At 51.0% G+C, this 144179-nt stretch overlaps 1 protein-coding gene across 1 annotated transcript; it reads left to right on the top strand.

The window, feature by feature from the left end:
- Positions 1–36314: 36314 nt before the first annotated feature.
- LOC147085604 (NACHT, LRR and PYD domains-containing protein 3-like) lies at positions 36315–98934 on the top strand. Its single transcript, XM_085979151.1, has 9 exons — positions 36315–37155; positions 39689–39855; positions 54221–54392; positions 54494–54559; positions 77370–79134; positions 84767–84853; positions 85307–85477; positions 85619–85786; positions 85959–98934. Exons 1-9 carry the CDS (start codon positions 36843–36845, stop codon positions 86044–86046), a joined length of 2997 nt encoding a protein of 998 aa, XP_085835277.1. The 5' UTR covers positions 36315–36842; the 3' UTR covers positions 86047–98934.
- The last annotated feature ends 45245 nt before the right edge of the window (positions 98935–144179 follow it).

A 144179-nucleotide genomic window follows, 5' to 3' on the forward strand; every position in this document is an offset into this window, starting at 1 on the left:
GCACATCACCCCCTATTTCAGCTCCCCTCTGTATCCCATCCCACTGCCAAGTTAGTTTAAACCCCCCCCAACAGTGCTAGCAAACCTCCCCGCAAGGATATTTGTCCCGCTCTGGTTCAGGTGCAACCCGTCCGACTTGTACAAGTCCCACCTTTCCCAGAAGCAGGCCCAGTGATCCAGGAAAGTAAAACCCTCCACCCTACACCAACTCTTTAGCCACGCATTCATCTGCTCTATCTTCCCATTCCTATACTTACTAGCACGTGGCACTGGGAGTAATCCAGAGATTACAACCTTCGAGGTCCTGCTCTTTAATCTGTTACCGAGCTCCCTAAATTCTTGATGCAGGACCTCATCCCCCTTCCTTCCTATGTCGTTGGTCCCAATGTGGACCACGACCTCTGCCTGCTCACCCTCCCCCTTAAGAATGCCCTGTAGCCGCTCAGTGACATCCCAGACCCTGGCCCCAGGGAGGCAACAAACCATCCTGGAGTCACGTTTGCGGCCACAGAAACGCCTATCTGTTCCCCTTACGATAGAATCCCCTACCACTATTGCTCTCCCACTCTTTTTCCTCCCTTTCTGAGCAGCAGAAGCGCCCCTGGTGCCAGGAAGGTGGCCGCTGCTGCCTTCCCCTGGTGAGTCATCCCCCTCAACAGTATCCAACTTGGTATACTTGTTTGAAAGGGGGGTGCCTGCAGGGGTTCCCTGCACTTCCTGCCTGCCTCTGTTGCTCCGCCTGATGGTCACCCCCTGTGCAGCCCTACCCTGAGGCGTGAACAACTCGCTAAACGTGCTATCCACGACCCTCTCAGCATCGCGCATGCTCCAAAATTCATCCACCCGCAGCTCGAGCGCCACAATGCGGTCTACAAGTAGCTGCAGCTGGATGCATTTCCCGCACACATGGTCGCCAGGGACACTGGCAGCGTCCCTGACTTCCCACATAGAGCAGGACGAGCAGAACACGGGTCTGAACTCTCCTGCCATGACTTACTCCTTTAATTAATTTTAAAATTTATTCAATACCCCAGTTACAGGTATACTCTAGGGCGCTTTATTTACCAACTGTCCCCACTACACCAGAGACCCTAGAAATTTAACACCACACTAGTCAAGCTTGTATTGAAAAGAGAGAAATACTCACCAACCAATCACTTACCTGCTCCCTGGTGACGTCACACTCTGATTACTTTTTACCTCTCTCCTCTGCTGTTGATTTGGTGTGCCTCGCCTCTCTCCGGTATTTGTACCCGGCTCCTCCTCGCTGCTCCGAGTGGTCTCGGGCCTCTGCCTCTCTCCGGTATTTGTACCCGGCTCCTCCTCGCTGCTCCCGCTGCTCCGAGTGGTCTCGGGCCTCGCCTCTCTCCGGTATTTGTACCCGGCTCCTCCCCGCTGCTCCGAGTGGTCTCGGGCCTCGCCCCTCTCCGGTATTTGTACCTGGCTCCTCCTCGCTGCTCCCGCTGCTCCGAGTGGTCTCGGGCCTCGCCTCTCTCCGGTATTTGTACCCGGCTCCTCCTCGCTGCTCCGAGTGGTCTCGGGCCTCGCCTCTCTCCGGTATTTGTACCCGGCTCCTCCTCGCTGCTCCCGCTGCTCCGAGTGGTCTCGGGCCTCGCCTCTCTCCGGTATTTGTACCCGGCTCCTCCTCGCTGCTCCCGCTGCTCCGAGTGGTCTCGGGCCTCGCCTCTCTCCGGTATTTGTACCCGGCTCCTCCTCGCTGCTCCGAGTGGTCTCGGGCCTCGCCTCTCTCCGGTATTTGTACCCGGCTCCTCCTCGCTGCTCCGAGTGGTCTTGGGCCTCGCCTCTCTCCGGTATTTGTACCCGGCTCCTCCTCGCTGCTCCCGCTGCTCCGAGTGGTCTCGGGCCTCGCCTCTCTCCGGTATTTGTACCCGGCTCCTCCTCGCTGCTCCGAGTGGTCTCGGGCCTCGCCTCTCTCCGGTATTTGTACCCGGCTCCTCCTCGCTGCTCCGAGTGGTCTGGGGCCTCGCCTCTCTCCGGTATTTGTACCCGGCTCCTCCTCGCTGCTCCGAGTGGTCTCGGGCCTCGCCTCTCTCCGGTATTTGTACCCGGCTCCTCCTCGCTGCTCCCGCTGCTCCGAGTGGTCTCGGGCCTCGCCTCTCTCCGGTATTTGTACCCGGCTCCTCCTCGCTGCTCCGAGTGGTCTCGGGCCTCGCCTCTCTCCGGTATTTGTACCCGGCTCCTCCTCGCTGCTCCCGCTGCTCCGAGTGGTCTCGGGCCTCGCCTCTCTCCGGTATTTGTACCCGGCTCCTCCTCGCTGCTCCCGCTGCTCCGAGTGGTCTCGGGCCTCGCCTCTCTCCGGTATTTGTACCCGGCTCCTCCTCGCTGCTCCGAGTGGTCTCGGGCCTCGCCTCTCTCCGGTATTTGTACCCGGCTCCTCCTCGCTGCTCCGAGTGGTCTGGGGCCTCGCCTCTCTCCGGTATTTGTACCCGGCTCCTCCTCGCTGCTCCCGCTGCTCCGAGTGGTCTGGGGCCTCGCCTCTCTCCGGTATTTGTACCCGGCTCCTCCTCGCTGCTCCGAGTGGTCTCGGGCCTCGCCTCTCTCCGGTATTTGTACCCGGCTCCTCCTCGCTGCTCCCGCTGCTCCGAGTGGTCTCGGGCCTCGCCTCTCTCCGGTATTTGTACCCGGCTCCTCCTCGCTGCTCCGAGTGGTCTGGGGCCTCGCCTCTCTCCGGTATTTGTACCCGGCTCCTCCTCGCTGCTCCCGCTGCTCCGAGTGGTCTGGGGCCTCGCCTCTCTCCGGTATTTGTACCCGGCTCCTCCTCGCTGCTCCGAGTGGTCTCGGGCCTCGCCTCTCTCCGGTATTTGTACCCGGCTCCTCCTCGCTGCTCCCGCTGCTCCGAGTGGTCTCGGGCCTCGCCTCTCTCCGGTATTTGTACCCGGCTCCTCCTCGCTGCTCCCGCTGCTCCGAGTGGTCTCGGGCCTCGCCTCTCTCCGGTATTTGTACCCGGCTCCTCCTCGCTGCTCCGAGTGGTCTCGGGCCTCGCCTCTCTCCGGTATTTGTACCCGGCTCCTCCTCGCTGCTCCGAGTGGTCTGGGGCCTCGCCTCTCTCCGGTATTTGTACCCGGCTCCTCATCGCTGCTCCCGCTGCTCCGAGTGGTCTCGGGCCTCGCCTCTCTCCGGTATTTGTACCCGGCTCCTCCTCGCTGCTCCCGCTGCTCCGAGTGGTCTCGGGCCTCGCCTCTCTCCGGTATTTGTACCCAGCTCCTCCTCGCTGCTCCCGCTGCTCCGAGTGGTCTGGGGCCTCGCCTCTCTCCGGTATTTGTACCCGGCTCCTCCTCGCTGCTCCGAGTGGTCTCGGGCCTCGCCTCTCTCCGGTATTTGTACCCGGCTCCTCCTCGCTGCTCCGAGTGGTCTCGGGCCTCGCCTCTCTCCGGTATTTGTACCCGGCTCCTCCTCGCTGCTCCCGCTGCTCCGAGTGGTCACGGGCCTCGCCTCTCTCCGGTATTTGTACCCGGCTGCTCCTCGCTGCTCCCGCTGCTCCGAGTGGTCTCGGGCCTCGCCTCTCTCCGGTATTTGTACCCGGCTCCTCCTCGCTGCTCCCGCTGCTCCGAGTGGTCTCGGGCCTCGCCTCTCTCCGGTATTTGTACCCGGCTCCTCCTCGCTGCTCCGAGTGGTCTCGGGCCTCGCCTCTCTCCGGTATTTGTACCCGGCTCCTCCTCGCTGCTCCGAGTGGTCTCGGGCCTCACCTCTCTCCGGTATTTGTACCCGGCTCCTCCCCGCTGCTCCCGCTGCTCCGAGTGGTCTCGGGCCTCGCCTCTCTCCGGTATTTGTACCCGGCTCCTCCTCGCTGCTCCCGCTGCTCCGAGTGGTCTCGGGCCTCGCCTCTCTCCGGTATTTGTACCCGGCTCCTCCTCACTGCTCCCGCTGCTCCGAGTGGTCTCGGGCCTCGTCTCTCTCCGGTATTTGTACCCGGCTCCTCCTTGCTGCTCCGAGTGGTCTCGGGCCTCGCCTCTCTCCGGTATTTGTACCCGGCTCCTCCTCGCTGCTCCCGCTGCTCCGAGTGGTCTCGGGCCTCGCCTCTCTCCGGTATTTGTACCCGGCTCCTCCTCGCTGCTCCCGCTGCTCCGAGTGGTCTGGGGCCTCGCCTCTCTCCGGTATTTGTACCCGGCTCCTCCTCGCTGCTCCCGCTGCTCCGAGTGGTCTGGGGCCTCGCCTCTCTCCGGTATTTGTACCCGGCTCCTCCTCGCTGCTCCGAGTGGTCTCGGGCCTCGCCTCTCTCCGGTATTTGTACCCGGTTCCTCCTCGCTGCTCCGAGTGGTCTCGGGCCTCGCCTCTCTCCGGTATTTGTACCCGGCTCCTCCTCGCTGCTCCCGCTGCTCCGAGTGGTCTCGGGCCTCGCCTCTCTCCGGTATTTGTACCCGGCTGCTCCTCGCTGCTCCCGCTGCTCCGAGTGGTCTCGGGCCTCGCCTCTCTCCGGTATTTGTACCCGGCTCCTCCTCGCTGCTCCCGCTGCTCCGAGTGGTCTCGGGCCTCGCCTCTCTCCGGTATTTGTACCCGGCTCCTCCTCGCTGCTCCCGCTGCTCCGAGTGGTCTCGGGCCTCGCCTCTCTCCGGTATTTGTACCCGGCTCCTCCTCGCTGCTCCGAGTTGTCTCGGGCCTCGCCTCTCTCCGGTATTTGTACCCGGCTCCTCCTCGCTGCTAACGCTGCTCCGAGTGGTCTCGGGCCTCGCCTCTCTCCGGTATTTGTACCCGGCTCCTCCTCGCTGCTCCCGCTGCTCCGAGTGGTCTCGGGCCTCGCCTCTCTCCGGTATTTGTACCCGGCTCCTCCTCGCTGCTCCCGCTGCTCCGAGTGGTCTCGGGCCTCGCCTCTCTCCGGTATTTGTACCCGGCTCCTCCTCGCTGCTCCGAGTGGTCTCGGGCCTCGCCTCTCTCCGGTATTTGTACACACTGGTCCTGGAGATGGACCAGGGAGAAAGGTCAGAGAGAGTCCCATTGAATCAGATACACACTGGTCCTGGAGATGGACCAGGGAGAAAGGTCAGAGAGAGTCCCATTGACTCAGATACACACTGGTCCTGGAGGTGGACTGGGGAGTAAGGTCAGAGAGTCCCATTGACTCAGATACACACTGGTCCTGGAGATGGACTGGGGAGAAAGGTCAGAGAGAGTCCCATTGACTCAGATATACACTGGTCCTGGAGATAGACTGGGGAGAAAGGTCAGAGAGAGTCTCATTGACTCAGATACACACTGGCCCTGGAGATGGACTGGGGAGAAAGGTCAGAGAGTCCCATTGACTCAGATACACACTGGTCCTGGAGATAGACTGGGGAGAAACGTCAGAGAGAGTCCCATTGACTCAGATACACACTGGTCCTGGAGGTGGACTGGGGAGAAAGGTCAGAGAGTCCCATTGACTCAGATACACACTGGTCCTGGAGATGGACTGGGGAGAAAGGTCAGAGAGAGTCCCATTGACTCAGATACACACCGGTCCTGGAGATGGACTGGGGAGAAAGGTCAGAGAGAGTCCCATTGACTCAGATACACACTGGTCCTGGAGATGGACTGGGGAGAAAGGTCAGAGAGAGTCTCATTGACTCAGATACACACTGGCCCTGGAGATGGACTGGGGAGAAAGGTCAGAGAGAGTCTCATTGACTCAGATACACACTGGCCCTGGAGATGGACTGGGGAGAAAGGTCAGAGAGTCCCATTGACTCAGATACACACTGGTCCTGGAGATGGATTGGGGAGAAAGGTCAGAGAGAGTCTCATTGACTCAGATACACACTGGAGATGGACTGGGGAGAAAGGTCAGAGAGAGTCCCATTGACTCAGATACACACTGGTCCTGGAGATGGACTGGGGAGTGTAAAGTCTGTGGGTTGTATAGTGAATTAATACACAGACTACAAAAGTAACTTTTAACAGGACTTTACTATTCGAAGGTCAGGGCGAATCTGCCCAATAAATCCTTACCCAGCACTTATATACCGGTGTGGCCACTACCGGTATTACAGTATACAGATGCCAAAATAAAGTCGTGCAACCCCTAAAATAGTTTTCTTAAAGGTGGACGGTTACATACAATAGTTCTCTTAAAGGTAGACGGTTACATACACTACAATCCTCCCTTTTTAGCTTACAACATACTTATTCCCCATTAAACATACATGTATTCAACTTCATGTAAAACAGTTTACAGATATAGTCTCTGCGGAAAACAGTTCACAGATTCAGTCTCGGTGGAGGCGTCTCCTGCGCTTCTTGACTCAGTCCGGACAACGCCTCCGTGGTGTAGCAGTTCCCGGTGGTGTAGTCGGTTCACGTTGCGGAAGTGACTCATCCAATAGTCCTTCCCTAACTGAACAGCTTGAACTCTAACTTCTGAACCAGCATTGCTGACTTTTTTTAAAAAAAAGTTGGATTGCCTTGGGAAGTTCCCCTACTTCCCAACTGATTTGGCTCCGTTCTGAGGGACCACGTGTGTGATCTGGTAGAGGTGATAATGGTTCAGATGGTTATCATCTTCTGTTTCGCCTTTTCCTTTTCTGCTTCTTGGAGACTCTCTGGGCTCCCTTGTCAGCTGCCAGCTGTAACGCCACCATCTCCCTATGTTCCTTAGACTTTAAGTGATTCATCCTGATTTCTGTACTTTGGGAGTTTTCGGCACAAGCTGGGCAGACCAGGTCCTCGTAATATTCAGTGTCACTCAACAGGTCATGGTAATATTCGGTGTCGTCCTGAGCTAGGCCAGCGAGAGGGTCTTCTATTTCCTCCTTACCCAGCTGGACGTTAGCCGATTTTTGTTCCAAATCCCTACAACTGTCCTGAAAAGACTTCATCGTACATTCAGCTTCATCCCGCTTTTTCTGGGCTTCCTGCAAGTCTTTTACTAATGACCTCATTTGTGATTTCAATACTTCAACTTCATTCGGAGATTGATTGGACTATTCAATCCCTCTACTGAAATAGCTGTTTCAGCATTCTGTTGTTCTACCTTGACGTGCGTCAGCGTACTTTTGGCATCCAAGGGCTGTTCTGCTGCAGACTTCTCAGTCTGTGTTGCCACCTCAGCTTTTTCAATAACTTTTGAGGGCTCCGAACCCCTTCCCTTTGAAGATTGAGGCTCGTGTTTAAGTTTTTCCCATTTTAGAGTCTTATCCTTCAGCATATGAAGGAGTTGGCTGACTGTTAACTCTTCTGCCATCATCCCTTTCCCATTCGCTGCAGGGCTGTTTATAACCTTGCCCTGGAGGAGTTGGCTGACTGTTAACTCTTCTGCCATCATCCATTTTCCATTAGCTGCAGGGCTGTTTAGAACCTTGCCCTGGGGCTCCTTTGCTGTTTCTACTTCGCCATCATCCGCAGCCCCCACCATTCGAATTTCCACAATTGAATCGTCCGGTGATGCTGCACCCAACTTCAGTAGGAGCTCGGAAGTCATGTCGACCAATTCCGCCTTTTCTGCCTGCAACCTGCTAACAAGCGCCTTCAGTTGCGGCACATCTTGTTCCACCAGATTAGAGCACGCACCTTCAGCAGCCGAATCAGCTTTGATTTGTTTGGCCTCCTCGTGCAGACGGTTTGTGTGCTCCTGCTCCCTTTTCTCCCTCAGCTGCTTCTGTTGTCTTCCCAGATTCTCCCATTCGGTATCATAGAACTTTTTCATTGCTTTCATCTCTTGCTCGAGACGGCAACTCAATTGTTCTAATTGCTGTCGTAATCTGAAATAAGTTTGCGTTCGAGCTCGATGTTCCTCAGTAATATATATGTCTGTAACTTGAACAGACTCAGAATTCTCTGTCAAACTATGTTGTTGTTGTTCAGAGGAATTCTGTTCTGAAACTTTGTTCTCCTCTGGAGCATAAGCCTTTATGTACGCATTCGTTCTACCAACCTTAGTCAGCAAGTCCATTTTAGACTTGTCTTTCATACTTGGGCTGGTCTTATCGTCATCCGTTTCAGAGTCTGAGCTGATTGTCTGCCCCGAGTCCTCACTCGTTATTGCTTTTAGGTAGTGCCATTCCATGTCTATTTTCTTGATCCACTCCCGTCCTAGAAGTGGTGGTCCTCCCTCAGGTAGTACATATAAGTCCATTCCTGGGTGTTCTTTGCCCCTGTCTCTCACCTTGACTCTTATCTTTCCCATGGGGTATACTTTATGCCCCGTGTATGTCTGCAATACGAACTTGGTATCTCTCAAGGGTATATGTGAGAATAGCCGGTTGTAATCCCTTCGATTTATGACTGATAGGGCTGATCCAGTGTCCAATTCCATTTTCACTTGGACTCCGGCTATTTTTAGTGTGACCCAGATAGTTTGTAGGTCAGCTTCCTTACTCACATTGTGAATTCTCAGACTACCCAGTTCCTGGCCGTTTGGGTCTGAATCCGAATTCTGTTCGTCTGAACTCTTCTCAGCCACCTTGTGTACTTTGTTGTACTTTTCCTGTGATGGCGTTTTTTGGTTGTTGGTCTTCTTCCCTGACCGGCATACTTTAGCGATGTGACCCAGTTTGCCACATTTTCGACATTCCTGGTTTTTAAACCAGCATTGGTTCTGGTCATGTGTTGTCTTCCCACAACGATAACATTTTGTTGTACCCGAAGTAATTTGATCCACAGTGAGTACCGCTGCCTTTAGCTGCATTTCCGCAGTTCCTTTCGCTGCGGCTTCGTGTGATGCTGCAATAAGGACAGCCCTATCAAGTGTAAGGTCGTTCTCTTCGAGCAGTCGCTTTTGCGTTCCTTCCTTCGACAACCCGCACACGAACTTGTCTCGCAATGCCTCTGTCAGATTTCCTCCAAACTGGCAGTATTTCGCTAATCTACGCAGTTCGACCAAGTATTCCGCGTTGCTTTCCTCTTTCCGTTGCGTTCTCGCATAAAATTTGAATCGTTCCGCCAACATCAACGGTGTGGGGCTCAAGTGATCCTTCAGAACAGCAACAATATTATCGAAAGTCTGATCCGCCGGTTTAGCTGGTGCTAGAAGATGCTTCAATAGCCCGTATGTCTTCGCCCCCATCGAGTTTAGTAAGGTTATAGCTTTGTCATCCTCCTCTATTTTATTGGCCTCACAATATATCTCAATACGTTCTACATACGTGGCCCAATCTTCTACCTCGGAATTGAAATCGTTGATGTTACCACGCTTAGGCATCTTCACCTCTTCCTGATGAACAACAACGAAATATTTCTGTAACTTTTTTTTTTCTTTTCAAGATGGCAGTTTCCCGCGCTTATCTTCCTTCCCCGCCCACTTTCAAAATGGCGGTTCCCGCTTCTGTCTTCTTCTCCGCCTACTGGCGGCTTCCCGCTTTCTTCCCCTGGCGGGAGGGGTAAGCTTTCCCCTCTGGCGACGGCCGCTGGCTTTCGGGGTTCGCAGCCTGCGCGTCGGCGTTCCCTTTTCTCGGCAGGGCAACCGGCGCTGGGTACAACCCGTTGACGGCGCAGTTTCAGCCGCTGGGCTGGATCTCGCTCAGTCTTCCTTGCTCGGGCTCTGCCTCTCCCGCTCGCTCGGGCTCTGTCTCTCCCGCTCGCTCGGGCTCCCAATCGCGCCTCCCAGCCCGCTCACAGTCCGTGTTTCCCTCCCCGGCTGCGGCTGAGTTCTCCGCGATTTATTTATTTTTATCTTCCCGCGCCTTACGATCCCGGTCGCAGCGCCTCGTGGCCTCGATCACTGTCCGGCCTTTTTCACCCCAATCACGCCTCCCAGCTTCTCGCAGTCCGGTGCTTTCCTCCCCGGCTGCGGCTGAGTTCTCCGTGGCTTATTTATTTTTATATCTTCCCGCGCCTTACGATCCCGGTCGCAGCGCCTCGTGGTCGCGGTAGTTGTCCGGCCTTTTTCGCCGTCGCGGTCTAGCCGTCTCACAACGCTCCCCAGCCCGCTTGTACCGCGGCTTCCGTGCTCCACGCTGCCCCGTCTCAGCGCCTCTGGGCCCGACTTCTGTCCGGCTCCTTTCCCCCTCGACCGTGGTCGAGTTCACTGCCCTTATCCTCCGTTTATTTTTTTCTATTTTCCCTTTACTCAGTCACCGTGGCCGACTTGCTTCTCGTGCTGATCGGCTCACTCCCCACCGTGGCAGAAGGGACAATCAGTGCCTGTTGCTGATGGAAGGCTTCGTGTTTGAAGTCTTCCTTCCTTCTTGCTCTGCAGACTCGAGTTTTCTCTCAGCAAAACAAGAGGGCGGTTGCCTCTTCTCGACGCTCGTTAACTGTTTCAGAAGTATTGTTGCCGCAGGGTACGATCGAACTCGTCGCCACTGTAAAGTCTGTGGGTGTATAGTGAATTAATACACAGACTACAAAAGTAACTTTTAACAGGACTTTACTATTCGAAGGTCAGGGCGAATCTGCCCAATAAATCCTTACCCAGCACTTATATACTGGTGTGGTCACTACCGGTATTACAGTATACAGAAGCCAAAATAAAGTAGTGCAACCCCTAAAATAGTTCTCTTAAAGGTGGACGGTTACATACAATAGTTCTCTTAAAGGTAGACGGTTACATACACTACAGGGAGAAAGGTCAGAGAGAGTCCCATTGACTCAGATACACACTGGTCCTGGAGATGGACTGGGGAGAAAGGTCAGAGAGAGTCCCATTGACTCAGATACTCACTGGTCCTGGAGATGGACTGGGGAGAAAGGTCAGAGAGAGTCCCATTGACTCAGATGATGTCCCCACACTATTACTGCAGATTTGGTTTTCCCAATCTATACATAGCTTAAAATCCCCCATGATTAATGTATTACCCTCGCTACATGCACCTCTAGTTCCCTGAATGATACGCCGCCCTACATTACAACTACAGTTTGGGGGCCTATAAACACCTCCAACCAATGTTTTCTGCCCCTTGCTGTTTCTTGGCTCCACCCAAACTGATTTTTTTACTTTATATTTGGAGCTAAGATCATTTCTCCCTACTGTCTTTATCCCATCCTTTATCGATATGAGACCAGAACTGTGCCCGGTACTCCGGTGTTGTCTCACCAAAGCCCTGTCCAATTCTAGCAAGACTTCCTTACTGTTGTATTCCAACCCCTTGTAATAAAGGCCAACATGCCATCCGCCTGCCCAATTGCTCGCGGTACCTGCATGCTAACTTTGTTTCCTGTACGAGAACACCTAAATCTCTCTGAACACTAACATTTAATAATTTTTCACCATTTAAAAAAGGTTCTGTTTTTCTACTCTTCCTACTAAAGTGAATACGCACACATTTCCCCACATTATATTCCATCTGTCACCTTACTGCCCGCACACTTAGACTGCCCATATCCCTTTGCAGGCTCTGTGGCCCCATAGCTTACTGTCCCACCTAGCTTTGTATCAGCAGCAAACTTGGATCCATTGCACTCGGTCCCTTCATCTAAGTCAGTAATATAGATTGTAAATAGCAGAGGCCCCAGCACTGATCCTTGTGGCACCCCACTAGCCTGCCAAGCTGAAAATGTCCTGTTTATTCCTACACTCTGTTTTCTGTCAGTTAACCAATCCTCTATCAATGCTAATAGTCATAACGGCACAGAAGGAGGCCATTCGGCCCATCGAGTCAGTGCCGGCTCTCTGTAGAGCAATCCAGTCAGTCTCACTCCCCCGCTCTATCCCCGTAGCCCTGCAAGTTAATTTCCCTCAAGTGCCTATCCAGTCTCCCCTTGAAAACATTGAGTGTCTCCGCTTCCACCACTTCCGTCGGCAGCGAGTTCCAGGTCCTCACCACTCGCTGTGTAAAAAGGTTTTTACTCTCATCCCCCCCCCCCCCCGTATCTCTTGCCCAAAACCTTAAATCTGTGTCCCCTGGTCCTTGTACCATCCATTAGTGGGAACAGCCTTTCCCTGTCTAGCCTATCCAAACCCGTCATAATCTTGTACACCTCTATCAAATCACCCCTCAACCTCCTTTGCTCTAATGAAAACAAATCGAGCTTCTCTAACCTGCCCTTGTAGCTAACATATTACCCTCAACCCCATGAGTCCTTATCTTGCACAGCAACCTTTTATGTGGCACCTTATCAAATGCCTTTTAGAAACATAGAAGATAGGAGCAGGAGTAGGCCATTCGGCCCCTCGAGCCTGCTCCGCCATTCAATGAGATCATGGCTGATCATCCAAATTCAGTACCCTGTTCCTGCTTTCTCCCCATACCCCTTGATCCCTTTAGCCTTAAGAAATATATCCAACTCCTTCTTGAATATATTTAATGAATTGGCCTCTACTGCCTTCTGTGGTAGAGAATTCCACAGGTTCACCACTCTCGGTGAAGAAATTCCTCCTCATCAGTCCTAAATGGCTTACTCCTTATCCTTAGACTGTGACCCCTGGTTCTGGACCCGCCGACCATCAGGAACATCCTTCCAGCATCTAGTCTGTCTAGTCCTGTTAGAATTTTATAAGTTTCAATGAGATCCCCTCTCATTCTTCTAAACTCCAGCGAGTATAAGCCCAATCGACCCAATCTCTCCTCATATGTCATTCCTGCCATCCCAGGTGTCAGTCTGGTGAATCTTTGCTGCACTCCCTCCATGGCAAGAACATCCTTCCTCAGATAAGGTGACCAAAACTGCATACAATACTATGATGTGGTCTCACCAAGGCCCTGTACAACTGCAGCAGGACACCCGTGTTCCTGTACTCAAACCCTCTCGCTACGAAGGCCAACATACCATTTGCCTTCTTAACCGCCTGCTGCACCTGCATGCTTACCTTCAGCGACTGGTGCACAAGGACAACCAGGTCTCGTTGCACTTCCCCTTCTCCCAATCTATTGCCATTCAGATAATCTGCTTTCCTGTTTTTGCCACCAAAGTGGATAACCTTGCATTTATACACATTATACTGCATCTGCCATGCTTCTGCCCAATCGCCCAACCTGTCCAAATCATACTGGAGTTTCTTGGCATCCTCCTCACAGCACACACGCCCACCCAGCTTTGTGTCATCTGCAAATTTGGAGATATTACATCTAGTTCCCTCGTCTAGATCATTTATATCTCTTGGTCTCCCTGCCCCTGTGTGTCCCCCCTCTCCCTGTCATGTCCTCTCCCTGTCCTATCCCTCCTCTCCCTCCCCTCCCCCCCATCCCTCCCCTCCCCTGTCTCCCTCCCCCCACCCCCTCCCCTCGCCCACCCACTCCCCTCTGTCCCTCTCTCCGGCCCCTCCCCCTGCCTAGCGCCTGAGGTCCGGTGCCGTTCTGAGGCCGGGACGGACCGGAGCTGAGGTCCCCCGCGTATCGCGCGGCTGATGGACGGCCGCTGCGGGCGGGCGGCGCATGCGCGGTCAGTGCGGGCGGCGCGAGGCGGCCCGCGGGGAGCAGGCAAGGGCGGCTTGGCGGCCCTTAGCGAGCGGGGAACTTCGGGCGGCCGGCCCGCCCGCGCTCCGTCCGCGACACCGTGAAACCTGAGGGGGAAGTAGAGAGAGAGACAGAGAGGGAAGAGGAGAAGGGGAGAGAGAGGGAAGAGGGGAGAGAGAGGGAAGAGGAGGAGAGAGAGAGAGAGAGAGAGAAATTTTTTGAGCTTCAGGCCCCGAGTTCCCCCTGCGCGAGGGTGAGGAGGAGGGGGGGGGGGTTGCTAAACACAATATAAAACTCAAATTGTTAATTAATTCCCTAACACATAATTCAAATATTTACCTTACTTCCCTAACACACTGAAAGTGTGGGGGAAAAAATCGTGAAAAATCAAGATGGCGGCCACTCACCTCGGTTCAGAAGGATAAGGCCCGCCCACACACGCAGGTCACCGAAGCGTAGGATTGGTCAATCGTCAAGTCACTCGACACTCAACTGTAGGAAGGAACCCGCCGTCCGATTGGTCGACCTCGCTGTCACACGGTCGCTAATGAGATGCTAATGAGCGGAAGGCTGAACGTTTTTCGGATACCGCGGGCGCGGTTTTTGTCCGGCCGAAACGTAAATACGCCTATGACTGGTCCGGAATCGCAAGCTTTCTTTTGAGGCGACGCGCGCGTCGGTACGCTCTATAACTTTCAAACATATAGAGAACACAGACAGACAGCGGGACAGACAGAAGAGCCGCTTTACTAGCTGAAGTGCCCGGCGGTGCCGAGGCTTTTTCGAGGGCATGTTGTTGTTGGAAGAGAGAGAGAGAGAGCGACTGGGGAGGGGGGGGGCGGAGAGAGAGAGAAAGCGTGACTGGGGGGGGTAGAGAGAGAGCGCGGGGGGGGAAGGGAGGGTGGGGGGTGAAGGGAGGGGGGGGAAGGGAAGGAAGGGCGGGGGGGGGAGGGAGGGCTTGAGGCCGAGAGACAGGCACGGCCACGCCCGGTTGCCGTGGTAACCCTGCCGCGCCGCCCCACACTGCCGAGAGCCCAGCTCTCCGAGCCCCGCCCCCCCCCCCCGGCCGAGAGCCGCGCTCTCCGAGCCCCGCCCCCCCCCGGCCGAGAGCCGAGCTTTCCAAGCCCCGCCCCCCCCAGCCGAGAGCCACGCTCTCCAAGCCCCGCCCCCCCCCGGCCGAGAGCCGCGCTCTCCAAGCGCCCCCCCCCGCCGGCCGAGAGCCGCGCTCTCCAAGCCCCGCCCCCCCCGGCCGAGAGCCGCGCTCTCCAAGCCCCGCCCCCCCGGCCGAGAGCCGCGCTCTCCAAGCCCCAGCCGGCCCGCACTCCCGTTGCCGGGGTAACCCGATCCGCACTCTCGAGAGCCCCGCCCCCCCCCCACGCCCGAGCCGAGCGCGGAACAGAGTCTCACCTGCTCCTGCTGCGCGCGCACCCTGACCCCCGTGGCTGACGCCGTTGCCCCGGGTAACGTGACGGGGGGGCGGGTGGTGAGGAGCTTAGCAGCAGCCCAGTTACCTAGCTCGGGCCTGGCTGGACAAGAAAGGCCCAGGCTTTCAGGCCTAAGAAAAAAACGGGCAAAGGTAGGAAAAAGAATGTTCAGGTGAGATAAAATATTTACAAATGAATGATTTATTTTAAAAGAATTTAATAAATTGAATTTTATTTTGCTGGAAATGTATATTTGAAAAGAAAGACGCAGAAAGCAGGAAAAAGAATGGAAGCAAGATGGCGGCGATTCACCTCGGTTCAGAACGATAAGGCCCGCCCACACACGCACCGATTGGTCGACCGTCAGGTCACCAAAGCGTAGGATTGGTCAACCGTCCCGTCACTCGACCGTAGGAGGGCCTGGCCGCACGCGGCAGCAAGCCGCTGTACGATTGGTCGACCTCGAGGTCACTCTGTCGCTAATGAGCGGATAATGAGATGCTAATGAGCGGAATGTTGAAGGTTTTTGGGATACCGCGGGCGCAATTTTAGCCCGGCCGAAACGTAAATACGCTTAAAACCGTCTCGGAAGCGTAAGCTTTCTTTGGAGGTAACGCGCGCGTAGGTACGCCCTGTAACTTTCGAGCGCATAGCCCGACAGACGCACAGGCGATGACTGACTGACAGAATGACAGACAGACAGATCGACCGATTTATATATTACTAGCTGAAGTGCCCGGCGGTGCCGAGGCTTTTTCGAGGGCATGTTGTTGTTGGAAGAGAGAGAGAGAGCGACTGGGGGGAAGAGAGAGAGCGACTGGGGGGAAGAGAGAGCGCAACTGGGGGGAAGAGAGGGAGGGGAGGGGTGGGGGGGGGAAGGGAGGGCGGGGAGGGGGGAAGGAAGGAAGGGAGGGCAGGGGAGGGGAGGGGAAGGGAGGGAGGGGGGGAAGGGAGGGCGGGGGGGAGGGGAGGGGAGGGCGGGAGGGAGGGCGGGGGAGGATGGAGGGCGGAGGGGAGGGAGGGCGGCGGGCGCCCCCCCCCCCCCCCCCCCCCCCGAGGGTCGCGCCCCCCCCCCCGGAGGTGAAGACCGCCGATTGCGCGCGCAGCAGGAGCTGAGACGCAGCGTCTCTCTCGGCCGGCGGGCCCGGTTGCCAGGGCAACCGTGACACTGACCAAGCCAGAGAGAGCGACGCCGCGTCTCAGCTGCTCCTGCTGCGCGCGCGGCCCCCCCCCCCCCCGAGGGTCGCGGCCGCCCCCCCCTCCCCCGAGGTGAAGACCGCCAATTGCGCCCGTTGCCAGGGTAACGCTGGACGCTCAGCAAGCCCCGGCAGAGAGAGACGTCTCAGCTCCTGCTGCGCGCGCACCCTAGCGGCGCTGGGCTGAGGCTCGGCCCTCCAGCCTTCGAGTGGGGCCGGGAGGTGCCTAGCTCGGGCGTGGGTGCGGAGGAGACGCCGAGGCTTCTAGGCCTACCTGGAAAAACGGGGAAAGGTAGGAAAATTAATGAGATTAGATAAGTTAATTACTTTCTAAATCATTTTTTTAAAAAACAATATGTGTTTTAAAAGCAACGTTTTTTTTTAAGACGCAGAAAGCGGGAAAAAGAAAGGATAAGTTTGGAATCAAGATGGCGGCGACTCACCTCGGTTCAGAACGATAAAGCCCGGCCACACGCGCACCGATTGGCCCGGCGGCACACGCCAGCAACCCGGCGTACAATTGGTCGAGCTCGAGGTCACTCTGTCGCTAATGAGCGGATAATGAGATGCTAATGAGCGGAATGTTGAAGGTTTTTGGGATACCGCGGGCGCAATTTTAGCCCGGCCGAAACGTAAATACGCTTAAAACCGTCTCGGAAGCGTAAGCTTTCTTTGGAGGTAACGCGTGCATAGGTACGCCCTGTAACTTTCGAGTGCATACCCGCAACGCACACGCGATGACAGACAGATAGACAGACAGAAAGACAGAAGTACCGATTTATATATATAGATAGATATATATATTACACATTACACCCATACCCATACCCATACCCACTCGGAAAAAGAGCCGTTTATTCCAACTCTTTTGCTTCCTGTCTGCCAACCAGTTCTTTATCCAAGTCAGTACCTCGCCCCCAATCCCATGTGCCTTAACTTTACATGCTAATCTCTTATGTGGGACCTTATCGAAAGCCTTCTGAAAGTCCAAATACACCACACCCACTGGTTCTCCCTTATCTATTCTACCAGTTACATCCTCAAAAAATTCCAGTAGATTAGTCAAGCACGATTTACCTTTTGTAAGTCCATGTTGACTTTGTCCGATCATATGACTGTTTTCCAAGTGCTCTGCTATGACATCTTTTGTAATGGACTCTAGCATTTTCCCCACTACCGATGTCAGGCTTACCGGTCTATAATTCCCTGTTTTCTCTCTACCACCTTTTTTGAATAGTGGGGTAACATTAGCTACCCTCCAGTCCATGGGAACTATTCCAGAGTCTATTGAATTTTGGAAGATGACCAGCAATGCATCTACTTTTTCTAGGGCCACTTCCTTAAGTACCCTAGGATGTAGATTATCAGGCCCTGGGGATTTATCGGCCTTCAATCGATTCAGTTTCCCTAACACCATTTCACTAGGTTATAGTCCAACAGCTTTATTTGCAATCACAAGCTTTCGGAGCGCTGCTTTTCAGCAGCGCTCCGAAAGCTTGTGATTTCAAATAAAGCTGTTGGACTATAACCTGGTGTTGTGTGACTTTTTACATTTGTCCACCCCAGTCCAACTCCGGCATCTCCACACCATGACCATTTCACTACAAATACTGATTTCATTCAGTTCCTCCCTCTCATCAGACCCTATGTTCCCCGACATCTCTGGAGGTTATTTGTGTCCTCCTTTGTGAAGACAGAACCAAAGTATGTATTTAATTGGTCTGCCATTTCTTTGTTCCCCATTATAAATTCCCCTGATTCTGAATGCAAGGGACCTACGCTTGACTTCACCAATCTTTTTCTCTTCACGTATCTATAAAAGCTTTTACAGTCAGTTTTTATGTTCCCTGAAAGCTTACACTCATTCTCTATTTTCCCCCTCTTAATTAATCCCTTTGTCTTCCTTTGCTGAATCTTAAACTGCTCCCAATCCTTGGGTTTACTGCTTTTTCTGGCCAATTTATATGTCCTCTCCTTGGATCTTATGCTATCCCTAATTTCCCTTGTTAGCCACGGTTGAGTCACCTTTTTTGATTTATTTTTGGCAATCCAAATATATTACATCCACCAGTTCCCCATTATCTATCCAGCTAGTTGCATCCTCAAAACACTAATAAATTGGTTAAGCATGATTTCTCTTTCATAAAGCCATGTTGACTCAGCCTGATCATATTATGATTTTCTAAGTGCCCGCTTACCCCTCCCTTAATAATGGATTCCAGCATTTTCCTGACGCCAGGCTCACTGGCCTGTAGTTCCCTGCTTTCTCTCTTCCCCCTTTCTAGAATAGCGGGGTTACTTTTTCTACCTTCTAATCAGCTGGGACTGTTCCAGAATCTAGGGAATTTTGGAAGATCACAACCAATGCATCCACTCTCTCTTCAGCCACCTCTTGTAGAACCCTAGGATGTCGGCCGTCAGGTCCAGGGGATTTGTCGGTTTTTAGTCCCATTAGTTTCTCGAGTACTTTTTTTCCTCGAAGGAACTTAAAGTAATTGATGTCAGTCCTTTCATTAGTCCCTTGGTTCCCTGCTATTTTTGGTGCGCTATTTGTGTTTTCTACTGTGAAGACAGATACAAAATATTTGTTTAAAATCTGCCATTTCCTCATTTCCCATTTATAATTTCTCCTGTCTCGGCCTCTAAGGGACCAATGCTTACTTTTGCTACTCTCCATGTTTACTTACTTTCAGAAGCTCCTACAATTTTTTAATGTTTCTTGCTAGTATACTCAGTCAATTTTCTCCCTTTTTTATCAATTTTTGGTCATCGTGTGCTGGTTAACAGAATTAAACTTCCAAATGCAATTTCAGACGCTGAAGGTCTGCTTCTGTAAATAGCATTCAGGTACATTTATCGTTTATTACACGCTTAGGAACAAAGAGTTTGAGGTTGATACCATAGAAACTTGGGACCAGACAGCACAGAATGAGGCCATTGGGCCCAGCGGGCCTGTACCGGCTCTTTGAAAGAGCAGGCCAATGTGTCCCACTCCCCTGCTCTGTGCCCAGAGCACTGCTAACGTTCTCCCCTTCGTGTGTTTCACTAATTCAGGTTTAAAAGTTACTATTGTCTCTGCTCCCATCACTCATTCAGACATTGCATTCAAGATCATAACACAATGCCAAAAAACAATCTTATCTTACCTCCCCTCTGGTGTTTTGTCAATTACATTAAATCTGTCTCCTCTGTTTACCGACCCTTCTGTCAGTGGGTACAGTTGCTCCTTATTTACTCTATGGAAACACCTTCATGATTTTGAACACCTCTATTAAATCTCCCAATTAACATTTTCTGCTCTAAAGAGAACCTGCGAGGAGTTGGCAGCAGCAGCGAGGAGGCATAAATACATAGAAACATAGAAGATAGGAGCAGGCCATTCGGCCCCTCGAGCCTGCTCCGCCATTCAATGAGATCATGGCTGATCATCCAATTTCAGTACCCTGTCCTTGCCTTCTCCCCATATCCCTTTAGCCTTAAGAAATATATCCAACTCCTTCTTGAATATATTTAATGAATTGGCCTCCACTGCCTTCTGTGGTAGAGAATTCCACAGGTTCACCACTCTCTGGGTGATGAAATTCCTCCTCATTTCAGTCCTAAATGGCTTACCCCTTATCCTTAGACTATGACCCCTGGTTCTGGACTCCCCGGCCATCAGAAACATCCTTCCTGCATCTAGTCTGTCCAGGCCTGACAGAATTTTATAAGTTTCAATGAGATCCCCTCTCAATCTTCTAAACTCCAGTGAGTATAAGCCCAATCGACACAATCTCTCCTCATACGTCATTCCTGCCACCCCAGGTATCAGCCTGGTGAATCTTCGCTGCACTCCTTCCATGGCAAGAACATTCTTCCTCAGGTAAGGCGACCAAAACTGCATACAATACTCAAGGTGTGGTCTCACCAAGGCCCTGTACAACTGCAGCAAGACATCCTTGTTCTTGTACTCGAACACTTTGGCTACGAAGGCCAACATACCATTTGCCTTCTTAACCGCCTGCTGCACCTGCATGCTTACCTTCAGTGACTGGTGCACAAGAACACCCAGGTCTCTTTGCACTTCCCCTTCTCCCAATCTATTGCCATTCAAATAATCCTGTTTTTGCCACCAAAGTGGATAACCTCACATTTATCCACATTATAGTGCATTTGCCATGTTTCTGCCCAATCACCCAACCTGTCCAAATCGTACTGGAGTTTCACGACATCCTCCTCACAGCATACCCTCCCACCCTGCTTAGTGTCGTTTGCAAATTTGGAGATATTACATCCAATTCCCTCGTCCAGATCATTAATATATATTGTGAACAGCTGGGGTCCTAGGACCGATCCTTGCGGTACCCCACTAGTCACTGCCTGCCACTTGGAAAACGACCCGTTTATTCCAACTCTTTGCTTTCTGTCCGCCAACCAGTTCTCTATCCAAGTCAATACCTTACCCCCAATCCCATGTGCCTTAATTTTGCACGCTAATCTCTTATGCGGGACCTTATCGAAAGCCTTCTGAAAGTCCAAATGCACCACATCCACTGGTTCTCCCTTATCTATTTTACCAGTTACATCCTCAAAAAATTCCAGTAGATTAGTCAAGCATGATTTACCTTTTGTAAATCCATGTTGACTTTGTCCGATCCAGTCACTGCTTTCCAAGTGCTCTGCTATTACATCTTTTATAATGGACTCCAGCATTTTCCCCACTACCGGTCTATAATTCCCCGCCTTTTCTCGATCACCTTTTTTGAATAGTGGGGTAACATTAGCTACCCGCCAATCCATGGGTACCATTCCAGAGTCTATCGAGTTCTGGAAGATGACCAGCAATGCATCTATTTCTAGGGCCACTTCCTTAAGTACCCTAGGATGTAGATTATCAGGCCCTGGGGATTTATCGGCCTTCAGTCCCATCAATATTCCTAACACCATTTCCCTGCAAATACTGATTTCTTTCAGTTCCACCCTTTCATCAGACCCTATGTTTCTCGGCATCTCTGGGAGGTTATTTGTGTCCTCCTTTGTGAAGACAGAACCAAAATATGTATTTAGTTGGTCTGCCATTTCTTTGTTCCCCATTATAAATTCCCCCGATTCTGACTGCAAGGGACCTACGCTTGACTTCACCAATCTTTTTCTCTTCCCATATCTATAAAAGCTTTTACAGTCAGTTTTTGTGTTCCCTGCAAGCCTACTCTCATATTCTATTTTCCCTTTCTTAATTAATCCCTTTGTCCGCCTTTGTTGAATCCTAAACTGCTCCCAATCCTCAAGATTATTGCTTTTTCTGGCCAATTTATATGCCCTCTCCTTGGACCTTGTGCTATCCCTAATTTCCCTTGTTAGCCACGGTTGGGTCACTTTTTTATTTTTATGCCAAACTGGGATGAACAAATTCTGTAGTTCATCCATTCGGTCTTTGAATGTTTGCCATTGCCTATCCACCGTCAACCCTTTGAGCGCCATTCCCCAATCAATCCTACCCGACTCGCTCCTCAGACCATTGTAGTTTCCTTTATTTAAATTGAGGACCCTAGTCTCCGAGTCAACTACTTCATTCTCCATCTTAATGAAGAATTCGATCATATTATGATCGCTCTGACCCAAGGGGCCTCGTACAACAAGATTGCTAATTAATCCTTTCTCGTTACATAATACCCAGTCTAAGATGGCCTGATCTCTGGTTTGTTCCTCGACATATTGGTCCAGGAAACCATCCCGTAAACACTCCAGGAATTCCTCCTCCACAGTATTGTTACTCATTTGGTTGGCCCAATCTATATGTAGATTAAAGTCATCCATGATGACTGCTGTGCCCTTATTGCACGCTTCTTTAATTTCCCTTCTTAATGCCATCCCCAACCTCCGCCTTACTGTTTGGAGGTCTATAAACCACTCCCACTAACTTTTTTTTCCCCTTAGTATTTCTCAATTCTACCCATACAGATTCCACCTCATCGGAGCTAATATCCTTCATTACAATTGTGTTAATCCCTTCTTTAACCAGTAATGCTAGCCCACCTCCCTTTCCTTTTTGCCTATCTTTCCTGAATATCGAATACCCCTGGATGTTGAGTTCCCAGTCTTGGCCATCCTTGAGCCACGTTTCCGTAATCCCAACCAAATCGTATTTGTTTACTTCTATTTGTGCAGCCAATTCATCCACCTTATTACAAATGCTCCTCGCATTAAGACACAAAGCCTTCAGGCTTGTTTTTTTAACGCTCTTAGAGCTATTAGAATTATTATTTACTGTGGCCATGTTTGATTTAAACCGTTGATTTCTCTTGACTGCCACTTTTGTTTTTCTCCTTCCTATCTTTTGCTTTTATCCTTGTTTCCCTTTCCTCTGTCTCCCTGCTCAGGTTCCCAACCCCCTGCCATTTTAGTTTAAACCCTCCCCCACAGCACTAGCAAACACTCCCCCATGGACATCGGTCCCAGCGCTGCCCAGGTGCAAACCATCCGGTTTGAACTGGTCCCACCTCCCCCAGAACCGGTTCCAATGTCCCAGGAACTTGAATCCCTCCCCCTGGCACCATTCCTCTAGCCACGCATTCATCTGAAGTATCCTTCTATTTCTACTCTGACTAGCACGTGGCACTGGAGCAATCCTGAGATTACTACCTTTTGAGGTCCTGTTTTTTAATTTATCTCCTAACTCCCTATATTCCGCTTTTAACCTATATCGTTGGTGCCTACATGCACCACGACAACTGGCTGTTCACCCTCCCCTTCCAAGATGTTCTGCAGCCGCTCGGAGACATCCTTGACCCTTGCACCAGGGAGGCAACACACCATCCTGGAGTCTCGTTTGCGGCCGCAGAAATGCCTATCTATTCCCCTTACAATTGAATCCCCTATTACTATAGCTCTACCCCTCTTTTTCCTCCCATTCTGTGCAGCAGAGCCACCCCTGGTGCCAGGAAGTTGGCTGCTGCTGCCTTCCTCTGATAAGCCATCCCCCCCAACAGCACTCAAAGTGGTGTATCTGTTGGAGAAGGGGATGGCCACAGGGACCCCCTGCACTACCTGCCTGCGCCTAGTACTCTGCCTGTTGGTCACCCGTTCCCTTTCTTCCTGTCCAACCTCTACCTGCGGTGTGTCCAACTCCGTAAATGTGCTATTCACAATGTCCTGAGCATCGTGAACGCTCCAGTATGTATCCAATCGCAGCTCCAGCGCTGCAATGCGGTCTGTCAGTAGCTGCAGCTGGATACACTTCCTGTACATGTAGTTGTCAGGGACACAGGAAGTGTCCGAGTTCCCACATACTGCAGGAGGAGCATATCACGGGGCCCGGCTGTCCTGCCATGACTTACCCTTTAATTAATTGAATTTAAATTAAATCAATCAATCCCACTAATTACACTACAGTTAACTGGTTTACCAACAGCCCCTGCTACACTAGAGAGACCTTAGAAACTATAAACCAGAGTTAAAGTTTAAAAAGAGAAATAATCACCAACCAATCACTTACCTGCTTCCTGGTGACATCGCAATTTGATTACTTTTTACCTCTCTCCCCTGCTGTTGAATTGGTCGGGCCTCGTTCGCTGAATCAGCTGCTGCTCCCCAACTGCTGCCGGTTTTTGAAACTCCTCAGCTGCTCGCTCACAGGTCCGCTCTGGTCGGGCCTCGTTCGCTGAACAGCAGGAGGCCGAGGACAGCGCGGACCTGCGAGGAGTCGGCAGCAGTGAGGAGGCCGATACATATCCGGCGAATTCCAAAAGAACAGCAAAATCAAGGAGTGACGTCACAGGACTGCAGGAAAGAATCCGAGAGCGGGAGCAGTCAAACTACAACTGCAAAACCGCTAAAGTGACATCACAACCAGGGAAGGAGCTGATTGGTAAGTAGGACCTGGTGAGTATTTCTACAGTCCAGTCGTTAAAGTAAAAGTAAGGTCTCTAGTTTAGCGTAAGTAGTGTTTAAAGGGAACTAAGGTCCCTAATGTATTTAATATTTAAAGGGAGTCAGAAATCACAGAAACCTCACAGTACAGATAGAGGCCATTTCGGCCCATCGAGCCTGCACCGACACATATCCCTCCCAATCCCCGTAACCCCTACACCAACACATATCCCACCCTATCCCCGTAACCCCACGTATTTAATCCCCCTAACACTAAGGGTCAATTTTTATCATAGCCAATCAACCTAACCTGCACATCTTTGGACTGTGGGAGGAAACCGGAGCACCCGGAGAAAACCCACGCAAACACGGGGAGAATGTGCAAACTCCACACAGACAGTCACCCGAGGCCGGATTCGAACCCGGGTCCCTGGCGCTGTGAGGCAACAGTGCTAACCACTATGCCACCGTGCTGCCAATTAAGGGTAGGACATGGCAGAGCAGCTCAGCAGTGTGGCGTGCTCCTCCTGTGCTATGTGGGAAGTCGGGGACACTTTTGGTGTCCAGGGCGAACATGTGTGCAGGAAGTGTCTCCAGCTGCAGCTACTCGCAATCTGCGTTTTGGAGCTGCGGCTGGAGTCACTGTGGAGCATCTGCGAAGCTGAGTTCTTCATGGATAGCTTGTCTAACGAGGTCGTCACATCGCAGGTAAAGAGTGCACAGGCAGACAGGAAATGGGTGACTGCCAGACAGAGTAAAAGAACTAGGAAGGTAGTGCAGGAGTCCCCTGGGTCCATCTCTCTCTCCAACAGATTTTCCATTTTGGATACTGCTGGGGAGATGCTTTCTGAGGGGAATGCAGCAAGAGCCAAGTCCGTGGCACTACGAGTGGCTCAGCTGCACAGGAGGGGAGCAAAAAGAGTGAGAGAGCATTAGTGATAGAGGATTCTATCGTAAGGGGAACAGATGGACGTTTCTGTGGCCGCAGACGTGACTCCAGGATGGTATGTTGCCTCCCTGGTGCCAGGGTCAAGGATGTCACTGAACGGCTGCAGGGCATTCTGAAGGGGGAGGGCGAACAGTCAGAGGTCGTGGTTCACATTGGTACCAAGGTCATGGGTAGAAAGCGGGATGAGGTCCAGCAACAAGAATTTAGGGAGCTAGGTAGCAGATTAAAAAGCAGGACTTCAAAGGTTGTAATCTCTGGGTTGCTCCCGGTGCCACGTGGTAGTGATTATTTATAGGAATAGGTGGATAGAGCAGATGAATGCGTGGCTGAAGAGTTTGTGCAGGAGGGAGGGCTTTAGTTTCCTGGATCACTGGCTCTGCTTCTGGGGAAGGTGGGACCTGTACAAGTCGGACGGGTTGCACATGAATCGGAACGGGACCAACATCCTTGCGGGGAGGTTTGCTCGTACTGTTGGGGGGAGTGTAAACTAACTTGGCAGGGGGATGGGTGAAATAAAGAATAATTTGCCTTCCAAAGCTAGGCTTTATTAACTTTAAAATCTGCAGCACATCTTTCCACATCCAGTCCCAACCAAAGCTGGGAAAGAACTGAATTTAAGGTGGCCACCACACATCATGTGACATCAACTACCAATGAGATTACAACATATATCCCAAGGCAGTTAACAAACAACCAATCACAATACTTTTACTAAACAAGGAATAATCACCACATTCACCCCTCCTTTTAAAATATACTCCAACCTAAATAACCTTTACAATTTATAATTAATTATTTACAACTAAAACTATGCACAAGAGTAAAACTGTTTACATGACACAATACTAAGTGAACAACAACAAATAATAACATTGCACATAAGTATTAAGTATCTCTCAACTAAAACAATATAATATAATATTTCAACAATTTTAAAACATTACTATCAATTTAAAAGTCCATTTTCAATCGGTCGACCAGATATCTTGTTCGTGTCGACCTTCTTAACCTTGGTGAAATTCCTTGCCCTCCCACACCAGAAGGCACAGAAGTATCTTCAGCAGGAAGGCTATCCATATCCCGATTTTCAACGGTTTCCGGATTAGAAATCCCATCAGAAGGTAAACTGGGACGGTCATAAACATCCATCAAGGGCTGACTAATAGAAGTATAATTATCTGCAATCGGATTGGAGACATTCGTAGTATCTGTAACAGCATCCACATTATCTAAATCATGACTATTGTTAATATCCTCAAAAGAGGGCTGGCCACCACAAGGAGCCAAGTCTTTAATTGAAACGGTACTTTCTTTCCCATCTTGGAATCGAATATGAGCATATTGGGAATTTGCCTCCAACAGCTCCACCTCCTCCACTAAAGGATCATATTTTGACAATCTAACATGGCGTCGAAGCAGCACAGGTCCCTGCATAGTAAGCCATGAAGGTACCGAATATCCCGTAGTAGATCTCCGCGGATAGTTAAAGAGCCTTTCATGGGGGGTCACATTAGTAGCCGTTGAAAGCAATGATCTAATGGAATGCAGGGCATCAGGCAGTACCATTTCCCACTGTGTATTCTTAAGGTTCCGGGATGTCAAAGCCAACATAACTGCCTTCCAGATCACCCCATTGTATCGTTCGCACTGTCCATTACCCTGGGGATTATACGGGGTAGTTCTACTAGTAGAAATTCCCCGACTCTGAAGGTATTCCTTCAACTGGGAAGACATAAAAGAACTTCCCTGATCCGAATGGATATACGCAGGCATCCCAAAGATGACAAAAAGTTGAGTCAGACATTTGATAACTAGCAGCTGATACATCTGCACAAGGAAAAGCAAAAGGGAACCTTGAAAACTCATCCACAACAGTAAAAATATATCGGTTTTGAGTAGTTGAAGGAAGAGGCCCCTTTAAAATCGACGCTCAAACGTTCAAAAGGAGAAGTAGCCTTTATAAGATGAGCTCGTTGAGGCTTAAAGAAATTCGGTTTACACCGAGCGCAGATAGAACATGATGAAGTCATCCGCTTGACGTCTTCAACTGAAAAGGGCAAATTCTTACTGCGTACGAAGTGTATCATCCTCGTAACCCCAGGATGACATAAGGCATTGTGAAGATTAATAAGCGTATCTCCGTGAATCACAGAACAATAAGCCCTCGACAGTGCATCAGCAGCAACATTATCCTTCCCCGGACGATAAACTATGTCAAAATGGTAACATGCCAACTCAATCCTCCATCTCATTATTTTATCATTTTTGATCTTTCCAAAATGTTTAACATCAAACATAAAGGACACAGATTTTTGATCAGTTACCAACGTGAAATGTCGCCCCGATAAATAATGTCTCCATTTACGCAATGCTTCTACTATTGCGTATGCCTCTTTATTGAAGAATGTCTTTTTTCACTATTGTTCAAAGTACGTGAGAAAAAGGCCACAGGTCTTCCATTTTGGTTCAGAGTAGCCCCAATTGCAAAATCAGAAGCATCCGTCTCGATCACAAAAGGAACCTGCTCATCAATAGAATGCACAACTGCTCCTAAAATATCCTTTTTAAAATTCTCAAAACATGTCCTGGCCTCCCATGATGGAGGATATGTCGTAACCCGAATAAGAGGCCGGATCTTCCATGAAAAATTTGCAATCCAATTAGAATAATAAGAAAACAGTCCAACAACTCGTTGCAAAGCCTTAGAATTAGTAGGACAAGGTAAATCAATCAATGGTCGCAGACGTTCTGGATCTGGTTTAATCTTGTTTCCCGAGATAATATACCCCAATAGATTTACCTCAGTAGTCGAAAAGATACATTTCTCTTTATTAAAAGTTAAACCAACTTTTTCCGCAGCTTGAAGGAATCTTTTTAAATTAGAATCATGCTCCACCCTTGATTTGCCACACACTGTGACGTCATCTAAGTATGAAAAGGTGTCAGATAGGGAGTTATCACTTATAAAAGCATCCATTGCCCGTTGAAAACAAGCAACACCATTAGTAACACCAAATGGTATTCGGCAAAACTGATAACAGCTTTCCACCAGCCTCAAAGGCCGTATATGGTTGATCCTTCTTAACAATAGGAATCTGATGATAAGCACTCTTTAAATCAAGTGCTAAAAACCTTATACTGAGATACTTTGTTGATAAGCTCATCAATCTTAGGCAAAGGGTACGCATCTAATTGAGTATACCTATTAATAGTTTGGGAATAGTCTATCACCATTCGTTTCTTGTGTCTCTCATTAGTCGTGACAACTACCTGTGCTTGCCAAGGCGAACAACTAGGTTCAATGATTCCTTCCAATAAGAGACGTTGAACTTCAGAATTAATAAATTCTCTATCCTGACTACTATATCTTCTTGACTTGGTAGCAATTGGCTTACAATCCGGCATCAAATTGGAAAAAAGTGATAATGGAGAAATGGATAAAGAGGTTAATCCACAAATAGATAAAGGTGGCTTAGTCCCTCCAAATGAAAGACTAAGAGACTCGTGTAACTGAAGCACATCATGTCCAATCAAAATATCCGCACAGAGATTAGGCAAAACAGATAGGCGTATATCAGTATACGTATTACCTAAAAGAATCATTTTCACAAAGCAACAACCAGCTATTTGTGAAGTAAGGGTCGTCTGAGCCATACACACCTGATACGTAACAGGCGAAATTTTCAAATGCTTCTCCTTCGCAAACTGAAGACTTATAAAACTCTCAGTACTGCCCGTATCTATAAGGGCCTTCACTTCCAACCCATTAACTTGAGCCGTAACTATAGCTTTGTTTAGGCCATGAGCAAATGCAGCAGAAATTGATGCAATAAACACCCTATCTAAAGGCTGAATAGTCACAGAGGAGGAGGTGGTAGAGGAGGGCCCTCCCACACCAGGAGAGGAGGAGGTAATTGAACCTGATGATTTGCACACGCGTGCATAATGACCTCTCTTGCCGCATTTACTACACACAGCCTCCCGAGCAGGACACTTCAGACGAGGGTGCCGGATATTCCCACAAAAATAACACTTCTGAATCCTAGAGGCAACAGCCGCCGAAGTAGAAACTGTTTCAGAATCTAGTAAACCACTCCCATTAAGTCCACATAATTCCTTTTCATCCGAAACTGCCGAAACCATAGTCGCAGGCCGATTAAAAAGAGCATAAGAATCCGAACTTCTCTGAGCCACATCCAATGTAGAAGCTTGCTCAAAAGCACTTTTAAGATCCAAAGTCTTATTTTCTAACAACCGCTGACGAATTGATCTAGACAGTAATCCATTAATTAAAAGCATCCCGCACCGATTCTTCCTTATATTCTTCAGGCGTCACGGCCTTATAATTACAGTTAACACTAAGGCACCGAAGTGCTTGTAAATAAGTATCCAAAGATTCTCCCACCTGCTGCCTACGGGCAGATAGAAGGTGACGTGCAAATACCTCATTCTTTGGTTTAACAAAAATCTTTTCCAATGTAGAAATAGCCACTTCATAAGTTTTACAGTCCAAAATATATTTCTATACATCCGGAGCAATGTAGTTGATCAGCATATTCAGCTTATTTAGAGACTCTTGATCCAACACGCCCAAAAAGTTTTTAAATGTACAATACCAATGTTTCCATTTATCATCCACTCCAGCAGAATTGCGGTCAGCCTTGAATCGTTCTGGTTGAAGATATCGCTCCATTCTAACATAAAGTTAATAAATTGAAATAAAGAATAGATTGGCCTTCCAAAGCTAGGCTTTATTAACTTTAAAATCTGCAGCACATCTTTCCACATCCAGTCCCAACCAAAGCTGGGAAAGAACTGAATTTAAAGTGGCCACCACACATCATGTGACATCAACTACCAATGAGATTACAACATATATCCCAAGGCAGTTAACAAACAACCAATCACAATACTTTTACTAAACAAGGAATAATCACCACAATGGGATACAAAGTGGAGCTATAGTAGGGTGTGATGCAGAGCCAAATATAGAGGAAAAAACAAGTCAGCCTGGAAGGCAGAGCAAATATGTAACGGCACAAGGGAGCATAGCAAGGCTGGATGGCATTTATTTTAATGCAAGGAGTCTTGCGAGTAAAGCAGATGAATTCAAGGTGTTGATGAACACATGGGAGTATGATATTGTTATCACAGAGACATGGTTGAGGGAGGGGCAGGACTGGCAGCTCAGTATTCCAGGGTATAGAATCTTCAGGCAAGACAGAGGGGGGGGTGTAAAAGAGGAGTGGGTGTCGCAATATCAATCAAGGAGTCAATTACTGCTGTAAGGAGGGATGATATCTTAGCAGGTTCTCAATGATTTATCTCCAGAAGGTTCCTGAACACCGGCGCTAGACTGATTCGCCTGTAGTTCATTGGTTTACCACACGCTCCGTTTTTAAACGAGGGGGTAACATTTGCAAATCCCCAGTCCTGTGGCACCACTCCCCTATCCAAGGAGGATTCAAAGATTGTGGCCAGAGCCTTCCTTCTCTCAGTAACCCAGGATGCATCCCATCCAGACCATGACACTTCCAGTTTGAGCGCTGTCAACTGTTTCACTACATCCTCTTGGTCTATTTATATCCTGTCCAATTTCACTACCACCCCCTCCTTCACTGTAACATTGGCAGCATCCTCTTCTTTAGTGAAGGCAGATGCAAAGTACTCATTCAGTACCTCAGCCATGCCCACTGCATCCACCAGAAGATTGCCCTTTTGCTCCTTAATCATCGCACCTTTCCGTTGACTCTCCTTTGAGGCTTTACATGTTTAAGAAAGATTTTAATGTTCCCTATTATATTCCCACTAATCTTTCCTCAGTTTTTCCGTGCCCCTCTTAGTTTGTTTTTGATTTCTCCTCTGTACTTTCTGTATTCAGCTTGATTCCCTACGGTGCTGCTGTTGTTGTCGTGTGTTTATTATACCAGAGTCTGCGTGTGTCAAACAGCAGAAAACTCCATCTTACAAGGTCTCAAATTGGGTTATAACTTAATGCCGGCGAATAACATCAACTTAAGTTTGGAGAATTTACTGATCCGGGACTGAATCGCTTTCACATTTCCCCAGTGGGGAAAGGGAAGGACGCTGACTGAGAGTTTGTTAGACACACAGCGGGACACGCGCACACGTGGAGAATTATAATTGTAAAACAGCAGTCAGATCAAACCAGTTATGTATTTGACATTTCCAGATATTGTAAGACCCCTAAAGATAGTGCGTCACCAATCTGCTTAAAGTGACACCACTGTTAATATTAGTGGAGCAGTGGTGAATGTCCTCGCCTCCGACAGTGCTCATTAGTCAACTGCTGACACCATGAGCGATGTCCTCGGCTTTATTACAAGAGGAATAGCGAATAACAGCAAAGAAGTTATGTTAAACTGTTATAAAAGACTGGTTAGGCCTCAGCTGGAGTATGGTTTTCAATTCTGGGCACCGCACTTTAGGAAGGATATCAAGGCCTTGGAGATGGTGCAGAAGAGATTTGAGAGAATTGTACCAAGGATCAGGGACTTCAGTTCAGAGGCTGGTTTGTTCTCTTTAGAGCAGAGTTGGTTAAACGAAGATTTTATAGAGCTGTTGAAACTCATGATTGGTTTTGATGAGTAAATAAGGAGGAACTGTTTCCATTGGCAGAAGGGTCAGTAACCAGACGATGCAGATTTAAAGTGAGTGGAAAAAGAGCCACAGGCAAGGTGAGGTAACATTGTGTTACACAGCGAGTTAGTGTGATCGGGAATGCATTGCCCGAAAGGGTGGTGAGGTAACATTGTGTTACACAGTGAGTTAGTGAGATCTGGAATGCATTGCCCGAAAGGGTGGTGAGGTAACATTGTGTTACACAGCGAGTTAGTGTGATCTGGAATGCATTGCCCGAAAGGGTGGTGAGGTAACATTGTGTTACACAGTGAGTTAGTGAGATCTGGAATGCATTGCCCGAAAGGGTGGTGAGGTAACATTGTGTTACACAGTGAGTTAGTGAGATCTGGAATGCATTGCCCGAAAGGGTGGTGAGGTAACATTGTGTTACACAGCGAGTTAGTGAGATCTGGAATGCATTGCCCGAAAGGGTGGTGAGGTAACATTGTGATACACAGCGAGATAGTGTGATCTGGAATGCATTGTCCGAAAGGGTGGTGAGGTAACATTGTGTTACACAGTGAGTTAGTGTGATCTGGAATGCATTGCCCGAAAGGGTGGTGAGGTAACATTGTGTTACACAGCGAGTTAGTGTGATCTGGAATGCATTGCCCGAAAGGGTGGTGAGGTAACATTGTGTTACACAGCGAGTTAGTGAGATCTGGAATGCATTGCCCGAAAGGGTGGTGAGGTAACATTGTGTTACACAGCGAGATAGTGTGATCTGGAATGCATTGCCCGAAAGGGTGGTGAGGTAACATTGTGTTACACAGCGAGTTAGTGTGATCTGGAATGCATTGCCCGAAAGGGTGGTGAGGTAACATTGTGTTACACAGCGAGTTAGTGTGATCTGGAATGCATTGCCCGAAAGGGTGGTGAGGTAACATTTTGTTACACAGCGAGTTAGTGAGACCTGGAATGCATTGCCCGAGAGGGTGGTGAGGTAACATTGTGTTACACAGCGAGTTAGTGTGATCTGGAATGCATTGCCCGAAAGGGTGGTGAGGTAACATTGTGTTACACAGCGAGTTAGTGAGATCTGGAATGCATTGCCCGAGAGGGTGGTGAGGTAACATTGTGTTACACAGCGAGTTAGTGTGATCTGGAATGCATTGCCCGAAAGGGTGGTGAGGTAACATTGTGTTACACAGCGAGTTAGTGAGATCTGGAATGCATTGCCCGAGAGGGTGGTGAGGTAACATTGTGTTACACAGCGAGTTAGTGTGACCTGGAATGCATTGCCCGAAAGGGTGGAGGAAGCAGATTCTGTTGTAACATTGAAAAGGGAATTGGATAAATACTTGAAGGGAAAACATTTACAGGGCTATGGGGAAAGAGAGGGACAGTGGTAATAATGGGATCGCTCTTCCAAAGAGTCAGCACCGGTGTGATGGGCTGAATGACCTCCTGTGCTGTATCATATTATGGGTCTATGATGCAGCCTCGCCTCGTCAATGGAGGTGCCTGACGGGCTGAATGACCTTCTGTGCTGTATCATATTCTGATTCTATGGTGCAGCCTCGCCTCGTCAATCGAGGTGCCTGATGAGGCGATCTCAGCAGAGATTTCAATGCCCCGGCAAATCCCAAGAAGCAGGTATTGAAACAATCCAATCTGCCTCCGGCGCTACAGTAATCGGTTACTGTGCACCAGCAGCAGCATCATCGGTTCAATATTGGCCAACAATATAGGTGTGGCTAGAAAGACGAAAGTTAACCCATTGCTGGAGATTTTTGATCTGCGATCAGAGAGCTAGGACAGGAAGCACACGAGGATCAGTTTTATGGGATGGACAGTGGAGGCCATGACATGGAAAAGAATGCCAGATGAGACTATATCGAATGCTGTGGGAAGGTGAATGATGGACAAGGAAGGGTTACACCCCATGGTCACAGTCACAGAGATTGGAGTTTGTGACAGTTCGGGGCAGATTAGATTTACATCGAAACTGCAGCAGAGAAACAGTCCATTCGACTCAAGTGGTCTATGCTGTGTTTATACTCCATGGGAGCCTCCTCCCACTCTCATTACATCTTGACACTGTATCCACATATACGTTCCAGGGCGTTAGACTCGCGACACCAATATTAAATATCATTCAGAACGCCGGAGAACCCACCCTCCTGGAGTGGATTGAGCGAGTTTGTCGCACTCCCCTCACTTCAGAACACAATGAGCTCATTCACATTGGACCTAAAAAGGATCGATCAGAGAATGTTCTAAATGGTTAGAAGTTAGGAACTGTGGATGGGCAGAGAGAACTAGGGGTCCACGTAACAACCGCAGAGCGAGGCCGTTCAGGGGTGATGTTAGAAGTTAGGAACTGTAGATGGGCAGAGAGAACGAGGGGTCCGAGTACAGAAATCACTAGAAGCTAGTTGATAGGGACCAATAATAAGTAAAAGTCTAATGGAATGTTGGACTTTATCTCGCGGGCTGGAATACAAAGGGGTAGAAGTTCTGTCCCAGCTGTACAGAGCTCTGGTTAGACCCATTTAGAGAACCGCACCTCGGCAACAATATCTTGGCTTTGGAGGTGGTGCAGTTCAGATTCACCAGAACGATCCCGGGACTAAAAGATTTAAATTGAGGATAGATTGCACAGACGAAGCTTTAATTCCCTTGATTATACAAAGTTAAGGGGTGATCTAATTGAGGTGTTTAAGATGATCAACGGAATTGTTAGCATAGAAAGGGTTAAACTATGTCCTTCGGTGGACTAGTCCAGAAAAAGGGGGCATAACCTTAACCGCAGAGCGAGGCCGTTCAGGGGTGATGTTAGAAAGCATTTCTTCAGACACAGTGTAGTGGAAATCTGGAACACTCGCCCTGAAGAAGCTGTTGAGGTTCGGTCAATTGAAAATGACAAAACTGTGATTGATCGATTTGTGTTAGGCAATGGTATTTAGGGATATGGAACCAAGGCGGGGAGATGGAATTAAGATACAGCTCAGTCATGATCGAATTGAATGGAGGAACAAGCTGGAACGAATGAGCGGCCTACTCCTGTTCCGATGTTCCTGGGCCTCTATTTATAAAGCCAATGCTCCCATATACATTTCTAAAAGCCTTATCGTCCTGTCCTGCCACCGTCAAAAGATTTCTGTATCTATACCCCCAAGTTTTTCTGTTCCTGCAACCCCTTTAAATTGTACCAGTTGGTTTAAATTGCATCGCCTCATTCTTCCTTCCAAAATGCAGCATTTCATAGAAAACATAGACATAGAAAACATAGAAGATAGGAGCAGGAGTAGGCCATTCGGCCCCTCGAGCCTGCTCCGCCATTCAATGAGATCATGGCTGATCATCCAAACTCAGTACCCTGTCCTTGCCTTCTCCCCATATCCCTTGATCCCTTTAGCCTTAAGAAATATATCCAACTCTTTTTTGAATATATTTAATGAATTGGCCTCCAATGCCTTCTGTGGTAGAGAATTCCACAGGTTCACCACTCTCTGGGTAAAGAAATTCCTCCTAATTTCAGTCCTAAATGGCTTACCCCTTATCCTTAGACTATGACCCCTGGTTCTGGACTCCCCGGCCATCAGAAACATTCTTCCTGTATCTAGTCTGTCCAGGCCTGACAGAATTTTATAGGTTTCGATGAGATCCCCTCTCAATCTTCTAAACTCCAGTGAGTATAAGCCCAATTGACACAATCTCTCCTCATACGTCATTCCTGCCATCCCAGGTATCAGCCTGGTGAATCTTCACTGCACTCCTTCCATGGCAAGAACGTCCTTCCTCAGGTAAGGCGAACAAAACTGCACACAATACTCAAGGTGTGGTCTCACCAAGGCCCTGTACAACTGTAGCAAGACATCCTTGTTCCTGCACTCGAACCCTCTTGCTACGAAGGCCAACATACCATTTGCCGCCTTAACCGCCTGCTGCACCTGCATGCTTACCTTCAGCGACTGGTGCACAAGAACACCCAGGTCTCTTTGCACTTCCCCCCTCCCAATCTATTGCCATTCAAAGAATAATCTGCCTTCTAGTTTTTGCCACCAAAGTGGATAACATCACATTTATCCACATTATAGTGCATTTGCCATGTTTCTGCCCAATCACCCAACCTGTCCAAATCATCCTGGAGTTTCACGACATCCTCCTCACAGCTTACCCTCCCACCCAGCTTTGTGTCGTCTGCAAATTTGGAGATATTACATCCAATTCCCTTGTCCTGATCATTAATATATATTGTGAATAGCTGGGGTCCTAGGACCGATCCCTGCGGTACCCCACTAGTCACTGCCTGCCACTCGGAAAACGACCTGTTTATTCCAACTCTTTGCTTTCTGTCCGCCAACCAGTTCTCTATCCAAGTCAATACCTTGCCCCCAATCCCATGTGCCTTAATTTTGCACACTCTGCACTTCTCTGCATTAAATTTCACCTGCCATGTGTCTGCCCATTTCACCAGTGTCTCTATTTCCTCCTGAGGTCTTCTGCTATCCTCCTCACGGTTTACGACTTTTCTGAGATTATGTCACCGACAAACTTTTAACTTATGCCCTATATACCTAAGTCCATGTCACTGAAATATATCAAAAAGAGCAGTGGTCCTAATCCCGACCCCTGGGGACACTGTAAACTTCCCTCCAGTGTGAACAATATCGGTTCACAACTACTGTCTGTTTTCTGTCCCTTCGCCAATTTAGTATCCACGCTTCCACTGCTCCTTTAATATCATTGGCTCCAATTTTGTTAACCAGTCTATTATGAGGTACTTTATCAAAGGCCTTCTGAAAGTTCATATACAGAACATCAACTGCACCACCTTCATCAACCCTCTCCTATTTCATCCATTGGCTCATTCAAGTCAGCCAGGTTTGATTTGCCTTTAAATAAAATCCATTTTGTCTGTCGCTAATTAACCCATGTTCTTCCAAGTAACGGTTAATTGTGTTTCGGAAATAACACCGATGTTAAGCTGAGTCGCCTGTAGTTATTTGGTTCATCGCACGCTCCTTTTTTGAACAGGGAAGTAACGTTTGCAGCCCTCCCGTCCTCTGGCACCTTTCCCATATCCAAGGATTGGAAGATTGTGGCAGAGCGGGTGACATTTCTACTTTGAGCCCTGTCAACCGTTTTAGTTCATCGTCCTAATCGATGTATATCCTGTCCAATTTCTCTACCACCTCCTCCTTTACTGTACGATTGGCAGCATCCTCCTTTAGTGAATACGGATGCAGAGTGTTAATTTAGTACCTCAGTCATGTCCTCTGCTTCCACAAGATGGTTGCCTTTTTGGTCCTTAATCGGCCCCACCTTTCCTTGGACTATTCTTTCACTATATGTTTATAAAAGGCGTTAGTGTTCCCTATTATGTTACCACTAATCATTTCTCACACATTCTCCTTGCCCCTCTGTTGCTGTTGTGTGTTTATTCCACTAGTGGCAGCGTTAGTGAAACAGCAAAGTACTGAATTTTACAAAGACTCAAACTGGTACTGAATTAACGGAATCGCTTTGACATTTCCACAGTGGGGAAAGGAAAGGCCGCTGATTGATAGTTTCAATGGCCGCACGTGCGCGGGCTCACACACGAATGGAGAATTATGATTGTAAAACCGCAGTCACATTCACCAGTTGTATATTCATGGTGTTTTCTGAGATCCCAGAGCTACCAGCTGCTGTACTGATGGGGGAGGAGGGACTTGATATCATGTTAACAAGGCAACGTTCTTCTCATTTTAATATTTCCCTCAAACCCTCCATTAATATTATATTTGTTACAGAGCATCAGAGCCTGGGAACGCCTGTCACCACCATGGCTGAAGGTCCAGACAGGGGAGAAGATCCAACATCTTCAAGAATGAGAATGGACACAGGTAGGTTCACAAAACTCTGTAAAATACAATTTCTGTCCTGACAAAAGGTCCAGATCTATTGCCTGAACCTGCAGCTCTCTCAGGTCGAGGGAACAGGACAGAGACTGAGTACAAAGAGGGGATTGAGTGACCATCTAGAGGGACACTGCAGTCACAGGTGGAGGGAGCCCCTGAGTACTGGAACTGTCCAATAGATACCTGGTATTGGGGACTGTAAGGTGGAGAGAGACAGTGACTCAGGATCGTATTCTTGAGCAAACAGTGTGGCCCAGAGAGCAGGAGACCACCCAGCGGGGTGAGAGTGAGTGGCAGGTGGGGTACAGGAATGGGAGAGCGGGACTGGTGGCAGATTGTATAGTCGGGGGAACAAACAACCTCTTCTGCGCCCCTGAGCAGCTCCTGAATGGTTAGTTACCTCCCTGTGCCGAGGGAAGAACATCCACCGGTGGGACCACCTCTGGGAAGGAAAGGAGAGCAGAAAATAGCCACGGTCAGAGCCAGTAACACGGATAGAAATACATTTTATAGAGGGACTATTGAGACTGAGGCACTAAACTAAGAAACCAGGCCTCAAGCTGTTGATCTCCGGATTGTTTACCACTGGGCTGCTTAAGACGGGTAATATGAGGCAGGTCAATGTGCGGCTGAGGGCTGGAGCAGGAGGGAAGTGTTCACGTTCTTGGGGCACTAGGGTGAGTTCAGTGAGAGGGGAAGGGACGGCCGCGATCTGTACCGACCAACATTAATGGTTTTACAGAAAAGATGAATGGAGCAGTGGGAGGGTATCTGGATGTGACTGGAGAGTGGGAAATAACTGGATCTCAGACTAGAGAGAGGAATTAATAAAAATGCTGGAGTTGCAACAGAAGATTGAAGAAAAAGGTATTAGCAAGAAAAAGGAAAGAGGACTTGAAATAGTGAGTGACAAATTCACTTGAAACGGGGACAAGTCAACATTCCAAGTGTTGGAGCTAGTATTGAGTTGTGTGTGAGTGAACAAATCATTCCAAACATTCAGAAACATGAGATGTGATCTAGTATCTATAAGACAGGGCCTTGGTTTTCACAGGACTCAGAGGGAGGTGTTCCTGGTGATAACATTTTGAGGACACCAGTATTAATAAAACATTCTATGACAACGCAGCAACAACAAGAACAAACTGGGGTTTATATAGCGCCTTTAAACCTCTCGAGGTGCTTCACAAGAGTGTGACCAATCAAAATTTGACACCAAGTCACAAGGAGATATTAGGACAGGTAAAGTTTTTAAGGAATGCCTGAAAGGAGGAGAGCGAGGCAGAGAGGTTTAGAAGGTAAGGGTGTTCCAGGGAGCAATGCTAAGATGGAATCCATATGTACACAGTGCAGCAATAGGAAGGAAGATAGCCCAATTCTCAGTGGGTTTTACAGTTCAGCGAGCTGTGGAGGTGAGAGAGGTGGGACTGGGGAAACTAGCTCTGACGGATGCAATTTGGGGTAGATACAAAATATTTCCTCAACTTTCTAAAAATGATGGTGGAAGTGAAGTTTTGATGTACTAGAGGAGGATGTGGGCCCACAGTTAGACATCACTGTAGAGAAGGATTTGGATCTGAGTAAAATAGCCGAGGTGGAGAAGTCACTGGGCTCAGAGATAATGCACCCCAGACTGTTAGAGGAAGTCAGAGCGGAGATAGGAGGGACTGAGCACAGCATTTCAACCCAGGTTTAATTTCAAAAATATACAGGTGGACTGAAGGAGCGCAAGTGATTCTGTTCTAATGTGGAGAGAGGATCAACCTGGTAACCAGAGACCATTGTGTAGAAACTCCTCAAATCTGTTAATCCAGGTCGAATTAGCGAGCATTTAGCGATAAAGATGATGATGCGGTCTTTGCTTCTCTAAAGTGTAGAGTCCACATTCTTAGCCTATCTTGATAACTAAGGTGCTTTATACTGGGAATTAGTCTAATGTCCCTCCTCTGCAACAGGTTCAAAGCCTAAATACCACCCACCTTATGTGGGGACTATAACTGGACACAGTATTCCAAGTGAAGCCTTTACCAAGGTCTTGTACTAGGACAGAATAGGTCGTCTTATACCCTACTGTCCTATGAATGCCCCAATACCCCCTTTGTTCTAGCTATCAATTCACGGCATTGCTCCTGTACCTTTAGAGATGTATCTACCAGAATACCTGGATCTTCCTTTCTCCCCCTTATTTAATGCCATGAAGGGTGTATGAATGTTGAGCACTCGCACTGCCCACAGGCATAACACGGCACTTATCCAAGCTAAACACCATTTGCCAGTCATGTGCCCAATCTCCCAACACATTAAGATGTAGTTTTGTGGAGCCGTGACTATACAGGTTGATGGAATTTTGTACATGTGGTGTATGTGGGTTATCGGAAGGTGTTTGATAATGTGGCTCACCAGAAGGTGTTTGATAATGTGGCTCACAGGAAGCTGTCGCCGTTTGGTATATGATGAAATGTAGCCGCCTGGGTAGAATGTGGATAATGTGTTTAGTTTTCTCCATTTGTGTTCACAGATCCGAACTCTACAATCACTGAGTTCTTGACAAAGTGTGACGATTACCAGCTGTTCCAGTTCACGAAATTCTACTGGGACAGACTGGAACAGGCGATTGAAGGAGGGGTGGACGGACTGAGCTCGTTGTTAACACTCAAGAGGCATTTCAGTGGACAAGAACATCGGGTAAGTGGGAGGGACACAGAATGAGTCTGGATTATCCAAACATCACAGAACTGACAGGATATCAGATCTTAGAATCACAGAATGTTACTGAAGAGAAACTCGTCAAATAGGAACTAAATAGATAAACTGAAAATATTGTGAATCTGAAACAATGATATGAAGAGGTGAAAATACCCAGCGGCTCCGTCAGTATCTGTACAAAGGACAGGGGAACGGTTCGGGTAGAACTTCTTTGTGGACTGAAAACAAAGGGAACAGTTTAAGTGGGACTGGGAAAAGGAGAGGCAACAGACAGGAATTACAGGGAATGTCATGAGTTTACTGACCTGGAAACTACTTAAAGTAAATTAAGGAACCGGGAGATGACAACAATCATCGGTGGAGTAAATGAGAGGTTTTTCAAGAACAAAAACAAAATGGGAAAATGGTTCAAATGTCTGAGACACGAACAGGAAAACTAAACCCAAAGAATGAGGATTGAAAACCCGAGGCTGTGCAGGTTTTTCCTCCCCCTGCATCACCGGGAGTCAATTCCAACTTCGGCAGACTCAGCACTGGCGGTAGAACCTGTCGTGGAGAGTCACTCCCCGGGACAGCACTTCAGGAAATTACAGCAAGCAGCCTGTACTGTTCTGACAGTTACCTGTAATGGAATAGAACTAAATGGAAATGATAATCGGGTAGGGTATAATGGACAGTCGACCTGCTACCAACTTTCCAAGTTGGTAATCTAGGAAACTTACACTCATCCCAACCTCCTGCTCACTACCCATTACTGTTAATATCCCACCTAGTCTAATCCCAACCTCCTGCTCACTACCCATTACTGTTAATATCCCACCTAGTCTAATCCCAACCTCCTGCTCACTACCCATTACTGTTAATATCCACCTAGTCTAATCCCAACCTCCTGCTCACTGCCCATTACCGTTAATGTGCCACCTAGTCTAATCCCAACCTCCTGCTCACTGCCCGTTACTGTTAATATCCCACCTAGTCTAATCCCAACCTCCTGCTCACTGCCCATTGCCGTTAATATCCCACCTAGTCTAATCCCAACCTCCTGCTCACTACCCATTACTGTTAATATCCCACCTAGTCTAATCCCAACCTCCTGCTCACTGCCCATTGCCGTTAATATCCCACCTAGTCTAATCCCAACCTCCTGCTCACTACCCATTACCGTTAATATCCCACCTAGTCTAATCCCAACCTCCTGCTCACTGCCCATTACTGTTAATATTCCACCTAGTCTAATCCCAACCTCCTGCTCACTACCGTTAATATCCCACCTAGTCTAATCCCAACCTCCTGCTCACTGCCCATTACTGTTAATATCCCACCTAGTCTAATCCCAACCTCTTGCTCACTGCCCATTACCGTTAATATCCCACCCAGTCTAATCCCAACCTGCTGCTCACTGCCCATTACTGTTAATATCCCACCTAGTCTAATCCCAACCTCCTGCTCACTGCCCATTACTGTTAATATCCCACCTAGTCTAATCCCAACCTCCTGCTCACTGCCCATTACTGTTAATATCCCCCCTAGTCTAATCCCAACCTCCTGCTCACTGCCCATTACTGTTAATATCCCACCTAGTCTAATCCCAACCTCCTGCTCACTACCGTTAATATCCCACCTAGTCTAATCCCAACCTCCTGCTCACTGCAGATTACTGTTAATATCCCACCTAGTCTAATCCCAACCTCCTGCTCACTACCCATTACTGTTAATATCCCACCTAGTCTAATCCCAACCTCCTGCTCACTGCCCATTACTGTTAATATCCCACCTAGTCTAATCCCAACCTCCTGCTCACTGCCCATTACTGTTAATATCCCACCTAGTCTAATCCCAACCTCCTGCTCACTACCGTTAATATCCCACCTAGTCTAATCCCAACCCCCTGCTCACTGCCCATTACCGTTAATATCCCCCCTAGTCTAATCCCAACCTCCTGCTCACTGCCCATTACTGTTAATATCCCACCTAGTCTAATCCCAACCTCCTGCTCACTGCCCATTACTGTTAATATCCCACCTAGTCTAATCCCAACCTCCTGCTCACTGCCCATTACTGTTAATATCCCACCTAGTCTAATCCCAACCTCCTGCTCACTGCCCATTACTGTTAATATCCCACCTAGTCTAATCCCAACCTCCTGCTCACTGCCCATTACTGTTAATATCCCACCTAGTCTAATCCCAACCTCCTGCTCACTGCCCATTACTGTTAATATCCCACCTAGTCTAATCCCAACCTCCTGCTCACTACCCATTACCATTAATATCCCACGTAGTCTAATCCCAACCTCTTGCTCACTACCCATTACTGTTAATATCCCACCTAGTCTAATCCCAACCTCCTGCTCACTACCCATTACCATTAATATCCCACCTAGTCTAATCCCAACCTCCTGCTCACTGCCCATTACTGTTAATATCCCACCTAGTCTAATCCCAACCTCCTGCTCACTGCCCATTACTGTTAATATCCCACCTAGTCTAATCCCAACCTCCTGCTCACTGCCCATTACTGTTAATATCCCACCTAGTCTAATCCCAACCTCCTGCTCACTGCCCATTACTGTTAATATCCCACCTAGTCTAATCCCAACCTCCTGCTCACTGCCCATTACTGTTAATATCCCACCTAGTCTAATCCCAACCTCCTGCTCACTACCCATTACCATTAATATCCCACGTAGTCTAATCCCAACCTCTTGCTCACTACCCATTACTGTTAATATCCCACCTAGTCTAATCCCAACCTCCTGCTCACTGCCCATTACTGTTAATATCCCACCTAGTCTAATCCCAACCTCCTGCTCACTGCCCATTACTGTTAATATCCCACCTAGTCTAATCCCAACCTCCTGCTCACTACCCATTACCATTAATATCCCACGTAGTCTAATCCCAACCTCTTGCTCACTACCCATTACTGTTAATATCCCACCTAGTCTAATCCCAACCTCCTGCTCACTACCCATTACCATTAATATCCCACCTAGTCTAATCCCAACCTCCTGCTCACTGCCCATTACTGTTAATATCCCACCTAGTCTAATCCCAACCTCCTGCTCACTACCCATTACTGTTAATATCCCACCTAGTCTAATCCCAACCTCCTGCTCACTGCCCATTACCGTTAATATCCCACCTAGTCTAATCCCAACCTCCTGCTCACTGCCCATTACTGTTATTATCCCACCTAGTCTAATCCCAACCTCCTGCTCACTACCCATTACTGTTAATATCCCACCTAGTCTAATCCCAACCTCCTGTTGACCACATTAAGGTTAGTATCCCAGTCAGTCCAGGTGCAATCTTCTGTTCACTCCCCATACTCCAACATTCCTTTCTATCCACGCAGCAATAGAAAGATTTTAGTAAATAAATGTCCAGTTGCTTCTACCATAGCTTGTGGGATTGAATTCTGCTTTCTAACCACCGCATGTGTAATTACATTTATCAACCTTCACCCCAATTTTTTGCCCAGGGGGCACATATTTAGGCTAATTCAATCAGTGGAAACTATCAGTAACTATTTATTTGATCAGAACTCCTCACTTAACCTGCTCACCTCTAGTGGAATGAGCCCAACGTTCTCAAATCGCACTCTCTAATTTCCCCATGTTCCCCCTGGGGAGTGACGTCCCACACCAAGAGCACAGGGGCAGGTAATTACAGACTGAGAAATCTCAATTTCCTCATGTTCCCCCTGGGGAGTGACGTCCCACACCAAGAGCACAGGGGCAGGTAATTACAGACTGAGAAATCTGGATTGAGATTTCTCAGTCTGTAATTACCAGCCCCTGTGCTCTTGGTGTGGGACGTCACTCCCCAGGGGGAACATGAGGAAATTGAAATTACTGAGTCTGTCATTTTCCATCCGCTCACTTTAATGGTTTGGTTTCTGCACCATTTTGTTCAAGGACTGGGTGACTGGGGGATGAAATAGTGGTAGTTTCATATTTTTGCAATAGGCCAGATTTTGCGGTAGAAATAACGGTGGGGCTAGCAGCGCTCACTGTTATTAAAGTGTTAATTGGACAGTAACTTCCAGTGACCGCACATGCGGAGATAAACAGGAAAATCGGGAAGGTCCTGTCCGAGTTGCCCTGTTGTTCAGCAAGCTGCGCGAGGATGGTGTCTCGCCGAGTGACTCGCCATTGAAATGGAACGGCGTAAAATTACTGTACTTACCTGATAGATACACAGGAAACTCACCAGGAAACGTCAGGACTTGCCTATTCCAGTGTAATTATTTGTTTAACGGCGTGATCAGTCTTAACTGATGCCAGACAACCTCTCTTGCACTGAAAATTAACCTTTACACCTGTGGAGTCTCATTCCTTCAGATTTTAATCATTGTTGGAGCTGTACAAACAAAAATTCAATAATGTTGGTACCTTTTCTTTGTCACTTTTTTCGTTCCCTCTGAACATAAGATAAGAAATAATAGCAGGAGCCCATTTATCCCTTCGAGTCTGCTCTGCCATTCGATGAGATCATGGCTGATCATCCACATTCAGTACCCTGTCCCTGCCTTCTCCCCATATCCCTTGATCCCTTTAGCCTTAAGAAATATATCCAACTCCTTCTTGAATATATTTAATGAATTGGCCTCAACTGCCTTCTGTGGCAGAGAATTCCACAGGTTCACCACTCTGGGTGAAGAAATTCCTCCTGATCTCTGTCCTAAATGGCTTACCCCTTATCTTTAGACTGTGACCCCTGGTTCTGGACTCCCCGGCCATCGGGAACATCCTTCCTGCATCTAGTCTGTCCAGTATTGTCAGAATTTTATAAGTTTCAATGAGATCCCCTCTCATTCTTCTAAACTCCAGCGAGTATAAGCCTAATTGAACCAATCTCTCTTCATACATCATTCCTGCCATCCCAAGTATCAGTCTGGTGAATCTTTGCTGCACTCCTTCCATTGCAAGAATATCCTTCCTCAGATAAGGCGACCAAAACTACACACAATACTCAAGATGTGGTCTCACCAAGGCCCTGTACAAATGCTGCAAGACATTCTTGCTCCTGTACTCTAATCCTCTCCCTACGAAGGCCAACATGCGCGATGCTGAGAGGCTCGTGGATAGCACGTTTAGCGAGTTGTTCACGCCTCAGGGTAGGGCAGCACAGGGGGTGACCATCAGGCGGAGCAACAAAGGCAGGCAGGTAGTGCAGGGAACCCCTGCGGACATCCCCCTTTCAAACAAGTATACCGCTTTGGATACTGTTGAGGGGGATGACTCACCAGGGGAAGGCAGCAGCAGCCAACTTCCTGGCACTGGGGGTGCTCCTGCTGCCCAGGAAGGGGGGAAAAAGAGTGGGAGAGCAATAGTGGTAGGGGATTCTATAGTAAGGGGAACAGATAGGCGTTTCTGTGGCCGTAGACGTGAATCCAGGATGGTTTGTTGCCTCCCTGGTGCCAGGGTCAAGGATGTCACTGAGCGGCTGCAGGGCATTCTGGAGGGGGAGGGTGAACAGCCAGTGGTCGTGGTCCACATTGGTACCAACGACATAGGTAAAAAGAGGGATGAGGTCCTGCATCAAGAATTTAGGGAGCTAGGTAACAGATTAAAGAGCAGGACCTCAAAGGTTGTAATCTCTGGATTACTCCCAGTGCCACGTGCTAGTAAGTATAGGAATGGGAGGATAGAGCAGATGAATGCGTGGCTAAAGAGTTGGTGTAGGGGGGAGGGTTTTACTTTCCTGGATCACTGGGCCTGCTTCTGGGAAAGGTGGGACTTGTACAAGTCAGACGGGTTGCACCTGAACCAGAGCGGGACAAATATCCTTGCGGGGAGGTTTGCTAGCACTGTTGGGGGGGGTTTAAACTAACTTGGCAGGGGGATGGGATACAGAGGGGAGCTGAAATAGGGGGGGATGTGCTGCCAATTATAGAGAAAAAAACAAGTCAGCTTGGTAGACAGGGCAAATATATGAGGGCAAGGCTGGATGGCATCTATTTTAATGCAAGGAGTCTTGCAAATAAGGTGGATGAACTGAAGGTGTTGATAAACACATGGGAGTATGATATTGTTGCTATCACGGAGACATGGTTGAGGGAAGGGCAAGACTGGCAGCTCAATATTCCGGGGTACAGAATCTTCAGGCAAGACAGAGGGGGAGGTATAAGAGGAGGGGGTGTCGCAATATTAATTAAGGAGTCTATTACTGCAGTAAGGAGGGATGATATATTAGCAGTGTCCTCTAATGAGGCCATATGGGTGGAGCTTAAAAACAAAAAGGGGGCAAGCACTTTGCTGGGAGTGTACTATAGGCCTCCAAACAGTCAGGGGGAGATAGAGGAACAGATATGTAGGCAAATCTCAGAGAAATGTGCAAATAATAGGGTAATAATGGGGGATTTCAACTTCCCCAATATTAACTGGGATAGTCAGAGTGTGAAAGGCTCAGAGGGTGTAGAATTCTTAAAGTGCATCCAGGAGAGCTTTTTGAGCCAGCATGTAGAAAGTCCTACAAGAGAGGGGGCGGTACTGGACCTAATTCTAGGGAATGTGGCCGGCCAAGTGGAGAAAGTGCTAGTAGGTGAGCACTTTGGTGATAGTGACCATAATATGGTAAGATTTAAGGTGGTCATGGAAAAGGACAGGGATGGGCCGGAAATAAAGGTTCTAAATTGGGGGAAGGCCGATTTTAATAGGATAAGGCAGGATCTGGCCAAAATGGACTGGGATCAGCTACTTATGGGAAAATCCGCATCGGAGCAATGGGAGGCTTTCAGAAGGGAGATTGAGATCATACAATGGCAACATGTTCCCGCAAAGGTCAAGGGTGGTTCCAAAAACCACAGGGAACCTTGGATGTCAGGGGATATACGAGAATGGATTAGGAAAAAAAGGAGGGCTTTTGGTAGATACAAAAGGCTAAAGACGGAGGAAGCCCTAGAGGAGTACAAAAAGTGCAGGGGGATACTTAAAAAAGAAATTAGGAGATCAGGGAGGGGCCATGAAATAACACTGGCGAGCAAAATAAAGGAAAATCCGAAGATGTTTTATAAGTATATTAAGGGTAAGAGGATAACTAGGGAAAAAATAGGGCCCATTTGGGACAAAAGTGGCAATCTGTGTGTGGAGCCGGAAGATGTAGGAGGGGTTCTAAATGAATTTTTTGCATCTGTTTTCACTATGGAGAAGGACGATGTAGACATAGAAATAGGGCGGGGGGACTGTGATATGCTCGAACATATTAACATCGAGAGGGAGGAGGTATTGGCGGTTTTAGCTGGCCTAAAAATGGATAAATCCCCAGGCCCGGATGAAATGTATCCCAGGCTGCTGTGTGAGGCAAAGGAGGAGATTGCGGGGGCTCTAACACATATATTCAGGACCTCTCTGGCCACAGGGGATGTGCCAGAGGACTGGAGAACCGCTAATGTAGTACCATTATTCAAGAAGGGTAGTAGGGAAAAACCGGGGAACTACAGGCCAGTGAGCCGAACTACAGGCCAGTGAGCCTAACATCAGTGGTAGGAAAATTATTGGAAAAAATCCTGAGGGACAAAATTTGTCTCCACTTGGGGAGGCAAGGATTAATCAGGGATAGTCAACATGGCTTTGTCAAGGGAAGATCATGTCTGACTAATTTGATTGAATTTTTTGAGGGGGTGACTAGGTGTGTGGATGAGGGTAACGCAGTGGATGTGGTATACATGGATTTCAGTAAGGCCTTCGATAAAGTCCCGCACAGGAGACTGGTCAAGAAGGTAAGAGCCCATGGAATCCAGGGTGCCTTGGCACATTGGATACAAAACTGGCTTAGTGGCAGAAGGCAGAGGGTGATGGTCGAAGGTTGTTTTTGTGACTGGAAGCCTGTGGCCAGTGGGGTACCACAGGGATCGGTGCTGGTTCCCTTGCTGTTTGTGGTCTACATTAATGACTTGGATATGAATGTAAAGGGTATGATCAGTAAGTTCGCGGATGATACAAAAATTGGTAGGGTGGTAAATAGCGAGGAGGGTAGCCTCAGTCTGCAGGACGATATAGATGGGTTGGTCAGATGGGCGGAACAGTGGCAAATGGAATTTAACCCGGAAAAGTGCGAGGTGATGCACTTTGGGGGGACTAACAAGGCAAAGGAATACACAATGAATGGAAAGACCCTAGGCAAGACGGAGGGTCAGAGGGATCTGGGTGTGCAAGTACACAGATCCCTGAAGGCGGCGGAACAGGTGGATAAGGTGGTAAAAAAGGCATATGGGATACTTGCCTTCATTAGCCGAGGCATTGAATATAAGAGCAAGGAGGTTATGATGGAGCTGTATAAAACACTGGTTAGGCCACAGCTGGAATACTGTGTGCAGTTCTGGTCGCCACACTACAGGAAGGATGTGATCGCGTTAGAGAGGGTGCAGAGGAGGTTCACCAGGATGTTACCAGGGCTGGAGCGCTTCAGCTATGAAGAGAGACTGGGCAGATTGGGTTTGTTTTCCTTGGAGCAGAGGAGGCTGAGGGGGGACATGATTGAGGTGTACAAAATTATGAGGGGCATAGATAGGATGGATGCTGAGGAGCTTTTTCCCTTAGTAGAGGGGTCAATAACTAGGGGGCATAGATTCAAGGTAAAGGGCGGGAGGTTTAGAGGGGATTTGAGAAAGAACTTTTTCACCCAGAGGGTGGTTGGAGTCTGGAACTCACTGCCTGAAAGGGTTGTGGAGGCAGAAACCCTCACAACATTTAAGAAGCATTTGGATGTGCACTTGAAATGCCATAGCATACAAGGCTACGGACCAAATGCTGGAATATGGGATTAGATTAGACAGGGCTTGATGGCCGGCGCGGACACGATGGGCCGAAGGGCCTCTATCCGTGCTGTATTACTCTATGACTCTATGACTAGCATACCACTTGCCTTCTTAAACACTGGCTGCACCTGCATGCTTACCTTCCGCGACTGGTGCACAAGGACACCCAGGTCATGTTGCACTTCCCCTTTTCTCAATCTATTGCCGTTCAGATAATCTGTCTTCCTGTTTTTGCCACCAAAGTGGATAACCTTTCATTCATCCACATTGGGCAGATGCATGGCAAATGCAGAATAATCACACAACCTGTCCAAATCATAATGGATTATCTGTGCATCTTCCTCACAGCACACACGCCCACCCAGCTTTGTGTCATCTGCAAACTTGGAGATATTACATCTAGCTCCCTCGTCCAGATCATTAACATATATTGTGAATAGCTGGGGTCCTAGGACCGATCCCTGTGGTACCCCACTAGTCCCTGCCTGCCACTTGGAAAAAGACACATTTATTCCAACACTTTGTTCCTGTCTGCCAACCAGTTCTCTATACAAGTCAGTACCTTACCCCCAATCCCAAGTGCCTTAACTTTGCACGCTAATCTCTTATGCGGGACCTTATCGAAAACCTTCTGAAAGTCCAAATATACTGCATCCACTGGTTCTCCCTTATCTATTCTACCAGTTACATCCTCAAAAAATTCCAGTAGATTAGTCAAGCATGATTTACCGTTTGTAAATCCATGTTGACTTTGTCCGATCCCGTCACTGTTTTCTAAGTGCTCTGCTATTACATCTTTTATAATGGACTCTAGCATTTTCCCCACTACCGATGTCCGGCTTACCGGTCTATAAGTCCCCATTTTCTCTCTACCACCTTTTTTAAATAGTGGGGTTACATTAGCTACCCTCCAATCCATGGGAACTGTTCCAGAGCCTATAGAATTTTGGAAGATGACCAGCAATGCATCTACTATTTCTAGGGCCACTTCCTTAAGTACCTTAGGATGTAGATTTATCAGCCTTCAATCCCATCAATTTCCCTAACACCATTTCCCTACAAATGCTGATTTAATTCAATTCCTCCCTCTCATTAGACCCTATGTTCCCCGACATATCGGAGTTTATTTGTGTCCTCCTTTGTGAAGACAGAACCAAAGTATGTATTGAATTGGTCAGCCATTTCTTTGTTCCCCATTATAAATTCCCCTGATTCTGACTGCAAGGGACCTACACTTGACTTCACCAATCATTTTTTCTTCACATATCTATAGAAGCTTTTACAGTCAGTTTTTATGTTCCCTGCAAGCTTACTTTCATATTCTATCTTCCCCCTCTTAATTAATCCCTTTGTCCTCCTTTGCTGAATCCTAAACTGCTCCCAATCCTCAGGTTTGCAGCTCTTTCTGGCCAATTTATATGCCCTCTCCTTGGATCTTATGCTATCCCTAATTTCCCACGGTTGAGTCACCTTTTTTGTTTTATTTTTATGCCAAAAAGGGATGAACAAATTCTGTAGTTCATCCATGCGGTCTTTGAATGTTTGCTATTGCCTATCCACCATCAACCCTTTAAGTAACATTCCCCAATCCATCCTAGCCAACTGACACCTCATACCATCATAGTTTCCTTTATTTAAATTCAGGACCTTAGTCTCTGAGTCAACTACTTCACACTCAATCTTAATGAAGATTTACCCTGTCAAGCCCTGTAAGAACGTTGTATGTTTCAGTGAGAAGCATTCTGAATCCAATCTTTCTTTCCCTCTCTTTATTTCACTTCCTGAATGTGATTTGACATTGCATTCTATATTCTAACTAAGACTTCCTGGTTCAGACTTTGCGTAAGGATTCTTTAAGTTGATTGGTTATGGAAACATAGTCGCTTCTCCTGTTCCCTCTGTAGAGGGCGCTGGGTGTTTTGGCTCTAATTTACACTGAGGATGAAGGAACGGCGATACATGTTCAAGTCAGGATCGTATGTTACTTGAAGTGGAACTTGGAGGTGGTGGAGTTTCCATGCGGATGCTGCTCTTGTCCTAGGTGGCAGAGGGCGCGGGTTTGAGAGGTGCTGTCAAAGAAGCCTTGGCGAACTGCTGCAGTTCTTTCTGTAAACAGCACACACTGCAGTGATGGTGCACCGTTGGTGGAGGGATTGGATGTTTAAGGTGGTGGGTGGGCTGCTGATGAAGCGTATTTCTCTGTCCTGGATTGCGGGGAGCTTCTTGAGTGTTGTTGCAGCAGCATCTATCCAGGCAAGTGGCGAGTTTTCCATCACACGCCGCAGTTGTACCTATAGGTGCAGGAGAGGCTCCTGGGTGGCCGGGAGTTGAGCCACTCGCCACAGAATACCCAGCCTCTTACCTGCTCTAGCAGCCACGAGTTTTTTGTGGCTAGTCAATGGTAGGGATTTGACGATGGCAATGCCAGTGAATGACAAAGGGACATGGTTGGACTCTCCTGTGAGAGATGGGCATTGCCTGTCACTTGTGGGGTGCAAATGTTACTTGCCACTTGTCTGCCCAAGTCTAGATTTTGTCCAGGACTTGCTGCATTCGAGCACAGGCTGCTTCATTATCTGACTAATTGAAAATGGAGCTGAACACTGCAATCATCAGAGAACATCCCCACTCTTGGCTTTATGATGGAGGGAAGGTAATTGGCAAAGCAGCTGAAGTGGTTAGTCCAAAGACTCTGCCCCGAGGAACTCCTGCAGTGATGTCCTGGTGCTGAGACGATGCTCCAATAACCACACTCCATGGTGTCACACACGTCGAACACTGTCCCGAGGATCTCCTGCAGTGATGTCCTGGTGCTGAGACGATGCACCAATAACCACACTCCATGGTGCCACACACGACGAACACTGCCCCGAGGATCTCCTGCAGTGATGTCCTGGTGCTGAGACGATTCTCCTCCAATAACCACACTCCATGGTGCCACACATGTCGAACACTGCCCCGAGGAGCTCCTGCAGTGATGTCCTGGTGCTGAGACGATGCTCCAATAACCACACTCCATGGTGCCACACACGACGAACACTGCCCCGAGGAACTCCTGCAGTGATGTCCTGGTGCTGAGACGATGCTCCAATAACCACACTCCATGGTGCCACACACGACGAACACTGCCCCGAGGATCTCCTGCAGTGATGTCCTGGTGCTGAGACGATTCTCCTCCAATAACCACACTCCATGGTGCCACACATGTCGAACACTGCCCCGAGGAGCTCCTGCAGTGATGTCCTGGTGCTGAGACGATTCTCCTCCAATAACCACACTCCATGGTGCCACACATGTCGAACACTGTCCCGAGGAGCTCCTGCAGTGATGTCCTGGTGCTGAGACGATTCTCCTCCAATAACCACACTCCATGGTGCCACACACGTCGAACACTGCCCCGAGGAGCTCCTGCAGTGATGTCCTGGTGCTGAGATGATTCTCCAATAACCACACTCCATGGTGTTGAACACTGTCCCGAGGATCTCCTGCAGTGATGTCCGGGTGCTGAGACGATTCACCTCCAATAACCACACTCCATGGTGCCACACATGTCGAACACTGCCCCGAGGAGCTCCTGCAGTGATGTCCTGGTGCTGAGATGATTCTCCTCCAATAACCACACTCCATGGTGCCACACATGTCGAACACTGCCTTGATGTCAAGCACAGTCACTGTCACCTCACAGCTGGAATTCAGTTCTTTGGTCCTTTGTTTGGAGTCGATTGGTCCTGGTGGAACTCAAATTGAGCCTCGGTGAGCAGCTTATTTGTGACGAAGTGCTGCTTGATAGCAGTGTTTATAACTCCTTCCAACACTTTGATGATTTGCGAGCAGGCTGATAGGGCGGTAATTGATCGGGTTGGATTTGTCCTGCTCTTTGTGAACAGGACATACCTGGACAACTCTTTACATTGTCGGGCAGATTCCAGTGATGTGGATATACTGGAACAACTTCACTAGATGTGCGGTTAGTTCCAAAGCACAGATCTTCAACACCACAGCCAGAATATTGACGGGACCTTTAGCATTTGCTGTGCCCAGTTCATTCATTTGTTTCTTGATACTGAAATGCGGGGGAACTCTGCACTAAATCTCACACCACCTGTACATTCTGGAACTTTTGTCACCTTTAGTGCTTCCTCCAAGTTGTGTTCAAAATGGAGGAGCACTGATTCATCGGCTGAGGGAGGGCGGTAGGTGGTAATCAGCAGGAGGTTTCCTTGCCCATGTTTGACCTGAAGGCATGAGATTTCCTTGGCTCTGGAGTCAATGTTAATGACACGAAGGACACTTGCATCTGAGGGTACATCACTGCGCCCCACCACTGGTGGGTCTGTCCTGTCCGATGACTGCTGATGGAGGTACCTGGGACTTTGCCTAATAACTATGATTTTAAATGTATCACTACGTCACACAGTTGCTTGACTAATGTGTGGTCCACTTCTCCCTACTTGGCACCAGTCCCCAGGAATTAGTGAGGAGGGATTGGCAGGGTTGACTGAGCTGGGTGTTCCTGCGCCGTGTCCGAATCCAATGCAGAAGCCGAGCGGTCCGCCCAGTTTTATTCTTCTGTATCCTTCTTTCAAGAGGCTTTCTAGGCCATTTCAGAGGCCATCACATTGGTGAAGGACTGGAGTCACGTATAGACCAGGTGTAAAGGGCATTGGGTTTTACGACAATCTTTACTAATATCAGCTTTTTGTTTTGAAATGTTTCAAATTTGAATTCAAATTCATGAAACGTCCACGATGATATTTGGACCGTTATCTCAGGATTACTTGTCCAGTAACATAACCAACAGGCTATCGTTCTCGACGTCTCATCATCTCTGTGTCCATTGTCTGATTGCACCTCTGTGAAGTACCTTTCGACGCTTTCTTTTCTGCATTAAAGGTGTTATATAAATGTAATCTTTGATGATGAAAGTCCTGACTACACCAACCCCATTGCTGGATATCTGTTCCCGGTTACCGAGGTTTCATACCGGCAGCGGATGTGTAAAATAACGGGTGTCGGACATTTCAATTACCGGGGGGGAAAGCGATTAGATTTTTCATTATTTTTATTGGTCGATTCTCCAGCCCTACACCAACAGTGATTGTTTCGGTTAGTCAGTGTAATTTCTCAGGCAGTTTTCTAGCTGTTTCTTTCACTTCAGATTTGTTCCTTCCCTGCCACTAGAGTTCTGACTCGCTGCTTTTTTATTTCTCAGGAAATCACAAAGTGCAGCAGCAGGAAAAACTGAGAGAAAGGAGTCTATCATATTGTCAGTCAGTAATCTGATGTCATGTTGGACACTGAAGGACAGAGACAAATAATCACGTTAAAACTGCTGCAGCTTCTCAGTGATTCCTCACTCTCCGAGAACTATAATTCATCAAATTTCTTTGCCATTAATGACTGAATCAAGATGTTTACAGAATATTCAGCCCATGTTCAGAATGGATCAGAACCCGGCACAGTGACTGCTTCCTGTGCTCAACAACTGGGAGATCCCATCACTGAGCAGATCCTTTCCTTCTCATTCTCGGTGTTTATATTTCACTCAGCTCCTCAATTCATTCATTACTATTCTTTACAGGAAGTCACTGAGCTCGCAGAGAAGGGAAACCAGGCAGACAGTTCCAAACTTCTCCTAACTCTGGTGATGGAGAAAGGCTCTCGGGCCCGAAGGGTGATGTGGGAATCCTTTGTGAAAATGCGCCATGGGGTACCAAAGCTGGACAAAATACTGAAAGAAATACAGGAACTTGGTACGGTAAAATCACACGCTGAATTCAATTTCACATTCAAACAGGATTTTACTATAATATTACACAGATCTGATTTCATGAACGCTAATTGATTTAAACAGGTTCTGAACCATTTGATTACATGAACATCGCACGAGGTTTATCCGAAGTACCCAGTCACCTGAGAGGTAAGTGATGAAATGGAGGTTTCAAACTGTTTATTTCACTATAGAATCCAAATATTTGACTGGAGCTGATTTGTTTAAATGTTGTCAGAATCTGTGAATGAGAAGGTCCAAGGCTCAGGGAATAGGATTGAACATTATTTGGATTCGTGATTAATCCACAAAAGTTCTGCATAGATTCAATTTACAAATAAAGCCGATTTTTGAATTATTGGTAAATTTGCAGGTCTTGTATGCTCCAGTTAATCCAACTGCACATTGCCTACACCTGGCAGGATCCTGATACACTGTGAAACCCCATACACACCTGGCAGGATCCTGATACACTGTGAAACCCCATACACACCTGGCAGGATCCTGATACACTGTGAATCCCCACACACACCTGGCAGGATCCTGATACACTGCGAAATCCCCCACACACCTGGCAGGATCCCGATACACTGAGAAACCCCATACACACCTGGCAGGATCCTGATACACTGTGGAACCATATACACACTTGGCAGGATCCTGATACACTGAAACACCATACACACCTGCAGGATCCTGATACACTGTGGTACTGAAATAAAGAATAGATTTGCTTTTCTAATCTAGGCTTTATTAACTTAAAAATCCAGTAGCACATCTTCAACACCCAGTCCCAACTAAAGGCTGGAAAGAACTGAATTTAAGATGGCCACCACAAATCACATGACATCAACTACCAATGAGATTACAGGATATATCCCAAGGCAGGAAACAAACAACCAATCACAATACTTCTTACTAAACATAGAATAATCACCACATTCGCCCCTCCTTTTAAAATATACTCCAACCTAAATAACCTTTACAATTTATAATTAATTATTTACAACTAAAACTATGCACAGACAAAATAAAACTATTCAACATGACACAATACTAAGTGAGCAACAACAAATAGTAACATTGCACATAAGTATTAAGTATCTCTTAACTAAAACAATATAATATAATATTTCAACAATTTTAAAACATTACTATCAATTTAAAAGTCCATTTTCAATCGGTCGACCGGATATCTTGTTCGTGTCGACCTTCTCAACCTTGGTGAAATTCCTTGCCCTCCCACACCAGGAGACACAGAAGTATCTTCTGCAGGAAGGCTATCCATATCCCGATTTTCAACGGTTTCCGGATTAGAAATCCCATCAGGAGGTAAACTGGGACGGTCATGAACATCCATCGAGGGCTGACTAATAGAAGTATAATTATCTGCAGTCGGATTGGAAATATTCGTAGTATCTGTAACAGCATCCACATTATCTGAATCATGACTATTGTTAATATCCTCAGAAGAGGGCTGGCCACCACAAGGAGCCAAGTCTTTAATTGAAACGGTACTTTCTTTCCCATCTTCGAATCGAATATGAGCATATTGGGAATTTGCCTCCAACAGCTCCACCTCCTCCACTAAAGGATCATATTTTGACAATCTAACATGGCGTCGAAGCAGCACAGGTCCCTGCATAGTAAGCCATGAAGGTACCGAATATCCCGTAGTAGATCTCCGCGGATAGTTAAAGAGCCTTTCATGGGGGGTCACATTAGTAGCCGTTGAAAGCAATGATCTAATGGAATGCAGGGCATCAGGCAGTACCATTTCCCACTGTGTATTCTTAAGGTTCCGGGATGTCAAAGCCAACATAACTGCCTTCCAGATCACCCCATTGTATCGTTCGCACTGTCCATTACCCTGGGGATTATACGGGGTAGTTCTGCTAGTAGAAATTCCCCGACTCTGAAGGTATTCCTTCAACTGGGAAGACATAAAAGAACTTCCCTGATCCGAAGGGATATACGCAGGCATCCCAAAGATGACAAAAAGTTGAGTCAGACATTTGATAACTGTAGCAGCTGATACATCTGCGCAAGGAAAAGCAAAAGGGAACCTTGAAAACTCATCCACAACAGTAAATATATATCAGTTTTGAGTAGTTGAAGGAAGAGGCCCCTTGAAATCGACGCTCAAACGTTCAAAAGGAGAAGTAGCCTTTATAAGATGAACTCGTTGAGGCTTAAAGAAATTCGGTTTACACCGAGCACAGATAGAACATGATGAAGTCATCCGCTTGATGTCTTCAACTGAAAAGGGCAAATTCTTACTGTGTACGAAGTGTATCATCCTCGTAACCCCAGGATGGCATAAGGCATTGTGAAGATTAATAAGCGTATCTCCGTGAATCACAGAACAATAAGCCCTCGACAGCGCATCAGCAGCAACATTGTCCTTCCCCGGACGATAAACTATATCAAAATGGTAACATGCCAACTCAATCCTCCACCTCATTTTATCATTCTTAATCTTTCCAAAATGTTTGACATCAAACATAAAGGACACCGACTTTTGATCAGTTACCAACGTAAAATGTCGCCCCGATAAATAATGTCTCCATTTACACAGTGCTTCTACTATTGCATACGCCTCTTTCTCTATTGAAGAATGCCTTTTTTCACTATTGTTCAAGGTACGTGAGAAAAAGGCCACAGGTCTTCCATTTTGGTTCAGAGTAGCCCCAATTGCAAAATCAGAAGCGTCCGTCTCAATCACAAAAGGAACCTGCTCATCAATAGAATGCACAACTGCTCCAAGGATATCCTTTTTAAAATTATCAAAACACGTCCTGGCCTCCCATGATAGAGGCTATGTCGTAACCCAAATAAGAGGCCGGATCTTCTGTGAAAAATTTGCAATCCAATTAGAATAGTAAGAAAACAGTCCAACAACTCGTTGCAAAGCCTTCCAATTAGTAGGACAAGGTAAATCAATCAATGGTCGCAGACGTTCTGGGTCTGGTTTAATCTTGTTTCCCGAGATAATGTACCCCAGTAGATTTACCTCAGTGGTCGAAAAGGTACACTTCTCTTTATTGAAAGTTAAACCAACTTTTTCCGCAGCTTGAAGGAATCTTTCTAAATTAGAATCATGCTCCACCCTTGATTTGCCACACACCGTGATGTCATCTAAATATGAAAAGGTGTCAGAGAGAGAGTTATCACTTATAAAAGCATCCATTGCCCGTTGAAAACAAGCAACACCATTAGTAACACCAAATGGTATTCGGCAAAACTGATACAGCTTTCCACCAGCCTCAAAGGCCGTATATGGTTGATCCTTCTTAACAATAGGAATCTGATGATAAGCACTCTTTAGGGCAATAGTGCTAAAAACCTTATACTGAGATACTTTATTGATAAGCTCATCAATCTTAGGCAAAGGGTACGCATCTAATTGAGTATACATATTAATAGTTTGGGAATAGTCTATCACCATTCGTTTCTTATGTCTCTCGTTAGTCGTGACAACTACCTGTGCTTGCCAAGGCGAACAACTAGGTTCAATGATTCCTTCCAATAAGAGACGTTGAACTTCAGAATTAATAAATTCTCTATCCTGACTGCTATACCTTCTTGACTTGGTAGCAATTGGCTTACAATCCGGCATCAAATTGGAAAAAAGTGATAATGGAGAAATGGAGAAAGAGGTTAATCCACAAATAGATAAAGGTGGCTTAGTCCCTCCAAATGAAAGACTGAGACTCTCGTGTAACTGAAGCACATCATGACCAATCAAAATATCCGCACAGAGATTAGGCAAAACAGATAGGCGTATATCAGTATACGTATTACCTAGAAGAATCAATTTCACAAGGCAACAACCAGCTACTTGTGAAGTGAGAGTCGTCTGAGCCATACACACCTGATAGGAAACAGGCGAAATTTTCAAATGCTTCTCCTTTGCAAACTGAAGACTTATAAAACTCTCAGTACTGCCCGTATCTATAAGGGCCTTCACTTCCAACCCATTAACTTGGGCCGTAACTATAGCTTTGTTTAGGCCATGAGCAAATGCAGCAGAAATTGATGCAATAAACACCCTATCTAAAGGCTGAATAATCACAGAGGAGGTAATTGAACCTGATGATTTACACACACGTGCGTAATGACCTCTCTTGCCACATTTACTACACACAGCCTCCCGAGCAGGACACTTCAGACGAGGGTGCCGGACGTTCCCACAAAAATAACACTTCTGAATCCTAGAGGCAACAGCCGCTGAAGTAGAAACTGTTTCAGAATCTAGTAAACCACTCCTATTAAGTCCACATAATTCCTTTTCATCCGGAACTGCCGAAACCACAGTCACAGGCTGATTAAAAAGAGCATAAGAATCTGAACTTCTCTGAGCCACATCCAATGTAGAAGCTTGCTCAAAAGCACTCTTAAGGTCCAAAGTCTTATTTTCTAACAGCCGCTGACAAATTGATCTAGACAGTAATCCATTAATAAAAGCATCCCGTACCGATTCTTCCTTATATTCTTCAGCCGTCACGGCCTTATAATTACAGTTAACACTAAGGCACCGAAGTGTTTGTAAATAAGTATCCAAAGATTCTCCCACCTGCTGCCTACGGGCAGATAGAAGGTGACGTGCAAATACCTCATTCTTTGGTTTAACAAAAATCTTTTCCAATGTAGAAATAGCCACTTCGTAAGTTTTACAGTCCAAAATATACTTATACACATCCGGAGCAATGTAGTTGATCAGCATATTCAGCTTATTTAGAGACTCTTGATCCAACACGCCCAAAAAGTTTTTAAATGTACATTACCAATGTTTCCATTTATCATCCACTCCTGCAGAATTAGGGTCAGCATTGAATCGTTCTGGTTGAAGATATCGCTCCATTCTGACATAAAGTTAATAAATTGAAATAAAGAATAGATTTGCCTTTCTAATCTAGGCTTTATTAACTTAAAAATCCAGTAGCACATCTTCAACACCCAGTCCCAACTAAAGGCTGGAAAGAACTGAATTTAAGATGGCCACCACAAATCACATGACATCAACTACCAATGAGATTACAGCATATATCCCAAGGCAGGAAACAAACAACCAATCACAATATTTCTTACTAAACATAAAGAATAATCACCACAGGAACCATATACACACCTGGCAGGATCCTGATACACTCTGAAACCCCACACACACCTGGCAGGATCCCGATACACTGTGAAACCCCATACACATCTGGCAGGATCGTGATACACTGTTAAACCCCATACACACCTGGCAGGATCCTGATACACGGTGAAACCCCACACACACCAGGCAGGATCCTGATACACTGTGAAACCCCATACACACCTGGCAGGATCCTGATACAGTGTGAAACCCCATACACACCTGGCAGGATCCTGATACACTGTGAAACCCCATACACACCTGGCAGGATCCTGATACACTGTGAAACCCCACACACACCTGGCAGGATCCCGATACACTGTGAAACCCCACACACACCTGGCAGGATCCTGATAGACTGTGAAACCCCATACACACCTGGCAGGATCCTGATACACTGTGAAACCCCATACACACCTGGCAGGATCCTAATACACTGTGAAACCCCATACACACCTGGCAGGATCCTGATACACTGTGAAACCCCATACACACCTGGCAGGATCCTGATCCACTGAAACCCCTTACACACCTGGCAGGATCCTGATACACTGTGAAACCCCATACACACCTGGCAGGATCCTAATACACTGTGAAACCCCATACACACCTGGCAGGATCCTGATACACTGTGAAACCCCATACACACCTGGCAGGATCCTGATCCACTGAAACCCCATACACACCTGGCAGGATCCTGATACACTGTGAAACCCCATACACACCTGGCAGGATCCTGATACACTGTGAAACCCCATACACACCTAGCAGGATCCTGATACACTGTGAAACCCCATACACACCAGGCAGGATCCTGATACACTGTGAAACCCCATACACACCTGGCAGGATCCTGATACACTGTGAAACCCCATACACACCTGGCAGGATCCTGATACACGGTGAAACCCCATACACACCTGGCAGGATCCTGATACACTGTGAAACCCCATACACACCTGGCAGGATCCTGATACACTGTGAAACCCCATACACACCTGGCAGGATCCTGATACACGGTGAAACCCCATACACACCTGGCAGGATCCTGATACACTGTGAAACCCCATACACACCTGGCAGGATCCTGATACACGGTGAAACCCCATACACACCTGGCAGGATCCTGATACACTGTGAAACCCCATACACACCTGGCAGGATCCCAATACACTGTGAAACCCCATACACACCTGGCAGGATCCCGATACACACCTGGCAGGATCCCGATACACTGTGAAACCCCATACACACCTGGCAGGATCCTGATACACTGTGAAACCCCATACACACCTGGCAGGATCCTGATACACTGCGAAACCCCACACACACCTGGCAGGATCCCGATACACTGTGAAACCCCATACACACCTGGCAGGATCCTGATACACTGCGAAACCCCATACACACCTGGCAGGATCCCGATACACTGTGAAACCCCATACACACCTGGCAGGATCCTGATACACTGTGAAACCCCATACACACCTGGCAGGATCCTGATACACGGTGAAACCCCATACACACCTGGCAGGATCCTGATACACTGTGAAACCCCATACACACCTGGCAGGATCCTGATACACGGTGAAACCCCATACACACCTGGCAGGATCCTGATACACGGTGAAACCCCATACACACCTGGCAGGATCCTGATACACGGTGAAACCCCATACACACCTGGCAGGATCCTGATACACTGTGAAACCCCATACACACCTGGCAGGATCCTGATACACGGTGAAACCCCATACACACCTGGCAGGATCCTGATACACGGTGAAACCCCATACACACCTGGCAGGATCCTGATACACTGAAACCCCATACACACCTGGCAGGATCCCGATACACTGTGAAACCCCATACACACCTGGCAGGATCCTGATACACTGTGAAACCCCATACACACCTAGCAGGATCCTGATACACTGAAACCCCATACACACCTGGCAGGATCCTGATACACGGTGAAACCCCATACACACCTCGCAGGATCCTGATACACGGTGAAACCCCATACACACCTGGCAGGATCCTGATACACTGTGAAACCCCATACACACCTGGCAGGATCCTGATACACGGTGAAACCCCATACACACCTGGCAGGATCCTGATACACGGTGAAACCCCATACACACCTGGCAGGATCCTGATACCCTGTGAAACCCCATACACACCTGGCAGGATCCTGATACACTGAAACCCCATACACACCTGGCAGGATCCTGATACACTGTGAAACCCCATACACACCTGGCAGGATCCCGATACACTGTGAAACCCCATACACACCTGGCAGGATCCTGATACACTGTGAAACCCCATACACACCTAGCAGGATCCTGATACACTGAAACCCCATACACACCTGGCAGGATCCTGATACACTGTGAAACCCCATACACACCTGGCAGGATCCTGATACACTGTGAAACCCCATACACACCTGGCAGGATCCTGATACACTGAAACCCCATACACACCTGGCAGGATCCTGATACACTGAAACCCCATACACACCTGGCAGGATCCCGATACACTGAAACCCCATACACACCTGGCAGGATCCTGATACACTGAAACCCCATACACACCTGGCAGGATCCTGATACACTGTGAAACCCCATACACACCTGGCAGGATCCCGATACACTGAAACCCCATACACACCTGGCAGGATCCTGATATACTGAAACCCCATACACACCTGGCAGGATCCTGATACACTGAAACCCCATACACACCTGGCAGGATCCTGATACACTGTGAAACCCCATACACACCTGGCAGGATCCTGATACACTGTGAAACCCCATACACACCTGGCAGGATCCTGATACACTGTGAAACCCCATACACACCTGGCAGGATCCTGATACACTGTGAAACCCCATACACACCTGGCAGGATCCTGATACACTGTGAAACCCCATACACACCTGGCCGGATCCTGATACACTGTGAAACCCCATACACACCTGGCAGGATCCTGATACACTGTGAAACCCCATACACACCTGGCAGGATCCTGATACACGGTGAAACCCCATACACACCTGGCAGGATCCCGATACACTGTGAAACCCCATACACACCTGGCAGGATCCTGATGCACTGTGAAACCCCATACACACCAGGCAGGATCCCGATACACGGTGAAACCCCATACACACCTGGCCAGACCATTATACCGTGTGAAACGAATGCCTTTGTGCCTGATGTGGATGTTATCTCTGCCCCTGGGCAGCTATTCAGCACAAACTGTGGTCAGTGGTGGAGAATTGGGAAAAGGTTAAGCATTACCATTGTACATCACCTCATGAACATCCGATAGTGTTCGCTCTAATCTGAGAAGATGTTCAGAGTTTCACAATCAAACATTAACTGAGGAGGAACATGAGCAATAGGCCATGTTATGGGTGATTTGAAATTGACTGTGCCGATTACCTCTGGCAGTAAAACAGACAAACTAGGCACAGAGAATCTTGTTGTACTGAAAGAACCGCTATTTCATTCAGGGGGATTTTGAATCCCAATTTAATTATTATCACAAACATATTTATAATTTTCAAAACTACATTATCGGCAACTCGTATCCAAATGAAACGATGGAGTTTAATAATAGTAACTGTTGAAATGAAGTCTGTCTTCCCTAACGTAATACTGAGTGAAGTGGGCGGTAGTTCTAGTTCTGATTCTGATCGGTTATCTGATGAGACTGTTATCTAAAAATAATATAAATGTAAAATTACTGAAAGCTGATCGCATTTTCTGAAACACAACAGGAGGATGTTTAGGGGAACAAAAGGCTACTTTGGTCCAAACCAGTCTGTCCCTGTTCGAGATGAACTCACCTTCCTCTCTTCAGTTTATCCACAGAAATACAACCAATTGTCTCTTGTCCCCAATTACACTGCCCCTTAGTGTCCTCCCTGGTAACTGGTCTCCCACTCTACTACCCTTCAGTGAAAAATATTACCCTGATTTCACACAGAAACACAACCAATTGTCTCTTGTCCCCAATCACACTGCCCCTTAGTGTCCTCCCTGGTAACTGGTCTCCCACTCTACTACCCTTCAGTGAAAAATATTACCCTGATTTCACACAGAAACACAACCAATTGTCTCTTGTCCCCAATCACACTGCCCCTTAGTGTCCTCCCTGGTAACTGGTCTCCCACTCTACTACCCTTCAGTGAAAAATATTACCCTGATTTCACACACAAACACAACCAATTGTCTCTTGTCCCCAATCACACTGCCCCTTAGTGTCCTCCCTGGTAACTGGTCTCCCACTCTACTACCCTTCAGTGAAAAATATTACCCTGATTTCACACAGAAACACAACCAATTGTCTCTTGTCCCCAATCACACTGCCCCTTAGTGTCCTCCCTGGTAACTGGTCTCCCACTCTACTACCCTTCAGTGAAAAATATTACCCTGATTTCACACAGAAACACAACCAATTGTCTCTTGTCCCCAATCACACTGCCCCTTAGTGTCCTCCCTGGTAACTGGTCTCCCACTCTACTACCCTTCAGTGAAAAATATTACCCTGATTTCACACAGAAACACAACCAATTGTCTCCTGTCCCCAATCACACTGCCCCTTAGTGTCCTCCCTGGTAACTGGTCTCCCACTCTACTACCCTTCAGTGAAAAATATTACCCTGATTTCACACAGAAATACAACCAATTGTCTCTTGTCCCCAATCACACTGCCCCTTAGTGTCCTCCCTGGTAACTGGTCTCCCACTCTACTACCCTTCAGTGAAAAATATTACCCTGATTTCACACAGAAACACAACCAATTGTCTCTTGTCCCCAATCACACTGCCCCTTAGTGTCCTCCCTGGTAACTGGTCTCCCACTCTACTACCCTTCAGTGAGAAATATTACCCTGATTTCACACACAGAAACACAACCAATTGTCTCTTGTCCCCAATCACACTGCCCCTTAGTGTCCTCCCTGGTAACTGGTCTCCCACTCTACTACCCTTCAGTGAAAAATATTACCCTGATTTCACACAGAAACACAACCAATTGTCTCTTGTCCCCAATCACACTGCCCCTTAGTGTCCTCCCTGGTAACTGGTCTCCCACTCTACTACCCTTCAGTGAAAAATATTACCCTGATTTCACACAGAAACACAACCAATTGTCTCCTGTCCCCAATCACACTGCCCCTTAGTGTCCTCCCTGGTAACTGGTCTCCCACTCTATTACCCTTCAGTGAGAAATATTACCCTGATTTCACACAGAAACACAACCAATTGTCTCTTGTCCCCAATCACACTGCCCCTTAGTGTCCTCCCTGGTAACTGGTCTCCCACTCTACCACCCTTCAGTGAAAAATATTACCCTGATTTCACACAGAAACACAACCAATTGTCTCCTGTCCCCAATCACACTGCCCCTTAGTGTCCTCCCTGGTAACTGGTCTCCCACTCTACTACCCTTCAGTGAGAAATATTACCCTGATTTCACACAGAAACACAACCAATTGTCTCTTGTCCCCAATCACACTGCCCCTTAGTGTCCTCCCTGGTAACTGGTCTCCCACTCTACTACCCTTCAGTGAAAAATATTACCCTGATTTCCCTTCTTACTCCTGGCGAGTTAGTCAGTTTTCCCTTAATTAATTGTGTTCTTTATGAATCTCATTCCGGCATTAAGTTTGTGACTTTGATTAGAAATTCTGATCAATTCCTGACACACAGTCATCTTATTTCCCTTTGCACTTTCACCATTTCAATAATAATATTCCTGTGATCAGAAGGGCACACAATACCTGCCCAGGGTCTGATAGACAAACGGTGGAACTTCTGTCCATTCACAGTCTGTCCCTCTCCCAGTGTACACACTAACCCAGATAACCTGCCCATGGTCTGATACAGTAACAGTGCAAGTTCTGTCCATTCACAGTCTGTCCCTCTCCCAGTGTACACACTAACCCAGATAACCTGCCCACGGTCTGATACAGTAACAGTGCAAGTTCTGTCCATTCACAGTCTGTCCCTCTCCCAGTGTACACACTAACCCAGATAACCTGCCCACGGTCTGATACAGTAACAGTGCAAGTTCTGTCCATTCACAGTCTGTCCCTCTCCCAGTGTACACACTAACCCAGATAACCTGCCCACGGTCTGATACAGTAACAGTGCAAGTTCTGTCCATTCACAGTCTGTCCCTCTCCCAGTGTACACACTAACCCTGATAACCTGCCCACGGTCTGATACAGTAACAGTGCAAGTTCTGTCCATTCACAGTCTGTCCCTCTCCCAGTGTACGCACTAACCCAGATAACCTGCCCACGGTCTGATACAGTAACAGTGCAAGTTCTGTCCATTCACAGTCTGTCCCTCTCCCAGTGTACACACTAACCCAGATAACCTGCCCATGGTCTGATACAGTAACAGTGCAAGATCTGTCCATTCACAGTCTGTCCCTCTCCCAGTGTACACACTAACCCTGATAACCTGCCCACGGTCTGATACAGTAACAGTGCAAGTTCTGTCCATTCACAGTCTGTCCCTCTCCCAGTGTACGCACTAACCCAGATAACCTGCCCACGGTCTGATACAGTAACAGTGCAAGTTCTGTCCATTCACAGTCTGTCCCTCTCCCAGTGTACGCACTAACCCAGATAACCTGCCCACGGTCTGATACAGTAACAGTGCAAGTTCTGTCCATTCACAGTCTGTCCCTCTCCCAGTGTACACACTAACCCAGATAACCTGCCCACGGTCTGATACAGTAACAGTGCAAGTTCTGTCCATTCACAGTCTGTCCCTCTCCCAGTGTACACACTAACCCAGATAACCTGCCCACGGTCTGATACAGTAACAGTGCAAGATCTGTCCATTCACAGTCTGTCCCTCTCCCAGTGTACGCACTAACCCAGATAACCTGCCCACGGTCTGATACAGTAACAGTGCAAGTTCTGTCCATTCACAGTCTGTCCCTCTCCCAGTGTATACACTAACCCAGATAACCTGCCCACGGTCTGTTACAGTAACAGTGCAAGTTCTGTCCATTCACAGTCTGTCCCTCTCCCAGTGTACACACTAACCCAGATAACCTGCCCACGGTCTGATACAGTAACAGTGCAAGATCTGTCCATTCACAGTCTGTCCCTCTCCCAGTGTACACACTAACCCTGATAACCTGCCCACGGTCTGATACAGTAACAGTGCAAGTTCTGTCCATTCACAGTCTGTCCCTCTCCCAGTGTACGCACTAACCCAGATAACCTGCCCACGGTCTGATACAGTAACAGTGCAAGTTCTGTCCATTCACAGTCTGTCCCTCTCCCAGTGTACGCACTAACCCAGATAACCTGCCCACGGTCTGATACAGTAACAGTGCAAGTTCTGTCCATTCACAGTCTGTCCCTCTCCCAGTGTACGCACTAACCCAGATAACCTGCCCACGGTCTGATACAGCAACAGTGCAAGTTAGAGTCATAGAGTTATACAGCACGGATAGAGGCCCTTCGGCCCATCGTGTCCGCGCCGGCCATCACGCCCTGTCTAATCTAATCCCATATTCCAGCATTTGGTCCGTAGCCTTGTATGCTATGGCATTTCAAGTGCTCATCCAAATGCTTCTTGAATGTTGTGAGGGTTCCAGCCTCCACAACCCTTTCAGGCAGTGAGTTCCAGACTCCAACCACCCTCTGGGTGAAAAAGTTCTTTCTCAAATCCCCTCTAAACCTCCCGCCCTTTACCTTGAATCTATGCCCCCTAGTTATTGACCCTTCTACTAAGGGAAAAAGCTCCTCAGTATCCATCCTATCTATGCCCCTCATAATTTTGTACACCTCAATCATGTCCCCCCTCAGCCTCCTCTGCTCCAAGGAAAACAAACCCAATCTGCCCAGTCTCTCTTCATAGCTGAAGCGTTCCAGCCCTGGTAGCATCCTGGTGAATCACCTCTGCACCCTCTCCAAAGCTATCACATCCTTCCTGTAGTGTGGCGACCAGAACTGCACACAGTATTCCAGCTGTGGCCTAACCAGTGTTTTATACAGCTCCATCATAACCTCCTTGCTCTTATATTCTGTGCCTCGGCTAATGAAGGCAAGTATCCCATATGCCTTTTTTACCACCTTATCCACCTGTTCCGCCGCCTTCAGGGATCTGTGTACTTGCACACCCAGATCCCTCTGACCCTCCGTCTTGCCTAGGGTCTTACCATTCATTGTGTATTCCCTTGCCTTGTTAGTCCCCCCAAAGTGCATCACCTCGCACTTTTCTGGGTTAAATTCCATTTGCCACTGTTCCGCCCATATGACCAACCCATCTATATCGTCCTGCAGACTAAGACTACCCTCCTCGCTATTTACCACCCTACCAATTTTTGTATCATCCGCGAACTTACTGATCATACCTTTTACATTCATATCCAAGTCATTAATGTAGACCACAAACAGCAAGGGACCCAGCACCGATCCCTGTGGTACCCCACTGGCCACAGGCTTCCAGTCACAAAAACAACCTTCGACCATCATCTTCTGCCTTCTGCCACTAAGCCAGTTTTGTATCCAACGTGCCAAGGCACACTGGATTCCATGGGCTCTTACCTTCTTGACCAGTCTCCTGTGCGGGACTTTATCGAAGGCCTTACTGAAATCCATGTATACCACATCCACTGCGTTACCCTCATCCACACACCTAGTCACCCCCTCAAAAAATTCAATCAAATTAGTCAGACATGATCTTCCCTTGACAAAGCCATGTTGACTATCCCTGATTAATCCTTGCCTCTCCAAGTGGAGACTAATTTTGTCCCTCAGAATTTTTTCCAATAATTTTCCCACCACTGATGTTAGGCTCACTGGCCTGTAGTTCCCCGGTTTTTCCCTACTCCCCTTCTTGAATAATGGAACTACATCAGCGGTTCTCCAGTCCTCTGGCACATCCCCTGTGGCCAGAGAGGTTCTGAATATGTGTGTTAGAGCCCCCGCAATCTCTTCCTTTGCCTCACACAGCAGCCTGGGATACATTTCGTCTGGGCCTGGGGATTTATCCATTTTTAGGCCTGCTAAAACCGCCAATACCTCCTCCCTCTCGATGTTAATATGTTCGAGCATATCACAGTCCCCCTGCCCTATTTCTATGTCTACATCGTCCCTCTCCATAGTGAAAACAGATGCAAAAAGTTCATTTAGAACCCCTCCTACATCTTCCGGCTCCACACACAGATTTCCACTTTTGTCCCTAATGGGCCCTATTTTTTCCCTAGTTATCCTCTTACCCTTAATATACTTATAAAACATCTTAGGATTTTCCTTTTATTTTGCTCACCAGTGTTATTTCATGGCCCCTCCTTGATCTCCTAATTTCTTTTTTAAGTATCCCCCTGCACTTTTTGTACTCCTCTAGGGCTTCCTCCGTCTTTAGCCTTTTGTATCTGCCAAAAGCCCTCTTTTTTCTAATCCATTCTCTTATATCCCCTGACATCCAAGGTTCCCTGTGGTTTTTGGAACCACCCTTGACCTTTACGGGAACATGTTGCCATTGTATGATCTCAATCTCCCTTCTGAAAGCCTCCCATTGCTCCGATGTGGATTATCCTACAAGTAGCTGATCCCAGTCCATTTTGGCCAGATCCTGCCTTATCCTATTAAAATCGGCCTTCCCCCAATTTAGAACCTTTATTTCCGGCCCATCCCTGTCCTTTTCCATGACCACCTTAAATCTCACCATATTATGGCCACTGACACCAAAGTGCTCACCTACTAGCACTTCTTCCACTTGGCCGGCCACATTCCCTAGAATTAGGTCCAGTACCGCCCCCTCTCTTGTAAGACCTTCTACATGCTGGCTCAAAAAGCCCTCCTGGATGCACTTTAAGAATTCTACACCCTCTGTGCCTTTCACACTCTGACTATCCCAGTTAATATTGGGGAAGTTGAAATCCCCCATTACTATTACCCTATTATTTGCACATTTCTCTGAGATTTGCCTACATATCTGTTCCTCTATCTCCCCCTGACTGTTTGGAGGCCTATAGCACACTCCCAGCAAAGTGCTTGCCCCCTTCTTGTTTTTAAGCTCCACCCATATGGCCTCATTAGAGGAACCTGCTAATATGTCATCCCTCCTTACTGCAGTAATTGACTCCTTAATTAATATTGCGACACCCCCTCCTCTTATACCCCCCCCTCTGTCTCGCCTGAAGATTCTGTACCCCGGAATATTGAGCTGCCAGTCTTGCCCCTCCCTCAACCATGTCTCCGTGATAGCAACAATATCATACTCCCATGTGTTTATCAACACCTTCAGTTCATCCACCTTATTTGCAAGACTCCTTGCATTAAAATAGATGCCATCCAGCCTTGCCCTTGTATATTTGCCCTGTCTACCAAGCTGACTTTTTTTCTCTATAATTGGCAGCACATCACCCCCTATTTCAGCTCCCCTCTGTATCCCATCCCCCTGCCAAGTTAGTTTAAACCCCCCCCAACAGTGCTAGCAAACCTCCCCGCAAGGATATTTGTCCCGCTCTGGTTCAGGTGCAACCCGTCCGACTTGTACAAGTCCCACCTTTCCCAGAAGCAGGCCCAGTGATCCAGGAAAGTAAAACCCTCACCCCTACACCAACTCTTTAGCCACGCATTCATCTGCTCTATCCTCCTATTCCTATACTCACTAGCATGTGGCACTGGGAGTAATCCAGAGATTACAACCTTTGAGGTCCTGCTCTTTAATCTGTTACCTAGCTCCCTAAATTCTTGATGCAGGACCTCATCCCCCTTCCTACCTATGTCGTTGGTCCCAATGTGGACCACGACCTCTGCCTGCTCACCCTCCCCCTTAAGAATGCCCTGTAGCCGCTCAGTGACATCCATGACCCTGGCCCCAGGGAGGCAACAAACCATCCTGGAGTCACGTTTGCGGCCACAGAAACGCCTATCTGTACCCCTTACCATAGAATCCCCTACCACTATTGCTCTCCCACTCTTTTTCCTCCCTTTCTGAGCAGCAGAAGCGTCCCTGGTGCCAGGAAGCTGGCTGCTGCTGCCTTCCCCTGGTGAGTCATCCCCCTCAACAGTATCCAACTTGGTATACCTGTTTGAAAGGGGGATGTCCGCAGGGGCCCCTGCACTTCCTGCCTGCCTCTGTTGCTCCGCCTGATGGTCACCCAGTTTCTTTCTGCCCGTGCAGCCCTACCCTGCGGCGTGAACAACTCGCTGAACGTGCTATCCACGACCCTCTCAGCATCGCGCATGCTCCAAAACTCATCCACCCGCAGCTCGAGCGCCGCAATGCGGTCTACAAGTAGCTGCAGCTGGATGCATTTCCCGCACACATGGTCACCAGGGACACTGGCAGCGTCCCTGACTTCCCACATGGAGCAAGAGGAGCAGAACACGGGTCTGAGCTCTCCTGCCATGACTTACTCCTTTAATTAATCTAAAAATTTATTCAATACCCCAGTTACAGGTATACTCTAGGGCGCTTTATTTACCAACTGTCCTCACTACAACACAGAGACCCTAGAAATTTAACACCACAGAATTCAAGCTTGTAATGAAAAGAGAGAAATACTCACCAACCAATCACTTACCTGCTCCCTGGTGACGTCACACCCCGATTACTTTTTACCTCTCTGCAACTTCTGAGCTCGCAGACTGGAGTTTGGTATGCCTCTCCTGGCCCCGCTGCCGCCTTTTGTACCTCGCCGCCGAGTCTCCCACAGGTCCCGCCTCTCTCGCTGCCTGCCGCCGCTGCTGAGGCCTCTCCTGGCCCCGCTGCCGCCTTTTGTACCTCGCCGCCGAGTCTCCCACAGGTCCCGCCTCTCTCGCTGCCTGCCGCCGCTGCTCTGAGGCCTCTCCTGGCCCCGCTGCCGCCTTAAGTACCTCGCCACCACCGCCGAGTCTCCCACAGGTCCCGCCTCTCTCGCTGCCTGCCGCCGCTGCTCTGAGGCCTCTCCTGGCCCCGCTGCCGCCTTAAGTACCTCGCCGCCACCGCCGAGTCTCCCACAGGTCCCGCCTCTCTCGCTGCCTGCCGCCGCTGCTGAGGTCTCTCCTGGCCTCGCTGCCGCCTTTTGTACCTCGCCGCCGCCAAGTCTCCCACAGGTCCCGCCTCTCTCGCTGCCTGCCGCCGCTGCTCTGTCGTTCTGTCCATTCACAGTCTGTCCCTCTCCCAGTGTACACACTAACCCAGATAACCTGCCCACAGTCTGATACAGTAACAGTGTGATATACCTATCAATTCATTCCATGAAAAGCGACGAGTTAAGATAGTAACTATAGGTTTTTATTGGCTAAATAACAGAGCCCACCCTCGTGGGTGATTGGTTCCAGCAAGGAAGAATACTAGCCAAGCAATCACCTTTATATCTGGGCAAGCAGGCGGAGCCATGGGCGGAGTCAGCTGAGGTATGCCTAGGTATAACAGCGTGCGAGGCAAGAGGTAACCTTGTGTAGTGATAACAACAGTGTAAACAGTGATAACAACAGTGTAACAATAACAGTGGTTTACCACATTCACCCCTTGTTTAAAATTGAGTCCGGCGGGGTGAAGTGTACTACTAGTTCGTGTATGTCAGTCTATCAGGAGGCCTCGTAAGCCTTTCTGACCGGCGCGGCGGCGGTGGTGCAGTATCCGATGTTAATGCTGGTGTCTGCGTGGTCGACTAAGGCCCCTGGGGTTCCGGCATGCCGCCTACAGGAGCTGGATTTGGGGGAGTGGTGGGGGATAACGGTGGTATCTCAGGGGTGCCCGAGGGTGCGAGGTCTCGCAAGGAGACTGTGTCCTCCCGCCTGTCTGGGTATTCCACATAGGCATACTGGGGGTTGGCGTGCAGGAGGTTCACCCTCTCGACCAGGGGCTCCGTTTTATGGGTCCTCACGTGCTTCCGCAGCAGGACGGGCCCCGGAGAAGTCAGCCATGTTGGTAGCGAGGTTCCCGTAGTCGACTTCCTGGGGAAAACGAACATTTGCTCATGAGGGGTGGCGTTAATGGCAGTACAAAGCAGTGACCAGATGGAATGGAGCGCTGCCGGGAGGACTTCCTGCCAGCGAGAGGTTGGGAGGCCCTTAGACGTTAAGGCTAAGAGAACGGCCTTCCAAACTGTCGCGTTCTCTCTTTCCACCTGGCCGTTCCCCCGGGGGCTGTAGCTGGTGGTCCTGCTCGCAACAATACCTCTCGCGAGCAGGAACTGGCGAAGTTCCTCGCTCATGCAGGATGAGCCCCGGTCGCTATGTATATAGTTCGGGAACCCGAACAAGGCGAAGAGGTCGTTCAGGCATTTGATGACCGTGGTACTGGTCATGTCTGGGCAGGGGATGGCAAAGGGGAAACGGGAGTACTCGTCAATAATGTTGAGGAAGTACGCATTACGGTCAGAGGACGGGAGGGGCCCCTTAAAATCGATGCTCAAGCGCTCGAAGGGGCGGGTGGCCTTGATCAGGCTTGCTCTGTCCGGCCTATAGAAATGCGGTTTGCATTCGGCACAGACTTGGCAGTTCCTGGTCATGGTCCTGACCTCCTCGATGGAGCAGGGCAGGTTGCGGGCCTTAATCAAGTGGTAAAGCCTAGTGACCCCGGGGTGGCAGAGGTCGTTGTGGAGGGTCCGCAGTCTATCAACTTGCGCGTTGGCGCATGTACCTCGTGATAGAGCATCTGGGGGCTCGTTGAGTTTACCAGGCCGATACAAGATATCGTAAGCGTAGGTGGAGAGCTCAATTCTCCACCTCAAGATCTTGTCGTTCTTGATTTTGCCCCTCAGCTTGTTATTAAACATAAAAGCAACCGAACGCTGGTCGGTGAGGAGGGTAAATCGTTTGCCTGCCAGGTAATGCCTCCAGCATCGTACCGCTTCCACAATCGCCTGGGCCTCCTTCTTGACAGAAGACTGTCGGATCTCAGGGCCCTGGAGGGTCCTTGAGAAGAAGGCCACAGGTCTCCCCGCCTGGTTAAGGGTTGCAGCTAGGGCGAAGTCGGATGCATCGCTCTCCACTTGGAAAGGGATGGACTCATCCACCGCGTGCATTGTGGCCTTCGCAATGTCTCCTTTTATGAGGGAGAAGGCTGCGCATGCTTCAGCTGTCAGGGGGAAGGAGGTGGACTTCATGAGGGGTCTGGCTTTGTCCGCACAATTGGGCACCCATTGGGCATAGTAAGCGAAGAGCCCCAGGGTTCTCTTCAGTGCCTTTTGACAGTGGGGAAGGGGAAGCTCCATGAGGGGCGCATTCTTTCGGGGTCGGGGCCGATGACTCCGTTCTCTACTACGCAGCCGAGGATGGCAAGGCGCGAGGTGTTAAACATACATTTCTCCTTATTGTAAGTGAGATTCAGCCGTTGGGCCGTACGGAGGAATTTCTCCAGATTAACATCGTGGTCCTGCTGGTCATGGCCGCAGATGGTGACGTTATCTAGATAAGGAAACGTGGCCTGCAGCGCGTTCTGGTCAACCATTCGGTCCATCTCCCTTTGGAAGACCGAAACCCGGTTGGTGACGCCGAAGGGAACCCTAAGGAAGTGGTAGAGGCGGCCATTCGCCTCGAAGGCGGTATACTGGCAGTCCTCAGGGCGGATAGGGAGTTGGTGATAGGCCGACTTAAGGTCGATGGTGGAGAATACCCGGTACTGTGCAATCTGGTTGACCATGTCAGATATGCGGGGAAGGGGGTATGCGTCCAGCTGGGTGTACCGGTTTATGGTTTGGCTGTAGTCGATGACCAGGCAGTTTTTATTGCCGGTGTTAACGACTACGACCTGGGCACGCCAGGGGCTGGTGCTCCCCTCGATGATGCCCTCCTTCAGGAGACGCTGCACCTCAGAGCTAATAAAAGCTCTGTCCCCGGCGCTGTAACGCCCGCTCTTGGTAGCGACGGGTTTACAGTCGCGGGTGAGGTTAGCGAACAAGGGGGGGGGCGGGACTTTGAGAGTGGAGAGGCCGCAGGTGGTATGCGGCGGGCGGTTTAAAAACTGCTGGTTGTAGACTGTGAGTGGGGGGAGGGGTCCACCGTATGTCAAAGTGACACTTTGGAGGTGGCATTGGAAATCCAGCCATAGTAGGACGGCAGCACAGAGCTGGGGCAGGACGAGAAGTTTAAAGTTTTTATATTCCGTGCCCCTAACCGACAGTGTCACCACACAGTAGCCGCTGACGTCTGTTGAATGGGACTTCGACGCCATCGCGATCCGATGGCGCGTTGGCCGGACAGTGAGTGAGTAGCTGCGCACCGTGTCTGGGTGAATAAAACTCTCCGTGCTCCCGCTGTCGAACAGGCAGGTCGTGGCGTGGCCGTTTACCTCGATGTCCATCATGGACCTGGACAGATGATGCGGGAGAGCTTGGTCAAGCGTGACGGAGGGTAGTGTATGGCTGAGTGAGCTGCTGTCGTCGGCAGGTGAGGCGGTGGTCGGGTCTGGAGACAACATGGCGGCCGAGTGCGGCGAACAAAATGGCGGCGCCCATGACGCGGATCCCCACGAGGTCGAAGTTGAACAAAATGGCGGAGAAGATGGCCGCCCCCACGACTCACATGAGGCACTGCTGGCGTCTGTGGCTTTCCCTCTGCAGGCGTTCGCGAAGTGGCCTTTTTTTCTGCAGCTGGAGCAGGTCGCGTTCCTTGCAGGGCAGCGCGCCCTTTGATGTCTCGCCTGGCCACAGAAATAGTAGCTGGCGGCCCGATCGCGGGGCTCCGCTGCCGCAGCAGGTCCCGGGGTTGGCGGTCCCGATCGATTCCGGGACACCGACGCCGTAGTAGGTCCCAGGGGCGGCGGTGCGAGGGGTATTGCGGCCGGAGTCGGGCCCGAGTCCCACGGTCGCGCAGCACTGTACCCGGAGTATGCCTCGAGGTCTCGATGGGCCACTTCCAGGGAGCGAGCGATGGCTGCAGCTGCTTTCAAGCCGAGGTCCTTTGATTCAAGCAGTCTTTGCCGTGAGTAGTCGGACCGAAGGCCTTTCACGAAGGCATCACAGATATTTCCTTCAGCATGTTGTGCAGCCGATACAGCTTTAAAGTCACAGTCCCTGCCGAGTGTTTGTAGCGCCCGTAAAAATTCATCTACAGACTCTCCTGGCTGTTGCGAGCGGGATCTTAGGAGATGTCTGGCATACATTGAATTTACTGGGCTCCGGTACTGCTATTTTAGCAGGTCGAGGGCCTCCTCATATGTATCAAGGTCCCGGATGAGTGCAAATACTTTAGGGCTCACCTGGGTGGTCAGAACTCTTAGTTTGTCGGCTTCCGATGGCACGCCGGAGGCTACCAGGTAGGATTCAAAGCAGCTCAGCCAGTGATCGAAGTCGAGGGCTGAATTCGTTGCCTGTGGGTTTAGATCCAGGTACGGCGGTCGGAGGGCTCGCAGCCAAGTCAGCTGCTGGGGCTGGTCAGTCATTTCAAAATTTAGCCAATAAAATTGATATACCTATCAATTCATTCCATGAAAAGCGACGAGTTAAGATAGTAACTATAGGTTTTTATTGGCTAAATAACAGAGCCCACCCTCGTGGGTGATCGGTTCCAGCAAGGAAGAATACTAGCCAAGCAATCACCTTTATACCTGGGCAAGCAGGCGGAGCCATGGGCGGAGTCAGCTGAGGTATGCCTAGGTATAACAGCGTGCGAGGCAAGAGGTAACCTTGTGTAGTGATAACAACAGTGTAAACAGTGATAACAACAGTGTAACAATAACAGTGGTTTACCACACAGTGCAAGTTCTGTCCATTCACAGTCTGTCCCTCTCCCAGTGTACACACTAACCCAGATAACCTGCCCACGGTCTGATACAGTAACAGTGCAAGTTCTGTCCATTCACAGTCTGTCCCTCTCCCAGTGTACACACTAACCCAGATAACCTGCCCACGGTCTGATACAGTAGCAGTGCAAGTTCTGTCCATTCACAGTCTGTCCCTCTCCCAGTGTACACACTACCCCAGATAACCTGCCCACGGTCTGATACAGTAACAGTGCAAGTTCTGTCCATTCACAGTCTGTCCCTCTCCCAGTGTACACACTAACCCAGATAACCTGCCCACGGTCTGATACAGTAACAGTGCAAGTTCTGTCCATTCACAGTCTGTCCCTCTCCCAGTGTACACACTAACACAGATAACCAGCCCACGGTCTGATACAGTAACAGTGCAAGTTCTGTCCATTCACAGTCTGTCCCTCTCCCAGTGTACACACTAACCCAGATAACCTGCCCACGGTCTGATACAGTAACAGTGCAAGTTCTGTCCATTCACAGTCTGTCCCTCTCCCAGTGTACACACTAACCCAGATAACCTGCCCACGGTCTGATACAGTAACAGTGCAAGTTCTGTCCATTCACAGTCTGTCCCTCTCCCAGTGTACACACTAACACAGATAACCAGCCCACGGTCTGATACACTAACGGCGGGTCTTCTGCACATTGTCCCTCTCGGTGAGCAATCAATCCCGTTTTCCATTGCTTCAGAAGGGAAGCACCACTGACGGTTTCAGAGTTTGATCCACTAGAACTTCTACTGTCATATAAACAGGATCATGTGTGGATTTGTAATGTGATTTCTAAAGCACAGTGCAGGCCGGAGAGTATTAACCATCATAGGGAAAATATCACCTTCATTGAAACCTCCATGTTCAGTGAACATTAGAATCAAGTGAGGATTTGAAACTTTTCTCGACCATTGTTCGCTTTCAAGCGAGGTTTCCATTAACTGAGATTTAATTTCTACACGCACGTCTATTGAAGCTGTGAATTAAACCGTGCAATATTTTACTGAACATTAAATGTTATTGAGAAGTTGTTTTTTGTCAATACAACTAACATTGAAACCACTTTCTGTCTGTTCTAATTGAAGATGTTCAGCAGAAACACAAGGAAACACTCCGGGTACAAACTGAAACACTGAGACTGAACACTATCCTAATAAAGGAGAAAGTTAAGATTTTCCAGCTGGTTGATCGATACGCTGAACTAACGATCATTTCTACTGTTCGAGATCGGACACTTGTAGAACATGAACTGCTGGCAAGAGGCCGAGACCATGAAGAGTGGAGAAAACAACATCTACGGGGAGTGCTGGAAAAAATCCGAACTGATCAATTGTTCCACAGCAGTTTTTCCCAGAGAGAATCCAAATCTGGGAGTTCAGGAGCAGTGAGTGAAGTACGGGGGAGTTCAGGAGCAGTGAGCGGAGTCCCAGGGATTGGAAAAACAACAATGGTACAAAAGATTGTTCATGACTGGGCCACTGGGAAAATATACCCAAACTTTCAATTTGTTTTCAGCTTTAAATTCCGGGATTTGAACGCTATTAACTGTAAAATAAACCTGTGGAATCTGATACTCATTTTCTATCCTTACTTGAGGAATATTCTGGGAGAGCTCTGGAAGAACCCAAAGGTATTGCTGTTTATATTCGATGGTTTGGATGAATTCAAGGACAGGATCGATTTTGCTGACAATCGGAGAAATACAGAACCTCAGCACAGGTGCACGGATCCCGAATGCCGATGTAGAGTGTCTGACATTGTGTACAGTTTAATACAGCACAAGCTGCTCCCAGGATGTTCAGTGCTAGTGACCAGCCGCCCCACTGCATTACATTTATTGGAAAAGGCTGAGATCAGTGTCTGGGCTGAAATCCTGGGGTTTGTTGGTGAAGAACGGAAGGAATATTTCAACAAGTTTTTTGAAGATCAAACGGTGGCAGCAGCTGTTTTCAAACACGTGGAGGAGAACGAGATCCTGTACACAATGTGCTACAACCCTTCCTACTGCTGGATCCTCGGTCTGTCACTGGGCCCCTTCTTTACACAAAGAGACAGGAATCGGCGAGTTCCCAAGACCATCACCCAACTATATTCCTACTATATTTACAACATTCTGAAAAACCATGGCCGAGAGATTGCAAGCCCCCGTGATGTGTTACTGAAGCTCGGAGAGATGGCCTTCACAGGAGTCTCCGAGAAGAAGATTGTGTTTGGAAATGGAGATTTGATCAAGTACAATCTGCAACCTTCCCAGTTCCTGTCTGGGTTCATGATGGAACTTCTGGAGAGAGATGATTCTGTCCAGAGCATGGTGTACACATTCCCACACCTCACCATCCAAGAGTTTGTAGCCGCACTCGCACAATTCCTGACTTCAGATCCTGGGGACATCCTGAAACTCCTCCGAGAAGCCCACAGCAAGAAAGATGGGCGATTTGAGATATTTCTCCGTTTTGTTGCTGGTCTCTCCTCCCCACAGGCAGCTCGGCCCCTGGAGGAGTTTCTGGGTCGATTTCTTCATCAAACAACCTGCCGAGTGATTGACTGGGTGAAGGAGAAGATTGAAGGACAGATTGGAGACACAGAGAGTGAAACTGGTAAAAGGAACCTCCTGAACACATTCCACTACCTGTTTGAGTCTCAGAATAAAGCACTGGCTCAGACCACAGTGGGATCTCTGGAAACACTTACATTTAGTAGATTGACATTGACCCCAATTGACTGTGCGGTCCTGTCTCACATCATTGGACTCTGTGACACAATAAAAGACCTCGATCTAAGAGACTGCTCCATTCAGTGTGAAGGACTCCAGCGGCTGGGACCCGTACTGCACAAATGCTGGGTGTTGAGGTAACTGTTTATTTGTCTCTAACTGCTGGGTGAATTGTAGAACAGTCACGGATTGTGTTGTTGCTCCGTAATGTAGGGAAACAAACAGTTCAGTTAAACCACAGAGAAGCGGATTCAACACAAATATGACCAATAATAAGAGGATCGGTCAGTAATTCCCTCAGGACTGGAGAATCTAAAATGGATTCTTGTGAACAAGTAGGGATTTTACAGTCTTTATCGAATCAGCAGATACAGGTCACTGAGAGTCTGATAATTTAATTACAATAAATCATATTTAATAAGGCTGGACAGGTAAACGTATAAAATATAATCTGGCAGTAAAGATAACATTAATTTAAAATATTTTCCACATACACCATTTCAACTAGAAACAGGAGAGAAACCCGAGTTTAAATCACTAACAGTTCGATATTTACTCCAATACCGTGCAGGGTGTATCCTGTCGAGGGGTTAGTTTCCTGGATTGGGAATATTGGGGAATCGGGAATTCTTTCAGCTGTAAATGTTTACAATTATTCACAGTCCTGAACATTGAGTAAAGATTGATATTCAGGATCTTAAACCTGCCGGTGAAAAGGTTCCAATCTAACCAGAGTACAGACATACACCAGCCAGCGGTGGGGCCTCGCACACAGCGGGCGGCTCCTGGGTAAACCGGGGGCAGTGAACCCGAGAATACCCCATAATCCACCCCCTGTGTGTGAGGCCCCGCTCGGGGAGGGAACTTCCGAAAATTCCCCAAAAACTGTCGGGCCAGTTACCCCGAAATAAATGTAGAGCCAGTTTAATGGGAATAAAGTGAGAGACTCCCCTCCCCTATAAACTAGGAGCACAGGGACATTTAAAACTTGTAACGGGACAGAATAAACTCTATTGCTGCTATTGACAAACATTCACTATAAGCCCTCTGACTCCCACAGCTACCTGGAATACACTTCCTCCCACCTCGCTTCCTGTAAGGACGCTGGCCCATTCTCCCAGTTTTTCTGATGATGCCACGTTCCATCCAGTGCTTCCGACATGTCTTCCTTTTCCCTCAACCGAGGATTCCCCTCTACCGTGGTTGACGCGGCTCTTGACCGTGTCTGTTCTGTTTCCCGCACTTCTGCTCTCACCCCTTCCCCTCCCTCCCAGAACCAAGATAGGGTCCCCTTGTCTTCACCTTTCACCCCACCAGCCTCCACATTTAATCTCTCCTGTCTTCCACCCTATCACAGACCTTCCCTTTTGTTCTGTCCTCCGCTCCCCCCACCTTTCCCGGCCCCGACACTTGCTTAAACATCTGTGACATCTGTAACTTGTTCCAGTTCTGACGAGGGGTCCTTGTCCTGAAACATTAACTCTGTTTCTCTCTCTCTAGATGCTGCCTGACCTGCTGGGTATTTCCAGCATTTCCTGTTTTTATTTCAGAATTAATTCTCCTTGTTATATAAAATCCTGGGGGGCGGATTTTACAGCAGCAGTTAGCGTTTCACAATATAACTCACCCAGAGTTATTATACAGATTAATATAATGCACAGAGTAGAAAGCATAGGGAATCACCGCTTTATCATTTAATTCTGAAAAAATCGACCGATTCCCATAAAATCCGGGATTTAAGGAGCAGCAGAACTGAGACAAGTTTCTCCAAACATGACGAGGCCGGTCACTGAGCTCCAGGAGGGTAATTCTGATCATCAGGGAATGAGACCGGACTGAGGGACATTTAAAGGCTCCACACAGACAGCACTTTATTTAATAAATACATTAATGGACAGTCCCTGAATATATGGGCAGTTGGACAGAGTGAGATGCATTCCCAGTGAGGGGGGAATTTCGCAGGGGTCAGCGGGCGCGATCAGTGGCGGGTCGGGTGGGAAAATGGATTTTTCCCCAGCGGGTCGGGACCCCGCTGTCAACCCGCCACCACGCGCCTTTCCCAAATGTCGGGTCTGTTAGAGCAGAGCAGACCCGACACGTAGCGGCGGGGGAGGCAATTCAGGTCATTATAACCTTGTTAACAGAGGATTACAGTAACAACTATTTTCAGCTCGCCTTCAGAGTTTACATAGAAACATAGAAGATAGAAGCAGGAGTAGGCCAATCGGCCCCTCGAGCCTGCTCCGCCATTCAATGCGATCATGGCTGATCATCCAAACTCAGTACCCTGTCCCTGCTTTCTCCCCATATCCCTTGATCCGTTTAGCCTTAAGAAATATATCTAACTCCTCCTTGAATATATTTAATGAATTGACCTCTGCTGCCTTCTGTGGTAGAGAATTCCACAGGTTCACCACTCTCTGGGAGAAGAAATTCCTCCTCATTTCTGTCCTAAAAGGTCTACCCCTTATCCTTAGACTGTGACCCCTGGTTCTGGACTCCCCCGCCATCGGGAACATCCTGCATCTAGTCTGTCTAGTCCTGTTAGAATTTTATAAGTTTCAATGAGATCCCCTCTCATTCTTCTAAACTCTAGCGAGTACAAGCCCAATCGACCCAATCTCTCTTCATACGTCATTCCTGCCATCCCAGGTATCAGCCTGGTGAATCTTCGCTGCACTCCCTCCATGGCAAGAACATCCTTCCTCAGATAAGGCGACCAAAATTGCACACAATACTCAAGATGTGGTCTCACCAAGGCCCTGTACAACTGCAGCAAGACATCCTTGTTCCTGTACTCAAACCCTCTCGCTACGAAGGCCAACATACCATTTGCCGCCTTAACCGCCTGCTGTACCTGCATGCTTACCTTCAGCGACTGGTGCACAAGGACACCCAGGTCTCATTGCACTTCCCCTTCTCCCAATCTATTGCCATTCAGATAATAATCTGCCTTCCTGTTTTTGACACCAAAGTGGATAACGTCACATTTATCCACGTATTGCATCTGCCATGCTTCTGCCCAATCACCCAACCTGTCCAAATCATCCTGTAGTTTCTCGGCATCCTCCTCACAACACACACGCCCACCCAGCTTTGTGTCATCTGCAAATTTGGAGATATTACATCTAGTTCCCTTGTCTAGATCATTAATATATATTGTGAATAGCTGGGGTCCAAGGACCGATCCCTGCGGTACCCCACTAGTCACTGCCTGCCTCTCAGAAAAAGACCCGTTTATTCCAACTCTTTGCTTTCTATCTGCCAACCAGTATTCTATCCAAGTCAATACCTTGCCCCCAATCCCATGTGCCTTAACTTTACACGCTAATCTCTTATTTGGGACCTTATCGAAAGCCTTCTGAAAGTCCAAATACACCACATCCACTAGTTCTCCCTTATCTATTTTACTAGTTACATCCTCAAAAAATTCCAGTAGATTATTCAAGCACAATTTACTTTTTGTAAATCCATGTTGACTTTGTCCGATCCTGTCACTGTTTTCCAAGTGCTCTGCTATTACATCTTTTATAATGGACTCTAGCATTTTCCTCACTACCGATGTCAGGCTTACCGGTCTGTAATTCCCTGTTTTCTCTCTACCACCTTTTTTGAACAGTGGGGTAACATTAGCTACCCTCCAATCCATGGGTACTGTTCCAGATTCCATCAAATGTTGGCAGATGATCAGCAATGCATCTACTATTTCTAGGGCCACTTCCTTAAGTACCCTAGGATGTAGATTATCAGGCCCTGGGGATTTATCGGCCTTCAATCCCATCAATTTCCCTAACACCATTTCCCTACAAATACTGATTTCTTTCAGTTCCTCCCTTTCATCAGACCCTATGTTCCTGTGGTCCACGCTGCTCGGGGATCACGTCAGGTAACCAGGGCGGGAGTTGAAAGGCCATGGAATCATTTCATTACTTTCCAAGCTCAGAAGCTGTTGCTTACTGCATTTGGAAGACAGATTGAGCTTTATGCAGGTTGCAAGTGTTTGGAGCAAACTCTCTATCCAGTGTCACCTCATTGGAACAACCTCTCTCACCATTAACAGATTGCTTCTGACATCTCAAGTTCACCTGCCATCTATTACACCAGCATGGGTCTGGTTTATACTGTCTCACCTTGGGCCTCAGAGTCTCACCACGATCAGCCCCAACACCAGCACCACCAGTCATACCAGCAACACCAACCTTCTCCACAACTCCTGATGCTGCACAGCAGAGGGCATCAACACCCGACCACATTGCTGACCGGGTCACCAGAGATGGCCTCACCATGGCCAGAATTTCTTCACTTGGTGCTGCTCGCCCTGGATGACACATGATGCGCCAGGCTAACACCAGCCCACACCAACAACACAAAGCATCCCTACAATGCCCAAACCATTCCTGTCACACTCATCAGCATTGCGGGGGCTACCGTTATGTCTCACCATTCACTGCAACTCACTAAGCCACTTCCAAACATGTACACAAATCTTTCGAAGAACGGAAAGTGTTGAAAATAAAGATTTCAATGTTTGACACCACATTAACAGAAACTTCACATGAACATTGGCTAAAACACACAATTGCCTATCCTTGTGTGTTGTTAGTTGGTATGATTGGACTAGGATGAGGGTGAGTGTGAGGGGTGGCTTGTGAGATGGGGATGTGATAATATAGATAGAGAGGAATGGGTGGAGGTGCAAGGTAAGTTGATGAGAGTAAGAATGTGCAGGAGTAGGGTGGGGAAGGCAGAGTGATGGGGATGTGATGAGAGGCACAGCCTGATGAGGTTAAGTGAGGCTTTGCAGTAACGTTTTGTGATCTACTGAGATCATTGAAAGGTTTGTGTCACTGCAGGCTGCTCCTCCCGACGACATCCCTGCTTGAGCCCCACTGTGCAATGTGCACCCAGGCTGTGTTGGTCTCTTCTGCCCCTTGGAAGTGAAGAGAACCTCCCTGCGGGCTGTGGCTCCCTCCATAATCATCTAGAGGGAGTTCTGGGAGAGCCTGGGTGCAGCCGAGCTCCTCTGTGCTGATGTCAGTGTTTGTAGAACCTCAATACTGTAGAACACAGAGCACAATGGGCAAAGTCAATGTGTGTGTCATCAAATGAGGTCATCAAACCCGCTTCCCCCAATTCCCCAGAGCGAGGCCGCGACACCCGACCCCGGACACACCAGACCCCCCCGCCGGCCCCGGCCACGCCCGACCCTCCGTCGTCCCCGGCCCCGCCCGACCCTCCGCCGCCTCCGGCCCAACCCTCCGCCAAACCCGACCCCGGCCCCGCCCGACCATCCGCCGCCCCAGGCCCCGCCCGACCCTCCGCCGGCCCCGCCCGACCGCCGCCTCCGGCCCCCGGCCTCGCCCCGACCCTGACCCCGCCCGACCCTCTCCCGACCCCGGCCCTGCCCGGCCCCGCCCGACCCTCCCCGACCCCGGCCGCACCCGACACCGACCCCACCCGACCCGCCACCAACTCTCCACCGACCCTGACCCCCGGCCCCCGCCCGACCCGACCCCGACCCAGGCCCCCGCCCGACCCTCCACCGACCCCCGCCCCCGCCCGACCCGACCCCGACCCCCGCCCGACCCTTCACTGGACCCCGCCCCCGCCCGACCCTCCACCGGACCCCGCCCGACCGTCGCCGATGGGGAAAACCGGGTGATTAATTTCCTGAAGTACTTTCAGTGATTGCTGTAATATCCCAGAGAGAAAAGTATATCAGATCCGGGCTTTGATTCAGTTTGTTTCTCTCTCTCTGTTTGTTTTTAGGCTGAATGGCATTCAATTGGGAGATTTAGGAGTGAAACGAGTGTCTGCGGCTCTGAGGAACCCGGACTGTAAAATACAGACACTGGGGTAAGTACCAGACTGTGTGAGATTGTGTTTATAATAACTGGATGCCTGACACTGGACATTATTATTAGTATCAGTAATAGTGTTATTAATAAACTCTGGGGCTTTACTCTGATTCCTGTTATTTCTCTCTCTGATCCCCAGTCTATGGTCTGTCGGTCTCACAGATTCTTGTGCTGAGGATCTCGCCTCCGCTCTCAGTACAAACCGCTCACTGACGGGTCTGGACCTGAGTTATAATGAACTGGGAGATTCAGGAGTGAAACTAGTGTCTGTGGCTCTGAGGATCCCGGACTGTAAAATACAGACACTGGGGTAAGTACCAGAATCTCTGAGATTGTGTTTATAATAACTGGATGTCTGACACTGAGCATTATTATTAGTATCAGTAATAGTGTTATTAATAAACTCTGGGGATTGACTCTGATTCCTGTTATTTCTCTCTCTGATCCCCAGGTTGGGTAATGTCGGTCTCACAGATTCTTGTGCTGAGGATCTCGCCTCTGCTCTCAGTACAAACCGCTCACTGACGGGTCTGAACCTGGGTGATAATGAACTGGGAGATTCAGGAGTGAAACTAGTGTCTGTGGCTCTGGGGAACCCGGACTGTAAAATAGAGAGACTGGAGTAAGTACCAGACTGTGTGAGATAGTGTTTATAATAACTGGATGTCTGACACTGAACATTATTATTAGTATCAGTAATAGTGTTATTAATAAACTCTGGGGATTTACTCTGATTCCTGTTATTTCTTTCGCTCATCCCCAGGCTATGGTCTGTCGGTCTCACAGATTCTTGTGCCGAGGATCTCGCCTCCGCTCTCAGTACAAACCGCTCACTGACGAGTCTGAACCTGGGATCAAACTCCTTCACAGACCGATCTGTCCCCGCTCTCAGCCGCCTCATACTGACCTGCCGGAGTCTGGAGCACATCTGGTGAGTGTTTGTGTGAACGTTTAATATAATAAATAAAATATCAATGGGATTCAGTCACTTTTCTGGGTAATATTTGTCTGTAATTATTATTGAAATATTACCCCCAGTCTCGCGGTTATTTACACTGTTGTTCAATCTGTTTATTTCCTGTTTAATCTTTAATCTGTTTCAGGCTGATGGGGAATCACTTCAGTTCATCCGGAGAAAAACAGCTGGAGTTACTGCAGGGAACAAGCCCCGGACTGAGTGTGCAAGTGTGAACAGTCCAAGTGATGACCTCACTGCTCCCATTGTGTGACCATTCCAAGTGATGACCTCACTGCTCCCATTGTGTGAACAGTCCAAGTGATGACCTCACTGCTCCCATTGTGTGACCATTCCAAGTGATGACCTCACTGCTCCCATTGTGTGACCATTCCAAGTGATGACCTCACTGCTCCCATTGTTTGACCATTCCAAGTAATGACCTCACTGCTCCCATTGTGTGAACAGTCCAAGTGATGACCTCACTGCTCCCGTTGTGTGACCATTCCAAGTGATGACCTCACTGCTCCCATTGTGTGACCACTCCAAGTGATGACCTCACTGCTCCCATTGTTTGACCATTCCAAGTCATGACCTCACTGCTCCCATTATGTGATCATTCCAAGTGATGACCTCACTGCTCCCATTGTGTGAACAGTCCAAGTGATGACCTCACTGCTCCCATTGTGTGAACAGTCCAAGTGATGACCTCACTGCTCCCATTGTGAGACCATTCCAAGTGATGACCTCACTGTTCCCATTGTGTGACCATTCCAAGTGATGACCTCACTGCTCCCATTGTGTGACCATTCCAAGTGATGACCTCACTGCTCCCATTGTGTGACCATTCCAAGTGATGACCTCACTGCTCCCATTGTGTGAACATTCCAAGTGATGACCTCACTGCTCCCATTGTGTGACCATTCCAAGTGATGACCTCACTGCTCCCATTGTGTGAACAGTCCAAGTGATGACCTCACTGCTCCCATTGTGTGACCATTCCAAGTGATGACCTCACTGCTCCCATTGTGTGACCATTCCAAGTGATGACCTCACTGCTCCCATTGTTTGACCATTCCAAGTAATGACCTCACTGCTCCCATTGTGTGAACAGTCCAAGTGATGACCTCACTGCTCCCGTTGTGTGACCATTCCAAGTGATGACCTCACTGCTCCCATTGTGTGACCACTCCAAGTGATGACCTCACTGCTCCCATTGTTTGACCATTCCAAGTCATGACCTCACTGCTCCCATTATGTGATCATTCCAAGTGAAGACCTCACTGCTCCCATTGTGTGACCATTCCAAGTGATGACCTCACTGCTCCCATTGTGTGAACAGTCCAAGTGATGACCTCACTGCTCCCATTGTGTGAACAGTCCAAGTGATGACCTCACTGCTCCCATTGTGAGACCATTCCAAGTGATGACATCACTGTTCCCATTGTGTGACCATTCCAAGTGATGACCTCACTGCTCCCATTGTGTGACCATTCCAAGTGATGACCTCACTGCTCCCATTGTGTGACCATTCCAAGTGATGACCTCACTGCTCCCATTGTGTGACCATTCCAAGTGATGACCTCACTGCTCCCATTGTGTGAACAGTCCAAGTGATGACCTCACTGCTCCCATTGTGTGAACAGTCCAAGTGATGACCTCACTGCTCCCATTGTGAGACCATTCCAAGTGATGACCTCACTGCTCCCATTGTGTGAACAGTCCAAGTGATGACCTCACTGCTCCCATTGTGTGACCATTCCAAGTGATGACCTCACTGCTCCCATTGTGTGACCATTCCAAGTGATGACCTCACTGCTCACATTGTGTGACCATTCCAAGTGATGACCTCACTGCTCCCATTGTGTGACCATTCCAAGTGATGACGTCACTGCTCCCATTGTGTGACCATTCCAAGTGATGACCTCACTGCTCCCATTGTGTGAACATTCCAAGTGATGACCTCACTGCTCCCATTGTGTGACCAGTCCAAGTGATGACATCACTGCTCCCATTGTGACCATTCCAAGTGATGACCTCACTGCTCCCATTGTGTGACCATTCCAAGTGATGACCTCACTGCTCCCATTGTGTGAACAGTCCAAGTGATGACCTCGCTGCTCCCATTGTGTGAACAGTCCAAGTGCTGATGTCACTGCTCCCATTGTGTGACCAGTCCAAGTGATGACCTCACTGCTCCCATTTTGTGACCAGTCCAAGTGATGACCTCACTGCTCCCATTGTGTGACCATTCCAAGTGATGACCTCACTGCTCCCATTGTGTGACCATTCCAAGTGATGACGTCAGTGCTCCCAATGTGTCACCATTCCAAGTGATGACCTCACTGCTCCCATTGTGTGACCATTCCAAGTGATGACGTCACTGCTCCCATTGTGTGGACAGTCCAAGTGATGACCTCACTGCTGCCATTGTGTGACCATTCCAAGTGATGACCTCACTGCTCTCGTGTGAACATTCCAAGTGATGACCTCACTGCTCCCATTGTGTGACCATTCCAAGTGATGACGTCACTGCTCCCATTGTGTGACCATTCCAAGTGATGACCTCACTGCTCCCATTGTGAGAACATTCCAAGTGATGACGTCACTGCTCCCATTGTGTGAACATTCCAAGTGATGTCCTCACTACTCCCATTGTGTGACCATTCCAAGTGATGACCTCACTGCTCCCATTGTGTGAACAGTCCAAGTGATGACCTCACTGCTCCCATTGTGTGACCATTCCAAGTGATGACCTCACTGCTCCCATTGTGTGACCAGTCCAAGTGATGACGTCACTGCTCCCATTGTGTGACCATTCCAAGTGATGACCTCACTGCTCCCATTGTGTGACCAGTCCAAGTGATGACCTCACTGCTCCCATTGTGTGACCATTCCAAGTGATGACCTCACTGCTCCCATTGTGTGACCAGTCCAAGTGATGACCTCACTGCTCCCATTGTGTGACCATTCCAAGTGATGACCTCACTGCTCCCATTGTGTGACCATTCCAAGTGATGACCTCACTGCTCCCATTGTGTGACCATTCCAAGTGATGACGTCACTGCTCCCATTGTGTGACCATTCCAAGTGATGACCTCACTGCTCCCATTGTGTGACCATTCCAAGTGATGACCTCACTGCTTCCATTGTGACCATTCCAAGTGATGACCTCACTGCTCCCATTGTGTGAAAAGTCCAAGTGATGACCTCACTGCTCCCATTGTGTGAACATTCCAAGTGATGACCTCACTGCTCCCATTGTGTGACCATTCCAAGTGATGACTTCACTGCTCCCATTGTGTGACCAGTCCAAGTGATGACGTCACTGCTCCCATTGTGTGACCATTCCAAGTGATAACCTCACTGCTCCCATTGTGTGACCATTCGAAGTGATGACCTCACTGCTCCCATTGTGTGACCATTCCAAGTGATGACGTCACTGCTCCCATTGTGTGACCATTCCGAGTGATGACGTCACTGCTCCCATTGTGTGAACATTCCGAGTGATGACGTCACTGCTCCCATTGTGTGAACATTCCAAGTGATGACCTCACTGCTCCCATTGTGTGACCATTCCAAGTGATGACTTCACTGCTCCCATTGTGTGACCAGTCCAAGTGATGATGTCACTGCTCCCATTGTGTGACCATTCCAAGTGATGACCTCACTGCTCCCATTGTGTGACCATTCGAAGTGATGACCTCACTGCTCCCATTGTGTGACCATTCCAAGTGATGACGTCACTGCTCCCATTGTGTGACCATTCCGAGTGATGACGTCACTGCTCCCATTGTGTGAACATTCCGAGTGATGACATCACTGCTCCCATTGTGTGAACATTCCGAGTGATGACGTCACTGCTACCATTGTGTGAACATTCCAAGTGATGACCTCACTGCTCCCATTGTGTGGCCATTCCAAGTGATGACCTCACTGCTCCCATTGTGTGACCATTCCAAGTGATGACCTCACTGCTCCCATTGTGTGAACAGTCCATGTGATGACGTCACTGCTCCCATTGTGTGACCATTCCAAGTGATGACCTCACTGCTCCCATTGTGTGACCATTCCAAGTGATGACCTCACTGCTCCCATTGTGTGACCATTCCAAGTGATGACCTCACTGCTCCCATTGTATGACCATTCCAAGTGATGACCTCACTGCTCCCATTGTGTGACCATTCCAAGTGATGACCTCACTGCTCCCATTGTGTGACCATTCCAAGTGATGACCTCAGTGCTGCCATTGTGTGACCATTCCAAGTGATGACCTCAGTGCTCCCATTGTGTGACCATTCCAAGTGATGACCTCACTGCTCCCATTGTGTGACCATTCCAAGTGATGACCTCACTGCTCCCATTGTGTGACCATTCCAAGTGATGACCTCACTGCTCCCATTCTGTGACCATCCCAAGTGATGACCTCACTGCTCCCATTGTGTGACCATTCCAAGTGATGACCTCACTGCTCCCATTGTGTGACCAGTCCAAGTGATGACCTCACTGCTCCCATTGTGTGACCATTCCAAGTGACGGCCTCACTGCTCCCATTGTGTGACCATTCCAAGTGATGACCTCACTGCTTCCATTGTGTGACTATTCCAAGTGATGACCTCACTGCTCCCATTGTGTGACCATTCCAAGTGATGACCTCACTGCTCCCATTGTGTGAACAGTCCATGTGATGACGTCACTGCTCCCATTCTGTGAACATTCCAAGTGATGACCTCACTGCTCCCATTGTGTGACCATTCCAAGTGATGACCTCACTTCTCCCATTGTGTGACCATTCCAAGTGATGACCTCACTGCTCCGATTGTGTGACCATTCCAAGTGATGACCTCACTGCTCCCATTGTGTGACCATTCCAAGTGATGACCTCACTGCTCCCATTGTGTGACCATTCCAAGTGATGACCTCACTGCTCCCATTGTGTGAACAGTCCAAGTGATGACCTCACTGCTCCCATTGTGTGAACATTCCAAGTGATGACCTCACTGCTCCCATTGTGTGACCATTCCAAGTGATGACCTCACTGCTCCCATTGTGTGACCATTCCAAGTGATGACCTCACCGCTCCCATTGTGTGACCATTCCAAGTGATTACGTCACTGCTCCCATTGTGTGACCGTTCCAAGTGATGACCTCACTGCTCCCACTGTGTGACCATTCCAAGTGATTACCTCACTGCTCCCATTGTGTGAACAGTCCAAGTGATGACCTCACTGCTCCCATTGTGTGACCATTCTAAGTGATGACATCACTGCTCCCATTGTGTGACCATTCCAAGTGATGTCACTGCTCCCATTGTGACCATTCCAAGTGATGATGTCACTGCTCCCATTGTGTGACCAGTCCAAGTGATAACCTCACTGCTCCCATTGTGTGACCATTCCAAGTGATGACCTCACTGCTCCCATTGTGTGACCATTCCAAGTGATGACGTCACTGCTCCCATTGTGTGGACAGTTCAAGTGATGACCTCACTGCTGCCATTGTGTGACCATTCCAAGTGATGACGTCACTGCTCCCATTGTGTGACCATTCCAATTGATGATGTCACTGCTCCCATTGTGTGAACATTCCGAGTGATGACGTCACTGCTCCCATTGTGTGACCATCCAAGTGATGACCTCACTGCTCCCATTGTGTGACCATTCCAAGTGATGACATCACTGCTCCCATTGTGACCATTCCAAGTGATGACATCACTGCTCCCATTGTGTGACCATTCCAAGTGATGACCTCACTGCTCCCATTGTGTGAACAGTCCAAGTGAGGACCTCACTGCTCCCATTGTGTGACCATTCCAAGTGATGACCTCACTGCTCCCATTGTGTGAACATTCCAAGTGATGTCCTCACTGCTCCCATTGTGTGACCATTCCAAGTGATGACCTCAGTGCTCCCATTGTGTGACCATTCCAAGTGATGACCTCACTGCTCCCATTGTGTGACCATTCCAAGTGATGACCTCACTGCTCCCATTCTGTGACCATCCCAAGTGATGACCTCACTGCTCCCATTGTGTGACCATTCCAAGTGATGACCTCACTGCTCCCATTGTGTGACCAGTCCAAGTGATGACCTCACTGCTCCCATTGTGTGACCATTCCAAGTGATGACCTCACTGCTCCCATTGTGTGACCATTCCAAGTGATGACCTCACTGCTCCCATTGTGTGACTATTCCAAGTGATGACCTCACTGCTCCCATTGTGTGACCATTCCAAGTGGTGACCTCACTGCTCCCATTGTGTGAACAGTCCATGTGATGACGTCACTGCTCCCATTCTGTGAACATTCCAAGTGATGACCTCACTGCTCCCATTGTGTGACCATTCCAAGTGATGACCTCACTTCTCCCATTGTGTGACCATTCCAAGTGATGACCTCACTGCTCCGATTGTGTGACCATTCCAAGTGATGACCTCACTGCTCCCATTGTGTGAACAGTCCAAGTGATGACCTCACTGCTCCCATTGTGTGACCATTCCAAGTGATGACCTCACTGCTCCCATTGTGTGACCATTCCAAGTGATGACCTCACTGCTCCCATTGTGTGACCATTCCAAGTGCTTACGTCACTGCTCCCATTGTGTGACCGTTCCAAGTGATGACCTCACTGCTCCCACTGTGTGACCATTCCAAGTGATGACCTCACTGCTCCCATTGTGTGACCATTCCAAGTGATGACGTCACTGCTCCCATTGTGTGGACAGTTCAAGTGATGACCTCACTGCTGCCATTGTGTGACCATTCCAAGTGATGACGTCACTGCTCCCATTGTGTGACCATTCCAATTGATGATGTCACTGCTCCCATTGTGTGAACATTCCGAGTGATGACGTCACTGCTCCCATTGTGTGACCATCCAAGTGATGACCTCACTGCTCCCATTGTGTGACCATTCGAAGTGATGACCTCACTGCTCCCATTGTGTGACCATTCCAAGTGATGACGTCACTGCTCCCATTGTGTGACCATTCCGAGTGATGACGTCACTGCTCCCATTGTGTGAACATTCCGAGTGATGACATCACTGCTCCCATTGTGTGAACATTCCGAGTGATGACGTCACTGCTACCATTGTGTGAACATTCCAAGTGATGACCTCACTGCTCCCATTGTGTGGCCATTCCAAGTGATGACCTCACTGCTCCCATTGTGTGACCATTCCAAGTGATGACCTCACTGCTCCCATTGTGTGAACAGTCCATGTGATGACGTCACTGCTCCCATTGTGTGACCATTCCAAGTGATGACCTCACTGCTCCCATTGTGTGACCATTCCAAGTGATGACCTCACTGCTCCCATTGTGTGACCATTCCAAGTGATGACCTCACTGCTCCCATTGTATGACCATTCCAAGTGATGACCTCACTGCTCCCATTGTGTGACCATTCCAAGTGATGACCTCACTGCTCCCATTGTGTGACCATTCCAAGTGATGACCTCAGTGCTGCCATTGTGTGACCATTCCAAGTGATGACCTCAGTGCTCCCATTGTGTGACCATTCCAAGTGATGACCTCACTGCTCCCATTGTGTGACCATTCCAAGTGATGACCTCACTGCTCCCATTGTGTGACCATTCCAAGTGATGACCTCACTGCTCCCATTCTGTGACCATCCCAAGTGATGACCTCACTGCTCCCATTGTGTGACCATTCCAAGTGATGACCTCACTGCTCCCATTGTGTGACCAGTCCAAGTGATGACCTCACTGCTCCCATTGTGTGACCATTCCAAGTGACGGCCTCACTGCTCCCATTGTGTGACCATTCCAAGTGATGACCTCACTGCTCCCATTGTGTGACTATTCCAAGTGATGACCTCACTGCTCCCATTGTGTGACCATTCCAAGTGATGACCTCACTGCTCCCATTGTGTGAACAGTCCATGTGATGACGTCACTGCTCCCATTCTGTGAACATTCCAAGTGATGACCTCACTGCTCCCATTGTGTGACCATTCCAAGTGATGACCTCACTTCTCCCATTGTGTGACCATTCCAAGTGATGACCTCACTGCTCCGATTGTGTGACCATTCCAAGTGATGACCTCACTGCTCCCATTGTGTGACCATTCCAAGTGATGACCTCACTGCTCCCATTGTGTGACCATTCCAAGTGATGACCTCACTGCTCCCATTGTGTGAACAGTCCAAGTGATGACCTCACTGCTCCCATTGTGTGAACATTCCAAGTGATGACCTCACTGCTCCCATTGTGTGACCATTCCAAGTGATGACCTCACTGCTCCCATTGTGTGACCATTCCAAGTGATGACCTCACTGCTCCCATTGTGTGACCATTCCAAGTGATTACGTCACTGCTCCCATTGTGTGACCGTTCCAAGTGATGACCTCACTGCTCCCACTGTGTGACCATTCCAAGTGATTACCTCACTGCTCCCATTGTGTGAACAGTCCAAGTGATGACCTCACTGCTCCCATTGTGTGACCATTCTAAGTGATGACATCACTGCTCCCATTGTGTGACCATTCCAAGTGATGTCACTGCTCCCATTGTGACCATTCCAAGTGATGATGTCACTGCTCCCATTGTGTGACCAGTCCAAGTGATAACCTCACTGCTCCCATTGTGTGACCATTCCAAGTGATGACCTCACTGCTCCCATTGTGTGACCATTCCAAGTGATGACGTCACTGCTCCCATTGTGTGGACAGTTCAAGTGATGACCTCACTGCTGCCATTGTGTGACCATTCCAAGTGATGACGTCACTGCTCCCATTGTGTGACCATTCCAATTGATGATGTCACTGCTCCCATTGTGTGAACATTCCGAGTGATGACGTCACTGCTCCCATTGTGTGACCATCCAAGTGATGACCTCACTGCTCCCATTGTGTGACCATTCCAAGTGATGACATCACTGCTCCCATTGTGACCATTCCAAGTGATGACATCACTGCTCCCATTGTGTGACCATTCCAAGTGATGACCTCACTGCTCCCATTGTGTGAACAGTCCAAGTGAGGACCTCACTGCTCCCATTGTGTGACCATTCCAAGTGATGACCTCACTGCTCCCATTGTGTGAACATTCCAAGTGATGTCCTCACTGCTCCCATTGTGTGACCATTCCAAGTGATGACCTCAGTGCTCCCATTGTGTGACCATTCCAAGTGATGACCTCACTGCTCCCATTGTGTGACCATTCCAAGTGATGACCTCACTGCTCCCATTCTGTGACCATCCCAAGTGATGACCTCACTGCTCCCATTGTGTGACCATTCCAAGTGATGACCTCACTGCTCCCATTGTGTGACCAGTCCAAGTGATGACCTCACTGCTCCCATTGTGTGACCATTCCAAGTGATGACCTCACTGCTCCCATTGTGTGACCATTCCAAGTGATGACCTCACTGCTCCCATTGTGTGACTATTCCAAGTGATGACCTCACTGCTCCCATTGTGTGACCATTCCAAGTGGTGACCTCACTGCTCCCATTGTGTGAACAGTCCATGTGATGACGTCACTGCTCCCATTCTGTGAACATTCCAAGTGATGACCTCACTGCTCCCATTGTGTGACCATTCCAAGTGATGACCTCACTTCTCCCATTGTGTGACCATTCCAAGTGATGACCTCACTGCTCCGATTGTGTGACCATTCCAAGTGATGACCTCACTGCTCCCATTGTGTGAACAGTCCAAGTGATGACCTCACTGCTCCCATTGTGTGACCATTCCAAGTGATGACCTCACTGCTCCCATTGTGTGACCATTCCAAGTGATGACCTCACTGCTCCCATTGTGTGACCATTCCAAGTGCTTACGTCACTGCTCCCATTGTGTGACCGTTCCAAGTGATGACCTCACTGCTCCCACTGTGTGACCATTCCAAGTGATTACCTCACTGCTCCCATTGTGTGAACAGTCCAAGTGATGACCTCACTGCTCCCATTGTGTGACCATTCCAAGTGATGATGTCACTGCTCCCATTGTGTGACCAGTCCAAGTGATAACCTCACTGCTCCCATTGTGTGACCATTCCAAGTGATGACCTCACTGCTCCCATTGTGTGACCATTCCAAGTGATGACGTCACTGCTCCCATTGTGTGGACAGTTCAAGTGATGACCTCACTGCTGCCATTGTGTGACCATTCCAAGTGATGACGTCACTGCTCCCATTGTGTGACCATTCCAATTGATGATGTCACTGCTCCCATTGTGTGACCATCCAAGTGATGACCTCACTGCTCCCATTGTGTGACCATTCCAAGTGATGACATCACTGCTCCCATTGTGACCATTCCAAGTGATGACATCACTGCTCCCATTGTGTGAACATTCCAAGTGATGACCTCACTGCTCCCATTGTGTGACCATTCCAAGTGATGACCTCACTGCTCCCATTGTGTGAACAGTCCAAGTGAGGACCTCACTGCTCCCATTGTGTGACCATTCCAAGTGATGACCTCACTGCTCCCATTGTGTGAACATTCCAAGTGATGTCCTCACTGCTCCCATTGTGTGACCATTCCAAGTGATGACCTCACTGCTCCCATTGTGTGACCATTCCAAGTGATGACCTCACTGCTCCCATTGTGTGACCATTCCAAGTGATGACCACACTGCTCCCATTGTGTGACCATTCCAAGTGATGACGTCACTGCTCCCATTGTGTGACCATTCCGAGTCATGACATCACTGCTCCCATTGTGTGAACATTCCGAGTCATGACGTCACTGCTCCCAATGTGTGAACATTCCAAGTGATGACCTCACTGCTCCCATTGTGTGACCATTCCAAGTGATGATCTCACTGCTCCCATTGTTTGAACAGTCCATGTGATGACCTCACTGCTCCCATTGTGAGACCAATCCAAGTGATGTCACTGCTCCCATTGTGACCATTCCAAGTGATGTTGTCACTGCTCCCATTGTGTGACCAGTCCAAGTGATGACGTCACTGCTCCCATTGTGTGAACATTCCAAGTGATGACGTCACTGCTCCCATTGTGTGACCATTCCAAGTGATGACCACACTGCCCCCATTGTGTGACTATTCCAGGTGATGACCTCACTGCTCCCATTGTGTGACCATTCCAAGTGATGACATCACTGCTCCCATTGTGTGACCATTCCAAGTGATGACCTCACTGCTCCCATTGTGTGGCCATTCCAAGTGATGATCTCACTGCTCCCATTGTGTGACCATTCCAAGTCATGACGTCACTGCTCCCATTGTGTGAACATTCCCAGTGATGACCTCACTGCTCCCATTGTGTGACCATTCCAAGTGATGACCTCACTGCTCACATTGTGTGACCATTCCAAGTGATGACCTCACTGCTCCCATTGTGTGACCATTCCAAGTGATGACGTCACTGCTCCCATTGTGTGACCATTCCAAGTGATGACCTCACTGCTCCCATTGTGTGAACATTCCAAGTGATGACCTCACTGCTCCCATTGTGTGACCAGTCCAAGTGATGACATCACTGCTCCCATTGTGACCATTCCAAGTGATGACCTCACTGCTCCCATTGTGTGACCATTCCAAGTGATGACCTCACTGCTCCCATTGTGTGAACAGTCCAAGTGATGACCTCGCTGCTCCCATTGTGTGAACAGTCCAAGTGATGATGTCACTGCTCCCATTGTGTGACCAGTCCAAGTGATGACCTCACTGCTCCCATTTTGTGACCAGTCCAAGTGATGACCTCACTGCTCCCATTGTGTGACCATTCCAAGTGATGACCTCACTGCTCCCATTGTGTGACCATTCCAAGTGATGACGTCAGTGCTCCCAATGTGTCACCATTCCAAGTGATGACCTCACTGCTCCCATTGTGTGACCATTCCAAGTGATGACGTCACTGCTCCCATTGTGTGGACAGTCCAAGTGATGACCTCACTGCTGCCATTGTGTGACCATTCCAAGTGATGACCTCACTGCTCTCGTGTGAACATTCCAAGTGATGACCTCACTGCTCCCATTGTGTGACCATTCCAAGTGATGACGTCACTGCTCCCATTGTGTGACCATTCCAAGTGATGACCTCACTGCTCCCATTGTGAGAACATTCCAAGTGATGACGTCACTGCTCCCATTGTGTGAACATTCCAAGTGATGTCCTCACGACTCCCATTGTGTGACCATTCCAAGTGATGACCTCACTGCTCCCATTGTGTGAACAGTCCAAGTGATGACCTCACTGCTCCCATTGTGTGACCATTCCAAGTGATGACCTCACTGCTCCCATTGTGTGACCAGTCCAAGTGATGACGTCACTGCTCCCATTGTGTGACCATTCCAAGTGATGACCTCACTGCTCCCATTGTGTGACCAGTCCAAGTGATGACCTCACTGCTCCCATTGTGTGACCATTCCAAGTGATGACCTCACTGCTCCCATTGTGTGACCAGTCCAAGTGATGACCTCACTGCTCCCATTGTGTGACCATTCCAAGTGATGACCTCACTGCTCCCATTGTGTGACCATTCCAAGTGATGACCTCACTGCTCCCATTGTGTGACCATTCCAAGTGATGACGTCACTGCTCCCATTGTGTGACCATTCCAAGTGATGACCTCACTGCTCCCATTGTGTGACCATTCCAAGTGATGACCTCACTGCTTCCATTGTGACCATTCCAAGTGATGACCTCACTGCTCCCATTGTGTGAAAAGTCCAAGTGATGACCTCACTGCTCCCATTGTGTGAACATTCCAAGTGATGACCTCACTGCTCCCATTGTGTGACCATTCCAAGTGATGACTTCACTGCTCCCATTGTGTGACCAGTCCAAGTGATGACGTCACTGCTCCCATTGTGTGACCATTCCAAGTGATAACCTCACTGCTCCCATTGTGTGACCATTCGAAGTGATGACCTCACTGCTCCCATTGTGTGACCATTCCAAGTGATGACGTCACTGCTCCCATTGTGTGACCATTCCGAGTGATGACGTCACTGCTCCCATTGTGTGAACATTCCGAGTGATGACGTCACTGCTCCCATTGTGTGAACATTCCGAGTGATGACGTCACTGCTCCCATTGTGTGAACATTCCAAGTGATGACCTCACTGCTCCCATTGTGTGACCATTCCAAGTGATGACTTCACTGCTCCCATTGTGTGACCAGTCCAAGTGATGATGTCACTGCTCCCATTGTGTGACCATTCGAAGTGATGACCTCACTGCTCCCATTGTGTGACCATTCCAAGTGATGACGTCACTGCTCCCATTGTGTGACCATTCCGAGTGATGACGTCACTGCTCCCATTGTGTGAACATTCCGAGTGATGACATCACTGCTCCCATTGTGTGAACATTCCGAGTGATGACGTCACTGCTACCATTGTGTGAACATTCCAAGTGATGACCTCACTGCTCCCATTGTGTGGCCATTCCAAGTGATGACCTCACTGCTCCCATTGTGTGACCATTCCAAGTGATGACCTCACTGCTCCCATTGTGTGAACAGTCCATGTGATGACGTCACTGCTCCCATTGTGTGACCATTCCAAGTGATGACCTCACTGCTCCCATTGTGTGACCATTCCAAGTGATGACCTCACTGCTCCCATTGTGTGACCATTCCAAGTGATGACCTCACTGCTCCCATTGTATGACCATTCCAAGTGATGACCTCACTGCTCCCATTGTGTGACCATTCCAAGTGATGACCTCACTGCTCCCATTGTGTGACCATTCCAAGTGATGACCTCAGTGCTGCCATTGTGTGACCATTCCAAGTGATGACCTCAGTGCTCCCATTGTGTGACCATTCCAAGTGATGACCTCACTGCTCCCATTGTGTGACCATTCCAAGTGATGACCTCACTGCTCCCATTGTGTGACCATTCCAAGTGATGACCTCACTGCTCCCATTCTGTGACCATCCCAAGTGATGACCTCACTGCTCCCATTGTGTGACCAGTCCAAGTGATGACCTCACTGCTCCCATTGTGTGACCAGTCCAAGTGATGACCTCACTGCTCCCATTGTGTGACCATTCCAAGTGACGGCCTCACTGCTCCCATTGTGTGACCATTCCAAGTGATGACCTCACTGCTCCCATTGTGTGACTATTCCAAGTGATGACCTCACTGCTCCCATTGTGTGACCATTCCAAGTGATGACCTCACTGCTCCCATTGTGTGAACAGTCCATGTGATGACGTCACTGCTCCCATTCTGTGAACATTCCAAGTGATGACCTCACTGCTCCCATTGTGTGACCATTCCAAGTGATGACCTCACTTCTCCCATTGTGTGACCATTCCAAGTGATGACCTCACTGCTCCGATTGTGTGACCATTCCAAGTGATGACCTCACTGCTCCCATTGTGTGACCATTCCAAGTGATGACCTCACTGCTCCCATTGTGTGACCATTCCAAGTGATGACCTCACTGCTCCCATTGTGTGAACAGTCCAAGTGATGACCTCACTGCTCCCATTGTGTGAACATTCCAAGTGATGACCTCACTGCTCCCATTGTGTGACCATTCCAAGTGATGACCTCACTGCTCCCATTGTGTGACCATTCCAAGTGATGACCTCACTGCTCCCATTGTGTGACCATTCCAAGTGATTACGTCACTGCTCCCATTGTGTGACCGTTCCAAGTGATGACCTCACTGCTCCCACTGTGTGACCATTCCAAGTGATGACCTCACTGCTCCCATTGTGTGAACAGTCCAAGTGATGACCTCACTGCTCCCATTGTGTGACCATTCTAAGTGATGACATCACTGCTCCCATTGTGTGACCATTCCAAGTGATGTCACTGCTCCCATTGTGACCATTCCAAGTGATGATGTCACTGCTCCCATTGTGTGACCAGTCCAAGTGATAACCTCACTGCTCCCATTGTGTGACCATTCCAAGTGATGACCTCACTGCTCCCATTGTGTGACCATTCCAAGTGATGACGTCACTGCTCCCATTGTGTGGACAGTTCAAGTGATGACCTCACTGCTGCCATTGTGTGACCATTCCAAGTGATGACGTCACTGCTCCCATTGTGTGACCATTCCAATTGATGATGTCACTGCTCCCATTGTGTGAACATTCCGAGTGATGACGTCACTGCTCCCATTGTGTGACCATCCAAGTGATGACCTCACTGCTCCCATTGTGTGACCATTCCAGGTGATGACATCACTGCTCCCATTGTGACCATTCCAAGTGATGACATCACTGCTCCCATTGTGTGACCATTCCAAGTGATGACCTCACTGCTCCCATTGTGTGACCATTCCAAGTGATGACCTCACTGCTCCCATTGTGTGAACAGTCCAAGTGAGGACCTCACTGCTCCCATTGTGTGACCATTCCAAGTGATGACGTCACTGCTCCCATTGTGTGAACATTCCAAGTGATGTCCTCACTGCTCCCATTGTGTGACCATTCCAAGTGATGACCTCACTGCTCCCATTGTGTGACCATTCCAAGTGATGACGTCACTGCTCCCATTGTGTGGACAGTTCAAGTGATGACCTCACTGCTGCCATTGTGTGACCATTCCAAGTGATGACGTCACTGCTCCCATTGTGTGACCATTCCAATTGATGACGTCACTGCTCCCATTGTGTGAACATTCCGAGTCATGACGTCACTGCTCCCAATGTGTGAACATTCCAAGTGATGACCTCACTGCTCCCATTGTGTGAACAGTCCATGTGATGACCTCACTGCTCCCATTGTGAGACCAATCCAAGTGATGTCACTGCTCCCATTGTGACCATTCCAAGTGATGATGTCACTGCTCCCATTGTGTGACCAGTCCAAGTGATGACGTCACTGCTCCCATTGTGTGAACATTCCAAGTGATGACGTCACTGCTCCCATTGTGTGACCATTCCAAGTGATGACCACACTGCCCCCATTGTGTGACTATTCCAGGTGATGACCTCACTGCTCCCATTGTGTGACCATTCCAAGTGATGACATCACTGCTCCCATTGTGTGACCATTCCAAGTGATGACCTCACTGCTCCCATTGTGTGGCCATTCCAAGTGATGATCTCACTGTTCCCATTGTGTGACCATTCCAAGTCATGACGTCACTGCTCCCATTGTGTGAACATTCCCAGTGATGACGTCACTGCTCCCATTGTGTGACCATTCCAAGTGATGACATCACTGCCTCCATTGTGTGAACAGTCCAAGTGATGACCTCACTGCTCCCATTGTGACCATTCCAAGTGATGACATCACTGCTCCCATTGTGAGACCATTCCAAGTGTTGACAACACTGCTCCCATTGTGTGACCAGTCCAAGTGATGACATCACTGCCTCCATTGTGTGAACAGTCCAAGTGATGACCTCACTGCTTCCATTGTGACCATTCCAAGTGATGACCTTACTGCTCCCATTGTGTGAAAAGTCCAAGTGATGACCTCACTGCTCCCATTGTGTGAACATGCCAAGTGATGACCTCACTGCTCCCATTGTGTGACCATTCCAAGTGATGACTTCACTGCTCCCATTGTGTGACCAGTCCAAGTGATGACCTCACTGCTCCCATTGTGTGACCATTCGAAGTGATGACCTCACTGCTCCCATTGTGTGACCATTCCAAGTGATGACGTCACTGCTCCCATTGTGTGACCATTCCGAGTGATGACGTCACTGCTCCCATTGTGTGAACATTCCGAGTGATGACGTCACTGCTCCCATTGTGTGAACATTCCAAGTGATGACCTCACTGCTCCCATTGTGTGACCATTCCAAGTGATGACTTCACTGCTCCCATTGTGTGACCAGTCCAAGTGATGACGTCACTGCTCCCATTGTGTGACCATTCCAAGTGATGACCTCACTGCTCCCATTGTGTGACCATTCGAAGTGATGACCTCACTGCTCCCATTGTGTGACCATTCCAAGTGATGACGTCACTGCTCCCATTGTGTGACCATTCCGAGTGATGACGTCACTGCTCCCATTGTGTGAACATTCCGAGTGATGACGTCACTGCTACCATTGTGTGAACATTCCAAGTGATGACCTCACTGCTCCCATTGTGTGGCCATTCCAAGTGATGACCTCACTGCTCCCATTGTGTGACCATTCCAAGTGATGACCTCACTGCTCCCATTGTGTGACCATTCCAAGTGATGACCTCACTGCTCCCATTGTATGACCATTCCAAGTGATGACCTCACTGCTCCCATTGTGTGACCATTCCAAGTGATGACCTCACTGCTCCCATTGTGTGACCATTCCAAGTGATGACCTCAGTGCTCCCATTGTGTGACCATTCCAAGTGATGACCTCACTGCTCCCATTGTGTGACCATTCCAAGTGATGACCTCACTGCTCCCATTCTGTGACCATCCCAAGTGATGACCTCACTGCTCCCATTGTGTGACCATTCCAAGTGATGACCTCACTGCTCCCATTGTGTGACCAGTCCAAGTGATGACCTCACTGCTCCCATTGTGTGACCATTCCAAGTGATGACCTCACTGCTCCCATTGTGTGACCATTCCAAGTGATGACCTCACTGCTCCCATTGTGTGACTATTCCAAGTGATGACCTCACTGCTCCCATTGTGTGACCATTCCAAGTGGTGACCTCACTGCTCCCATTGTGTGAACAGTCCATGTGATGACGTCACTGCTCCCATTCTGTGAACATTCCAAGTGATGACCTCACTGCTCCCATTGTGTGACCATTCCAAGTGATGACCTCACTTCTCCCATTGTGTGACCATTCCAAGTGATGACCTCACTGCTCCGATTGTGTGACCATTCCAAGTGATGACCTCACTGCTCCCATTGTGTGAACAGTCCAAGTGATGACCTCACTGCTCCCATTGTGTGACCATTCCAAGTGATGACCTCACTGCTCCCATTGTGTGACCATTCCAAGTGATGACCTCACTGCTCCCATTGTGTGACCATTCCAAGTGCTTACGTCACTGCTCCCATTGTGTGACCGTTCCAAGTGATGACCTCACTGCTCCCACTGTGTGACCATTCCAAGTGATTACCTCACTGCTCCCATTGTGTGAACAGTCCAAGTGATGACCTCACTGCTCCCATTGTGTGACCATTCCAAGTGATGATGTCACTGCTCCCATTGTGTGACCAGTCCAAGTGATAACCTCACTGCTCCCATTGTGTGACCATTCCAAGTGATGACCTCACTGCTCCCATTGTGTGACCATTCCAAGTGATGACGTCACTGCTCCCATTGTGTGGACAGTTCAAGTGATGACCTCACTGCTGCCATTGTGTGACCATTCCAAGTGATGACGTCACTGCTCCCATTGTGTGACCATTCCAATTGATGATGTCACTGCTCCCATTGTGTGAACATTCCGAGTGATGACGTCACTGCTCCCATTGTGTGACCATCCAAGTGATGACCTCACTGCTCCCATTGTGTGACCATTCCAAGTGATGACATCACTGCTCCCATTGTGACCATTCCAAGTGATGACATCACTGCTCCCATTGTGTGAACATTCCAAGTGATGACCTCACTGCTCCCATTGTGTGACCATTCCAAGTGATGACCTCACTGCTCCCATTGTGTGAACAGTCCAAGTGAGGACCTCACTGCTCCCATTGTGTGACCATTCCAAGTGATGACCTCACTGCTCCCATTGTGTGAACATTCCAAGTGATGTCCTCACTGCTCCCATTGTGTGACCATTCCAAGTGATGACCTCACTGCTCCCATTGTGTGACCATTCCAAGTGATGACCTCACTGCTCCCATTGTGTGACCATTCCAAGTGATGACCACACTGCTCCCATTGTGTGACCATTCCAAGTGATGACGTCACTGCTCCCATTGTGTGACCATTCCGAGTCATGACGTCACTGCTCCCATTGTGTGAACATTCCGAGTCATGACGTCACTGCTCCCAATGTGTGAACATTCCAAGTGATGACCTCACTGCTCCCATTGTGTGACCATTCCAAGTGATGATCTCACTGCTCCCATTGTTTGAACAGTCCATGTGATGACCTCACTGCTCCCATTGTGAGACCAATCCAAGTGATGTCACTGCTCCCATTGTGACCATTCCAAGTGATGATGTCACTGCTCCCATTGTGTGACCAGTCCAAGTGATGATGTCACTGCTCCCATTGTGTGAACATTCCAAGTGATGACGTCACTGCTCCCATTGTGTGACCATTCCAAGTGATGACCACACTGCTCCCATTGTGTGAACAGTCCAAGTGATGACCTCACTGCCCCCATTGTGTGACTATTCCAGGTGATGACCTCACTGCTCCCATTGTGTGACCATTCCAAGTGATGACATCACTGCTCCCATTGTGTGACCATTCCAAGTGATGACCTCACTGCTCCCATTGTGTGGCCATTCCAAGTGATGATCTCACTGCTCCCATTGTCTGACCATTCCAAGTGATGACGTCACTGCTCCCATTGTGTGGACAGTCCAAGTGTTGACCTCACTGCTGCCATTGTGTGACCATTCCAAGTCATGATGTCACTGCTCCCATTGTGTGAACATTCCCAGTGATGACATCACTGCTCCCATTGTGTGACCATTCCAAGTGATGACATCACTGCCTCCATTGTGTGAACAGTCCAAGTGATGACCTCACTGCTCCCATTGTGACCATTCCAAGTGATGACATCACTGCTCCCATTGTGAGACCATTCCAAGTGTTGACAACACTGCTCCCATTGTGTGACCAGTCCAAGTGATGACATCACTGCCTCCATTGTGTGAACAGTCCAAGCGATGACCTCACTGCTCCCATTGTGTGACCATTCCAAGTGATGACCTCACTGCTCCCATTGTGTGACCATTCCAAGTGATGACCTCACTGCTGCCATTGTGTGACCATTCCAAGTGATGACGTCACTGCTCCCATTGTGTGACCATTCCAAGTGATGATGTCACTGCTCCCATTGTGTGAACAGTCCAAGTGATGACCTCACTGCTCCCATTCTGTGACCATTCAAAGTGATGACATCACTGCTCCCATTGTGACCATTCCAAGTGATGACCTCACTGCTCCCATTGTGTGAACAGTCCAAGTGATGACCTCACTGCTCCCATTGTGTGACCATTCCAAGTGATGACCTCACTGCTCCCATTGTGTGAACATTCCAAGTGATGTCCTCACTGCTCCCATTGTGTGACCATTCCAAGTGATGACCTCACTGCTCCCATTGTGTGACCATTCCAAGTGATGACCTCACTGCTCCCATTGTGTGACCATTCCAAGTGATGACCTCACTGCTCCCATTGTGTGACCATTCCAAGTGATGACCTCACTGCTCCCATTGTGTGACCATTCCAAGTGATGACCTCACTGCTCCCATTGTGTGACCATTCCAAGTGATGACCACACTGCTCCCATTGTGTGACCACTCCAACTGATGACGTCACTGCTCCCATTGTGTGACCATTCCGAGTCATGACGTCACTGCTCCCATTGTGTGAACATTCCGAGTGATGACGCCACTGCTCCCATTGTGTGAACATTCCAAGTGATGACCTCTCTGCTCCCATTGTGTGACCATTACAAGCGATGACCTCACTGCTCCCATTGTGAGACCAATCCAAGTGATGTCACTGCTCCCATTGTGACCATTCCAAGTGATGATGTCACTGCTCCCATTGTGTGACCATTCCAAGTGATGACTTCACTGCTCCCATTGTGTGAACAGTCCAAGTGATGACCTCACTGCTCCCATTGTGTGACCATTCCAAGTGATGACCTCGCTGCTCCCATTGTGTGACCATTCCAAGTGATGACCTCACTGCTCCCATTGTGTGACAATTCCAAGTAATGTCACTGCTCCCATTGTGACCATTCCAAGTGATGATGTCACTGCTCCCATTGTGTGACCAGTCCAAGTGATGAAGTCACTGCTCCCATTGTGTGAACATTCCAAGTGATGATGTCACTGCTCCCATTGTGTGACCATTCCAGGTGATGACCTCACTGCTCCCATTGTGTGACCATTCCAAGTGATGACATCACTGCTCCCATTGTGTGACCATTCCAAGTGATGACCTCACTGCTCCCATTCTGTGACCATTCCAACTGATGATCTCACTGCTCCCATTGTGTGACCATTCCAAGTGATGACGTCACTGCTCCCATTGTGTGAACATTCCGAGTGATGACGTCACTGCTCCCATTGTGTGACCATTCCAAGTGATGACCTCACTGCTCCCATTGTGTGACCATTCCAAGTGATGACCTCACTGCTCCCATTGTGTGATCATTCCAAGTGATGACGTCACTGCTCCCATTGTGAGACCATTCCAAGTGATGACATCACTGCTCCCATTGTGTGACCAGTCCAAGTGATGACATCACTGCCTCCATTGTGTGAACAGTCCAAGTGATGACCTCACTGCTCCCATTGTGTGACCATTCCAAGTGATGACCTCACTGCTCCCATTGTGTGAACAGTCCAAGTGATGACCTCACTGCTCGCATTGTGTGAACAGTCCAAGTGATGACGTCACTGCTCCCATTGTGTGACCATTCCAAGTGATGACCTCACTGCTCCCATTGTGTGACCAGTCCAAGTGATGACCTCACTGCTCCCATTGTGTGACCATTCCAAGTGATGACCTCACTGCTCCCATTGTGTGACCATTCCATGTGATGACCTCACTGCTCCCATTGTGTGACCATTCCAAGTGATGACGTCACTGCTCCCATTGTGTGCAGTCCAAGTGATGACCTCACTGCTCCCATTGTGTGACCATTCCAAGTGATGACCTCACTGCTCCCATTGTGTGACCATTCCAAGTGATGACCACACTGCTCCCTTTGTGTGACCAGTCCAAGTGATGACCCCACTGCTCCCATTGTGTGACCATTCCAAGTGATGACCTCACTGCTCCCATTGTGTGACCATTCCAAGTGATGACGTCACTGCTCCCATTGTGTGGACAGTCCAAGTGATGACCTCACTGCTGCCATTGTGTGACCATTCCAAGTGATGACGTCACTGCTCCCATTGTGTGACCATTCCAAGTGATGATGTCACTGCTCCCATTGTGTGGACAGTCCAAGTGATGACCTCACTGCTCCCATTGTGTGACCATTCCAAGTGATGACCTCACTGCTCACATTGTGTGACCAGACCAAGTGATGACCTCACTGCTCACATTGTGTGACCTGTCCAAGTCTCCCATTGTGCGACCATTCCAAGTGATGACCTCACTGCTCCCATTGTGTGACCATTCCAAGTGATGACGTCACTGCTCCCATTGTGTGGACAGTCCAAGTGATGACCTCACTGCTGCCATTGTGTGACCATTCCAAGTGATGATGTCACTGCTCCCATTGTTTGAACATTCCTAGTGATGACATCACTGCTCCCGTTGTGTGACCGTTCCAAGTGATGACCTCACTGCTCCCATTGTGTGACCATTCCAAGTGATGACCTCACTGCTCCCATTGTGTGACCATTCCAAGTGATGACATCACTGCTCCCATTGTGGCCATTCCAAGTGATGACATCACTGCTCCCATTGTGTGACCATTCCAAGTGATGACTTCACTGCTCCCATTGTGTGACCATTCCAAGTGATGACCTCACTGCTCCCATTGTGTGACCATTCCAAGTGATGACCTCACTGCTACCATTGTGTGACCATTCCAAGTGATGACCTCACTGCTCCCATTGTGTGCCCATTCCAAGTGATGACCTCACTGCTCCCATTGTGTGACCATTCCAAATGATGACCACACTGCTCCCATTGTGTGACCATTCCAAGTGATGACGTCACTGCTCCCATTGTGTGACCATTCCGAGTCATGACGTCACTGCTCCCATTGTGTGAACATTCCGAGTGATGACGTCACTGCTCCCATTGTGTGAACATTCCAAGTGATGACCTCACTGCTCCCATTGTGTGACCATTCCAAGTGATGACCTCACTGCTCCCATTGTGTGATCATTCCAAGTGATGACGTCACTGCTCCCATTGTGAGACCATTCCAAGTGATGACGTCACTGCTCCCATTGTGTGACCAGTCCAAGTGATGACATCACTGCCTCCATTGTGTGAACAGTCCAAGTGATGACCTCACTGCTCCCATTGTGACCATTCCAACTGATGACATCACTGCTACCATTGTGTGACCAGTCGAAGTGATGACATCACTGCCTCCATTGTGTGACCATTCCAAGTGATGACCTCACTGCTCCCATTGTGTGACCATTCCAAGTGATGATGTCACTGCTCCCATTGTGTGACCATTCCAAGTGATGACCTCACTGCTCCCATTGTGTGACCATTCCAAGTGATGACATCACTGCTCCCATTGTGACCATTCCAAGTGATGACATCACTGCTCCCATTGTGTGACCATTCCAAGTGATGACCTCACTGCTCACATTGTGTGACCATTCCAAGTGATGACCTCACTGCTCCCATTGTGTGAACAGTCCAAGTGATGACCTCACTGCTCCCATTGTGTGACCATTCCAAGTGATGACCTCACTGCTCCCATTGTGTGAACATTCCAAGTGATGTCCTCACTGCTCCCATTGTGTGACCATTCCAAGTGATGACCTCACTGCTCCCATTGTGTGACCATTCCAAGTGATGACCTCACTGCTCCCATTGTGTGACCATTCCAAGTGATGACCTCACTGCTCCCATTGTGTGACCATTCCAAGTGATGACGTCACTGCTCCCATTGTGTGACCATTCCGAGTCATGATGTCACTGCTCCCATTGTGTGAACATTCCGAGTGATGACGTCACTGCTCCCATTGTGTGACCATTCCGAGTCATGACGTCACTGCTCCCATTGTGTGAACATTCCGAGTGATGACCTCACTGCTCCCATTGTGTGACCATTCCGAGTCATGACGTCACTGCTCCCATTGTGTGAACATTCCGAGTGATGACGTCACTGCTCCCATTGTGTGAACATTCCAAGTGATGACCTCACTGCTCCCATTGTGTGACCATTCCAAGTGATGACCTCACTGCTCCCATTGTGTGACCATTCCAAGTGATGACCTCACTGCTCCCATTGTTTGAACAGTCCATGTGATGACCTCACTGCTCCCATTGTGTGACCATTCCAAGTGATGACTTCACTGCTCCCATTGTGTGAACAGTCCAAGTGATGACCTCACTGCTCCCATTGTGTGACCATTCCAAGTGATGACCTCACTGCTCCCATTGTGTGACCATTCCAAGTGATGACCTCACTGCTCCCATTGTGTGACCATTCCAAGTGATGACCTCACTGTTCCCATTGTGTGACAATTCCAAGTGATGTCACTGCTCCCACTGTGACCATTCCAAGTGATGATGTCACTGCTCCCATTGTGCTACCAGTCCAAGTGATGACGTCACTGCTCCCATTGTGTGAACATTCCAAGTGATGACCTCACTGCTCCCATTGTGTGACCATTCCAAGTGATGACCTCACTGCTCCCATTGTGTGAACAGTCCAAGTGATGACCTCACTGCTCCCATTGTGTGACCATTCCAAGTGATGACCTCACTGCTCCCATTGTGTGACCATTCCAAGTGATGACCTCACTGCTCCCATTGTGTGACCATTCCAAATGATGACCTCACTGCTCCCATTGTGTGACAATTCCAAGTGATGTCATTGTGACCATTCCAAGTGATGATGTCACTGCTCCGATTGTGTGACCAGTCCAAGTGATGACGTCACTGCTCCCATTGTGTGACCATTCCAAGTGATGACCTCACTGCTCCCATTGTGTGACCATTCCAAGTGATGACCTCACTGCTCCCATTGTGTGAACAGTCCAAGTGATGACCTCACTGCTCCCATTGTGTGAACAGTCCAAGTGATGACGTCACTGCTCCCATTGTGTGACCATTCCAAGTGATGACCTCACTGCTCCCATTGTGTGACCAGTCCAAGTGATGACCTCACTGCTCCCATTGTGTGACCATTCCAAGTGATGACCTCACTGCTCCCATTGTGTGACCATTCCAAGTGATGACCACACTGCTCCCTTTGTGTGACCATTCCAAGTGATGACCTCACTGCTCCCATTGTGTGACCATTCCAGGTGATGACCTCACTGCTCCCATTGTGTGACCATTCCAAGTGATGACATCACTGCTCCCATTGTGTGACCATTCCAAGTGATGACCTCACTGCTCCCATTGTGTGACCATTCCAAGTGATGATCTCACTGCTCCCAATGTGTGACCATTCCAAGTGATGACGTCACTGCTCCCATTGTGTGGACAGTCCAAGTGATGACCTCACTGCTGCCATTGTGTGACCATTCCAAGTGATGACGTCACTGCTCCCATTGTGTGAACATTCCGAGTGATGACATCACTGCTCCCATTGTGTGACCATTCCAAGTGATGACCTCACTGCTCCCATTGTGTGACCATTCCAAGTGACGACGTCACTGCTCCCATTGTGTGGACAGTCCAAGTGATGACCTCACTGCTCCCATTGTGTGACCATTCCAAGTGATGACCTCACTGCTCCCATTGTGTGACCATTCCAAGTGATGACCACACTGCTCCCTTTGTGTGACCAGTCCAAGTGATGACCTCACTGCTCCCATTGTGTGACATTCCAAGTGATGACCCCACTGCTCCCATTGTGTGACCATTCCAAGTGATGACGTCACTGCTCCCATTGTGTGGACAGTCCAAGTGATGACCTCACTGCTGCCATTGTGTGACCATTCCAAGTGATGACGTCACTGCTCCCATTGTGTGACCATTCCAAGTGATGATGTCACTGCTCCCATTGTGTGGACAGTCCAAGTGATGACCTCACTGCTCCCATTGTGTGACCATTCCAAGTGATGACCTCACTGCTCACATTGTGTGACCAGACCAAGTGATGACTTCACTGCTCACATTGTGTGACCAGTCCAAGTGATGACCTCACTGCTCCCATTGTGTGACCATTCCAAGTGATGACGTCACTGCTCCCATTGTGTGAACATTCCGAGTGATGACATCACTGCTCCCATTGTGTGACCATTCCAAGTGATGACCTCACTGCTCCCATTGTGTGACCATTCCAAGTGACGACGTCACTGCTCCCATTGTGTGGACAGTCCAAGTGATGACCTCACTGCTCCCATTGTGTGACCATTCCAAGTGATGACCTCACTGCTCCCATTGTGTGACCATTCCAAGTGATGACCACACTGCTCCCTTTGTGTGACCAGTCCAAGTGATGACCTCACTGCTCCCATTGTGTGACATTCCAAGTGATGACCCCACTGCTCCCATTGTGTGACCATTCCAAGTGATGACGTCACTGCTCCCATTGTGTGGACAGTCCAAGTGATGACCTCACTGCTGCCATTGTGTGACCATTCCAAGTGATGACGTCACTGCTCCCATTGTGTGACCATTCCAAGTGATGATGTCACTGCTCCCATTGTGTGGACAGTCCAAGTGATGACCTCACTGCTCCCATTGTGTGACCATTCCAAGTGATGACCTCACTGCTCACATTGTGTGACCAGACCAAGTGATGACTTCACTGCTCACATTGTGTGACCAGTCCAAGTGATGACCTCACTGCTCCCATTGTGTGACCATTCCAAGTGATGACCTCACTGCTCCCATTGTGTGACCATTCCAAGTGATGACGTCACTGCTCCCATTGTGTGGACAGTCCAAGTGATGACCTCACTGCTGCCATTGTGTGACCATTCCAAGTGATGACGTCACTGCTCCCATTGTGTGACCATTCCAAGTGATGATGTCACTGCTCCCATTGTGTGAACATTCCGAGTGATGACATCACTGCTCCCGTTGTGTGACCGTTCCAAGTGATGACCTCACTGCTCCCATTGTGTGACCATTCCAAGTGATGACCTCACTGCTCCCATTGTGTGACCATTCCAAGTGATGACATCACTGCTCCCATTGTGGCCATTCCAAGTGATGACCTCACTGCTCCCATTGTGTGACCATTCCAAGTGATGACCTCACTGCTCCCATTGTGTGAACAGTCCAAGTGATGACCTCTCTGCTCCCATTGTGTGACCATTCCAAGTGATGACCTCACTGCTCCCATTGTGTGACCATTCCAAGTGATGACCTCACTGCTCCCATTGTGTGACCATTCCAAGTGATGACCTCACTGCTACCATTGTGTGACCATTCCAAGTGATGACCTCACTGCTCCCATTGTGTGACCATTCCAAGTGATGACCTCACTGCTCCCATTGTATGACCATTCCAAATGATGACCACACTGCTCCCATTGTGTGACCATTCCAAGTGATGACACCACTGCTCCCATTGTGTGACCATTCCGAGTCATGACGTCACTGCTCCCATTGTGTGAACATTCCGAGTGATGACGTCACTGCTCCCATTGTGTGAACATTCCAAGTGATGACCTCACTGCTCCCATTGTGTGACCATTCCAAGTGATGACCTCACTGCTCCCATTGTGTGATCATTCCAAGTGATGACGTCACTGCTCCCATTGTGAGACCATTCCAAGTGATGACGTCACTGCTCCCATTGTGTGACCAGTCGAAGTGATGACTTCACTGCCTCCATTGTGTGAACAGTCCAAGTGATGACCTCACTGCTCCCATTGTGTGAACAGTCCAAGTGATGACGTCACTGCTCCCATTGTGTGACCATTCCAAGTGATGACCTCACTGCTCCCATTCCAAGTGATGACCTCACTGCTACCATTGTGTGAACAGTCCAAGTGATGACCTCACTGCTCCCATTGTGTGAACAGTCCAAGTGATGACGTCACTGCTCCCAATTTGTGACCATTCCAAGTGATGACCTCACTGCTCCCATTGTGTGACCAGTCCAAGTGATGACCTCACTGCTCCCATTGTGTGACCATTCCAAGTGATGACCTCACTGCTCCCATTGTGTGACCATTCCAAGTGATGGCCTCACTGCTCCCATTGTGTGACTATTTCAAGTGATGACGTCACTGCTCCCATTGTGTGGACAGTCCAAGTGATGACCTCACTGCTCCCATTGTGTGACCATTCCAAGTGATGACCTCACTGCTCCCATTGTGTGACCATTCCAAGTGATGACCACACTGCTCCCTTTGTGTGACCAATCCAAGTGATGACCTCACTGCTCACATTGTGTGACCAGTCCAAGTGATGACCTCACTGCTCCCATTGTGTGACCATTCGAAGTGATGACCTCACTGCTGCCATTGTGTGACCATTCCAAGTGATGACCTCACTGCTCACATTGTGTGACCAGACCAAGTGATGACCTCACTGCTCCCATTGTGTGACCATTCCAAGTGATGACCACACTGCTCCCTTTGTGTGACCATTCCAAGTGATGACGTCACTGCTCCCATTGTGTGAACAGTCCAAGTGATGGCGTCACTGCTCCCATTGTGTGACCATTCCAAGTGGTGACCTCACCGCTCCCATTGTGTGACCATTCCAAGTGATGACCTCACTGCTCCCATTGTGTGACCATTCCAAGTCATGACCTCACTGCTCCCATTGTGTGACCATCCCAAGTGATGACCTCACTGCTCCCATTGTGTGACCATTCCAGGTGATGATGTCACTGCTCCCATTGTGTGACCATTCCGAGTGATGACGTCACTGCTCCCATTGTGTGAACATTCCGAGTGATGACGTCACTGCTCCCATTGTGTGACCATTCCAAGTGATGATGTCACTGCTCCCGTTGTGTGACCATTCCAAGTGATGACGTCACTGCTCCCATTGTGTGAACATTCCAAGTGATGACCTCACTGCTCCCATTGTGTGAACTGTGGTGTATGTGCCTTTAAGTGCAATTGTGGTGTATGTGCCTTTAAGAGCCCCAGGTGTGCGTAATGCCGGTAATTGCCACTTGGGCTATATAAGCCTGTGTATTGTGTATATCCTTTAGAACCCCCCCCAGACTTGCTTAGTAAATACCTATGAACCAACTCCTGTCTTCAGTGTCTTTATCTACACACGGACACTACAGTGGCGATGAAGTGGAAACGGACTTACCTGCAATTCGGCAGCACCTCAAGGACATTGATTCCTCCAGCGTCCAGAAGACTCAAGGAAGTAATAGAAACTGTGGTTTCACCAGCTGGCCAAGCTGGTGGCAGGTACTGCGCTAATCCTTCCTAGGCGTCAGGCTGGGGCTCCAGCGGCGGGCTCTACAGCTGAGACAGGCAGCGAAATCGGAGGCAAGCAATAACGGACTGGGAGGGTGCACTCGGGAGACGGCCGGCGCGGCAAGCAGGTCAGCGTTTAGACCTCCGTCGGGAACGAGTATCCAACAGTGAATAAACAGAAACCACAGGAGAACAGCGTTGTTATCGGTAGCAGCGGCGGGAAAGCGCAGGAAGCGCCATATCGTTGCTACAGAGAGAGAGAAAAAAAGCGCGGGAAGCGCCATATCTTTTTTGAAATGCCTAAGTCTGGCAATATTGATGCTTTTGATAACGAAACAGAGCCTAACTTTGGCAATATTGATGTTTTTGATAACAAGATAGAGGATTGGACCACATATGTAGAAAGAGTGGAGTTGTTTTGCACCGCAAATGGAATAGAAGATGAAAAAAAAGCTTCAGTGCTTCTGGATCTAATGGGCGCAGAAACATACAAGCTGTTACGCAACTTAATCACTCCAGCCAAACCGATGGACAAGAATTTTGAGGAGATTGTTGATACCCTACACTGCCAATTCGAGGCAGGACTGGCAGATTCTCTGCAAGACAAATTCATCTGCGATCCCCTAAGTGTAGAAACACAAAAAAAGGTATCTTCTGGAAAAGATTTAACACTGGACAAGGCTTTCAGTGCAATAGGAGTGGCAAAGATACAGCAAAGGCCACAGGACTTCGGCACCCATGAAATGACACGGGGTTTCGAGAGATGTTATCGCTGCGGCAGATCCAACCATGACCAGAGGGATTGTTGGTTCAAAGAAAAAGCATGCAGGCGATGCGGAAAGATGGGACACATTCCACGTGTATGCCGATCTGAAAATAAAAAATCCACTAACGGGAAAAGAATCAATAAGGAAAAGCACAGAAAGGTACAAATGATGACGGACAGTAGCTCCAAAGACCAGAAGAGCGATAGCGACTCCGGAAACAAGAGACTAAGCTCTCTCAAATTACATAATGTAATTGCCAATGAAGATTACCAAACCATTTGGGTTACCCTCATAATAGCAGGGTCCCCAGTTAAAATGGAGCTAGATACAGGATCAGCTCTAACTGTAATAAATCGACGAGATTACGAGAGGCTATTTTCGCATATACCTCTAAAAGACACATCCATTATCTTAAAAACATATACGGGGCAGAAAGTATACCCCAAAGGAAAAATAAAGGTGCCTGTGGTATACAACGGCAAAGAAATACAAAAGTTGTATTTATACATTCTTCAAGATGGTGGTCCACCGTTGTTGGGACGTGAATGGATAAGGAAGATACGTTTAGACTGGCACTCCATTCAGGCACTGACGGTGACCAGTAAGGAAAAAAACAATGATGACATCATACCTGAACGATTAAAAGACATCTTGGCCAACGCCAAAGAAGTGTTTCAAGAGAAACTAGGAACCTTGAAAGGCATCACCACCTCAATAAAAGTGGAAGATGCAGCAATTCCCAAATTTTTTAAGGCAAGACCAGTGCCATACGCAATACGTCCGGCAGTCGAGGCAGAGCTGGAGAATTTGGAAAAGGCAGGCGTATTATCCAAAATAGATTGGAGCAAATGGGCAACACCCATCGTTCCAGTCATGAAAAAAGCATTGAAAAATAACTCTGAGGAACAGAGAAAAATTCGCATCTGTGGGGACTTTAAGGTGACTGTAAACCCGGTCCTTCACACGGTACAGTATCCTCTTCCGAGGATAGAAGATATTTTCGCCTCACTATCCGGAGGAAAACGTTTCACAAAAATTGACTTGGCACAGGCATATCTACAGATGGAGGTTGAGGAGACCTCTAAAAAGTATCTCACAATAAACACACACAAAGGCCTGTACCAGTACAATCGACTGGTTTTTGGAGTAGCATCAGCTCCAGCTATCTGGCAAAGAGCTATGGAGCAAGTCCTGCAAGGGATTCCGGGGACTCAGTGTTACCTAGACGACATCCTTATAACAGGAGAAAACGACAACGAGCACCTTGCCAATTTGGAGCAGGTGCTCACTAGGCTGAAAGAACGGGGCCTACGAGCAAATCGCCCCAAGTGCGAATTTTTCCAAAATCAGATATCATATTGTGGCCACATAATTAATAAGGAAGGGTTGCATAAGTCACCTGAAAAAATTGAAGCAGTTATAAAAGCCCCAGCACCTGAAAATGTTTCACAATTGAGGTCATTCCTGGGATTAATAAATTACTATCATAAATTTTTACCGAACTTATCAACTATTCTACACCCTCTTAATGATCTTCTACACACAGGAGTGATTTGGAAATGGAACGAAGACTGTAAACGTGCCTTCCATAAATGTAAAGACTTAATCACATCCGAGAAAGTTTTGGCTCATTACAACCCATCACTACCAATCAGACTGGCGTGCGATGCATCCCCTTACGGCATAGGAGTGGTATTGTCCCATAGATTCCCTGATGGCTCGGAACGGCCGATAGCTTTTGCGTCACGCTCATTGAACTCAGCTGAGCGTAACTATTCCCAGATAGACAGGGAAGCACTCAGCCTGGTATGGGGAGTGAAGAAATTCAACCATTACCTACACGGACAAAAATTTACCTTGCTGACTGACCATCAACCCCTCATCTCCATATTCAACCCTAAGAAAGGTGAAATAACAACAGAAAATGCTGGAAAAACTCAGCAAGTCAGGCAACATCCGTGGAGAGAAATTTGAGTTGACGTTTCGGGTTTGACCCTTCTTCAAAACTGGAGAGAAAAGGAACTAGATCGAAGGCAGGGCTGCGATCGGACAAAAGAATAAAAGAACCAAAAGAAGTAAAAGAGATTAGAAGCTAGACGAGATGGTAATAGGCTGTGATTAGGTGTAAAGTGTACTGGCACCTAAGAAAGGTGTCCCCATTATGACGGCACAAAGACTACAGAGGTGGTCCCTTTTTCTAGGGGCACACCAATACAACATTGAATACAAAGGGTCAAAACAGCATGGGAATGCTGACGGTTTATCGCGCCTGCCATTGCCAACGATAGAAGAGGCACCTACAGTAGACCCAGTAGAGATATTCCACTCTACCATAGTGGAATGTCTACCGGTGACAAATTCTGCCATTGAAAGGGAGACCAGAAATGACCCTACTCTCTCACGGGTCTACGATTTAACAATGAAGGGATGGCCAGCACATGGCGAACCACTGTTGCCAGCATTCTCACAAAGAAGAGAACAACTGTCAGTGTGCCGAGGAACCTTGATGTGTGGATCCAGAGTGGCGATTCCACCCAAACTCCAGGATAAAGTGCTAAAGGAGCTTCACGAGGGGCATCTGGGTGGAGTGAAAATGAAGAACCTAGCTAGGGCGTTTGTATGGTGGCCAGGTATCGATGGAGACATCGAAGACATGACCAAGAGCTGCCTAGGATGCCAGAAGGTCCAAAATGCTCCGCCACAGGCCCCTCTACATCCATGGGAGTGGCCCTCATCTCCCTGGCAAAGGGTGCACATCGACTTTGCTGGTCCATTTATGGACTCAATGTTCTTAATCGCAGTTGATGCACACTCCAAGTGGCCGGAGGTAATAAAGATGTCCTCCACCACCACGGAAAAAACCATCACAGTATTAAGGACCATATTTGCCAGGAATGGGTTGCCGGAACAGATATGTTCTGATAATGGACCGCAATTTGTGTCCGAAGAATTCAGAAAGTTCTTAAAGAACAATGGGGTAAAGCACTACACGTCCGCCCCATACCATCCCGCCACCAATGGATTGGCTGAAAGGTTTGTCCAGACCTTTAAGAAGGCCATAAAGGCCATGGATAATGAAGACATAAAACTTCAGCACAAGGTGGATAACTTCTTATTTGCATATAGGAATGCAACACATATGGTTACAAACCAAACTCCCGCCATGATGTTCTACAATAGAAACCTAAGATGCCGGCTGGATTTGGTCAAGCCCAACATCCGAAGGGACGTGGAGAACCGGCAGTTTCAGGGCATGAATGAAAGGCCAACTAGGGCCTTCCAGATAGGCCAACCGGTTTTGGCCCGGGACTACCGTACCGAGAAATGGCAGCCTGGAACTATCTGCACACGACTAGGACCACTGATGTATACCGTGGACATCGGAGAAAGCATAATAAGGCGCCATGCTGACCAAATCATCAAGTCATCCGAAAAGGGACAACCTACACCACCACGCTATACATCTAACGATGAAGTAGAGATACCCATATCTACCTCCGATCCGGTGATACTGGAACCCGATGAGCCCGACACTGGCCTTCAAGCCGAATCAACCTTGCCAGAAGAACCTACTACACCACCAGAAACTACTACACCCCCGAGGCGTTATCCGGACCGAGTCAGGAAGCCTCCTGAGAGACTTAACTTATAATTAATTAATACAGCAATGTATATTATTTTGCATATAACATGTAATTAATAATTACTTAAAATATGATGTACTAGTTAGCTAGAAGGGTAGGAATTGTGGTGTATGTGCCTTTAAGAGCCCCAGGTGTGCGTAATGCCGGTAATTGCCACTTGGGCTATATAAGCCTGTGTATTGTGTATATCCTTTAGAATCCCCCCAGACTTGCTTAGTAAATACCTATGAACCAACTCCTGTCTTCAGTGTCTTTATCTACACACGGACACTACATGAACAGTCCAAGTGATGACCTCACTGCTCCCATTGTGTGACCATTCCAAGTGATGACCTCACTGCTCCCATTGTGTGACCATTCCAAGTGATGACCTCACTGCTCCCATTGTGTGACCATTCCAAGTGATGACCTCACTGCTACCATTGTGTGACCATTCCAAGTGATGACCTCACTGCTCCCATTGTGTGACCATTCCAAGTGATGACCTCACTGCTCCCATTGTGTGACCATTCCAAATGATGACCACACTGCTCCCATTGTGTGACCATTCCAAGTGATGACGTCACTGCTCCCATTGTGTGACCATTCCGAGTCATGACATCACTGCTCCCATTGTGTGAACATTCCGAGTGATGACGTCACTGCTCCCATTGTGTGAACATTCCAAGTGATGACCTCACTGCTCCCATTGTGTGACCATTCCAAGTGATGATCTCACTGCTCCCATTGTGTGACCATTCCAAGTGATGACCTCACTGCTCCCATTGTTTGAACAGTCCATGTGATGACCTCACTGCTCCCATTGTGTGACCATTCCAAGTGATGACTTCACTGCTCCCATTGTGTGAACAGTCCAAGTGATGACCTCACTGCTCCCATTGTGTGACCATTCCAAGTGATGACCTCACTGCTCCCATTGTGTGACCATTCCAAGTGATGACCTCACTGCTCCCATTGTGTGACAATTCCAAGTGATGTCACTGCTCCCATTGTGACCATTCCAAGTGATGATGTCACTGCTCCCATTGTGCGACCAGTCCAAGTGATGACGTCACTGCTCCCATTGTGTGAACATTCGAAGTGATGACGTCACTGCTCCCATTGTGTGACCATTCCAAGTGATGACCTCACTGCTCCCATTGTGTGACCATTCCAAGTGATGACCTCACTGCTCCCATTGTGTGAACAGTCCAAGTGATGACCTCACTGCTCCCATTGTGTGACCATTCCAAGTGATGACCTCACTGCTCCCATTGTGTGACCATTCCAAGTGATGACCTCACTGCTCCCATTGTGTGACCATTCCAAGTGATGACCTCACTGCTCCCATTGTGTGACAATTCCAAGTAATGTCACTGCTCCCATTGTGACCATTCCAAGTGATGATGTCACTGCTCCCATTGTGTGACCAGTCCAAGTGATGACGTCACTGCTCCCATTGTGTGAACATTCGAAGTGATGACGTCACTGCTCCCATTGTGTGACCATTCCAAGTGATGACCTCACTGCTCCCATTGGGTGACCATTCCAAGTGATGACCTCACTGCTCCCATTGTGTGAACAGTCCAAGTGATGACCTCACTGCTCCCATTGTGTGAACAGTCCAAGTAATGACGTCACTGCTCCCATTGTGTGACCATTCCAAGTGATGACCTCACTGCTCCCATTGTGTGACCAGTCCAAGTGATGACCTCACTGCTCCCATTGTGTGACCATTCCAAGTGATGACCTCACTGCTCCCATTGTGTGACCATTCCAAGTGATGGCCTCACTGCTCCCATTGTGTGACCATTTCAAGTGATGACGTCACTGCTCCCATTGTGTGGACAGTCCAAGTGATGACCTCACTGCTCCCATTGTGTGACGATTCCAAGTGATGACCTCACTGCTCCCATTGTGTGACCATTCCAAGTGATGACCACACTGCTCCCTTTGTGTGACCATTCCAAGTGATGACCTCACTGCTCACATTGTGTGACCAGTCCAAGTGATGACCTCACTGCTCCCATTGTGTGACCATTCTAAGTGATGACCTCACTGCTCCCATTGCGTGACAATTCCAAGTGATGTCACTGCTCCCATTGTGACCATTCCAAGTGATGATGTCACTGCTCCCATTGTGCGACCAGTCCAAGTGATGACGTCACTGCTCCCATTGTGTGAACATTCGAAGTGATGACGTCACTGCTCCCATTGTGTGACCATTCCAAGTGATGACCTCACTGCTCCCATTGTGTGACCATTCCAAGTGATGACCTCACTGCTCCCATTGTGTGAACAGTCCAAGTGATGACCTCACTGCTCCCATTGTGTGACCATTCCAAGTGATGACCTCACTGCTCCCATTGTGTGACCATTCCAAGTGATGACCTCACTGCTCCCATTGTGTGACCATTCCAAGTGATGACCTCACTGCTCCCATTGTGTGACAATTCCAAGTAATGTCACTGCTCCCATTGTGACCATTCCAAGTGATGATGTCACTGCTCCCATTGTGTGACCAGTCCAAGTGATGACGTCACTGCTCCCATTGTGTGAACATTCGAAGTGATGACGTCACTGCTCCCATTGTGTGACCATTCCAAGTGATGACCTCACTGCTCCCATTGGGTGACCATTCCAAGTGATGACCTCACTGCTCCCATTGTGTGAACAGTCCAAGTGATGACCTCACTGCTCCCATTGTGTGAACAGTCCAAGTAATGACGTCACTGCTCCCATTGTGTGACCATTCCAAGTGATGACCTCACTGCTCCCATTGTGTGACCAGTCCAAGTGATGACCTCACTGCTCCCATTGTGTGACCATTCCAAGTGATGACCTCACTGCTCCCATTGTGTGACCATTCCAAGTGATGGCCTCACTGCTCCCATTGTGTGACCATTTCAAGTGATGACGTCACTGCTCCCATTGTGTGGACAGTCCAAGTGATGACCTCACTGCTCCCATTGTGTGACGATTCCAAGTGATGACCTCACTGCTCCCATTGTGTGACCATTCCAAGTGATGACCACACTGCTCCCTTTGTGTGACCATTCCAAGTGATGACCTCACTGCTCACATTGTGTGACCAGTCCAAGTGATGACCTCACTGCTCCCATTGTGTGACCATTCTAAGTGATGACCTCACTGCTGCCATTGTGTGACCATTCCAAGTGATGACCTCACTGCTCCCATTGTGTGACCATTCCAAGTGATGACCTCACTGCTCCCATTGTGTGACCATTCCAAGTGATGACCTCACTGCTCCCATTGTGTGACAATTCCAAGTGATGTCACTGCTCCCATTGTGACCATTCCAAGTGATGATGTCACTGCTCCCATTGTGTGACCAGTCCAAGTGATGACGTCACTGCTCCCATTGTGTGACCATTCCAAGTGATGACCTCACTGCTCCCATTGTGTGACCATTCCAAGTGATGACCTCACTGCTCCCATTGTGTGAACAGTCCAAGTGATGACCTCACTGCTCCCATTGTGTGACCATTCCAGGTGATGACCTCACTGCTCCCATTGTGTGACCATTCCAAGTGATGACCTCACTGCTCCCATTGTGTGACCATCCCAAGTGATGACCTCACTGCTCCCCTTGTGTGACCATTCCAAGTGATGATCTCACTGCTCCCATTGTGTGACCATTCCAAGTGATGACGTCACTGCTCCCATTGTGTGTGCAGTCCAAGTGATGACCTCACTGCTGCCATTGTGTGACCATTCCAAGTGATGACGTCACTGCTCCCATTGTGAGGCCATTCCAAGATATGACATCACTGCTCCCATTGTGTGACCAGCCCAAGTGATGACATCACTGCCTCCATTGTGTGAACAGTCCAAGTGATGACCTCACTGTTCCCATTGTGACCATTCCAAGTGATGACATCACTGCTCCCATTGTGTGACCAGTCGAAGTGATGACATCACTGCCTCCATTGTGTGAACTGTCCAAGTGATGACCTCACTGCTCCCATTGTGTGAACAGTCCAAGTGATGACGTCACTGCTCCCATTGTGTGACCATTCCAAGTGATGACCTCACTGCTCCCATTGTGTGACCATTCCAAGTGATGACCTCACTGCTCCCATTGTGTGACCATTCCAAGTGATGACCACACTGCTCCCTTTGTGTGACCATTCCAAGTGATGACCTCACTGCTCACATTGTGTGACCAGTCCAAGTGATGACCTCACTGCTCCCATTGTGTGACCATTCGAAGTGATGACCTCACTGCTGCCATTGTGTGACCATTCCAAGTGATGACCTCACTGCTCACATTGTGTGACCAGACCAAGTGATGACCTCACTGCTCCCATTGTGTGACCATTCCAAGTGATGACCTCACTGCTCCCATTGTGTGACCATTCCAAGTGATGATGTCACTGCTCCCATTGTGTGACCATTCCGAGTGATGACGTCACTGCTCCCATTGTGTGAACATTCCAAGTGATGACGTCACTGCTCCCATTGTGTGAACATTCCGAGTGATGATGTCACTGCTCCCATTGTGTGAACATTCCGAGTGATGACGTCACTGCTCCCATTGTGTGACCATTCCGAGTGATGACGTCACTGCTCCCATTGTGTGAACATTCCAAGTGATGACGTCACTGCTCCCATTGTGTGAACATTCCGAGTGATGACGTCGCTGCTCCCATTGTGTGACCATTCCGAGTGATGACCTCACTGCTCCCATTGTGTGACCATTCCGAGTGATGACCTCACTGCTCCCATTGTGTGACCATTCCAAGTGATGACGTCACTGCTCCCATTGTGAGACCAGTCCAAGTGATGACATCACTGCTTCCATTGTGTGAACAGTCCAAGTGATGACCTCACTGCTCCCATTGTGTGACCATTCCAAGTGATGACCTCACTGCTCCCATTGTGTGAACATTCCAAGTGCTGACCTCACTGATCCCATTGTGTGACCAGTCCAAGTGATCACCTCACTGCTCCCATTGTGTGAACATTCCAAGTGATGATGTCACTGCTCACATTGTGTGACCATTCCAAGTGCTGACCTCACTGCTCCCATTGTGTGACCAGTCCAAGTGATGACCTCACTGCTCCCATTGTGTGAACATTCCAAGTGATGATGTCACTGCTCACATTGTGTGACCATTCCAAGTGATGACCTCACTGCTCTCATTGTGTGAACATTCCAAGTGATGACGTCACTGCTCCCATTGTGTGACCATTTCCAATTGATGATGTCACTGCTCCTTCACCCCGCCCGGGGCTGGTAGCGTGGGACTTCACCCCGCCCGGGGCCGGTAGCGGTTGGACTTCTTCACCCCGCCCGGGGCCGTTAGGGGTCGGGCTGCTTCACCCTGCCCGGTGCCGGTAGTGCTGGGACTTCTTCACCCTGCCCGGGGCCGGTAGTGGTGGGACTTCTTCACCCCGACCGGGGCCGGTAGTGGCGGGACTTCTTCACCCCGCCCGGGTCCGGTAGCGGTGGGACTTCTTCACCCCGCCCGGGGCCGGTAGTGGTGGGACTTCTTCACCCCGCCCGGGACCGGTAGCGGTGGGACTTCTTCACCCCGCCCGGGGCCGGTAGTGGTGGGACTTCTTCACCCCGCCCGGGACCGGTAGCGGTGGGACTGCTTCACCCCACCCGGGGCCGGTAGCAGTGGGACATCTTCATCCCGCCCGGGGCCGGTAGCGGTGGGACTTCTTCACCCCGCCCGGGGCCGGTAGCGGTGGGACATCTTCACCCCGCCTGGGGCCGGTCGCGATGGGACTTCTTCACCCCGCCCGGGGCCGGTAGCGGTGGGACTTCACCCCGCCTGGGGCTGGTAGCGGTGCGGCTCCTTCAATCTCTTTGACACAACTTGCCACAATTGCCAATCACACGTTTCCTCAATGATAGTCGGTGCTTCAACGCTTCATCCTCCCTTAATCTCTCTCTCCATATAAACTACCCTACCCATATTCACAACCACCCCCTTGACCTCGCCATCTCGTGTGTCCTTGCTACTCCCATCGTGTCAATCACAGATAAGGCCATCTCTGGTCACTTCTTTGTATCACTCTCCACCCAAACACTCCTTCCCAAACCTCCTTCCTTCTGTTTCCGCCCCTGGAAAATATTCTCTCCCAATTCACTTTCAAAATTCCAACTGCCTAGCCTTTGGCCCTCCATTCACCTGAACATTTCTGCAGCTACCGATCTGCTCAACCACACCCTCACCTCCACCTTTGATGTCCTAGTCCCTATTAAAACCATTGCTCTCTCTCACCCCATTCATTCCCCCTGGTTCGGCCCTCATCTCCACCAACTTAAGTCCAAGGGACGCAGACTTGAATGTATATTGTGGACAACTGGTTTAGCCATTCATCGCCAGATCTGGCTGGACCACATAAAGCACTATCCTGGGTTGGGTGATTGGGCAGATGCAGTACAATGTGGAGAAATGCGAGTGTGAAGGAATAGCCTTGATTCAGAGAAATACACGATACCATGAACAGATTTCAAATATTATTACAGAACATACTGGGTTTAAAAGACACCTGTCTCAGCAGACACAGGCTGTAAACAGAAATACAGGCTTCTGAGAAAGAATCAGTTGATAACAAAGTTGTGAACAAGCTTTGAAATGGGAATTCGTTAAATATTCTAAAACAATGAAAGATTGAAGCAAACCATTGGTGCTTCCAAAAGGTCGACGGTTTGCAATGAACACAATGAAAAGACCCAGTTTAAAGTGTGAAGAGCTAACACATAAAACAGAAACACAAACATTGAAAGAGGCACGTGCCTTTGAAAACATGACATCAAGTAAAAGAAACATCTGCTAGTCAAATAGTTTTATGTTAAACTTGGAAAACAGGAACCATAAGATTAAATATGCAACCAATTGAGATAGATGGAAAACAAGTAAACACACAGTTAAAGTGGTTTTGATTTACATATTATAAATATAATACCAAAAAGAAGGCTTTGAAGATATGACTTCAATAGAGACACCAAGCAATTGCATTATGTTTGTATTGAACTTGGAGAATGAGAGTCAAAATGGTTGCTAAGAACCAGTAAAGCCAATATTAAGAATTGAATGAAGAATCTTTGATAAGAATGGCATTAAACAGAAACCATTGCTGTCATTGTTTTTATGATGGTTTTTGGAACACCTAAAAGTAGAGAAATAATTATTCATGCAATAGTTGAATTGATAGTAAAAATAGAAAGCATTCAAAAGAGGTATCAATAAAGACAATTAGCTGACATCAGCAGAGAACACAAAGAAGAAACCACTGCCAAAAGGGTATAAAAGTAGGAACATGCTGAACGGGCAAAACGTTTTTAACTCTACGGAGGCATCTCTAAGTTTTTAACTTTGAGTCTCGGGTAAATCAAAGTGATTGATTTTGGTGGATGTTCTGGATTTAGAAATAAGTGAGAAATAAATGTAACGAAAGTAAAGATTTGAGAATAAGGATCTCTGAGAAATGTAAGCTAATTGTATTTTGAATTGTTAATGTTGCGACTGACTCAACAGATGTTAACTGAATGTCGGCTCTCAAATAAAACTATATATTTTTTGAATTGTCTCAGAGTAATTCTGTATAGACTTGCGAACACACAAATTCTGTATACTCTTTTGTAACGAGGTGCAGAATTCTGGGGGGTATTCCGGACCCTCATAATATCCGGAAGGTTACAGTCTAGTTCAACTTATTTAAAATACTATCTGGTGGATGGTAACATCTTTAGTCGTTCCTTTCCTTTAGGGAGAGATAGCCTGAATCTTTAGACCCATTTAAGCATCTTATGGAATTCGGCTATCTCTAACTTAAGTTGAGGGTGAACGTCTGGGGAATACGCCTGATCTGGAATAGCCCAAAAGGGCTAGGACTGTAATTATTCCTTCACGAGGTTATCCACTTTGGTGTCAAAAACAGGAAGGCAGATTATTATCTGAATGGGAATAGATTGGGAGAAGGGGGAAGTGCAACGAGACCTGGGTGTCCTTGTGCACCAGTCGCTGAAGGTAAGCAGGCGGTTAAGAAGGCAAATGGTATGTTGGCGATTGTTTTATTGTTATTGTTGGCGAGCGTGCTCTCTGGGAATCTGACCCCCATTCCTTCTCCGTGAGGAATTCAAGCTCTGCTTTAAACTTGCGCCCTCCGTCAGATTGCACTTTTATCACAGCTGATGTGCAGGCTGCTGACGATGACGTGGGCAGCAAACTCTTCTTCACCCCGCCCGGGGCCGGTAGCGGTGGGACTTCTTCACCCCGCCCGGGGCCGTTAGCGGTGGGACTTCTTAACCCCGCCCGGGGCTGTTAGTGGTGGGACTTCTTCACACCGCCCGGGGCCGGTAGCGGTGGGACATCTTCACCCCACCCAGGGCCGGTAGCGGTGGGACTTCTTCACCCCGCCCGGGGCCGGTAGCGGTGGGAGTTCTTCACCCCGCCCGGGGCCGGTAGCGGTGGGGCTTCTTCACCCCGCCCGGGGCCGTTAGCAGTGGAGCTTCTTCACCCCGCCCGGGGCCGGTAGCGGTGGGGCTTCTTCACCCCGCCCGGGGCCGTTAGCAGTGGAGCTTCTTCACCCCGCCCGGGGCCGGTAGCGGTGGGGCTTCTTCACCCCGCCCGGGCCGGTAGCGGTGGGGCTTCTTCACCCCGCCCGGAGCCGGTAGCGGTGGGGCTCCTTCACCCAGCCCGGGGCCGCTAGCGGTGGGGCTTCACCCCGCCCGGGGCCGGTAGCGGTGGGGCTCCTTCACCCTGCCCGGGGCCGGTAGCGGTGGGACTTCTTCACCCCGCCCGGGGCCGGCAGCGGTGGAACTTCTTCACCCGCCCGGCGCCGGTAGCGGTGGGACTTCTTCACCCCGCCCGGGGCCGGTAGCGGTGGGGCTTCTTCACCCCGCCCAGGGCCGGTAGCGGTGGGGCTCCTTCACCCTGCCCGGGGACGGTAGCGGTGGGACTTCTTCACCCCGCCCAGGGCCGGTAGCGGTGGGACTTCTTCACCCCGCCCGGGGCCGGTAGCGGTGGGACTTCTTCACCCCGCCCGGGGCCGGTAGCGGTGGGACTTCTTCACCCCGCCCAGGGCCGTTAGCAGTGGGACTTCTTAACCCCGCCCGGGGCCGGCAGCGGTGGGACTTCTTCACCCCACCCGGGGCCGGTAGCGGTGGAACTTCCTCACCCGCCCGGGGCCGGTAGCGGTGGGACTTCTTCACCCCGCCCGGGGCCGGGAGTGGTGGGACTTCTTCACCCCGCCCGGGGCCGGTAGCGGTGGAGCTTCTTCACCCCGCCCGGGGCCGGTAGCGGTGGGAATTCTTCACCCCGCCCGGGGCCGGTAGCGGTGGGACTTCTTCACCCCGCCCGGGGCCGTTAGCAGTGTGATGCGCTATCAATTACTCATAAAAGACTGAGAGTTAGAAGAGTAACTAAAGGCTTTTATTAACAACAGAATGGAGGTCTGCCTCGAGTGGTCGACCGGTCCAGGATACCAAGGGCTGGGGAGCAGTCACCTTTATACTCGGACCTGTGGGAGGAGTCAGCCGAGGCATGTCCAGGCATGTACACAGTGGAATACAAACAGGACAAACAGGAATACAAACAGTGGTTTACCACATTCACCACTTGTTTAAAATTGAGTCCGGCGGGGTGAAGTGTATTAAAAGTTAGTGTATTGGAGTCTCTCCGGAGGTCTTGTCTGCCGCTGTGATCGGCGTGGCGACGGCAGGGGTAGTGAAGCTTCCGGCGTCGAGTCCAGCGTAGGCTGTGGCACAGGCGTGTCGTCCTCGTAGATGTCGAGCGGGTCGCGGGGCCCAGGCCTGCCGTCTGCTGGGGCTGGATATCGGATCGTGGGGGGGGTGGTAGTGGGTAGTGGGTTACTGTGGTCCCCGAGGGTGCAAGGTCTCTTATGGAGACTGTGTCCTCCCGCCCGTCCGGGTATGCGATGTAAGCATACTGGGGGTTGGCGTGGAGGAGGTCGACCCTCTCGACCAGGGGGTCCGTTTTATGGGTCCTCACATGTCTTCTCAGTAGGACCGGCCCTGGGGACGTCAGCCATGGCAGTAGCGATGTCCCTGATGTGGACTTCCTTGGGAAGACAAACATTTTCTCATGAGGGGTGGCGTTAGTGGCAGTGCAGAGCAGTGACCGAATAGAGTGGAGCGCATCGGGGAGCACATCCTGCCAGCGGGAGGTTGGAAGGCCCCTAGACTTTAAGGCTAGCAGGACGGCCTTCCAAACTGTCGCATTTTCTCTTTCCACCTGTCCGTTCCCCCGGGGGTTGTAACTGGTGGTCCTGCTTGTGGCAATACCCCTAGTTAGCAGGTACTGATGGAGTTCGTCGCTCATAAACGATGAGCCCCGGTCGCTATGGATATAGCTGGGGAAGCCGAACAGGGTGAAGAGGTTGTTCAGACATTTAATGACCGTGGCACTGGTCATGTCCGGGCAGGGGAAGGCGAACGGGAAACGGGAGTACTCATCAATAATATTGAGGAAGTACACATTGCGGTCGGAGGAGGGGAGAGGCCCTTTAAAATCAATGCTCAGGCGCTCGAAGGGGCGAGTGGCTTTTATCAGGTGGGCCCTGTCTGGTCTATAAAAGTGTGGTTTGCACTCAGCGCAGACTTGGCAGTTCCTGGTCATGGTCCTGACCTCCTCAATAGAGTAAGGCAGGTTGCGGGCCTTGATGAGGTGGAAGAACTTGGTGACCCCCGGGTGGCAGAGGTCATTGTGGAGGACCCGTAGTCTATCGATCTGCGCGCTGGCGCAGGTGCCACGTGATAGCGCATCCGGGGGTTCATTTAGCTTCCCGGGCCGGTACAAGATCTCGTAGTTGTAGGTGGAAAGTTCGATTCTCCACCTCAAGATCTTGTCATTTTTGATTTTGCCCCTCTGCTTGTTGTTAAACATAAGAGCAACTGAACGCTGGTCAGTGAGCAGGGTAAATCGTTTTCCGGCCAGGTAGTGCCTCCAATGACGCACAGCCTCCACAATCGCCTGGGCCTCCTTCTCAACAGCGGAGTGTCTGGTCTCCGGGCCTTGGAGGGTTCGTGAAAAGAAGGCCACGGGTCTCCCCGCCTGATTGAGGGTAGCGGCCAGGGCAAAGTCGGACGCGTCGCTTTCCACCTGGAAGGGGATGGATTCGTCCACTGCGTGCATGGTGGCTTTGGCAATGTCCTCCTTGATACGGTGGAAGGCTAAGCGGGCCTCTGCCGTCAAGGGAAAAGAGGTGGACTTGATCAGCGGACGGGCCTTGTCCGCATAGTAGGGGACCCACTGGGCGTAATAGGAGAAAAACCCTAGGCACCTCTTCAGGGCCTTGAGGCAGTGGGGCAGTGGAAGTTCCATAAGGGGACGCATCCGGTCGGGGTCGGGGCCGATGACTCCGTGTTCCACAACACAGCCAAGGATGGCGAGGCGGTTTGTGCGGAATATGCACTTCTCCTTGTTATATGTCAGGTTTAGGAGTTGGGCGGTGCGGAGGAATTTTTCGAGGTATGCGTCATGGTCCTGCAAGTCACGGCCGCAGATGGTCACATTGTCCAGATATGGGAAAGTGGCCTGCAACGCATTTTGATTTACCATCCGGTCCATCTCCCTTTGGAAGATGGAGACCCCGTTGGTGACGCCAAAGGGAACCCTAAGGAAGTGATAGAGGCGGCCGTTTGCCTCAAAGGCAGTGTACTGGCGGTCCTCAGGGCGGATGGGGAGCTGGTGGTACGCTGATTTCAGGTCAATGGTCGAGAAGACGCGGTACTGCGCGATCTGGTTGACCATATCAGCTATACGGGGGAGTGGGTAGGCGTCCAGCAGGGTGTAGCGATTTATTGTCTGGCTGTAGTCGATGACCAGGCGCTGCTTCTCGCTGGTCTTAACGACCACAACCTGGGCTCGCCAGGGGCTGGTGCTGCCCTCAATAATCCCTTCTTTCAGGAGCCGCTCCACTTCGGTTTTAATGAAAACCCTGTCCCCGGCACTGTATCGCCTGCTCTTTGTGGCGATGGGCTTACAGTCGGGGGTGAGGTTAGCAAACAGTGGTGGGGGGTTGACTCTGAGTGTGGAGAGGTTGCACCTGGTGCGCGGCGGGTAATTTGGAAGCTGCTGGCTGCGGACTGTGAGTGGGGGTAGGGGTCCACCGTACGCCATCGTAACACTTTTAAGGTGGCACTGAAAATCTAACCCCAGCAGGACGGCAGCGCAGAGGTCAGGCAGGACCAGAAGTTTAAAATGATCATACACGGTCCCGTCTACTACGAGTGTCACCACGCAGTAGCCGCCGATGTCCGCCGACTGGGACTCGGAGGCCATAGAAATCCGCTGTTGCGCAGGCAGGACTGGGAGAGAGCAACGCCGCACCGTGTCGGGGTGGATGAAGCTCTCCGTGCTCCCAGAGTCAAAAAGGCAGATTGTATCGTGACCATTTACCTTAATGTCCATTGTGGAACTGGCCAGTTGGTGCGGTCTCGCTTGGTCCAGTGTAACGGATGCCAGCGTAGGGGTCGGTGTGTCGCTGCGGGTATCAGATGAGGCGGTGTCGGGGGCCTGCTGCATCCCGGCTGTCGTCCAAGATGGCGGCGTCCATGATCCCCATGTGGCTGGAGGCGTCCAAAATGGCTGCTGTACCGGTGATTCGCACACGGCCGGGGAGGTCCAAAATGGCGGCCCGCATGGCCCACACGCGGCGCTGCTGGGGTTCGGGGTGGCTTTGGCCCTGCAGACGCTAGCGTAGTGTCCCTTCTTCCCGCAGCCCGAGCAGATCGCGTTTTTCGCCGGGCAGCGCGCTCTGGGGTGTTTTGCCTGGCCACAGAAGGAGCATTTCTGGCCTTGGGGCACTGCTGTCTGGCCTTGGGACACTGCTGCGGTAGTTGGGCCGTTGTTGGGGTGTGTCTGGGGTGGCACGGCGCTATGAGGCGGTCCTACCGTGTCCCAGGCTGTCATTCCCCGCGGCGTCCACGGTGCAGAGGAGTAGGCATCCATGCCCTGGTAGGCTGCATCCAATGATAGTGCGAGTTCAGAGGCCTTGTTGAGGTCGTGGTTACTCTGCTCCAACAGTCGCTGTCGTGTGTAATTGGATCTGTGGCCCGCTACAAAAGCGTCCCGGATAAGTTCCTCTGTGTACACGGCGGCCTTTACATCCTTACAACCACAGGCCCGGCCAAGCACAGACAGTGCCTGAAGGTATTCCACGGTCGATTCCCCAGGTTGTTGTTTACGACTCCCCAGGAGGTGCCTGGCGTACACTTCGTTCACTGGGCGCGTGTACTGGTCCTTGAGGAGCTTGATAGCATCCGCGTACGAGGTCGCGTCTTGGATGACCGAGTACATTCGGTGGTTCACTTTGGAGGTCAGGACATCCAGTTTGTCCTCGTCCGATTTGATTGCTTCGGAGGCGGTCAGGAATTTTTCGAAACACTTAAGCCAGTGAGTAAACTTGATGGATGAGTCCGCCTCCCGATGATCTAAGTCCAGGCATGCTGGTGTGAGGATCTTCTCCATTATAAAAATGTTGTTAATAAAATTGATTCGCTATCAATTACTCATAAAAGACTGAGAGTTAGAAGAGTAACTAAAGGCTTTTATTAACAACAGAATGGAGGTCTGCCTCGAGTGGTCGACCGGTCCAGGATACCAAGGGCTGGGGAGCAGTCACCTTTATACTAGGACCTGTGGGAGGAGTCAGCCGAGGCATGTCCAGGCATGTACACAGTGGAATACAAACAGGACAAACAGGAATACAAACAGTGGTTTACCACACAGTGGAGCTTCTTCACCCCGCCCGGGGCCAGTAGCGGTGGGGCTTCTTCGCCCCACCCGGGCCGGTGGGGCTTCTTCACCCCGCCCGGGGCCGGTAGCGGTGGGGCTTCTTCACCCCACCCGGGGCCGTTGCGGTGGGACTTCTTCACCCCGCCCGGGGCCGGTAGCGGTGGGACTTCTTCACGCCGCCCGGGGCCGGTAGCGGTGGGGCTTCTTCACCCCGCCCGGGGCCGGTAGCGGTGGGACTTCTTCACCCCGCCCGGGGCCGGTAGCGGTGGGGCTTCTTCACCCCGCCCGGAGCCGGTAGCGGTGGGGCTCCTTCACCCCGCCCGGGGCCAGTAGCGGTGGGACTTCAGCCCGCCCGGGGCCGGTAGCGGTGGGGCTCCTTCACCCCGCCCGGGGCCGGTAGCGGTGGGGCTCCTTCACCCCGCCCGGGGCCGGTAGCGGTGGGACTTCACCCCGCCCGGGGCCGGTAGTGGTGGGGCTCCTTCACCCCGCCCGGGGCCGGTAGCGGTGGGGCTCCTTCACCCCGCCCGGGGCCGGTAGCGGTGGGACTTCTTCACCCCGCCCAGGGCCGGCAGCGGTGGGGCTTCTTCACCCCGCCCGGGGCCGGTAGCGGTGGGACTTCTTCACCCCGCCGGGGGCCGGTAGCGGTGGGGCTTCTTCACCCCGCCCGGAGCCGGTAGCGGTGGGGCTCCTTCACCCCACCCGGGGCCGGTAGCGGTGGGACTTCACCCCGCCCGGGGCCGTTAGCGGTGGGGCTCCTTCACCCCGCCCGGGGCCGGTAGCGGTGGGGCTCCTTCACCCCGCCCGGGGCCGGTAGCGGTGGGACTTCTTCACCCCGCCCGCGGCCGGCAGCGGTGGGACTTCTTCACCCCGCCCGGGGCCGGCAGCGGTGGAACTTCTTCACCCGCCCGGGGCCGGTAGCGGTGGGACTTCTTCACCCCGCCCGGGGCTGGTAGCGGTGGGAATTCTTCACCCCGCCCGGGGCCGGTAGCGGTGGGACTTCTTCACCCCGCCCGGGGCCGGTAGCGGTGGGGCTTCTTCACCCCGCCCGGGGCCGGTAGCGGTGGGACTTCTTCACGCCGCCCGGGGCCGGTAGCAGTGGGACTTCTTCACCCCGCCCGGGGCCGGTAGCAGTGGGACTTCTTCACCCCGCACAGGGCCGGTAGCGGTGGGACTTCTTCACCCCGCCCGGGGCCGGTAGCGGTGGGGCTTCTTCAGCCCGCCCGGGGCCGGTAGCGGTGGGACTTCTTCACCCCGCCCGGGGCCGGTAGTGGTGGGGCTTTTTCACCCCGCCCGGAGCCGGTCGCGGTGGGGCTCCTACACCCCGCCCGGGGCCGGTAGCGGTGGGACTACACCCCGCCCGGGGCCGGTAGCGGTGGGGCTCCTTCACCCCGCCCGGGGCCGGTAGCGGTGGGGCTCCTTCACCCCGCTCGGGGCCGGTAGCAGTGGGACTTATTCACCCCGCCTGGGTCCAGCAGCGGTGGGACTTCGTCACCCCACCCGGGGCCGGTAGCGGTGGGACTTCTTCACCTCGCCCGGGGCCGGTAGCGGTGGGACTTCTTCACCCCGCCCGGGGCCGGTAGCGGTGGGACTTCTTCACCCCGCCCGGGGCCGGTAGCGGTGGGGCTTCCTCACCCTGGGCCGGTAACGGTGGGGCTTCTTCACCCCGCCCGGGGCCGGTAGCGGTGGGGCTTCTTCACCCCGCCTGGGGCTGTTAGCGGTGGGACTTCTTCACCCCGCCGGGGGCCGGTAGCAGTGGGACTTCTTCACCCCGCCCCGGGCCGGTAGCGGTGGGACTTCTTCACCCCGCCTGGGGCCGGTAGCGGTGGGACTTCTTCACCCTGCCCGGAGCCGGTAGCGGTGGGACTTCTTCACCCTGCCCGGGGCCGGTCGCGGTGGTGCTTCTTCACCCCGAACGGGGCCAGTAGCGGTGGGGCTTCTTCACCCTGCCCGGGGCCGGTAGCGGTGGGGCTTCTTCACCCCGCCCGGGGCCGGTAGAGTTGGGACTTCTTCACCCCGCCCGGGGCCGGTAGCGGTGGGACTTCATCACCCCGCCCGGGGCCGGTAGCGGTGGGGCTCCTTCACCCCCCCCAGGGACGGTAGCAGTGGGACTTCTTCACCCCGCCCGGGGCCGGTAGCGGTGGGGCTTCTTCACCCCGCCCGGGGCCGGTAGTGGTGGGACTTCTTCACCCCGCCCGGAGCCGGTAGCGGTGGGGTTTCTTCACCCCGCCCGGGGCCGGTAGTGGTGGGACTTCTTCACCCCGCCCGGGGCCGGTAGCGGTGGGGCTTCTTCACCCCGCCCGGGGCCGGTAGCGGTGGGGTTTCTTCACCCCGCCCGGGGCCGGTAGCGGTGGGACTTCTTCACCCCGCCCGGGGCCGGTAGCGGTGGGGCTCCTTCACCCCGCCCGGGGCCGGTAGCGGTGGTGCTTCTTCACCCTGCCCGGGGCCAGTCGTGGTGGGACTTCTTCACCCCGCCCGGGACCGGTAGCGGTGGGACTTCTTCACCCTGCCCGGGGCCGGTAGCGGTGGGGCTTCTTCACCCCGCCCGGGGCCGTTGCGGTGGGACTTCTTCACCCCGCCCGGGGCCGGTAGCGGTGGGACTTCTTCACGCCGCCCAGGGCCGGTAGCAGTGGGACTTCTTCACCCCGCCCGTGGCTGGTAGCGGTGGGACCTCTTCACCCCGCCCGGGGCCGGTAGCGGTGGGGCTTCTTCACCCCGCCCGGGGCCGGTAGCGGTGGGACTTCTTCACCCCGCCCGGGGCCGGTAGCGGTGGGGCTTCTTCACCCCGCCCGGAGCCGGTAGCGGTGGGGCTCCTTCACCCCGCCCGGGGCCGGTAGCGGTGGGACTTCACCCTGCCCGGGGCCGGTAGCGGTGGGGCTCTTTCACCCCGCCCAGGGCCGGTAGCGGTGGGGCTCCTTCACCCCGCCCGGGGCCGGTAGCGGTGGGACTTCATCACCCCGCCCGGGGCCGGCAGCGGTGGGACTTCTTCACCCCGCCCGGGGCCGGCAGCGGTGGAACTTCTTCACCCGCCCGGGCCCAGTAGCGGTGGGACTTCTTCACCCCGCCCGGGGCTGGTAGCGGTGGGACTTCTTCACCCCACCCGGGGCCGGTAGCGGTGGGACTTCTTCAGCCCGCCCGGGGCCGGTAGCGGTGGGGCTTCTTCACCCCGCTCGGGGCCGGTTGCGGTGGGACTTCTTCACCCCGCCCGGGGCCGGTAGCGGTGGGACTTCTTCACGCCGCCCGGGGCCGGTAGCGGTGGGGCTTCTTCACCCCGCCCGGAGCCGGTAGCGGTGGGGCTCCTTCACCCCGCCCGGGGCCGGTAGCGGTGGGACTTCACCCCGCCCGGAGCCGGTAGCGGTGGGGCTCCTTCACCCCGCCCGGGGCCGGTAGCGTTGGGGCTCCTTCACCCCCGCCCGGGGCCGGTAGCGGTGGGACTTCTTCACCCCGCCCGGGGCCGGCAGCGGTGGGACTTCTTCACCCCGCCCGGGGCCGGCAGCGGTGGAACTTCTTCACCCCGCCCGGGGCCGGCAGCGGTGGAACTTCTTCACCCGCCCGGGGCCGGTAGCGGTGGGACTTCTTCACCCCGCCCGAGGCCAGTAGCGGTGGGGCTTCTTCACCCCGCCCAGGGCCGGTAGCGGTGGGGCTCCTTCACCCCGCCCGGGGCCAGTAGCGGTGGGACTTCACCCCGCCCGGGGCCGGTAGCGGTGGGGCTCCTTCACCCCGCCCGGGGCCGGTAGCGGTGGGGCTCCTTCACCCCGCCCGGGGCCGGTAGCGGTGGGACTTCACCCCGCCCGGGGCCGGTAGCGGTGGGGCTCCTTCACCCCGCCCGGGGCCGGTAGCGGTGGGGCTCCTTCACCCCGCCCGGGGCCGGTAGCGGTGGGACTTCTTCACCCCGCCCAGGGCCGGCAGCGGTGGGGCTTCTTCACCCCGCCCGGGGCCGGTAGCGGTGGGACTTCTTCACCCCGCCCGGGGCCGGTAGCGGTGGGGCTTCTTCACCCCGCCCGGAGCCGGTAGCGGTGGGGCTCCTTCACCCCGCCCGGGGCCGGTAGCGGTGGGACTTCACCCCGCCCGGGGCCGGTAGCGGTGGGGCTCCTTCACCCCGCCCGGGGCCGGTAGCGGTGGGGCTCCTTCACCCCGCCCGGGGCCGGTAGCGGTGGGATTTCTTCACCCCGCCCGCGGCCGGCAGCGGTGGGACTTCTTCACCCCGCCCGGGGCCGGCAGCGGTGGAACTTCTTCACCCGCCCGGGGCCGGTAGCGGTGGGACTTCTTCACCCCGCCCGGGGCTGGTAGCGGTGGGAATTCTTCACCCCGCCCGGGGCCGGTAGCGGTGGGACTTCTTCACCCCGCCCGGGGCCGGTAGCGGTGGGGCTTCTTCACCCCGCCCGGGGCCGGTAGCGGTGGGGCTTCTTCACCCCGCCCGGGGCCGGTAGCGGTGGGACTTCTTCACGCCGCCCGGGGCCGGTGGCAGTGGGACTTCTTCACCCCGCCCGGGGCCGGTAGCAGTGGGACTTCTTCACCCCGCACAGGGCCGGTAGCGGTGGGACTTCTTCACCCCGCCCGGGGCCGGTAGCGGTGGGGCTTCTTCACCCCGCCCGGGGCCGGTAGCGGTGGGACTTCTTCACCCCGCCCGGGGCCGGTAGTGGTGGGGCTTCTTCACCCCGCCCGGAGCCGGTCGCGGTGGGGCTCCTTCACCCCGCCCGGGGCCGGTAGCGGTGGGACTACACCCCGCCCGGGGCCGGTAGCGGTGGGGCTCCTTCACCCCGCCTGGGGCCGGTAGCGGTGGGGCTCCTTCACCCCGCCCGGGGCCGGTAGCAGTGGGACTTCTTCACCCCGCCTGGGTCCAGCAGCGGTGGGACTTCGTCACCCCACCCGGGGCCGGTAGCGGTGGGACTTCTTCACCTCGCCCGGGGCCGGTAGCGGTGGGACTTCTTCACCCCGCCCGGGGCCGGTAGCGGTGGGACTTCTTCACCCCGCCCGGGGCCGGTAGCGGTGGGGCTTCTTCACCCTGGGCCGGTAACGGTGGGGCTTCTTCACCCCGCCCGGGGCCGGTAGCGGTGGGGCTTCTTCACCCCGCCTGGGGCTGTTAGCGGTGGGACTTCTTCACCTCGCCGGGGGCCGGTAGCAGTGGGACTTCTTCACCCCGCCCCGGGCCGGTAGCGGTGGGACTTCTTCACCCCGCCTGGGGCCGGTAGCGGTGGGACTTCTTCACCCTGCCCGGAGCCGGTAGCGGTGGGACTTCTTCACCCTGCCCGGGGCCGGTCGCGGTGGTGCTTCTTCACCCCGAACGGGGCCAGTAGCGGTGGGGCTTCTTCACCCTGCCCGGGGCCGGTAGCGGTGGGGCTTCTTCACCCCGCCCGGGGCCGGTAGAGTTGGGACTTCTTCACCCCGCCCGGGGCCGGTAGCGGTGGGACTTCTTCACCCCGCCCGGGGCCGGTAGCGGTGGGGCTCCTTCACCCCCCCCAGGGACGGTAGCAGTGGGACTTCTTCACCCCGCCCGGGGCCGGTAGCGGTGGGGCTCCTTCACCCCCCCCAGGGACGGTAGCAGTGGGGCTCCTTCACCCCCCCCAGGGACGGTAGCAGTGGGACTTCTTCACCCCGCCCGGGGCCGGTAGTGGTGGGACTTCTTCACCCCGCCCGGAGCGGTGGGGTTTCTTCACCCCGCCCGGGGCCGGTAGCGGTGGGACTTCTTCACCCCGCCCGGGGCCGGTAGCGGTGGGGCTTCTTCACCCCGCCCGGGGCCGGTAGCGGTGGGGTTTCTTCACCCCGCCCGGGGCCGGTAGCGGTGGGACTTCTTCACCCCGCCCGGGGCCGGTAGCGGTGGGGCTCCTTCACCCCGCCCGGGGCCGGTAGCGGTGGTGCTTCTTCACCCTGCCCGGGGCCAGTCGTGGTGGGACTTCTTCACCCCGCCCGGGACCGGTAGCGGTGGGACTTCTTCACCCTGCCCGGGGCCGGTAGCGGTGGGGCTTCTTCACCCCGCCCGGGGCCGTTGCGGTGGGACTTCTTCACCCCGCCCGGGGCCGGTAGCGGTGGGACTTCTTCACGCCGCCCAGGGCCGGTAGCAGTGGGACTTCTTCACCCCGCCCGGGGCTGGTAGCGGTGGGACTTCTTCACCCCGCCCGGGGCCGGTAGCGGTGGGACTTCTTCACGCCGCCCGGGGCCGGTAGCAGTGGGACTTCTTCACCCCGCCCGGGGCCGGTAGCAGTGGGACTTCTTCACCCCGCACAGGGCCGGTAGCGGTGGGACTTCTTCACCCCGCCCGGGGCCGGTAGCGGTGGGGCTTCTTCACCCCGCCCGGGGCCGGTAGCGGTGGGACTTCTTCACCCCGCCCGGGGCCGGTAGTGGTGGGGCTTTTTCACCCCGCCCGGAGCCGGTCGCGGTGGGGCTCCTTCACCCCGCCCGGGGCCGGTAGCGGTGGGACTACACCCCGCCCGGGGCCGGTAGCGGTGGGGCTCCTTCACCCCGCCCGGGGCCGGTAGCGGTGGGGCTCCTTCACCCCGCTCGGGGCCGGTAGCAGTGGGACTTCTTCACCCCGCCTGGGTCCAGCAGCGGTGGGACTTCGTCACCCCACCCGGGGCCGGTAGCGGTGGGACTTCTTCACCTCGCCCGGGGCCGGTAGCGGTGGGACTTCTTCACCCCGCCCGGGGCCGGTAGCGGTGGGACTTCTTCACCCCGCCCGGGGCCGGTAGCGGTGGGGCTTCCTCACCCTGGGCCGGTAACGGTGGGGCTTCTTCACCCCGCCCGGGGCCGGTAGCGGTGGGGCTTCTTCACCCCGCCTGGGGCTGTTAGCGGTGGGACTTCTTCACCCCGCCGGGGGCCGGTAGCAGTGGGACTTCTTCACCCCGCCCCGGGCCGGTAGCGGTGGGACTTCTTCACCCCGCCTGGGGCCGGTAGCGGTGGGACTTCTTCACCCTGCCCGGAGCCGGTAGCGGTGGGACTTCTTCACCCTGCCCGGGGCCGGTCGCGGTGGTGCTTCTTCACCCCGAACGGGGCCAGTAGCGGTGGGGCTTCTTCACCCTGCCCGGGGCCGGTAGCGGTGGGGCTTCTTCACCCCGCCCGGGGCCGGTAGAGTTGGGACTTCTTCACCCCGCCCGGGGCCGGTAGCGGTGGGACTTCTTCACCCCGCCCGGGGCCGGTAGCGGTGGGGCTCCTTCACCCCCCCCAGGGACGGTAGCAGTGGGACTTCTTCACCCCGCCCGGGGCCGGTAGCGGTGGGGCTTCCTCACCCTGGGCCGGTAACGGTGGGGCTTCTTCACCCCGCCCGGGGCCGGTAGCGGTGGGGCTTCTTCACCCCGCCTGGGGCTGTTAGCGGTGGGACTTCTTCACCCCGCCGGGGGCCGGTAGCAGTGGGACTTCTTCACCCCGCCCCGGGCCGGTAGCGGTGGGACTTCTTCACCCCGCCTGGGGCCGGTAGCGGTGGGACTTCTTCACCCTGCCCGGAGCCGGTAGCGGTGGGACTTCTTCACCCTGCCCGGGGCCGGTCGCGGTGGTGCTTCTTCACCCCGAACGGGGCCAGTAGCGGTGGGGCTTCTTCACCCTGCCCGGGGCCGGTAGCGGTGGGGCTTCTTCACCCCGCCCGGGGCCGGTAGAGTTGGGACTTCTTCACCCCGCCCGGGGCCGGTAGCGGTGGGACTTCTTCACCCCGCCCGGGGCCGGTAGCGGTGGGACTTCATCACCCCGCCCGGGGCCGGCAGCGGTGGGACTTCTTCACCCCGCCCGGGGCCGGCAGCGGTGGAACTTCTTCACCCGCCCGGGCCCGGTAGCGGTGGGACTTCTTCACCCCGCCCGGGGCTGGTAGCGGTGGGACTTCTTCACCCCACCCGGGGCCGGTAGCGGTGGGACTTCTTCAGCCCGCCCGGGGCCGGTAGCGGTGGGGCTTCTTCACCCCGCTCGGGGCCGGTTGCGGTGGGACTTCTTCACCCCGCCCGGGGCCGGTAGCGGTGGGACTTCTTCACGCCGCCCGGGGCCGGTAGCGGTGGGGCTTCTTCACCCCGCCCGGAGCCGGTAGCGGTGGGGCTCCTTCACCCCGCCCGGGGCCGGTAGCGGTGGGACTTCACCCCGCCCGGAGCCGGTAGCGGTGGGGCTCCTTCACCCCGCCCGGGGCCGGTAGCGTTGGGGCTCCTTCACCCCGCCCGGGGCCGGTAGCGGTGGGACTTCTTCACCCCGCCCGGGGCCGGCAGCGGTGGGACTTCTTCACCCCGCCCGGGGCCGGCAGCGGTGGAACTTCTTCACCCCGCCCGGGGCCGGCAGCGGTGGAACTTCTTCACCCGCCCGGGGCCGGTAGCGGTGGGACTTCTTCACCCCGCCCGAGGCCAGTAGCGGTGGGGCTTCTTCACCCCGCCCAGGGCCGGTAGCGGTGGGGCTCCTTCACCCCGCCCGGGGCCAGTAGCGGTGGGACTTCACCCCGCCCGGGGCCGGTAGCGGTGGGGCTCCTTCACCCCGCCCGGGGCCGGTAGCGGTGGGGCTCCTTCACCCCGCCCGGGGCCGGTAGCGGTGGGACTTCACCCCGCCCGGGGCCGGTAGCGGTGGGGCTCCTTCACCCCGCCCGGGGCCGGTAGCGGTGGGGCTCCTTCACCCCGCCCGGGGCCGGTAGCGGTGGGACTTCTTCACCCCGCCCAGGGCCGGCAGCGGTGGGGCTTCTTCACCCCGCCCGGGGCCGGTAGCGGTGGGACTTCTTCACCCCGCCCGGGGCCGGTAGCGGTGGGGCTTCTTCACCCCGCCCGGAGCCGGTAGCGGTGGGGCTCCTTCACCCCGCCCGGGGCCGGTAGCGGTGGGACTTCACCCCGCCCGGGGCCGGTAGCGGTGGGGCTCCTTCACCCCGCCCGGGGCCGGTAGCGGTGGGGCTCCTTCACCCCGCCCGGGGCCGGTAGCGGTGGGATTTCTTCACCCCGCCCGCGGCCGGCAGCGGTGGGACTTCTTCACCCCGCCCGGGGCCGGCAGCGGTGGAACTTCTTCACCCGCCCGGGGCCGGTAGCGGTGGGACTTCTTCACCCCGCCCGGGGCTGGTAGCGGTGGGAATTCTTCACCCCGCCCGGGGCCGGTAGCGGTGGGACTTCTTCACCCCGCCCGGGGCCGGTAGCGGTGGGGCTTCTTCACCCCGCCCGGGGCCGGTAGCGGTGGGGCTTCTTCACCCCGCCCGGGGCCGGTAGCGGTGGGACTTCTTCACGCCGCCCGGGGCCGGTGGCAGTGGGACTTCTTCACCCCGCCCGGGGCCGGTAGCAGTGGGACTTCTTCACCCCGCACAGGGCCGGTAGCGGTGGGACTTCTTCACCCCGCCCGGGGCCGGTAGCGGTGGGGCTTCTTCACCCCGCCCGGGGCCGGTAGCGGTGGGACTTCTTCACCCCGCCCGGGGCCGGTAGTGGTGGGGCTTCTTCACCCCGCACGGAGCCGGTCGCGGTGGGGCTCCTTCACCCCGCCCGGGGCCGGTAGCGGTGGGACTACACCCCGCCCGGGGCCGGTAGCGGTGGGGCTCCTTCACCCCGCCTGGGGCCGGTAGCGGTGGGGCTCCTTCACCCCGCCCGGGGCCGGTAGCAGTGGGACTTCTTCACCCCGCCTGGGTCCAGCAGCGGTGGGACTTCGTCACCCCACCCGGGGCCGGTAGCGGTGGGACTTCTTCACCTCGCCCGGGGCCGGTAGCGGTGGGACTTCTTCACCCCGCCCGGGGCCGGTAGCGGTGGGACTTCTTCACCCCGCCCGGGGCCGGTAGCGGTGGGGCTTCTTCACCCTGGGCCGGTAACGGTGGGGCTTCTTCACCCCGCCCGGGGCCGGTAGCGGTGGGGCTTCTTCACCCCGCCTGGGGCTGTTAGCGGTGGGACTTCTTCACCTCGCCGGGGGCCGGTAGCAGTGGGACTTCTTCACCCCGCCCCGGGCCGGTAGCGGTGGGACTTCTTCACCCCGCCTGGGGCCGGTAGCGGTGGGACTTCTTCACCCTGCCCGGAGCCGGTAGCGGTGGGACTTATTCACCCTGCCCGGGGCCGGTCGCGGTGGTGCTTCTTCACCCCGAACGGGGCCAGTAGCGGTGGGGCTTCTTCACCCTGCCCGGGGCCGGTAGCGGTGGGGCTTCTTCACCCCGCCCGGGGCCGGTAGAGTTGGGACTTCTTCACCCCGCCCGGGGCCGGTAGCGGTGGGACTTCTTCACCCCGCCCGGGGCCGGTAGCGGTGGGGCTCCTTCACCCCCCCCAGGGACGGTAGCAGTGGGACTTCTTCACCCCGCCCGGGGCCGGTAGCGGTGGGGCTCCTTCACCCCCCCCAGGGACGGTAGCAGTGGGGCTCCTTCACCCCCCCCAGGGACGGTAGCAGTGGGACTTCTTCACCCCGCCCGGGGCCGGTAGTGGTGGGACTTCTTCACCCCGCCCGGAGCGGTGGGGTTTCTTCACCCCGCCCGGGGCCGGTAGCGGTGGGACCTCTTCACCCCGCCCGGGGCCGGTAGCGGTGGGGCTTCTTCACCCCGCCCGGGGCCGGTAGCGGTGGGGTTTCTTCACCCCGCCCGGGGCCGGTAGCGGTGGGACTTCTTCACCCCGCCCGGGGCCGGTAGCGGTGGGGCTCCTTCACCCCGCCCGGGGCCGGTAGCGGTGGTGCTTCTTCACCCTGCCCGGGGCCAGTCGTGGTGGGACTTCTTCACCCCGCCCGGGACCGGTAGCGGTGGGACTTCTTCACCCTGCCCGGGGCCGGTAGCGGTGGGGCTTCTTCACCCCGCCCGGGGCCGTTGCGGTGGGACTTCTTCACCCCGCCCGGGGCCGGTAGCGGTGGGACTTCTTCACGCCGCCCAGGGCCGGTAGCAGTGGGACTTCTTCACCCCGCCCGGGGCTGGTAGCGGTGGGACTTCTTCACCCCGCCCGGGGCCGGTAGCGGTGGGGCTTCTTCACCCCGCCCGGGGCCGGTAGCGGTGGGACTTCTTCACCCCGCCCGGGGCCGGTAGCGGTGGGGCTTCTTCACCCCGCCCGGAGCCGGTAGCGGTGGGGCTTCTTCACCCCGCCTGGGGCCGGTAGCGGTGGGACTTCATCACCCCGCCCGGGGCCGGCAGCGGTGGGGCTTCTTCACCCCGCCCGGGGCCGGCAGCGGTGGAACTTCTTCACCCGCCCGGGCCCGGTAGCGGTGGGACTTCTTCACCCCGCCCGGGGCTGGTAGCGGTGGGGCTTCTTCACCCCGCCTAGGGCCGGTAGCGGTGGGACTTCTTCACCCCACCC

This window comes from Somniosus microcephalus, unplaced genomic scaffold (assembly GCF_052327205.1).
Source record: "Somniosus microcephalus isolate GS21.2 unplaced genomic scaffold, FLI_Smic_1.0 unresolved_chr8, whole genome shotgun sequence".
Classification (NCBI taxonomy): Eukaryota; Metazoa; Chordata; class Chondrichthyes; order Squaliformes; family Somniosidae; genus Somniosus; species Somniosus microcephalus.

Bases quoted from the DNA above. Each gene is read 5' to 3' on its own strand.
- LOC147085604 (XM_085979151.1), top strand. From the start codon at position 36,843: ATGGCCGCACGTGCGCGGGCTCACACACGAATGGAGAATTATGATTGT. The intron at 54,560-77,369 runs GTAAGTGATGAA...TTCTAATTGAAG, and splicing joins AGTACCCAGTCACCTGAGAG to ATGTTCAGCAGAAACACAAG. The intron at 85,478-85,618 runs GTAAGTACCAGA...GCTCATCCCCAG, and splicing joins TGTAAAATAGAGAGACTGGA to GCTATGGTCTGTCGGTCTCA.